General features: G+C 32.2%; 10 protein-coding genes across 15 annotated transcripts in view; 4 read left to right on the top strand and 6 right to left on the bottom strand.

The window, feature by feature from the left end:
* Positions 1-6,409, bottom strand: part of LOC134725693 (neuroligin 4-like) — a 14,377-nt gene extending 7,968 nt beyond the window's left edge. Inside the window, exon 1 of the mRNA XM_063589718.1 lies at positions 6,240-6,409. The gene's annotated coding sequence lies outside the window, so the exon portion shown is untranslated. The remainder of the gene's footprint in view (positions 1-6,239) is intronic.
* Positions 6,410-6,753: 344 nt separating this feature from the next.
* LOC134727233 (carboxylesterase 5A-like) lies at positions 6,754-10,565 on the bottom strand. The gene is made up of 3 exons (XM_063591611.1): positions 10,456-10,565; positions 8,131-9,618; positions 6,754-7,296 (listed from the first exon to the last, which is right to left on the bottom strand). Exons 1-3 carry the CDS (start codon positions 10,503-10,505, stop codon positions 7,059-7,061), a joined length of 1,776 nt encoding a protein of 591 aa, XP_063447681.1. The 5' UTR covers positions 10,506-10,565; the 3' UTR covers positions 6,754-7,058.
* Positions 10,566-17,543: 6,978 nt separating this feature from the next.
* LOC134727232 (uncharacterized) lies at positions 17,544-22,913 on the top strand. Of its 2 annotated transcripts, none has more exons than XM_063591609.1 (2): positions 17,544-17,660; positions 21,586-22,913. In XM_063591609.1, the coding sequence occupies exon 2, from the start codon at positions 21,586-21,588 to the stop codon at positions 22,894-22,896; it is 1,311 nt and encodes a 436-aa protein (XP_063447679.1). In that variant the 5' UTR covers positions 17,544-17,660; the 3' UTR covers positions 22,897-22,913. The 2 variants fall into 2 exon arrangements, with proteins under 2 accessions (XP_063447679.1, XP_063447680.1); XM_063591610.1 differs by lacking the exon at positions 17,544-17,660 and adding an exon at positions 21,497-21,541.
* A 1,474-nt stretch (positions 22,914-24,387) lies between these two features.
* On the bottom strand, positions 24,388-30,792 carry LOC134725692 (fatty acyl-CoA hydrolase precursor, medium chain-like). Its single transcript, XM_063589716.1, has 3 exons — positions 30,629-30,792; positions 27,538-29,038; positions 24,388-24,770 (listed from the first exon to the last, which is right to left on the bottom strand). The coding sequence occupies exons 2-3, from the start codon at positions 29,028-29,030 to the stop codon at positions 24,485-24,487; spliced, it is 1,779 nt and encodes a 592-aa protein (XP_063445786.1). The 5' UTR covers positions 29,031-29,038; positions 30,629-30,792; the 3' UTR covers positions 24,388-24,484.
* A 16,992-nt stretch (positions 30,793-47,784) lies between these two features.
* LOC134725689 (acetylcholinesterase-like) lies at positions 47,785-54,971 on the bottom strand. Of its 3 annotated transcripts, none has more exons than XM_063589711.1 (3): positions 54,877-54,971; positions 50,360-51,857; positions 47,785-49,037 (listed from the first exon to the last, which is right to left on the bottom strand). In XM_063589711.1, the coding sequence occupies exons 2-3, from the start codon at positions 51,844-51,846 to the stop codon at positions 48,743-48,745; spliced, it is 1,782 nt and encodes a 593-aa protein (XP_063445781.1). In that variant the 5' UTR covers positions 51,847-51,857; positions 54,877-54,971; the 3' UTR covers positions 47,785-48,742. The 3 variants fall into 3 exon arrangements, with proteins under 3 accessions (XP_063445781.1, XP_063445780.1, XP_063445782.1); XM_063589710.1 differs by lacking the exon at positions 54,877-54,971 and adding an exon at positions 53,093-53,182; XM_063589712.1 differs by lacking the exon at positions 54,877-54,971 and adding an exon at positions 53,007-53,106.
* Positions 54,972-61,751: 6,780 nt separating this feature from the next.
* On the bottom strand, positions 61,752-73,823 carry LOC134725690 (acetylcholinesterase-like). Of its 2 annotated transcripts, none has more exons than XM_063589715.1 (3): positions 73,728-73,823; positions 65,628-67,113; positions 61,752-64,727 (listed from the first exon to the last, which is right to left on the bottom strand). In XM_063589715.1, exons 2-3 carry the CDS (start codon positions 67,103-67,105, stop codon positions 64,442-64,444), a joined length of 1,764 nt encoding a protein of 587 aa, XP_063445785.1. In that variant the 5' UTR covers positions 67,106-67,113; positions 73,728-73,823; the 3' UTR covers positions 61,752-64,441. The 2 variants fall into 2 exon arrangements, with proteins under 2 accessions (XP_063445785.1, XP_063445784.1); XM_063589714.1 differs by lacking the exon at positions 73,728-73,823 and adding an exon at positions 68,654-68,707.
* A 1,305-nt stretch (positions 73,824-75,128) lies between these two features.
* Positions 75,129-76,280, bottom strand: LOC134726626 (neuroligin-4, X-linked-like). The gene has a single exon (XM_063591038.1). The coding sequence runs from the start codon at positions 76,278-76,280 to the stop codon at positions 75,129-75,131; it is 1,152 nt and encodes a 383-aa protein (XP_063447108.1).
* A 6,277-nt stretch (positions 76,281-82,557) lies between these two features.
* LOC134725688 (uncharacterized) lies at positions 82,558-86,793 on the top strand. The gene is made up of 3 exons (XM_063589709.1): positions 82,558-82,887; positions 84,289-84,409; positions 84,931-86,793. The coding sequence occupies exons 1-3, from the start codon at positions 82,831-82,833 to the stop codon at positions 86,619-86,621; spliced, it is 1,869 nt and encodes a 622-aa protein (XP_063445779.1). The 5' UTR covers positions 82,558-82,830; the 3' UTR covers positions 86,622-86,793.
* A 5,592-nt stretch (positions 86,794-92,385) lies between these two features.
* LOC134726625 (advillin-like) lies at positions 92,386-116,984 on the top strand. The gene is made up of 27 exons (XM_063591037.1): positions 92,386-92,454; positions 93,623-93,697; positions 94,320-94,391; positions 95,181-95,258; positions 95,885-95,937; positions 97,049-97,154; positions 97,385-97,495; positions 99,173-99,239; positions 99,873-100,002; positions 100,401-100,479; positions 100,829-100,927; positions 102,456-102,612; positions 103,375-103,469; positions 104,374-104,511; positions 105,076-105,165; positions 106,927-106,998; positions 107,392-107,469; positions 108,173-108,256; positions 109,145-109,206; positions 109,999-110,092; positions 110,610-110,708; positions 111,928-111,972; positions 112,700-112,765; positions 113,142-113,267; positions 114,986-115,054; positions 115,495-115,581; positions 116,749-116,984. Exons 1-27 carry the CDS (start codon positions 92,386-92,388, stop codon positions 116,860-116,862), a joined length of 2,415 nt encoding a protein of 804 aa, XP_063447107.1. The 3' UTR covers positions 116,863-116,984.
* A 14,436-nt stretch (positions 116,985-131,420) lies between these two features.
* Positions 131,421-144,179, top strand: part of LOC134725687 (tolloid-like protein 2) — a 58,363-nt gene continuing 45,604 nt past the window's right edge. For both annotated transcript variants that reach the window (XM_063589708.1, XM_063589707.1), the window contains exon 1: positions 131,421-131,774. In XM_063589708.1, coding sequence (XP_063445778.1) covers positions 131,642-131,774 — 133 coding nt within the window. In that variant the 5' untranslated portion in view covers positions 131,421-131,641. The remainder of the gene's footprint in view (positions 131,775-144,179) is intronic.

The raw sequence follows: 144,179 nt of genomic DNA, 5'->3' as shown, positions 1-144,179 counted from the left end.
AAATAAATATAACTTCGTAAATGCATCTCATTCTGATTTCAGTTGTTTGTGGCGAACACAGTAAAGTCTGGCACTACCTCCGAAAATCAAAAAAGTAAAAAACAGATAGTATGAAAGGACAAGTAAAAATCGCTGGTAAAAGAAGAACTTTTCATTTGAAAAATATATTGGTCAGGTGAGCAATTGTGATCTGTCTCGTCTCACTTTGCGTCCGTCTGTCCGCCCGTCTATCTGTAGATTGTTGTCAGGTGTGGATTAAGGCGGTTTCAGCTTGAAACTTTAATTCCTCGCTAATTTTAACACACCGTAATTCGAGATATCTACATTTCACCCCTTTAGAAGAATATTTCAATAATTTTACCTAAAAAAAAACTCAAAAAAATTTTCGTCTCGCTCCGCTCGGCGAAAATAAAATTTGCGCCCCCCCCTAACTACAAATCCTGGATCCGCCCCTGGAAAGGGGTAGTGATAATGTCCGAACACTGTGTTGTTGGTCTTAAGATGCCTAATATGTATTATTTTTACTACAGTGTAAAAATGTCTTGGCTGTATAAATTATTAGATCCCCAAAATTACTCTCCTCGGAAAGTCTTTCTACTTAGTTATATACAAAAAGTTAAAAAAAAAACCAGCTTAAAGCTGAAAACAATACTGAAATTCTGACCCAGTCCATATGGCTGAATCCGAACATCAAAATAGATGGCAAGATGATTTCGAGGTTGAAATATATTGAAAATAGTAATATTCTTCATTAATGATCTGATGTCAGATAATAATACATTATTGTCATATGATGATTGAAAAAAAGTATGATATCAATGCTAATTTTGTAGAATTTTATGGTATTTTATAAGTGCGATTCCAAAGAGATGGAAAAGTATAATAGAAGGTAGTTAAAAACTGGAAATTATTGAAAATAAATTATTAGATAAAGTTAAAAAGTAACCCAAATCTTGTTAATTTTTCTATACATTATTTTTAGAGGATAATAAAGTGGTATCTTATCTTGCCGTGAAAATGGGAAAGAGACTTAAATATGCAGATTGAGGATTGAAATGCTATTTATTCCATGCCCTTCAATATAACCAGAAACTCTTTTTTGCAAAACTTTCAATTCAAGGTTGTTCATAGGATTTTACCATGTAATTCATTTTTACTAAAATGTAAATTAAAAGAAACTGAACTTTGTACTTTTTGTTCAGATATTAAAGGAGCTATTTTTCACTTTTTTTGGAAGTGTAATGTATCACAAAACTCGTGGCTATTCGTTATAGATTGAATTAAAAATTATGGCATTCTCCTGCCTTTTTTAGTGCAAAAGAATTCATAAGGTGTGTCTGTGGATTTTGTTAACAATAAAACAGTTAATAATATGTTGTTGTTACTTAAATATTATGTATATACATGTAGATGTAAGAACGGTGAAAAAGGTGTCTTCTCATTTATCCAACTTTTTATTTTTGTTAATTATTGTGTTGTTTGTTTAGTAATAATGAGGTGTCTTTCTAAAGTTTGACAGTAAATTTGTTCCTGTATGTTATTATATTATCTAAAAGATATTATATAAAAATAGCGATAGTAAACTTGTTACATTTTATTTTTAAATAAAATTTAGTATATATTAAACATTCAATAAATGTTTCATCAATTATACAGAAGAAACCTACAAACCAGTAATATTTTTATATTAACATTTTAAAAAATGAATCTACTGAATATTCATTTAGAAAAGGTATCAAAAGTTATAGGTACTTTGGGACAGGACCATTGTTTTTCTAGCCCAACTCCTACCTTTTCCCCAAAAAAATCTAATTTTTTTTTCTATCAATTTCAATAATGTAAGCATGTATCTGTATATTATGAACATTCATTACTAGAAATAAACTTATAATATAGAGAGTATTATAACAACAACACTTTAGGTACTGCTGCAGAAATGTTATTGACATCTGGCCAAGAGAGGCGAACGAAATAGTACAGAACTGTTTGTAATTTATTGATAAACTTGTAATTTAAATCCGGACGCCTTTATTTTCGATTTCCCCCCAAAATAACACAAACGGAATAATCATAAGCGAGGATGTTAATGCGACTATACGTGGTACCTATAGAACGTTTAAGGGCATACGATACAGTTACAGGGAAGGTAATGGCGTTGCCAACGTAATTTGTTATTTTCGCGACGTCAAACTGTGAGATGTCGAGAAAAGATGCATTTTTCGAATGATTTTTACCATTCAAACTGATTTAATTTGAAAACGAGTTCATGGACCCCTATTTTTCAAAACGGTATTTTGTTTCATTTTGCAGGGAGATTATGTGACCCAAATTTTATAAAACTGTAAATAGAGGACTTTTTTTAATTTTGATAAACATGCAGTAAAAAATGATACTTATATTTTGTCCCATTTGGTCAGAAGAACAGAAAAAAAACGAATGAAGAGGATCTATTACACAAAAAAAAACTCCGTCTCATTGACAAATCTCTTCATGAATAAAAGTGCAACTGATATTTTTGCTATCCATTTCACATTTTAATTAAGGTTAAAAACTTAAAATTACTTTTAAATGAATAAAATTACATTAACCTAATGTCAGTTGCACATTTTAACATGCTATGCTAAACAATACTACAGAAAATTTAAACCGGTATAATTTTCAGTCTTATTTTTCACCTGTCATTCAACCCAAACTCTAATTGAAAACCCCTTTGTTCTTGATTACCTTTGATCTCATCTATCCAACTTTTTTTTTACCTTTACAACCTAAAATTTTAAAAAGTAGGATAAATGAGAATGAACCGTAAGAACATATCTCCCACAAAATATGGTGGGGTAGAATATTTAAAATATTGGATTAATATAGAAAAATACTCTGCATGTTTCTTAACCCCTGTACAAAAAGTAAAAATGGATCAGAAATGGCATTTGTTAGAAGCAGCTTTTATTTAATCTATTTGATTAATTTACAAAATCTTTGTAATATTTATATCTTATTATTTCCTTATGACTTATTGATCTATCAAGTATTACTTTATTTCTTATAATGTGCATCGAATACTTACAAAAGTATGTAATTTCACATGTTTCATCATCAAAAATCAAATAATTACAAAAAAAACAACATTTAAGACTAAATTGAAGGCATCTTAGTTTTAAAAAATAAGGCTTAATTTAAAAATTTTAGTTTTAACAAAAAAAGTAAAGCTTAATAAAAGGCATTATAGTTTTTCAATATTAGTTAGCACTACAAATCTTCTTAAAGTCTAGATAAAGGGTTTGAGGACTATAAAAAAGAAATAAAATTAAAAGATTTTGTCGGGTTGCATTTTGAGTAAAAAATATATCATAATATTAAAACAAAACATCATGTCTTAGATATATTGAGGATATGATATGAGTGCCAATGAACAAACAACTCTCCATCTAAGTCACAATTTATAAAAGTAAACCATTATAGGTCAAAGTACCGTCTTCGACATGGAGCCTAGGCTTACACCTAACAGCAAGATATAAAGGGCTCCAAAAATTACTAGTGCAAAACCATTCAAACGGGAAAATCAACGGTCTAATCTATATAAAAAACGAGAAACGACATTAACAAACGACAACCATTGAGCATCAGACTCCTGACTTAGAACATGTGCAAACAATTGCAGCGGGTTTAAACGTTTTAATGATACAAAAACCTTCCCCCTTTTCTGAACAGCAGTATAACATCACAACATAGAAAGGCACACTATAAAATAAATATATTGGAATGACTTAACTCAATCAAAAAATAGTTTTAACAAACATGCACAATGCCGTTACTGATCATGTGATTGACAAGAATCTCCTTACAATTCATGTGTAAAACAATATATAAAATTAGTGAGTTCTAATAGTCTTAGAGAATTATGTAATTATGGTAAATTTATATTTCGTGCAGAAAATTAAGATCTAACATGCTGTAATATGTCTCACACATTACCTTCTGCTATCTATGTATATTGTGTGCAGTTTATATGTTGTATGCCTATAGTTGATATGACTTTGGTAATGATAAAGATACAGTCAAAAAACAAAACCAAATATTCATGATTTGAAACAAAGGCAAAATTTGCATAGAAACTGATATGCAAATAACGTTAACGATGTCATGTGTGTAGACATATACAATTTATCTCTTTCAAATTACACATCATTTTTTTTTTAAATCTTCCTGCCTATATACAAACAGTCATCGAAAGAATACTTGCAAACTTATCTGAGATTTAGGGAATTAAATACATGCATTTCATTTTTGGAAAAATGGGTCGGGTGTCATTCTCAAATAATATAATATACCACGGTCGTGACTGGCATTATCAAGAAATAAAAAGGATAATTCTCGAATGTGTATTAAGCGCAAAGCTAGTAGTCTAGTCAATCTAGTATAAATTTGACCCTACCCCGAAATTAATTGCAACAGAAGATTTGTTAAGTATTAATCTTTAAGTTAGCATTTTACCCCAAATATGCACAGCAAAAAGTCCCATAAAATCTAATTTGAGGAAGACTAAAAACTCACCATTAGAAATTCATATGGAGATTTGCATTGAAAAGGGAGATAACTCTTACAAAAAAGGCAGAAATATCAATAAAAATTGATACAAAATTATAACTTTGACGCTTCTGTTCATCAGAATGTATTGATTTTTTTGATTTTTTAGTGGTCTTTAGAGTATAACAAACAACTTTAAAGGTGTTTTTATATCTTTTATCAAGCTATAATCCAGATTTCGTAATTCATTAGTTGATCATTTATTGAATTTTTCAACATGTCAAGGTAAAGAATCTCAAATTTAATCAAAATAATTAAGCAACTGTTCGTCTTTTTGTGGTTTAAAGTTTCTTAAGATAAGTAAATGGCTGAAAAAATACAATATACAGATATAAACAATACCAAAATGGTCACAAAGCTTCAAATTTGCAATTTCTTTATTAATGAAAAATGAAAAAAAAATTAAAAAACTCAACACTTCGGTTTTGTTCATTTCATGATCAGAATATTATAATTTAGTCAATTACAAACTTATAACCCATCAAAGTATCATAGTCTACATGGATTTCAAGAAAAACAACCAAAAAAATACTATTTTATTTCAAGAGTTATCTCCCCTTCCAATGTAAAATGCTGATTTTGAGTTTTCCTCAAGTTAGATATTATAGGACTTTTTTCTGTGTATAAGTGCAATAATCTATAGATAAGCACTAAAAAAATCTGTTGCAATTAGTTTGAGGTTAAATCTTTAGTTAGTTTGACTGGACTATAGGTAATAATTTCGAAACAGAACTGAACAGAGCTTTATAGAACAGTATACCTTTTTTTCAATAACAAAATAGCTAGAGTATTTTAAACACATAGTTGTTAACTTAATAGTGTACGATGGTGACATTTATTATTTTATCAAATCAACAGTTCTCTAAAAAAAATTTTACTTACAAAATTACATTTGAATATCCTATATTATTTTACCATAATGCTTTCTTGATCTCTTATATGTAAAATTTATAAAACACGATCAACATTGCCTAGCCAACCATTTCAAATTGTTAGCTTCTAGGAAGTATCAACTAGACATGCCCATTCAATATTGTTTAATTCTTGCAAAAATATACATGTAGAATGGTCAAAGTTTTCTGCAATCTGGCAATTATTATGTATTATCTTAGCGGTCTTCCAATTTTAATGAAAAAAAACACTGATGTTTCTGCAAAATTGCCACACGCTTGCAGCAAAAAATAATTCAATTTTTGCGGGATGTTTGCAGCTAGCGAAATACACCTGCAAACTCTATTTTCTGTTTTGCTGCAAATTTGCTGCAAACATTTAATATCTATAAAATTGGTATCGTGTGACCTTAATGGAATGTGTTATAATACACGGTAGAATAATACAAAAAGGACAAATGAAATAAAAAAAAATGAAAAACAAACGACACCGTAGTAAAAATAAATGTTTCAACTTTATAAATCGAGGATACCCCAAACTATGGTGGCCGGATGCTGCCATTTCGCCTTTTCGCGTTTTCTCCTTTCACTTTCACGCGAAATCGAGAAATCGAGAAAACGGGAAATCGAGAAATCGAGAAAGCGAAAACGCGAAAAGGCGAAATGGCCGCATCCGGCCACAATGCCAAACAGTTTTTTTATTAAAACAAACGACACCGTAGTAAAAATAAATGTTTCAACTTTATAAATCGAGGATACACTTACCTGGTATATCTTTCAAACATCAACATTCATAGCATGTATGTAAGTGCTGTTCTTTCTTTGTTTTCCAGCCAGCGTCTCTCAGTAGTTGCTGATGAATGCATAGATTGGTTACATAATGAATAGAACTTGATGTTTAAAAATAGAATCACCTCTTACTTAAAGTGTTGATGCAGCTAACATCAGCAATAAATAATTTAAAAATACTCACAATATTTATTTATAGCATTTATATCTTTGGGAAAAGGTTAGATGACTGGATAACAAAGTAGGTCCGAGTACACAGTTATCTACCCTCAATTTTCGTTGTCCACAAATATAGTTCCCTTTAATTTCAGTATATTTTTTCTTAATTTTTTTTTTTGCCTTTCCTTTCAATTTTTTCCCCTTTTTTTGCTTTTATGTGAGTGTTAAGTCATCTAAGATAATTTCTGTAAAATTTCTCTTTGATATTTTTAGCAGAAATGAGTGATTTGGTTAGGTAAACATAGGTGCAATTTCCTCTTTTCGGAAGGTCTCTGGCTTAACCCTTACTGGTGTCCTTGTGTTTTGTGTTGTCAAGAGAAAATGAGCTGATGAAGTTTTCTAATTTTTTGATATGTTTTGTGGTTAATGTCAAACTTTATGTACACCAAATCTTGTTGGAAAAGCGCAGGTGGGATTTTTTTTATTTATCATTAAGTTATAATAGACAGATAGGGGAAAATAACTGTGTACTCGGACCAGTAAAGCAACCGATTCAAATAAAAAAAAATGACAAGATATTACGAAAAAGATGTAATAATAAGAAAAAAAAGTTGTATAAAAGCCTTCTCTCTCTAATCACCCAATGAATGTGAACATGACATAGATCAGGTTAATGCATACTGAATATTTATAGTTAATATTTAATGCTGCAGACGTTCCGTCTTGGAGCAGGTTGGGAATGTCCTCTAGCCAGAAGGTCATCCTGTTGCCATGGAGATGTTGACCTGATGTAATGTTCGTGTCTAAATTGATAAAATGTCCATTTTCTTTGTCAAATTCCTTCCATTGTGGTAAATCTGGACCATTTACATTTCTGTGAGAAATAAAACATGAGGCGAATCTTAATGTTTTGTTGTTTATATTCGTGCGATACATACATGTACACTTTAATCTTTGACCATTTCAAGATTTAAAGAGCGCCTTATAGAATTTTAGATATCTCTGTATGATTTCTTATGTACATTTTTTCTGCCGATCCAGTTTGTTTATTTATATTTTGGACGCGATTTATTAAAACGGTTTATATATGATGAGATTTTTCATGTATGCAGTCTATTCGACTCATAATGTCCAATTCATATTTGATTTCTTGCTTTGTAGTTTTATAAATACCATGTCATATTATGTTGCAATTAATTGTTTGCACTATTTCCATATTATCAATGATAATGTCCATATAATTATAACATAATTTGCTTCTTGCCCAATTTAGTCTGACAGTTTGTGGACTTTGTAAAGTGTAATTGAAGCACCATTTCAATAAGTACTGTTACATAATATAGACCAATTGGTTGAGTTTAGTAGACATGCATACTCGGGTAGAGTGTGACACATCTTGCTAAAGACTTTGACTGTGGTACGCAATAGTCTAAATTATCCAGCAGTTGGGCCTTATCTAAAACAGTTGAGATCATTTTGCTCTGTAACTTGCATATAGACAAATTAATGTCTGACCGGATTCGGAAATTCATTTGAGGTGAGTGCTTACTTTCTGAACGTTTTAAATCATGCAAACATTATTTAGGGAGAGTAAAACTTAATGCTCTCTATTCGTTTTAGATAATGGTAACATTTTCTAGAGAAGATTGGCACGCTCTATGTAGACTAAAATCCTTAAGTAAGGTGTGTTCTGCTTTTTAAAACTCACCCAGATTTTGCAAAATTAGTCCAGTACTTCATTATTTTCTCTGACAAAGGTTTGTTTTCCTCTGTTATGTTGGTAAATTCATTAGCAAACATAAATATAACTTCAGCTCCATGCTCTGACCTATTAAACCATGCTGGCAATTCTCCAAATAACGGATAGGGTGATTCTCTTGAAAAAACATAATGAAACTGACTACCATGGTGATGTCCCTCTGGTGAGTGTAACTGTAGCGACTGTAGAGATGGTACATCAAAATTAAAATCGGAGTATGAATTCAGAATTTCATAAGTCTGCTCCATGTAGTCAAGTGACTGACCGTATCTTTTACTTATGGCCGCGGAAACATGTAAACTATTGTTGAAGCAAATTTTAGAAATTTCAGGCGCGATATTATTTGTCAAAATCTGTTTTGGAATTCCATCATTGAGATTAAATCCAAATCTTCTTTCCAAACGTTTTAGTATTAAAATCAACAAAGATGACTCACCAGACACAGTTCCTATCATAACATCTAAAGACCGGTAAAACATCGACGCGCCTGAACTATAATTGTTCATCAGATTGAGTGGTTCATCTAACAGCAGCTCACCATCAACAACAGGAGCAAAAGCAATCTGTAAATATGTTCTACGTTGACGGAGACGGAAAGCAGTGTACAGAGCATGCGCGGGTACTTCTTTCAAACATTGCGCTATAGCATAGTCGTCATTGTCAGTACAGTTAACATATGACGCTGCTTCGAATGAAGCTAATTTTGTAAACTTGCCTACTGAATACGTAGAGAGGGCGGTGCCACTCTGTATTATTGCTCTCTGAAACAAGCCTTTATTTATAGGAGCAATGGACAGCAAACCGACACTAAAACCTCCAGACGATTCACCGGAAATAGTTATAGATTTACTGTTACCTCCGAATGATGGTATATTGTCCTTGACCCATTGAATAGCCATAATCTGATCCCATAAACCATAATTTCCCGGTAAGTCATCCAAGCTCAGAAATCCAAATATATTAAGTCTATAATTTATAGTAACGATAATCACATCTCCTGTTACTGCCAACCTGGATCCATCATAATACGATCCTTTGCCTGAGGCGTAACTTCCTCCGTGGATCCATACTATAACAGATTTGTTGTTATCAGTGGACACACTGGAAGGAACGTAAATGTTTAGAGTTAAACAGTCTTCAGATATGTTTTTATTCATTAGACTTTTTCTAAAATAATCTTTATTTTGGAAACAAGAGGGACCGAACATTCTAGCGTCTAAAATACTTCCCCATGGCCCGTATGGTTGAGGCTTCTCAAAGCGTAGATTTCCCACGGGAGGTCTTGCATATGGAATTTTTCTAAATTCATAAAGATCTTTTCCAAGAACCGCTCTTCGTAGACCTAGCACTTCGCCTAGATTTGTTCTAACTGTGACTGTATCATAAGCACTGGTAAAAACTGCCATCAATGAGATTGAAAGCCAAAACAGAATCATACTGAAAAATAACGTAGATAAAAATAATTTATTATATATATTACGCATTATAGTTACTGTCTTTCGTCGACTTATTTACCTTTTTATTTTGATACCTGATTTTTAATTATTTATTAGTGGATTTGAACTAGCTGCCCGTAACAGCGAGTACTGTCAAAAATGTACCTAGTGCCTTTGTGTTGTTTAGGAATGCAGGATTTATAAATAACCTGCTATGTCCGGCGTGTGTTTTGTTTAATGTTTTTCTTTCCTGTTTAGTAACGGTCTGATGAGATTCGTTATTTTCTCAACCGATGTTGTTTATACATGTTGTTTACCATCGAACAAGAAACCTTTGTATTGATTAGTAGTCCGATACCCTAACCTCTATACCACGGCACTCTGTAACAATAATCCCCCGCCCCTTTTCAAAATAGCTGGATCAGCTCCTGTAGGTGTAGATTTATTACAGCATTAGATGCAACTTTGTTAAAAGTCTTTCATTTCAATCTTTAGCCATTATATAATAACATGAAACAAACAATGCGACTCTTCCCTATTAAACACACACACTACATGAAAAAGTTAATTTTAACAAATTTTAATATGATGGATCACTCCTTCCATAACATTCGTTTTCATCAAAACTATTATGTTTCTCGAATATTTGTAACATTACAGTACGTATAAAACATGGGTTTAATTCCGCTTACTAAATTCATATATACAGTTACTATTTAATTGATGTTTCATAATCATTTAGATGTTAAACAAAACATATTTCATAAAAATCTGTCAAACGGAAGATGTATTATAATTCTATAAAAACTAACCACACATGCACATATATAAAACTAACCTGTTGTGTACTGGTATCTTTTTGCTACAATATGTATATATCGTGGTCATTGATAAAGCATGTCTGTATTCATAAGCAGATTTATATCATCTTTATACCTATCTGATGGACGGAGTACAGCTGAAGATGATATTTGTCGATAAGTGCCTTAGAATACAAACAATCGCAGCAGTTATCATATATACAGACTCACTCAATGCAAGAAAGTTTGTGCATTTGACTAAATTATTTTTAAGACAGACAGCTAGATACCATAAACATACTACGTATACTCAGGCCAGAGTCTGGGCTTGATTTGCTATATGATATAAAAACTAAACTGACGAAAAAAGGTCATTTATTCAAAATCATAAAATGCAAAAAATACATTTTGCAAATAAAACATTTGACATAAAAATTCATATTTAATATGAAATAATAATACATAATTACTACGAAATTACATCAACTAATATCATGTCAATTGAATAAATGACAAAGAATAGCAAAGGTGGGGAGAAAAACCTGCCCCATAAATAAACATATATACATATCTACTTCAAAAGATAAAATAAAGGGCGGTATGTGGGTGGGAATTTTGAACAAATTGTTTGATAAGAATCACAAGTTAACACATCAAATACTGATGATAAAAGGAAGTGACCACAATGCACTTACACGTGAACTCGTGCTGACCCGCAATGCCATTGACCAATAAGAAAGATGATATCCGGTCATGCATTGGACATAAAAGAAATTTCTCTGCACGTGAAAACAAGTTATCTAATTTCAACAATTTATCGTTTAATTAAGTAGGACACCTTGACCCTTTGACCAGACTAGAGACATTATACATTTACAGTAATAATAGCTCACTCTTTTATTTAAGTCGGTTGGTAATAAACAATTAAACAGAATTATCTTCTCTGCTGTCTTAAATTATTTTATTCCGCTTAATTTTCAATTAGCAAATAAAACTGGTTTTAAGACAGACAGCTAGATACCATAAACATACTACGTATACTCAGGCCAGAGTCTGGGCTTGATTTGCTATATGATATAAAAACTAAACTGACGAAAAAAGGTCATTTATTCAAAATCATAAAATGCAAAAAATACATTTTGCAAATAAAACATTTGACATAAAAATTCATATTTAATATGAAATAATAATACATAATTACTACGAAATTACATCAACTAATATCATGTCAATTGAATAAATGACAAAGAATAGCAAAGGTGGGGAGAAAAACCTGCCACAAATCCACTCTTTGGCTGAAAGAGTGGATGTGAAATCCACTCTAAGGCTTAAAGAGTGGATCCCCCACCCGAGGACTCTGGCGACGTGAATACAATTATATTATGTAAAACGTTTCCACATTCAGCAAAAAAAATAAAAGTTCCTATTTTCATATACCAAGATATTACTCTAAAAATATCTTTTACTGGTGAAAATGATTAAAGGTGTAAATCTTATTCCGACCAGTATCACAGCAATTAAATTACAATAGAATCGCAGTTACAATGTAAGTATGATTCAGAATTCATATTTCTTCTTACATCCAGACATTTAAATATAGAATCCTTTATATATTTTAGTACAGACAATTAGTACTTTGATTAACCGAAACTATATTTTTAATTTTAAAAATTCAAACAAAACTAAAGTATATTTTTACAAAGCCCTGGATCCTTCCTAAATACGAAGTTTTATATCTGACTATTTCTGTAAGGGATCATGAGCAAAGGATTCCCAAACTACACTTGACATTTTTCAATCGAAAATGTATAAATATAAAAAAAAAAAGAAGATGTGGTATGATGCCAATGAGACAGTTCACCACAAGAGACCAAACTGACACGGAAATTAACGACTATAGGTCATCGCACGGCCTTTAACAATGAGCAAAGCTTATATTGCATAGTCAGCTTTTAAAGACCCCAAAATTACCATGTAAAACAATTCAAACAAGAAAACTAACGGCCGTATTTACATAAAAAAAAAATCAAAAAAAAATCAAAAAATAAATGAACAAAAAACTTATATGTAACACATAAGCAAACGACAACCACTGCACTACAGGCTCCTAACTTGGGAAAGGCACATACATACATAATATGACGGGGTGAATTCCATGGGGTAAACATTTTCAAATTAAAATTAGTAAATAAGTATTTACTGTAAACCTTTTTAAACTCTCAGTTATTTTTGTTGTGATTCGAATTGATATGAGACTATAGAAATAATTTTCGTAACTCATGATACGGTAAAAAGAAAAGTATTAATATACAGCTTTTTAGAAATTTAGTGACTGGTGAACATCACCATTCAATATTAATAGTAATAATTTATATCAATAACACCACTATAAAAAAGGAGGAATACACCAAAATTACTTCAACCTAACATAAAATAAATTCATCCCTTCATGGCATGCGACAGAACTTATTTTAACAAACTGTCATTCCAATGCAATACATAAAAAAGGTTTATATTGTATAGTAGTAAATAAAGTTGTAAAATGAATAATAAAAAAATCCAGCTTTAAGTGATGTTTTATATAATTTTTTGTACCTTAATTGCGATAAAAGTTAAAAAGATGTAAGTTTTAACCGAGTAAATATTTATAGCTTTTGACACATACTATAAACATTTAACCAAAAGAAAAAAAAATTAGTTAATAAACAGTTTAATTAAATATAAAAACTTTGGTTTGTGATGGATTTATCTCTAAAGACCATAGCATTTAGGCAACATTGGAATGAACCATTAAGTCGTTTTATATATATAATTCGAATAATTAGTATGAATAAGCACGGCAATATTTACATGAATTACGATTTATTCATGTATACATACAGGAAGTTAAACCGAGCCTACCGAATGATCACATTGACATTCGAACAAGGTGTAAAGAAAGCATGAGGAGGGCGGCAATAAAGACATATATTGTATGAAATAAAGATCACAAACGTTTTAGCAGGCTATACTGACCCAAAACAAGATACATTGAAATTATGTGAAATAAAGATAAAAACCGTTTTGGCAGGCAATGCTGACCCAAAACAAGACAGTTGTAATTATATGAAATAAAAATCATAAAACGTTTTGGCAGGCAATTCTGGCCCAAAACAAGACAGATGTAATTATAAGAAATAAAGATCATAAAACGTTTTGGCAGGCAATGCTGGCCCAAAACAAGACAGTTGTAATTATAAGGGAAAAAAATCATAAAATGTTTTGGCAAGCAATGCTGACCCAAAACAAGACTGTTGTAATTATATGAAATAAAAATAATAAACGTTTTGGCAAGCAATGCTGACCCAAAACAAGACTGTTGTAATTATATGAAATAAAAATAATAAACGTTTTGGCAGGCAATGTTGGCCCAAAATAAGGCAGATGTAATTATAAGAAATAAAGATCATAAAACGTTTTGGCAGGCAATGCTGGCCCAAAACAAGACAGTTGTAATTATAAGAAATAAATATCATAAAATGTTTTGGCAAGCAATGCTGACCCAAAACAAGTCAGTTGTAATTACATGAAATAAAGATAATAAACGTTTTTGCAGGCAATGCTGACCCAAAACAAGACAGTTGTGATGGTTTGAAATACAGATCATAATGTTTTGTCAGGTAATACTGACCCGCAATAGCTGAAGTAAGTTCTGATATTAAATTTATTCTTTTTAGCTGTAAAATTCTATAAGCGTATTTGACTTCAATCCTTGAATCACGGACACTATTAGGACCATTTCATCCATGAACTGCGGCAGAAGTCTTTGTTTGTTTTATTTTCCTTCCTCCAAAACTAAGTGCTGTATTTAAGTAACGAGAGTCCTGGACAATTAACGACATAGTCAACTTTAAAGAGATGATGGAATAACATTAGGTGCTTTGAGCTTTCATCGTAACTAGGGTCCAGTTGTGTATCAAAATGCTGATTGAAGTCGTATTTTGTAAATTTGTATTTATAATACAGTCAACTAGGCTTTGGTTAGTCAATGTTGATACGACTCGCACTTCTGGATCAAAATTCTAATCACGAAATTAGGTATGTGTCCTTAATGTCAGTGAAACAGCAACCCATCAATATTCGTATGTTCGTATTATCGGACTTATGGCATACCGCTGGCAAAAGAAAGTATATGGAAGTTGTTGATATCACGCTTTATTGCACACGTCCTTAAATGGAGAAAGGTCTTTCGTAGATGAATGCCATTCTTATCGCTCTTCGTCCATAGTGAAGGCATGAAATAAACAAACAAAAAAAGAATATAAAATAATGGATAAAAATTAAATTCTCATTAAAAATAAACTTGGTCTTACTCAAGGACCACAAACATAACGCATGTTAAGGAATAATATGCGATAATTAAATTATCAAAGTTTCTCTTCTTTAATAATCAACCATTAAACAGAAAAGATGTTTTTATCATGTATTAAATGAAGAGTATGAACTTTAAAATATCATCAGTTTCTATCTATATATGTCTTGTCCAATGTTTTTTTTATTAACAAATCTAGAATAAAGAAAAAAGCAAACGACCTTACAGTGCATAAGTATCGGCATAAAAATTATCAATTACGTTCATCGCAACCCAAACTATATCATTTATATGAATTATACTAGTAAAGATAATTAAAATAATACAATAAAAACATGTATTACAAACTGAATTGATTACAAAATTAATTTATTCCAAACCAATCACCATGACGAAAAAATAATTAAATGTAGTTTAGCATGAGTTTCATGGAGAAGCATAAAACAATACAGAGATCATAGACCAAGCTACAACGACCTCTACAAAAATATAACATGCGTTTCATGACGAAGCATAAAACAAAACCCACTACAAATTAACTTTAAAAAAGCAAATACACAGAGGTCAAAGACCAAGCTACTACGACCTCTGAAAAAGTAGCATGAGTTTCATGACGAAGCATAAAACAATACAGAGATCATAGACCAAGCTACTACGACCTCTGTAAAACAGAAGCAGCATGAGTTTCATGACGAAGCATAAACAATACCCACTACATACTACAAAATTTGCAAAAGTAAATACACAGAGGTTATAGACCAAGCTACCACAACCTCTGAGAAAAATAATACACAGAGGACATAAGTACAAGCAACCACGCCCTCTGCGAAAATTTAAATATCGTCCACATTACCCAAAACAGGCAAAGACAGGTAAATTGGTTCGTAATAAATAAGCATTGGGTTGCGATAAACATATAGGTAAGAGACATATCCTTTTTATACCGATCACATAAAGCAAACAAGGTACACTTGCATAAATTAAAATACTAACAATTATAGCAATTAGGCTAACTTGCAAAATTATGATAAGCTCAAACCAAACTGCCGTGACGAGATTTACGAAAGTAGCATGAGTTTCGTGACATAGCATAAAACAATGAACTCTGCATAAAACGTAAACATAATTGAATTAATGAAGTGATGAATACGTTGTATGCAAAATTTCGATGGAACCAATGTGTAACGACACTTTGCGAGGTTTTATTTCTTTCATCTACTCAATATACCCTAATTCATTTTGGCTACCAAAACTTCTCGCCCTTCATTACGTTCATTCTACCTAATGTAATAGTTTCTCGTCCTGGATAAGAATGAAGTATTTGCCCTAGGTCGATAAGCAAGCTTCAATCAATCAATCAATTAATCAATCTATAGGCGTAAAACTAAATGTTTTGTTAACTTAGTTAGTACAATATTTCAAGTATGATACATATCACGTATTATTTTTAAGGGGAACATATGCACAAAATGTTCCGGGATCATGAGCAAACAGTTGTATTTTTTTTTTTTTGTCATAAAAAAAACTATCTTCCTTGACAAAAACTTATAATGTACAGTTATTGAAGTATGACTTGGATATATAAGCTAAAAGAATGCGTACTTAGTACACGGATGCCCCATCCGCAGGATCATTTTCTATGTTCAGTGGACCGTGAAAATGGATGACCATCTCTAATTTGGCATTCAAATTAGAAAGATTATATCATAATCATGATAAGGAAGTGTACTAAGTTTCAAGTTGATTGGACTTCAACTTCATCAAAAACTACCTCGACAAAAAACTTAAACTTGAAGCTGGACAGACGGACGGACGGATGAACGGACGACCGGACAAACAGACGGACACAGACCATGAAACATGATGGACCTTAATGGGGCATACAAAATAAAAGAATAAAGTTGATTAAAAAGCACACACCAAAAAACAAATCTGTTCTTTGAGTCTTCTTTTGTTGTGAGGGACGTATAAAAGTACCCAGCGATATAAAAAAGAAGATGTGGTATGATTGCCAATGAGACAACTATCCACAAAAGACCAAAATGACACAAACATTAACAACTATAGGTTACCGTACGGCCTTCAACTGTGAGCAAAGCCAATGTCAGGTTTGTTTCTGCTTTATATCGATCTGATCAGTTCAGCCATTTTCAATTGTTTCTCATAGTTTGTTCTTAACATGCTTTGCTTTAATTAACACCATTGTTCCAGGTTAAGGGCCGCCACATTCTATTTGTGCCTGTCATAAGTCAGGAGCCTGTCGTTCAAAGGATGTCGTTGGTTCATGTCTGTCATATTTGTTTTTCGTAAATTGTTATGTTAATATAGATTAAACCGTTAATTATTCTAATTGAATTTCATATTCTTTATCTATGTTTGTTTTTCTTTCAATGCTACATGTTTGTAGTGTAACTGTTTATTGACTATCGTTTTGTAATTTTAATATGCCTGTTTGTTTGTTTTTTTGTTGTGTATTTTAGTAACAATCCTATTGTTTGGATTTCAAACTAATAAAATTCTTATTCTTATTCTTATTCTTATTCTTATTCTTATTATGTCGTGGTCTTTTATAGAAGACTATACAATAAAGATTTTCTCATTGATGAAGGCAGCTAGTACATGTATGAGTGCCTCAAGTTACTTATATCCACTTCATTTGAACTTTGGTGGATATGTGTCTTATTAGAAATTAGACCACATTATTGTTAAATAGTATATATTACGGCCTACACAAAGTAAGTTGTGACCTTGACAGACATATTTTGAACCTTTGAACGATATTCTACATTGATTATAGTAGCAAACAGATGCTGATTTCACATGATAAGAACTAATATAAAGCAAATATGTTCAAAACTTTCTAGAAGCTAGTTTACCACACAACATCCAAAGGTTAGTTCAAAAAAGTTTTTTGAGCGACTGTTTTTTTTTTTTATTTTTCAGGTGTAATCCTATGATGAGAATTTATTAATTTGAAAGTTGGGATAGATTTAATGGATTTTAAATTTAGAAGGTTTAACAATACAAATAAGATCTGAATCGGAAGGACAAAAAAAATGAATTCGCCCAAAATTTTAAATTATTCAAATTCATGAATTATAATATCAAAGAAAATGACTTACTACATGTAATAATGAAAACGACAAAACATGGAAATTGATCAGGCTCAATTCTTATTTCATAGATTTTTAAACTTTATTTGAACGATTCCCTGGGGATCAAATTTGGCATTTTTGTAAGTATTGCTTGCTAGGAAATACAATAAGACCAATTTAAAGTAAGCCTACACTTTTAATCATTTATGTGGTGCGTTATATACGATTACATTCAGAATATATTGAATATAACCAGTTCGGATATTTTTGCGCATTGATAGGACATTTTAGCGAAAACAAATCGGACGTTTAACCGCCAAAATAAACACCATTTTAGCGCAAGATTTTTTACCCATTTTAGCGAAAAGTAGAATCACCAATGCCCATCTTAGCGCAATTTTTTTTAACCCACTTTATAATAAATATTTTTTAATAGAAACAAGACAGCACAACATATAGAATATCAATTTCATTTAAATACAGCAGTAAAAATCAATGTTAAAAATCCGTTCTAGCCTGGAATTTATGTTCTAGAGAACGTACGTAGTGGGTTCTGGATATACTTCCCGTACAATTCTATTCATAAAATTGCAGTAGGAACTGCTCATTCTCTTCATCTTGTCTAGATTGTGGTGCACATTCGTCTTCACTTCGTTTTTTTAATATATAGGTTTGTGTTTGCAATTTGATGATAGTATCAAGAAAAACGTAAGTTGTAGATGGGTGACAACTACAAAATTCTCAAATGTCTTTGTTCGGATATTCATTTTTGACAGTGCTTCGTGTGTTTCTTGTCTAAATTTCGTAAGAGGAATGTGTGAATTGCTTTTGTAAAACATTTTAGATCCTTTGGTTGCAAATTTTTCTCATCCATACTCTTCAACTCTGTGTGTGTTATCTTCGAATGCCTTTCGTTTCAACAACATTTATTTAAATGATGAACCAAAGTGAACATTAAGCCAGCATGTTCATTGTTTTAGCAATGAAAGTATTATTCAACCTGGTAAATTTTCGTTAAAATGGGCATCGAAAATGAAGGTGAACGCATTAATCCTGTGCCAAAATGGGCTCTAATGCCTGCGGCAAATGTCCCCTAGTAGCTTAACCTTTTTTTTCTAAAATGTCCTGCGCCCGACCAGTTTTAGGGCTCCGTTAAAAAACGACAGAAACACTAATAGGCACATATTTTTATGTGTTTTTGTACATGCTCGCATTAGGAAGGCCAATGACTGTTAGAATGCGTAATAGAAACATACAGTATCTGAATAAATCTGAACTAGCACGGTAATATTTGTAAACGGTTTAAAATTATGGATAAGGCAAAACCTTCTTGCCACTTCAGATAACACATTATTTAATCGTTTAAACTTTGCCAGAAAATAATGTCGTTTAATTCCTACAAAATTACTAAATCAATTGTTGCAACAAGTCTTAAAAAATTACAAAATATCCAACTTGACCGAAAATTTCAAAACGCTAGGGAATTATGCGTTGTCTTATTTTTCTTGTAATATTAAAATTCAAGTGAATTAAAAAAAGACAGACAAAAAACATGTACATGTAGAATACAAGTAATATACATGTATGTCTAAACTTGTTGCTCTGTAGAAGAATCACTTTTACTCGAAAGTTTATCAGCGTTACAAAGACACTTATAAACGTTTAGAAGGGATCTCATTTTGTGGTTCAATCATAAATACTAGCAGGTGTAATTTGAAATTTTTGCATCATGTAAAAACTGATTACATATGGCTGCAATTGTGCGGAAACTTTATTAGTTAAAAAAAAAATGAAAGATGGTATATTTGTTACATCCATAATCCTCTAGAAGATATGTTTTACCATATAAAGAGAAAATTCTTCAGTTACAAAATCCCTACAAGAAGATATGTTTTACCATATAGAGATTCCGCAAAAACTATTAGCAGAGAACTAAATGCTAGAACTGGTTCCCAGAAATTAGATTTTAAAAATAATGATGATACCAGGTTTTATTCACACACCGTAAAAATTAAAATGAGATTTGTATTCAATCGGGAATGAGAAAATTAAACAGTCGTATCCAAGACGACTTCACTGGTATAGTAACTACACAACAAATGGTAGCAATGATGTTGACTATTTCATATCTTCTGAGAATTTAATGCAAACTATCTTATTTTTTTTATAGTTCATACATTTTTGGTGTGCTATCAGATCACTGCCAAAATTTCAGTAATGTAAAAGATAGATAGGAACATTAGGATTCTAGTGGATGATAAGACACAAATTCCCCTATCAACTTATATACATGTAGGATGAAACCTAACAGATAGGAATTTCAGACTGCCTTATCATCAATTAAGATACAAAACAAAATAAAAGTACTTTGTGATAATATTCATGATAATATTGATATTTTGGTTTTTAATTATATTCTGTTATAATAGTTGCAGCTGACATCTCCCTTAAACTAAGCTGTTCCCCCCCAAAAAAAACAACAACATTCAAATGTTATGAGACAACCTATATGGTTTGACATATTACTTACACACTTTTAAGACGACAAGGAGAAAGTAAGGAAATGCTCCAATTGTTCGTACATTTTATTAATTACTATATTCAAATTATGCAGAAAACAATTAGAGCACAGAATTGTTCGATTATTGAAAAGAGTTAACGCCCTTTTCAAAATCTATGAAATATTAAATTGTCGTGTAATCCAAGTTAATTTGCATATATTTGACCACAGAGTGACACCAAGTGAAAATTATGGAAGTGAAATTTTGGGCGCTTTATATTCAATAATTTAACTGACAAGGGGAGATTGTTTATTTGAAAAATTATGCAAAGAACGGAAAAATTCAGTTGAATCAGATTATTCCAAAATTTGGTATTTGCACCGGGACTGGGAGTAGTAAAAGGAAGCACACATTATTATAGCAGTGATAGGTGTAGACCCCAATAACAATTCCCCGTAGATCTTCCTGAACCATGCTCACAGCCAAATATAATGCTTGTTCACTGTTTCAATTTCAGCTAGGTTAAAACACACAAATGACTTTCAAAACATTTGTAAGAGTTGATAAACAACTTTATTATTTATTTTGATGATATGCTTTCGATTTTTTAATAGTGACATGGTATATGTATATACTTTTTTCGTAATTTACTAAAACTAGGATCATTACATTCAAATAAAAAGCGATATTCGTTTTCAAAAATATTTTAAAGCAAATGCCTAAAATATGAATTTGCTTTTGGTTTTTAAATCTAGTAAATAAAGTATCTTCCGTTCTTACTTTGCAATACATGAAACTCGATCAATTAAGGTTTAATATCTCGCTGCTCTTCGGTGGTCACATTAATGCGAGCGGGCGAGTCGATCACTGGTAATCACTGAATTATTCGGGTTGCAAGATCTATAAAATACAAAAATATTCTAATCCCCAATTTGATGGAAAAATAATAATAAGCAGATGACAAAAAATAATATTCTGAATCAAGATTTTTCCCATACCATAAAATGTTAAGTTTTGCGCGAAAACATTCTGACTCAGACTAAAACCATACCCTCCTTGAAGTTAAATGGTTGCTCACAAAATAAAGAGTACACTTTATCATGTGATGTATTAACTTTACGTCTTTTCTTTCAAGGAGAAAAAAATCAAACATGTTCTTGAGTGGACGAAGTAGAAGGTCATTGTCATATTGTATATAATAAAACTGACTTTCTTTTGTAGATGAAACTTTTGTTGTTGGTTCTCTTGTGTGCAACGGGTTTAAAAAGTGAAGATGTCAAGCATAAAAGGACTACAACTGGTGATCATATTACAAATGGTATCAACGTAGGAAAAGCACTAGCCTCCGCCATTGCTGATGATAATTTGGACATGCCAAAAAAACTAGCTGACATGGCCAAACAAATTGCACCTCTTCTAGGAGTATTAGGTCCTTTTGTTTCTTTTGTTGTTGGTTTTATTCCAAAGGGACCAACTAAGGAATATTTGGCTATTCAGCAACTTCATAAAGATATGGATACTCGGTTTGATCAAATCAATGGAAAGTTTCATGATGTATCTAAACTTATACAGTGGAATACAGTCAGGCTGCAGTTTTCAAGTGTTGAACAAACTATAAATAATGCTTATAACAGGTATACAAATATGTATAAAGCAACAACCAGTAGAACTATCGCAAGTGAAATGCATAATTTTAAAAATTATAGGTCTACGTTCGGTGATAGTGCACTGACACTTTATAATGGGATTATGGGTACCAATACTGTGTTTGGGGATGAACTTTTACCGGCATCAATGAAATTTACAGATTACAATAGAAAGCAGTGTGCACGATTCATGGAAGGTCTACTTAGACTGCTGTTACGGGCAGTGGAAATGGATTTGGCTTACTTACAGTTAGATTCAAAAACTGCAGCAAGCGTTCCCTCACACACAACGGAATGGAAAAGAAGATTAGATTCAGTTCGAGGTAAAATGTTACACGCGGACGCCACTATAGTTTCTAAATATCATGAACAGTCAGGTAAAGATATTGACAGATATTCAACGGACCATCCAGCATCTCATATGAGCGATCACGATTTTGCCAATAATATGTACCAATCACTTGCGACAAAATATCATTGGCGCGACTGGATGGTCATTGCGTATGATGATGTTTCAGGAGATGACAAGCACTATCAAAGAGAGTGTGGTGGATACCTTAAGTTTAGAAGCAATGGTAGAAACATTGTCGTTGCAAGCATTGAGAAGACACACTCGCATGCCAGTTCGACTGAAGCCAAGTCCATTATAAACAGCGTCCATGATAATGATTCTGTCCATTTACATAGACCACACGATCACGTTGTACATCGTTTTGTAGATGCTCGTCATGCATTCGACACATTTAATAGTAAAGCTAAAAGTGGGTGTTCCACGTATGCAGCTGCAGGTGTGGTCGACAATAAAGCCAACCCCTCATACAAGGCAGCAGCTAACCGATTATACCTGAAACACGCCTATTATCACTATATTCATGTGTTTGGTTAAAGTTGTGATTCCAATAAAACGGCATTATTATAGAACTCATGTTATGCATTTAAGGATATATAATCTGGTATAACGACATTTCATTCACTTATCACTCCGAAAATCGATATAACAGGATTTTTATTTCTAATATTGAATAAATGAATATAGTTTAAATTCATTCCTTCTAAACCTCTTGAACTCGGAACTCGGATCCTTCATTTAAATTATAGTTATAAAACATCATTCCGAATATTTTACCACACTTAGCTTAACTATTTAACTTACTTACAAAGTAAAATAACCCGAGCTACGTCAAGGAAAATTCAAAATGGAATGTCTCTAACCAAATGACAAAATGGAATGTCCCTAACCAAATGACAAAATGGAATGTCCCTAACCAAATGACAAAATAGAATGTCCCTAACCAAATGACAAAATGGAATGTCCCTAACCAAATGACAAAATAGAATGTCCCTAACCAAATGACAAAATGGAATGTCCCTAACCAAACGACAAAATCAAAGACTCAAACACGTCAAACAAATGGACTATCTACAAGAGACCAAATGACACAAAAAAATAACAACTGTACAAGGGGCCTTCAACAATGAGCAAAGTCCATACCGCATATTTAGCTATAAAAGGGCCCGAAATGACAATGTAAAACAATTCAAATGAGAAAACTAACGGCCTAATTAACAAATTCCAAAAATAAATGAATTGCAAATTTGTAAGACATACACTAACGACAACCACTGAATGACAGGCTCTTGACTCGGGACAGGCACATACATACAGAATGGGCGGTATTAAATATGTTAGCGGGATCCCAACACGCCCCCTAACCTGGGACAGTGGTGTAACTGTACAACATAAGAACAAACTATACAAATCAGCTGAAAAAGGATTAATTTATCAAATGGGTACAAATATACAACTGTAAGTACAAAGTAAGTACAAACTTCAAAACCAAATCTTTATATTTATGGAAGAATTTAGTAGAGGTTTTAAGTAATTTATGGTAACGAAATCTCTGGTTTAATAATTTACCAGTAGTACATAGATTTCGTTCGTTAAAATAAAAAAACGTCACAACAGACACGAGTATAGCGAACGACTTGTGAAATACAAAAAACGTTAGATGGTGCCAAAGGAACACCACCATCCAAAAAGGTAAATTTACAATAGGAAACGAAAAACGGAGAACGAAAATTCCTTTTAAAAATATATTTTGGTTAACGCTATTAACCACCATTATTTTTTTTGTATAGGTTTATTTCTTAGCGATAAATACTGCACTACATCCCTATTCTTAAATAACATATACATTGAGCTAAAAGGGGCTTTTGACACCCTTAAATCATTGTCAACTATCTAGTGCTAAGTTGATTTGTCTGTTTATTTCCATGGCTTTGTCAGATTTTCCTTTTCTACTCTGAGTTTTTATTGACACCACGGGATCTCCCCCCCCCCCCTCTTTTTAACTTTGCTTTAAAGATTTTGCTGACATTTTCATTTTTGATATCTTTTATTGATTTATCTATGTTCAGTTGTATATTTCAAGATGAGTATTATAAATAAGATAATAAGTCTTAAGATCCTAAAATTACATTGATTTGTAGAAACACCACACAACAAACAATATAAGGCTATCTACCAACAGTACTTGTTGGTAGTATACCCTGTGACTGCCATTGGTAGGGGATGTTTGTATCGATGGCCTGCGTGTTGATGAGGGTGGATTTAGAATGCTGGGGATGTCATTCAACCAGAAGTCCACACGGTCCTTTAACATTTGTTGACCAGTTGTAATGTTGATATCGAAATTAATGTAATGTTCAGTTGTTGTGTCATATTCTTCCCATTTTGGTAGGTTTACACCATTGACATCTCTGAAAAGAATAATTATATGATTAGAGTTAGTTGATATATATATGTATCACCATCATTGATGGCGATCCGATGGATACATCTGTTGTAGGGTTGTCACTGACTCAGATGTACTTATGAATATAATTATTTTCTGTGACTGTATCTTACATTAATTTTGTAGGATCCTTTACTATAGATAACTCCTAAAGGGGTCAACTGACCATTTCGGTCATGTTGACTTATTTGTAAATCTAACTTTGCTGAACATTATTACTGTTTACAGTTTATCTCTATCTATAATAATATTCAAGATAATAACCAAAAACAGCAAAATTTCCTCAAAATTACCAATTCAGGGGCAGCAACCCAACAACAGGTTAACCGATTCATCTGAAAATTTCAGGGCAGATAGATCTTGACCTGATAAACATTTTTACCCCATGTCAGATTTCCTCTAAATGCTTTGGTTTTTGAGTTATAAGCCAAAAACTGCATTTTACCCCTATGTTCTATTTTTAGCCGTGGCGGCCATCTTGGTTGGATGACCGGGTCACGCCAAACATTTTTTAAACTAGATACCCCAATGATGATTGTGGCCAAGTTTGGTTTGATTTGGCCCAGTAGTTTCAGAGGAGAAGATTTTTGTAAAAGCTAACGCCGGACGACGGACGACGGACGCCGGACGCCAAGTGATGAGAAAAGCTCACTTGGCCCTTTGGGCCAGGTGAGCTAAAAATCTGGACTAAAAAATAAGGCGTATAGGTACAGTTTTCAATTTGTTAGCGGGCATGACGTAAAACAGCGAATCACAGAATTCAACTTATTTATAACTTATATAGGACAATGCTGTTGATTAAAAAATACTCCATTCCAGGATCTTTTGTTTTTCAAATAATTAATATTACCAATAATTGATAAGTTCCAGTTCGACGGGTTCAAACAAAAAGATTTGAAAGCAGAGAAAACTGTGTATCTTATTAATCGGCATGACTTTATCAGATGACAATACTAATACTAAAATAAGGCTTGCGCATAGTTATATACTTTAATTCAGTCACGGACCCGCGATATCACGGGTGTGTTCTAGTATATATAATCTGTAATGCATTTTGTGTCTTTTATTATTTTTTTTAGTTTGATAAAACATACGGCTTAATATATAGTAAGTCAGAAGCGAAATTTTTCTATGTAAGACTTATCTGTGGCACTCGAATAAAGGGATCAATGTCATCATATTGAAACATAAAAAAACACATATTATTGTGTGCATAGCGGTGCACGAAGGCAAAACAGAAGATGCCAAACAGAAGACGCAATACAATCTCAATAAGCAATACCTATACGTAATAAGTTAACAGTAGTAAGCCGCCAAATTAAAGTGATAAATCGAATAAAGAGAATACAAATTCGAGTTACCAACTGAATCCGAGGGAAACCCATCAACTATAAGAGGAAAACAACAGAACAACAGAAACACTAAACTGCAACAACAATAAACGCCAAGATACATAAAAACAGACTTTTTGACGTCAATTTTAATTCCTGTCTTAGTACAGGACATTTTAAGGAAAAAGTAGTGGGTTGAACCTGGTTTTAAAATTCAAATTCACCACACACAAAATGGATGCCCAATTAACAACAACAACAACAATGTAATCTATTGAAAATAAACTGTTTTAAATTATCGGATGTATTTTGTATAACTCTAATTAAAAGATAACTGTCTCCATCATTCCTCTCACTGAAAATATTATAGAAATATATCTGATATCAAATTCCAATAGTAAAGATTGGTGATGAACGAATTCAGTCTCACTAAATTACTATTTGAAATCATACATCGCAGAACTTTGACTAAAATAGAGTTGGTTCGTTTAATTTTCATAAAGTTTTGACAAAAGATTTACTTTGACCTGTTACAAAAATAAAAAAAATTCTAGAAATTTGAACCGCTTAATTTACAGGAATAATTTATTTTGGTTGGCTATATAGCATTTTGACTAACACTTATTTTAATAGTTGAAAGCTTGAATTCTCCTAATAAACTGTTTGTGATTAAAACATTCAGCTGATTTTTGAGAGTGAACTCCCTTAGGTGTTCTGTACCCTCTTTAGTAAAACGAAAAATGTCCCAGAGAAACAAGATTTGATAATGGTTGTATCATATCATGATGAAATAAATTAAAAATGTTCTTAACAGATGTTTTTTAAACTTTCATATTTGGTAAAAATTTGTCTTACTTGTACAATGTAGATATGTAAATATTGTTAATAAAATCTTTTAAGTAAACGTTTAAAATTACGTTCGTTTCATTCAACCAGAAGTCTACACGGTCCTTGAACAAACTTTGACCAGTTGCAATGTTGATAGTTTAAAATTCAATGTATGTACTCCATTGGTGTGTTAATATCACTCTGACGGTTATATAAACATATTATTTGTTTTCACTTTAAAGTTCTGAAATTCCATTTTTAAGATCTAAAGAAATAAAAGGAGAAATGCACAAGAACCAAATATCTCCCTTTTGACGATAAACGACTCATCAGTGACGCTTTTAAAAATGTTTATCATTTTAATTATCTAAGTTATAATCGATAAACATTAATTGTGAAATTTCACACAAAAAGCTGACGAACAAAAATTATGATAAACTAAAAATAGCTATATTAATTATGTGTTCGAAATTATACACAGAATAGTGTGGCAATCGCACTACATCTTAATTTTATAATATATTTTAATTAAAAACAATCAAATACAACCAACCTTTACAGTGTAATACTCACCCTGTTTTGGCAAAATTGGTCCAGTATTTCATTAAATTTGAAGACAGCTCTCTATCTTGTTCTGTGGGGAGGGATTCAATGAAAAAGAAATAGAATAGTTCGGTGGCATGCGCTGAACCATTAAACCACTCCGGACGACGAGGTATAACAGGAAGAAGATATGTTGGTTTAGAGAAAAGATACTGAAATTGTCTGCCACTATCAATACCTGTGTGAAGGCGCAGGGATTCAACTCCGGAGATTAAAAATATAGGGTCTGAATATGCATTTAAAACATTTTTACTAAGCTGATCACGTGTTAATGTTGCACCATATTTATCACATATAAGGGAGGCTATATCGGTGTTACTATTGTATATAACATTTACAATATCCTGAGCAATAGTATTACAAAGTATGCGTTTTGGTATATAATCTGTTGCGTTAAAGTTATAAAAATTTTGAACACCAGCTAGAAATATATCTAACAAAAGTGAACCCTCTCCTGTTGTAACACCAATGATGATATCCAGCGACTTATAAAATCTAGAAGCTTGTGATTGTGAATCCCGTAACAATTCTTTCGGTTGAGTAGGCAACAATTCGCCATCAATTACTGGGGCAAATGATCCTCCTTGAAAAAAACCTAATGAAATTAGCTTCCCTAGTTCCGCTAATAAAACGTTTGCGTCTACATATTTCATGCATTGCGTTAATTCCCCTGCATCTGATTGAGAACATCCCACATTTGTTGCTACCTGTGATGAAAAGCGGTGTGTAGTTGTTCCCAAACCGTTTTCTGCGAGGGCGAGTCCACTTTGCAGTATAATCCTTTGATATAGTCCTTCATTTTGCGGCATCATAGATAATAAACCTAAATCAAATGCACCAGCTGACTCTCCAAATATTGTGGTAGATTGACTGTTTCCACCGTACGAGGCTATATTATCTTTTACCCACTGTATCGCCAAAATCTGGTCCCATAACGCATAATTTCCTTTACTATTGCCGGTTGCAAAGAAACCAAAAATATTTAAACGGTATTGAATAGTAACAACTATAACATCTCCTGCCAAGGCTAAATATGCTGCGTCGTAAAGTTGTGTTTGTCCGACGAAATTACCCCCGCCATGGATCCATACCATCACAGATTTTGTATTAACGGTTGAAATGTGATGAGGAATATATATATTTAGAAAAAGACAATCTTCGGAGATATTTTTATTTTTCAAATTGGATCTGGACATGTCTTGAAAACATGACGGACCAAAGTATCTAGCATCTAATGTATTATCCCATGATCCATACGGCTGTGGTTTCTCGAAACGTAAATTATCGACAGGTGCTTTAGCAAACGGTATGTTCTTGAATTCATAAACATCGTCACTCGATAACCTCCGACGTAAACCGAGAAGTCCACCAAGTGGAGTACTAATTGTTACTTCTTGTAAATCTTGAGAGAAAACTGGTAATAATACATGTAGTAGAACTGTTAACTTTACTGAATTCATCATGGTCTCTTCTGTAAGATAATATTAAATGACGATTTACTCAAATTGTTCAAAAACCTTTATATCTATTTTCCTAAATTTATAATTTTTCTACTTATCGATTACATGTAGCTCATGATTAGTTAGGAATTGATAGATGAAAATTAAGTTTTGACAAGGTCTTGCCGTATCATGAGTTATATACTGTTGTTAATCAAACTTTTGAATTTTTGAAATATTAAGGCTTTTTCTACCTTAGGAATAGATTACCTTAGCTGTATTTGGCAAAACTTTAAGGAACTTTTGTCAGCAATGCTCTTCAACTTCGTACTTTGTCTGGCCTTTTAACCTTTTTTTTATTTGACCGTCACTAATGAGTCATTTGTACTTGAAACGCGCGTCTGACGTAAATACAGAATTTAATCCTGGTACCTTTGATGATTTTATTTGTCTTTTGATTCTTTTCTCTTTTGGCCATGGCGTTGTCAGTTTATAATCGACTAATAAGTTAGAATATCCATTTTTTGTATTTTTCACAATTGTCAATGTGACATCTCTTCACAAGAGATCTAGAACAAATGACATAGACGTTACCTGCTACAGGTCCTCGTACGGTAGTAAATGTAGCTCTTATTGTGACTGGGGTTTAAGGTTCTTCCACTGTCATGTGTTGTATTGTACGTACTGATATAAGAATCGCACGTTTACAGTTATACAATTAGATTATTGTTTTACTGGCTCCACATTGTATGCATTTTTTATCAATCATACATAAAAAAAAAAAAAGGAAATGGGGAATGTGTCAAAGCGACAACAACCCGACAGTACAGCAGACAATAGCCGAAGGCCACCAATGGGTCTTCAATGTAACGAGAAACTCCCGCACCAGGAGGCGTCCTTAAAATAGGTATACTAGTTCATTGATAATGGACGTCATACTACTAAACTCCGAATTATACACAAGAAACTAAAATTAAAAATGTATATATATATTGTAAAATATTCTTTACTTAGATTTAGTAAGATGTTCCTCAAGTAGATCTTTTAAGATAGTATCTATAAAGATAATATATGATAGGTCTTGATATGTGACTGTTCTGGGTTTTTCTCGGCTTACATACATCCACACGGCGCATAGGAACGGAACTGTACGGTTTTCTTACAATTTGGTCATTCGGAACACTGTCAAGCACGACTCCGACTTTTGCAAAATAACAAGTTGCTTGATGGAGACTTTGATGAACTCTTATGTTACTATATAAGGTTTCTCCTTCCAGTTTTGGTAGCTAAAACATTCTTTATGAAAATATGAACCAATAAAATAATTTAAAGAAACTTGTTATTTTGCAAATGTCGGAGCCCCGCTTGATAGTCTCCCGAATGACCAAATTATTAGAAAACCATACAGTTCCGTTCCAAGAATGTGACATCATGGAAGTAAAACACACTTACATAGAACATGATAACTTTGTTCTAAACATTTCCTTAAACGCATATTATACTATTCTCCGCCGATGATACTAACTGTTTGTAATTATTTAATGATAATATTATATTTGTATATATGTAAACCCTATAAGCTGTATTACTTTTGAATTAGAAGAAATAATGCAAGTACTTACCAAATGGTTATGTCTACGGGTCGTGATTCAAAATAAGCAATAAATTTACTTTAGGATTTTTATTTATTTTATTGTCAAAATTGTACAGGTAATTCAATGGATACGGATGAACAACAACACTAATGGCACAGTAAAAGAAAGTCCGAACTCTATAGCACAGTACATTTAAATGGGAAAGGTCAACAATGTTTACACAGGTAGTCCTCAATTATATAAAAGGTCAAAAAACAGAACATTAACTATGTAACATATTTATGTTAGATTTTGCAAAGAACTTGGATACGCTGGCGTACGATAAGCACGTGTCAGTAAATTTAATGACAATGTTAAGTTAACCTCCAATGGGATAACTAGGCCATTTGTTCCAACTACGGTAGAATCCATCGAGAGGCTTTAAGTTCGCAAAGCTAACGCTGGACAAAAGACCGCCGTGTAGGGGGCGAAACCACCCGAAGTTCATGGGCTTTTTAAGGAAAAATAACCGATACAAATGTATTTGTCATTTAAAAACTCATCAATTGAAACATACTTGGTCGGCTAAGAAAACAAAATTACGATAAAAAAAAAAACATACCAGAGCTTGCATTTTCTATCATAATTTCTGCGAAAGATGGTTGCTGCCTACAAGAAAGCTTCTGAACCAATATGTCCAAGTGGTACCGTAAAGTTGAATTCATCCATATGACAATTTTCCGGTCACAATGAGGTCGAACGTTATGGAATATCTATTTCACAAATGCTAATGACTACAGATATGCTCCAATTGTTGATATAACCCACTCCCGTCTTCTTTTTTCGAATGTGTAATATCTTATAAGGCTTACCACTTGATTAACGTTTGTACTTGCATCAGCAATACACAGCGGGTTCCATAGGTCCAACAGAATGTGTTTACCCTTCCGGAGCACCTGCTTTCACACCATGGTGGGGTCTATGTTGCTCAGTCTTATTTTTCTATGTTGTGTTTTATATACTGTTGTTTTCAACAGACGAGTTTGGATATCTATTTAGTATCTTTTGCCTCTCTTTTAGAGTCAAAATTGTTTATTTATGTTGAATAAGATAACTAATTGTAATATAATGGTCATTTATCTGGTCCGAGACCACCATTGTCGTCCCTTGATTTTCGTTTTTCCGAGACCACCATGTTGACAGTGGGTTACTTGCCATTAATTTTTATACCCCTTCCAAATTTATTTCTCCATGTTTAATGCCTCAAATTGCAAAAAGGGAAGAAATTACACTGTAGAAAAATTTGGGTCCATAATTTTAAAGGAAAGTAGTGATTTGGTCCAGCTGAAAAGGGTTTGAAATTAGCACTTCGGAAGCTGTCAAAAGATTTCTAGACGCCCTGAACATAAAATTGTTCATATTTTGAGTAAGAGGCGATGAAGTTTTCTGTCCAAAAAGTAGCACAACGCAGTGTAAAAGTTTCTTTGAGAAAGCTCATGTGGGATTTTTTTGTTCCAAAAGAAATACACTACGAAATAATTGTGGTCTCGGACTATCTAAGAGAAAAACGTTCAAACCATTTGCTCAACAATATGTTTAAAAGAAGATGCGGTGTCGTCAGTTAATCGAATTAAAAAATCAAAGCTTTTAAAAGATAGTCAAAAAGCAAGTGTCTATTTCAATGTTGTCGTTTTTATCTATCATACATAAAAAAAAGAACGGAAATGGGGAATGTGTCAAAGCGACAACAACCCGACAGTACAGCAGACAATAGCCGAAGGCCACCAATGGGTCTTCAATGTAGCGAGAAACTCCCGCACCAGGAGGCGTCCTTAAAATAGGTATACTAGTTCATTGATAATGGACGTCAAACTACTAAACTCCGAATTATACACAAGAAACTAAAATTAAAAATGTATATATTGTAAAATATTCTTTACTTAGATTTAGTAAGATGTTCTTCAAGTAGATCTTTTAAGATATTATCTATAAAGATAATATATGATAGGTCTTGATATGTGACTGTTCTGGGTTTTTCTCGGCTTACATACATCCACACAGCGCGTGGGAACGGAACTGTATGGTTTTCTTACAATTTGGTCATTCGGAACACTGTCAAGCGGGACTCCGATATTTGCAAAATAACAAGTTGCTTGATGGAAACTTTGATGAACTCTTATGTTACTATATAAGGTTTCTCTGTCCAGTTTTGGTAGCTAAAACATTCTTTATGAAAATAGGAACCAATAAAATAATTTAAAGAAACATGTTATTTTGCAAATGTCGGAGCCCCGCTTGACAGTCTACGGAATGACCAAATTATTAGAAAACCATACAGTTCCGTTCCCAGAATGTGACATCATGGAAGTAAAACACACTTACATAGAACATGATAACTTTCTTCTAAACATTTCCTTAAGCGCATATTATACTATTCTCCGCCGATGATACTAACTGTTTTTAATTATTTAATGATGATATTATATTTGTATATATGTAAATCCTATAAACCTTTTACGTAAACCTTTGTTGCGTTATAACGCAAACCTTTGCGATATAAGGCAAACCTTTGAGTTATAACGCAAATATCTTGATTTCAATTATTCATTAAGTTTTGTATATATGTCCGTCTGTCATTTATTTCGGATGTGATTTACTAGTAGGTAAAAAAAGAAACATACATGCAAGGCCAAATCATTATAATAAATATGCATAGGAATAATGGAATAATTGAAGTGCAATTATACATAAATTCAGACTGATTTGTGCATCAGAAAAGTATATATTTTTTTTTGTTTTACAAGAAAATTGATATAGTTTAGTATATAGTCATATTTAAATTGAAAGATAAAAAATAATGTCATACAATTGTGAAACCTCCAAGTCAAGTAGACAAAATGATCTTTCTACTTTTTTTTTAAATCTCGGAATATGAATAAGATTCTTTGATAGAAAGTCATTGAATTTTCATTTCAATATAATGAAGTTTTTTAAGATGCTTGGGAAGCAATTTGAATAGAGAGAACATAATTTTATAAATAAAACATCTTCATTCTATACATGTATTGCCAAAGGGTAGCTTGTTTGAATCCACCCTACTTTACACAGTTCTCAAATAAGAGCTTACTTTGAAGTATATTTATATTCGGTTATAGCTATATTAGCAGGGTTGATTTTTTTCTTAATTATATCCTCAATTTACTCAATTTTCTTTGTAAAATATATACTAGTAGTAACATGGATATCGTTTGTGGGGACCTTTATAGTTTGTTGTTCAGTGTGAGCCAATGCTCCGTGTTGAAGACCGTAATTCGGCCTATGATGGTTTACTTTTACGAATAGTGACTTAGATGGAGAGTTTTCTTATTGGCACTCATACCACATCTTCTTATAACATTCTGCTCATTATAAGTCATTGATATGATCTAATTATTCAAGCATTTTACTTGGCAATGACTAACTTATTATAACGCAAAAGGTTTATATTAATATATTAAAAAAGTAGCGTTTTTTTTATCCCTTGTTATCCCGTCTCGTTTCGTTTTTGAGCCATATATAGATGTCGTATGTGACAATGAGACAACTCTCCATCCGAGTCACAATTTATAAAAGTAGACCATTATACGTCAAAATACGGTCTTCAACATGGAGTCTTGGCTCACACCGAACAGCAAGTTATAAAGGGCTCCAGTGTAAAACCTTTTAAACGGGAAAACAAAGGTGCAATCTATATCAAGATGTACGTAATTCGTGGTGAAGTGTCATGGAAATGGATAAAAAAAAATAAGGATAAAGATCCCTATACGCTTTATAAGAAACTAAATGGACTACATTTGAAATAAATGTTATTTCTATTGAATTTATTAGAGTGTTTTAAAACCAAACTTGCCTCCGTAAATTAAATTTTATCAAATCTTTCTCTTACTTTATCTATTGTTTGAGCAAGTCGGCTAAATTAAGGCTTTACAGCTAATTTCCCAATGCATGTAAAGCAAAACTTTGGTTGGCTTGCTTGCTTTGTTTGTATAATTGTTTAGATAAATAAGATTGACATTTTTAAACAATATGAATAGGCATAGTTTAACCTGTATTTTTAATATTTGAATTAAATTGGGTGTTATCATAATGATTATCCAATAAAAAAAAGCAACCAAATCAACTAAAGTCTTGCTCTACATGCTTAAAGAAATGAGCTGTAATAGATAAAAAAAAAAAAAATAATTATACAGTGAAAATGCACCGCATATACAATACTAATGATTCGCTCCACAGTGAAAATGAAAGAATAGTATCATTATTCGACGGTAAACATGACTAGCATTACGAAATCATCATAGTGGAATTTAGTTAAATATGAAGAAACTGAATGACAACTTTAATAATTGTATTAAAATGAATATTTTTTACTGCAACAACATCTAACCTGTTAATTATAAAGCACCTGCACGATCTGTTCGTGAAATGTCTTAAATATTCACCTATTTTGGTATATATTTCACAGCTGGATGGCTTTAGGCGCGATAAAACACCGCTCGCATCTCTTACTTTGTTTTATTAGTATTATGTATTTCTGAACATATACATTTAACTCATTTTCTTCATTTTCTTCAAAAATTAGAAAAAGTTCGTCTGTTTATTTATCATTCTACATTAGACATTTATGGCATATACAGTAAAAATTATATTTTAGGATCCGCACTTTACATACACTGACTATTGTCTTTATTTATTTATATAAAGCTAATAAGATAACAACATACGGTATTCTAATTATAATAAAGATATCAAATACTATATAGCAAGTTAGGACTAGATACATCCATTCTAAAAGAGAGGAAAATCATTTTAGTTAAAAGCTTAAATTTAAGTTCAGCTTTAAAAAGCGAAAACAATAAAGTAAGTTAAATCAAGGATGTAAACTTGATGTACGAGTTATTGCTGCCTTCTAAAGTGCAGCGGAATATCAATATTATATCTAAAATATATATAAAACACTCTAGTTAATTAGATCTATAGAAACACAACACAACGTACATCAAAAGAAAGTAACTTATTAACAGTTCATTTCTGTGTACTCTTTGACTACCACTAGTTGGGGATGTTTGTATAATTGGCCTGCGTGTTGATGGTGATGATGATGATGATGGGTTTAATATTCTAGGGATGTCATTCAACCAGAAGTCTACACGGTCCTTAAACATGTGTTGGCCAGTTGTAATGTTGACATCTAAATTGATATAACGTTCATTTGTTGTGTCATATTCTTCCCATTTTGGCAGGTCTTCTCCATTGACATCTCTGACAAAATAAGAATTGTTTTATGATAAATACAAGAACACATCCGCGGAACCGTGACTTGAATAAAGTACCGACGCTTTATGCTTATCCAGGATTTTAGTATTCGTATTTTCATCTGGTAAAAGCATGCTGATTATAAGGTGTACAGTTTTCTCTGCTTTCTAAATCTTTCTGCGTGAACCCTTGGAAGCAAAACTTATTAACGTCATAGACAATATTTTGAGCGGAAAAAAATATCGTCGGTTGTTTTATTTTAAAATTCATGAGATGAAATCCTTTAACGAATGTGACAGAAACAAAAAAGCAATGAACAGCACTGTAATTACTGTTATTGAAATTTCTAAATTACAGGAAATACCAGTTTAATATAATTTTCCTCATTCAAGTCACATTGAGGATTGTTTAGTTGTAGATACAAGTCATTTGGCCATATCTAACGAAAATTAGGTATTTTTTAAAAAACCGCGACAGTTAAGTACCTTCTCCATAAATACAATTTGAAAAAGTGTGCACTTTCTCACTTTATGTACATTGTCTAATTTAACTTTTTTATTTGATAGAGAGAGAAATGGAACTATTTCACCGAGGGATAATACCACATAAGCTTACACAGAATACAAATTATACATAAAACAACTAGACATGAATGTCCAAGGAAACAGGAATCATACGTAAGGGATAAAACAAAGCTGTATAGAGGCTGCTAAATACATTGTGTATAAATCTACCGTGTATTTGAACAACCGCATGTAGATTTATTTTCGATTCTTATAATATGAAATCCTAAAGAAAACTGGCGACACAGAATTTACGAGGAATTGTCAGATGACGACGACATAAACTATAAATATTTCAACATATAGATCTTGTTTATGAACTTGTAGTTAAAATGCGTCCTTCGTTATAATAAAATGAAATAATACACTTAAGCTACCTTTTAACATTGAAACTCTTCAATGATATTTAACTAAATTAAAAAGAAATACGAACATAGACTTTTAAATTTCGTTCAGTTCAATTTTTGTACTCTACTGTCATCATTATAATAATTTTACCAAATATTTGATTTTTTTACCAAACATTAGATTTTTTTAACCAAATATTAGATTTTTTAAAGTTCTATTATGTCATGTTCTTAATTTTAGGTTTTAAAGTGGGTGATAGCCTTCAACAACGAGAAAAAATCAAACCGTATAGTGGAATATAAAAGGACCCGTAATTATATTTATTATGAATCCTGAATAGATCGAAAGATTTAAATACATGTATTTGACTGAGAAAAACGAATATCACCACCCTGTTCCTCATAGCAATACTCACCCTGTTTTGGCGAAATTAGTCCAGTACTTTAACAAATTCATAGATAGCTCTCCATCTTGGTCCGTAGAAAGTGTTCCCGGGGAAAATAAATAAATTAGATCTGTGGCGTGAGCTGAACCATCAAACCAATCTGGATAAGGTGTTGCGGTAAAAAAGGAATTCTGTTTAGAGAAAATATACTGAAATTGTTTTCCGTTACCATTTCCTGTGTGAAGGCGCAGGGATTCCACTGCTGGGACCGTAAATCCTAGGTCTGTATAAACATTTAGAATATCTTGACTAAGTTGGTCACGTGATGATGCTGAACCGTATTTATCACATATAGAAACGGCAATGTCTGTGTTATTATTAAACAGTACATTCGCAATATCAGGAACAAGAACGTCACAAAGGATCCGTTTTGGTATGTGATCTGATGCGTTAAGGTAACACGATACCGAATGACGTTACGCCACGAGTTATCGTTCCTGACGTTATCGAATAACGTTCGGCCTTTCACAGATGATGTATGTATACAAGCCAATGTAGCAGGTTCTGCAATCACAAGTTGATTTTTATTAAAAAAAATGTGGTAACTATGTGACATTTTTAATAGAAACTTTTTCTAGATGCACAGTGCCGAGAGTTTTGATGCAATACGTAACGGTTAACTTATTTGACATACATTGCTTAATCGTTTTCCGGCAATTCTTCTGCTCATTGTTAACCTTTAAAAATGTATTACTTTACTTTTAAATATTCTGTTTCTTGACTATTTAAGTATCTGCACGATTTATCTATATATGTTCTTATGCATAAAAGATTGAGTTTTGTCAATTTATTTTATTCTTGGTTTATATTTGCAATAAATATTTCTTCATGATGCACGCCGTATCCCCATGAAATTTTCTTAGAAATCTAATCTATAGAAACTTAGGATGATGCGTTATAAAACAGGAATTGTACAACTATTAATTCGTGTTAAAATGATCGCCAAAAACACCGCTCGGGAAAAATGGAAAAAGGTTATCATCTGGATGAGAATTCGAATAGAATTAGGCGACAGACAGCAAATTCGGAAGGAGGTCAAAGAAAGTTAACGTAGTCTTGGAAATACATGAGAATAAACATAAAATTAAAAACAATTCAGGTCCAGTTAAAGTCTGATTAAAAACAGCCCCATGTATCCACTTGCGTCTATTAACGCAAGTTGATAGTCAGCACTGGCTCTTGTCAAATTGGTTCCGTTACAATTGTTTTCTCTCGAAATTTACAAGCAAACAACTGGCTTACTTTTTATTCAAACGACAGAAAGAGACTTGTTTCGTAGCGAGAACAAATACATTTAATTTTTCTGACAATAACATATTTTTTATATATTTTTTTTATTCTACGAATTACATCACAAGGGTAACTAGGGAATATAAATTATCACTTGGTTTTCGTCCGACCGCAAGTAAAATGCCTCGAAAGTGAGACGTCTATTTGACTTTGCGGGATGTATCAAGTTTGCAGTCACATCCGGTCAGAATGGGGACATTAAATCCGATGCCTCGATTAAAGAGAGTGCTATGCTCTTTGAAAAGCAAAATTTTGCAACAACTCTTTGAGGGGTCCGTAGGTGGCCTGTTGCAAGATAAAATTTCTGTTCCTATCCAATATACCCTCATTTTCCAGTGTCTTTCCAAATTTACTCGATCATACATGTAATCCCGGGATAGCCTCTATTATATCAACCTACCTATTGTATTTATTGTTAACTTGTTCTCGCCCTTAACATGCATGATCAATTTGTCACTGGACGTAAAGCAAACAGCAATCAATCCGACAATTTACAACCGTCACTTAAAAATTTAGTTGTTAAAATTCAAATCGACAAAGTTTACGAACATTTACGCAAAAAGAAATATCTACGTTATCGCTTGCTCATTATGGAAGAGGGTAACATGAGACTAGTAAAAGTACAAGTATAAATAAAGTAAACAATTATATGGAACATTTTATTTGTACAACAGTTGGCTGCTATAATTATAAATGGAGATATGGGATATGCAATGTATAAGAAAGCAACATCTGGAGTCAAGGCTCCGTGTTGAAGGCCGCGTACATTGACCTATAATTGTTTACTTTTTTTTAATTGTTATTTGGATGGAGAGTTGTTTCATTGGCACTCACGCCACATCTTCCTATATCTACCTTACAACATCAAAACTTAAGAAATCAAGCAAATTGTGACTGAAGCTTATTGGACGAGTATCTTTTCGTTTGTAGTTTTTGTAAACGTTGGTCCCCTAGATTAGAAAGTTTTGATAAGTATAACTATCCCAGTAACATTTCAGTCCCTTAGTACATGTTTGTTGAAGTCTTCAAACTTTCATTCTTCGGTAGAAAATTCAAACAAATAATGAAATAAGGTGGTGCGGTAAAATTGCCAATTAATCTACTTTCCACCAAAGACAAAATGACGGACATGTAAATTTGCTTACATTGCTACTTCATTTTAGATCTCCAAATAACTATTCCATTATATGAACTGGATATTCATAAATATGTTTTGTCACCAAAATCCTAATAGGCACGTATCATCATATTGTGTCACTTGTGTCCGTTCAGCCGTCAATCCCGCAGTTGGTATATAGGGTGTTAACGGCTAAGTATTTAGCACGACAGTCTTTTTGCCTCAAGTTAAGATTATGTACATGGTGTTAAAACTTATATTAAAGCTGCGCATATCGTCTGGATTTTCTTTATTTTTTGTTTATGACAGGTCGCTAGATTAGGCATTTTGATAAAAAAATATATATAGAGAGAGAGAGCTCAGGTGGTCGTGTGGTCTAGCGGGACGGCTGCAGTGCAGGCGATTTGGTGTCACGATATCACAGAAGCATGGGTTCGAATCCCGGCGAGGGAAGAACCAAAAATTTGCGAAAGCAAATTTACAGATCTAACATTGTTGGGTTGATGTTTAGACGAGTTGTATATACATTATGTACACAGCCATGTATCACCATCATTGATGGCGATCCGATGGATACATCTGTTGTAGGGTTGTCACTGACTCAGACGTACTTATGAATATAATTATTTTCTGTGACTGTATCTTACATTAATTTGTAGGATCCTTTACTATAGATAATTTAGCTGATCTGTAACAATAACATCTTCATGCCTTATATATCATGTACTGTAGTACGCCGCTAGATTAAAACTGACGTGGAAAGGTAACATATGGCCACCGAAAGCTCTTTTTTTGAGAGCTCAGGTGGTCGTGTGGTCTAGCGGGACGGCTGCAGTGCAGGCGATTTGGTGTCACGATATCACAGAAGCATGGGATCGAATCCCGGCGAAGGAAGAACCAAAAATTTGCGAAAGCAAATTTACAGATCTAACATTGTTGGGTTGATGTTTAGCAATGTGTATATATATAAGGCATGCAGAGTACAAACTCCGGCTTACATTGTCTACAAGTGCAATTTCAAGCTGGATCCTTGTTTACTTATAAAGAACGCATACCTGATCTAAAGATTTGTTTTATAAATAATTTTCCACAAATAAGGGACTGTTGAATTTTGTGAAAGCTTGCGTACAATTCGCAATGTTTGTCCGACTTGCTTAGCAACCAACTGACACATTTACACTACGCAGAGTACGCTATACTTATGTATGTACATTGTAGCAAATCAAGAATGTGAGTTCTGAAATTTCCTTTGAGTTTTTGTTTTTTTATTTTTTAGAATGTGTATTTTATCAGGATAATTACTTTCACTCATAATTTTCACAACTAACAGAATGTTCAACCTTTTTTAACTGGTGCATTAAATGTGTCTTTTATAAACAACTGTTTTCAATATTGTATTGTATCATCCCGAATATGCATGAACTATTTGCCACTGAACGTTAAACAACCACCAAAAAACGTGGCCGAGCAATGGCCATAAAACTGTGTAACTGGATCAAATTTTTAAAGTACTCTATTTCTGCATGGATGAAGCGATGATACCATCTATGTCTTAAAGGATGGAGATAAAAACTCAGTTATTCAAATCACACGTGAAATTTTTCATGTTATTTCCACGTGAACTTTATTAAAATCTGAAGTTATTTTTCATGATTTTAATTATATTTTAGAATTAAGATCTTGTTTCTTTCCGGTAATTTATTCATGAACTATTATCATAAGATTCACGTTGAACCAACCAGTTCAAGCAAATTTCAAGTATATATAAAAAGAAGATGTGGTATGATTGCCAATGAGACAACACTCCACAAGAGACCTTAATGACCGCATGTAACCGTAGCCTCACTAATTATTGTTACATTCGTAATTAATCGGTTCCTTACCCAACAATGCATTCCGGCATTTAGTCTCCAATGTAACAATAATATTTTGATTATTGTTACATTTCCATGTAAACGTAGCCAGTGCCTATTTTGTTTCCTATTTCTCTGAGTAGGAATAACGTTACATTCTGTATTCAATAACGTCACACGTTTTCGGACAAATTCTAAGGGTATCAACAACTTTGAAGCCATTTATCTCAAAAACAAGGATGGTGACACATAAGTTTCTATACGTGTATAGATTCAGAATGCAATCCTGGATAATATGTTAGTTTTTTGTTTTTCTCCGTATATGCGAACATAGACATTCATAGGAAAATCTAAAAAAGCAAGCCGAAAAATAAGCATTTCGCCTATATACGTAAGTAAATCTGTCGCCAAAATTGACGTTTTCTTCTGAAAATACCAAGAAAACAAAAATGGTGACCCCCTTTTTTTATTACATATTCCGATGTAACTTGGTTCAAAGAACACGTGTGCCAAAAAGTTTGGAAATCGGGAGATATGCCATTCGGTATCGTGTTACCTTAAATTGAAAGAAATCTTGACCTCCGTATAGAAAAAAGTCTAACATAAGCGAACCCTCTCCTGAGTTTATTCCAATGATGACATCCAGTGACTTGAAAAATCCAGAAGTTGATGAATCAAGTAGCAATTGTTTTGGTTGAACTGGCAGCAATTCGCCATCAATTATTGGTGCAAATGGAATTTGGATAAAACTAGATGAACATTCTTTTCCTGCCTCTTCTAATAAAACGTTTGCATCTACGTATTTCATGCACTGTATGGCCTTCAACAATGAGAAAAATCCATGCATGGTTTGGATAGAGAATACAAACAGGGAATGTGTCGAAGAGACACTGGGCAACCCGACAAAAGAGCAGTAAAAATCCAAATGCCACCAATGGGTTGGGTCGTCAATGCAGCGAGATAATCTTGCATCCTGAAGCCGGTCGGATTCAGCTTGCCCAAGGACAATATTGTATACAATATAATTTTTTGATGTTTGATGTTTTAAAACAATTTGATTTTCATATACATGCTATGCTGGTGACTAAAAATTGATATGATTTTAATATTAACTTTCTTTTGTAGACAAACCAATGATGATTTATGGACACAGATTTTATGTGTGAAATGTGAAGAATTATAAATAAAAATTTATATATATAATACTCAGGATTTTCATTATATCATAAGCATAAACAAGATTTAAACTGAAAGCTTTTTTTAATTACTGAAGCTTCAATCAGTATAAATAGATCACAGAACCAAAAATGCTGGGTATACATTATTTTGACAGCCGCCACAAAGCGAATAAAATACACAGACGTATATTGATTAAATGAAACAAATATCGAGAATCACATTGTTGTCAGAAATGTTAGGGAAATTAGATATGTATTAACAAATTAAAAATCATATGAACAATTAAAAAGTTAGTTTTTACGGTTGAATTATATCTCATTTTCATGTCGGGCCCTCTTATAGTTGACTATATGGTATGGAGTTTTCTTAATATTGAAGGCCATGCAGTGTTCACATTTGCGTATATCTATGTCATTTGAACTCTGCTGGGTTGTTGCCTCGTTAGCAATCATACCAATTTCCTTATTGTTATATAAAAGGTTTACAGCATGCAGAATATATAGTTCATGTGAAGCTGTCCTTTTTTGCATGCTTATACATGATGGAAATTCCAACAGTTAGAGAAGTAAAATACACTTTTGAGTTGTTATCTTTTTTCACAAGTTACTATGCAGTGTGGGGTAAATCCCATTCCATCTTTTACATGTGCATGATTCAAACATGCATTCAAAGAGTATTGGGTTTCATGACTGACTGGTTAAGTTCTGTATTTCTCCATGGACACGGGCTACACTGGCACAGTCATGACAGTGGTTTTGTGTGAAGGTTTCTTCCTAAATATTTTCTTCCCAAAAGGATTATGCAATTATTGGTGTAATAGTTGAACAACATTTAGACTATTCTGTCGTTTGCAGTTTTAAGATCAGTTAATTTTGTAAATGGAAATTGAGTTGGCTCATTGTGTGACCAGTGATCTCGCTGATCTGCCAGTTATACCTGTTAAGGAAGTTTTTCTACATATGCAATATTAGTATTTGTATGATATGTTTTTCTTTACATATACGTAATTTGATGTGTGCTTTTTTGTAAGGTAAGTGCATCAAATAAATATTTAAAGGAAGGAACTGAGAATATTGAGACAAAACAAGGAAAAATGGTTAAAAAAATAACGAATAGAGACTTACGGTGACACAATATACTGATTGTCGGTTGCTTAACGTCCAGTGACAAATATTCCATGCATGTTTAGGACGATGTGATAAAATACCAAGAATGGAGAATAGTGGTATTTTATAGTATGAAGGACAGAAAAAGTGAACAGGTGTGCAATAATATAAGAACAGTTTGATCTTGGGTTGCTTTTTTATCGTCTTGTGGTAAATATTGATAATGTTCAGGACGAAAAGAAGTTAACCAAAGGAGTAGGTCCGATAAGACCCCTTTTTGGCCCCAAAATATGGCAGTTTTACAAAATTGTTAAAATGTAAACTGTTAGTTATTTATTGGACAGTTGAATGCTTCTGCTACATAAGCATGGCCTGTTTTTGACCATACAATGCACATATATCGGGTTGTAGCGCCATTAAATCATGCTAAATTACTGAAATCTGCAAAATTCTATCATTTTAGTTAAATTTTAGACGGTTTCCGTGTAAAACGAAAGTGGCCGCATTCGTGTTCATCCAAAATATTGAAATGTAAGTTGTATTTTATAATAATACATAACATATATAAAGGTTGTGGATGAACACGGATGCGGCCACTTTCATTTTTGACAAAAACCATCTGAAAAGTGACGTTTTTTGGCTTATTTGAGAGATATTTCATATTTGAGCTTGAATCGGATCGTTTTTAATGACTAAATTAGTTAAAATCTTTCACAAAAATTAATTGAATCAAGTGAAATAGACACTTAAGTGTTTAAAAAGTGGTAAAAATCTTTCGTCAGATGAAACTGAAATTTGAGGCCAAAATGAGTCCTTACCGGTCCTAATTTATAGTCTGTTCGGGATACAGGTTTGAGAAGTTACGACTCACTAAAAAATAAGGGTATATTGTATCGAAGCAGACATATCAAAGTATAACGGTCCACCTAGGGACTCCTTTTTAAGCGTGCAGAGAGCTTGGTATCCTCTATACACGAACAGTGGCGGATTCATAACTTGTTATTAGGGAGGGGAACTACACTCACTCATGCTACAGTGTTTCCCTATATAATCAACCACATTTTGTCTACGAAAAAAATGGGCCTATGACGAGTGCTTTAATATTTACACAGGGTCGTAACTAGGCCTCATAATAAAACGAAACAGGCGTTTGTGTGCCGCCGTCTGCGGTGCCCAGGTAATCGAGAAACCAGGGGTGACACAACCAGTCGAAAAGTAAAAAGTAGTTTTAAATGATCAATTAAGACTTAGTTAGATAGAAACCATGACAAAAAAAAAAGAGTAAAACTTTTAATCAACGAAAAAAATATCCGAAATCTGAATATAAAGTACGGCCAATTTAAAGCTTAATTTTGACTATAGTATAGATCTTTTAGTTTATTACATGTTTATAAATCATTCAGTTGCAGACAAGAGTTTGTATTAAAACTTCCCCATCAGCAAGTTGACCAACATAGAGTGAGCTACAAGAATGTCATATATACATGTACATTAACTGTTTACTGTTGTTTAAAAAAAAAAAATTGGGGATAACGGAATTGCTATTTATAGATATGTTCTATATTTAATTATTTGTTACGCCCCCTATAAATATTTGACAAGTCCGGTTAATCACCCCAGACGCTATATTCACGATATGCGTCTGGGTAATCGAGACTAATTGTGAAAATGAACTGGCGTTATGGGGAGATAATTTTGACGAAGTAGGATCCTGACTGAGTATAAACTATGATACCATTCGATTAAAAAATAAATTTCATCACTGACTTTTATCGGCAATTTATAAAAGTCACTAGAGAAAGAATTACAAGCTAGTCTCGTCTGCTTTTAATCAATTATTTTGATTTATTAGGGTAACACCATTTTTTTTATCGATATGAATGTGCACGTCTGGTTGTTTTGTTTTGACGTAAAAGTAGCCACTCGATTATCCTTTTCAAATTCGTACGTTTCATTTGCTGAAGTATTTGTCCTTCAGGATTCTACGTCGTCGATACTATTTTTCCAATACGCCATTTAAATTTTCGATCGTAAAAATAAAAGCCATTGTAAGGATGACGCGCTGTAAATTTAGCTTTTGAAAACCAATTTTACCCTCTTAGCATCATTACGATACTTATACATCAGATATATCTTGAAAGAAAGATGTATCTACTAGCTAATAATCACCGTTTAATGTACTTTTTTGCTTTAAGTCAACTAAAAAAAATTGCTTACATGTTTAACCTAGTCACATCCTGTAAGATATGCCTGTCCCAGGTCAGGAGCCTGTAATTCAGTAGTTGCCGTTCGTTGATGTGTTAAATATTGTTTTTGTTATTTCTTTGTACACACAATACAATAACAGTCAAAAACAAGGAGTAAACAAAGACTCACAAAACCAAAAAACATTTACATCAACAGTTATAAATAATAATTAAGAAACAACACGAACTCCACTAAAAACCGGGAGTGAAATCAGGTTCTCCGGAAGGGTAAGCATTTCCTGCACCGTATACGGCACCCGTCGTGTTATTTCTTTGTTCTGTTTGGTAATGATGAAAGGTTATTATGACTGAAGATAATATCACATATGATTGACAAGTGATGACCTTAAATTGATTGATTCATAGCCCTGTCTTAGCAACTTTTGAGAAAGCAGTATTACTCGTTCAACAAAATCAACGTACTTTGAGCTAGCTCTAGGGTAACGTATCAATTGAGACACATTTACTCCTTATGCTGGTGCCAATGTGATGTTGCTACATAGAAATTAAAAGTTGACTATAGGAAAATTAAAATCATCGCGTTTCTCATAAATTTTGATATTCAACATACCATCAGTAGTCATTTCGAGGAAAAGGTTTAATTTTGAAGCAGATTTATCTGTGTCGGAAGTATCTTTAATTTTAAGTTCACTTGAATATATTAAATGTAAGTGATCACTGAAGCTATCCTAATTAAGAGACAGTACATCCTCAATATACCGAAAGGTGAAATTAAAAGATTGGGCTTAATTCTTTTCTCCTTTCTGTACAAGCCCTCGGAAAAAATTGCTTCATATGAATATAAAAACAAATCTGCAAGTCGAGGAGCGCAATTGGTACCCATTGGGATTCCAATAGTCTAATTAGGCCGTTAGTTTTCTAGTTTGAATTGTTTTACATTTGTCATTTCGGGGTCTTTAATAGATGTTTACGTTGTATGGGCTTTGTTCATTGTTGAAGGCCGTACAGTGACATATATGGAGAATTGTCTTATTGGCAATCATACCTCATCTTCTTTTTATATAAACACTAATGTTTGATCGATTGTCAGGGAAAATTTTCGAAAATTGTAAAACATTAAAACAAATCTGATTAGATATTTGAATTTTGATATTCTGGCTATTCCAAGTAAATGTTATGATAGCAAACTATGGTGTTTAATCATTCGCTTCTAGTATATAAAAAAACACGTAAAAAGAGCATACACACAAAACAACAAAATCCATCTACTTGTTCTGCTGGTCTTCCAATTCTGCCAACCATCACAGTTGAAGGTGTTTGGTTTTTTGAAAACATTGATAGTGCAGTTACTAACATACCAACTTTTGCGTCTACTGATTTAATAACTAATAACTGGTTTGAAGGCAACTAAAGCCTACTGAAACAATACGCAGCAGGGGGGGTTTCTTATACACCAAATCATCTGGAAATCACTCGGCGGCATAGCAAATTGAAGAATTTGGTCAAAGCACACACCCAGCTTCAGCATGATAACGCTTTTATAAAACCAAGAACCCATATATGCATGTACCTTTTCCAATAAATAGCGGAGAAAAATTGAAACCTGTTCCCAAGAAAAAATATCCTGATTTCGAAAACCGACTTGACATTGCCAATTGACTAACATTTGGGAATTATCTATATGCTGAACAGTAAATACTCTTGGAATGGGTTACAATGGTAATGTGTTGGTACTAAGTATTCATGATAGAGGTTATGCTGAAACTATATCATATTTCAATGAACAGATTTATAACGAATACTCGCCCAATGAGAACTTTTTATTCAGATATAAGTATATTGATTTAGTTGTATAAACCTAATGAGTTAGTTGTATAAACCTAATGAGTGAGTTGTATTAACTTAATGAGTTAGTTGTATTAACTTAATGAGTTATTTGTACAAACTTAATGAGTGATTTGTATAAACTTAATGAGTTATTTGTATTAACTTAATGAGTTATCTGTATAAACTTAATGAGTTATTTGTATAAACTTAATGAGTTATTTGTATAAACCTAATGAGTTATTTGCATAAACTTAATGTGTTAGTTGTATTAACCTAATAAATTATTTGTATAAACTTAATGAGTTATTTGTATTAACCTAATAAATTATTTGTATAAACTTAATGAGTTATTTGTATAAACCTAATGAGTTAGTCTTATTAAGTTAATGGGTTAGTTGTATTAAACTAATGAGTTAGTTGTATATGTTTCTGTTAATCCGTTGTTGATTTGTTCCCTCGGTTAAAGTTTGTAACCCGGATTTGTTTCCTCTCAATCGATTTATTTCTTTTGAACAGCGGTTTACTACTATTGTCTTTATTTATTTATATAAAGCTAATAAGATAACAACATACTGTATTCTTATTATAATAAAGATATCAAATATTATATAGCAAGTTCTATGTTGTGTCATGTGTACTATTGTTTTCTGTTTGTCTTTTTTATTTTTAGCCATGGCGTTGTCAGTTTGTTTTAGATTTACGAGTTTGACTGTCCCTTTGGTATCTTTCGTCCCTCTTTTAGGACTAGATACATCCATTCTAAAAGAGATGAAAATCATTTTAGTTAAAAGCTTAAATTTAAGTTCAGCTTTAAAAAACGAAAACAATAAAGTAAGTTAAATCAAGGATGTAAACTTGATGCACAAATTATTGCTGCCTTCTAAAGTGCAGCGGAATATCAATATTATATCTAAAATATATATAAAACACTCTAGTTAATTAGATCTATAATAACACAACACAACGTACATCAAAAGAAAGTAACTTATTAACAGTTCATTTCTGTATACTCTTTGACTACCACTAGTTGGCGATGTTTGTATAATTGGCCTGCGTGTTGATGATGATGATGATGATGGGTTTAATATTCTAGGGATGTCATTCAACCAGAAGTCTACACGGTCCTTAAACATGTGTTGGCCAGTTGTAATGTTGATATCTAAATTGATATAACGTTCATTTGTTGTGTCATATTCTTCCCATTTTGGCAGGTCTTCTCCATTGACATCTCTGAAAAAATAAGAATTTGTTTTATGATAAATACAAGAACACATCCGCGGAACCGTGACTTGAATAAAGTACCGACGCTTTATGCTTATCCAGGATTTTAGTATTCGTATTTTCATCTGGTAAAAGCATGCTGATTATAAGGTGTACAGTTTTCTCTGCTTTCTAAATCTTTCTGTGTGAACCCTTGGAAGCAAAACTTATTAACGTCATAGACAATATTTCGAGCGGAAAAAAATATCGTCGGTTGTTTTATTTTAAAATTCATGAGATAAAATCCTTTTAAGAATGTGACAGAAACAAAAAGCAATGAACAGCACTGTAATTACTACTGTTATTGAAATTTCTAAATTACAGGAAATACCAGTTTAATATAATTTTCCTCATTCAAGTCACATTGAGGATTGTTTAGTTGTAGATACAAGTCATTTTGCCATATCTAACGAAAATTAGGTGTTTTGTAAAAACCGCGACAATTTAGTACTTTCTTCATAAATACAATTTGAAAAAAATGTGCCCTTTCTCACTTTATGTGCATTGTCTAATTTAACTTTTTTTAATTGATAGAGAGAGAAATGGAACTATTTCACTGAGGGATAATACCACATAAGCTTACACAGAATACAAATTATACATAAAACAACTAGACATGAATGTCCAAGGAAACAGGAATCATACGTAAGGGATAAAACAAAGCTGTATAGAGGCACCTACATACATTGTGTATAAATCTACCGTGTATTTGTACAACCATGTAGATTTATTTTCGATTCTTATAATATGAAATCCTAAAGAAAACTGGCGACACAGAATTTACGAGGAATTGTCAAATGACGACGACATAAACTATAAATATTTCAACATATAGATCTTGTTTATGAACTTGTAGTTAAAATGCGTCCTTCGTTATAATAAAATGAAATAATACACTTAAGCTACCTTTTAACATTGAAACTCTTCAATGATATTTAACTAAATTAAAAAGAAATACGAACATAGACTTTTAAATTTCGTACAGTTCAATTTTTGTACTCTACTGTCATTATTATAATAATTTTACCAAATATTTGATTTTTTTACCAAACATTAGATTTTTTTAACCAAATATTAGATTTTTTAAAGTTCTATTATGTCATGTTCTTAATTTTAGGTTTTAAAGTGGGTGATAGCCTTCAACAACGAGAAAAAATCAAACCGTATAGTTGAATATAAAAGGATTCGTAATGATATTTATTATGAATCCTGAATAGATCGAAAGATTTAAATACATGTATTTGACTGAGAAAAACGAATATCACCACCCTGTTCCTCAGTGCAATACTCACCCTGTTTTGGCGAAATTAGTCCAGTACTTAAACAAATTCATAGATAGCTCTCCATCTTGGTCCGTAGAAAGTGTTCCCGGGAAAAATAAATAAACTAGATCTGCGGCGTGAGCTGAACCATCAAACCAATCTGGATAAGGTGTGGCGGTAAAAAAGGAATTCTGTTTAGAGAAAATATACTGAAATTGTTTTCCGTTACCATTTCCTGTGTGAAGGCGCAGGGATTCCACTGCTGGGACCATAAATCCCAGGTCTGTATAAACATTTAGAATATCTTGACTAAGTTGGTCACGTGATGATGCTGAACCGTATTTATCACATATAGAAACGGCAATGTCTGTGTTATTATTAAACACTACATTCGCAATATCAGGAACAAGAACGTCACAAAGCATCCGTTTTGGTATGTGATCTGATGCGTTAAATTGAAACAAATCTTGACCTCCGTATAGAAAAAAGTCTAACATAAGCGAACCCTCTCCTGAGTTTATTCCAATGATGACATCCAGTGACTTGAAAAATCCAGAAGTTGATGAATCAAGTAGCAATTGTTTTGGTTGAACTGGCAGCAATTCGCCATCAATTATTGGTGCAAATGGAATTTGGATAAAACTAGATGAAAATTCTTTTCCTGCCTCTTCTAATAAAACGTTTGCATCAACGTATTTCATGCACTGAGATAATTCCCCAGGATCTAATTGAGAACATCCCACATTGTTTGCTACCTGTGATGAGGCATAGCGTGTAATTAATCCCATGCTGATTTCTGAGATAGCGGTTCCACTCTGCATTATAGCTCTCTGGAATAGTCCTTGATTTTGTGGCATTACAGATAATAAACCCACACTAAATGCACCAGCTGATTCTCCGAATATTGTGATCGATTGGCTGTTACCCCCGTACGAGGCTATATTATCTTTTACCCACTGTATCGCCAAAATCTGGTCCCATAATCCATGATTACCTTTACTATTGCCGGTTGCAAAGAAACCAAAAATATTCAAACGGTATTGAACAGTAACAACTATAACATCTCCTGCAACAGCTAGATATGCTGCGTCATATAACGCGGTTTGTCCTGAGGAATAACCCCCGCCATGGATCCAGACCATAACAGCTTTACTACTTTCGGTCGAAACATGATGTGGAATATATATATTGAGATAAAGACAATCTTCAGAGATATTTGTATTTTTGAGAAAGGATTCCATTCCGGTCATATCTTGAATACATGACGGACCAAAGTGTCTAGCATCTAAAGTATTGTCCCATGATCCATACGGCTGTGGTTTCTCGAACCGTAAATTATCGACAGGTGCTTTAGCAAACGGTATATTCTTGAATTCATAAACATCATCACCCGATAACCTCCGACGTAAACCAAGAAGTCCACCAAGTGGTGTACTAATTGTTACTTCTTGTAAATCTTGAGAGAAAACTGGTAATAACACATAGAGCAGAACTGTTAACTTTACCGAAATCGTCATGGCGTCTTCTTCTGTAAGATAATATATAATAAAATTATTTTTTTAATTAAAAAAAACACATATACTAATATTTCGCAATGTGATATGTATACGTTCTACTTATTGGTATTTCCTCCTATCATTGATAGATCAAAAGTCACATACCGGTTTCAAATCGTTCAACTATCATTTTGTGTTCTATTTATATTAGTTTATTGAACAGCATTATTTTAATTCACTTGGATTGTCGCTCGGTCCGGAATGTATGTTGAAAAACAATACACTGTTTCATAAAATCGACTTTTGACTCGGGATTTTATAATTTATCGACTGGTTACCTTGAACATCACGGTACTCGGTCAAGTAAGAATAAAGAAGAATCAAAATAAGTAAAATCAAACATATAATTAGTGGGTTTTTTAACCAAAATTATACCGATTGAAAGCTTGTTTTACTTCTTTAGCTTGCTCTTACCTAACTTGGTATCAGGATGTCCAACGTAACAAGTCGACAAATTATATACTTCGGAGTCAATAGTCGATAAGCTTTCATTTTTGCTGGTGTGCTTTTTACGTGTGTCTTTTTTTGTGTTTCTTTGATACATATGAAGTGGCTTCTTTTAAAGACGCCATTATTGTTATTGTATAATTTTTTAAAATACATTGAACGACAAAATTATTTCTCTACCTGTGTGACGTCTACATTCTGACGTCAACACACGATTCTACACCAGAGTTGACGTTATTATAGCTATTCAGTCACAGGACTTAATATATTTCAAAACTTTATGAGTTGATTTACATATGATGGAATTTGATGCGACTGTCTTTCAATTGAGAGGTTAAGCGCTATAAAATCAGGTTCCATCCACCATGTTCAACATACTATAATGTCTGTAACAAATTATACAGGCATTTATCAATTTTCTTGACGTATCGGTAAGGTCATTTGCAATATTAGGGCGCACGTAACGGAAGTTACGAACAGCCGCTTTTCCCCGATGAGAGCAGACCTTTAGAGATTTTTGACATTTTATGATGATTAAAAGATAACATACAGTTAAAAAAAAGTTGACAATTAGTGGGATTTGTTTGATTAAATGATATTTAAACAATAGGATGGAATAAATTCTTACTAGTCAAGAACTCCTATCAATCAACTGCAAGAATACTTTTACTTACAATCAGAATTGATATCCATAAAAAAAAATGAAAAAAAATGTTATGTAAGCATTTTGCAATGAAGTGATAATATCAGAACAGCTTACCTGCTGGGTATATTTATGGGTTGTAATACTGAATTTTAAATCTATCTACATTTTAATCAATGAACTAAAGCGAAAGGAACTTGTACAATGTTTACACACAGTTTTACACATATTGTTGTGACCACATTGCGTTTACATAGTAATTTAATGTTTAAATTGTAGTCAAACAAATTTTAAATGATCAAGAACATGAAGAGTTATTAATAGTTAAAATCTTTTGAAGTGCGATCTTTTATATAAAAATTGAATATACTTCATATATTATGAAGTCCTATCGTATTTAGTATAGACAAATATTTATTGGTTAAAAATGTGTTAAACGTATCGTCTTTTTGTGGAAGATACCTAAACCTTTTTGATAAATATTACGTATCAATTTTACAAATAATACATGATGATCTTGAGGTAAAGATTGCAGGTGCTGCCATCTACATTACGTATTTACGATCTTTTTCTTGGTCTTTGTGTATTTCTTACCTTTACTGTTTAGTGCACTATTTGCAAAATACTTTTGACGTGGCTTGGTATTTAAAAATCCTGTGATTGTGTTGTTGTGCTATGATCTTACTTTATATTCTTGTCCTACTTTTTGGCTTATGTAATTTGTATATATGTACCATTTTGTCTTGTTTTGTTGAAATAGTTATTTGTGTTTATAGTGATTCAGATAATAGCACAATGATGACTGCTGTATCCCATTTTTGACAATTGTATCTATGATGTCACCAACTTAGAGGCCAAAATGGGCCCTTCCCGGACCGAATCCTTTGATAAAAACATTTATAAACCCCTCTGAAAATTTCGGTTGTTAATAATTTTCTTCATTGAGAGCTGTAACAATTTCTGCTTTTTACACGTCAATTGAAAATAAAATCTTTTTAATTTCGGAAATAATGGTAATTGATTTTTTGTTTCATCAAAATATGTGAATATATACATTTATTACATTGGTTGCAATGAATTACATTGATTTCCCAGTTAGATAAAAACCGACAATTTCACATGTGAAATAAACGTGGTTATTTCACTCTCTGACGTCATACAACAATAGGCGTTGTCAAGACGTCGATAACGTCGGATCAAAACAAATTGTCAATGCGTAGGAAAAAAAATTAGTTCCTTACATTTTCTACATTAATTTCATAAAAAAAAAAAAGCCATTTGCCAATGTAATAAAAAGAATAACTAACTGCCGTATTTGAATATCAAAAATAAGACAACTTGTGACCAAACGCCGCTATGGATTAAACTCGTGCTGCGGACTCGTTTAATCTATGCGTCGTTCGGTCACGCGTTGTCTTATTTTTGATATTCAAATACGGCGATTAGTTATACTATAAATCTGTAAAGAATACACATAAAAGAGGGGCGTGAGATACAAGACGGACAATGATAGTCATAGATTGAAAATAAACTAACAACACTCTGGCAAAAAAAAAAGACAAACCGACAAAAAATATTAGAGAATACACAACATACGAAACTAAAGACTAAGAAACACGAACCCAACCAAAAACTGAGAGAACTCGCAGTTACTAACATCTAGTTAAAAGCCAAATTAAATAATTCAAACAACTGAAACAACTAAATCTCATCACAAAAATTTTGTATTTTACTGCCATGGGCAGTAATAGAAGTAAGGACTTGTGTAATGCAAAACGTAAATGTTTCCAAAAGGCAGAAGGTTAGTTAGGAGTTATCTTTTTTATACAAAAAAAAATGAACGTGAAAAAAAAATGCTATGTTAGCATTTTGCACTGAAGTGATAAAACAGAACAACTTACCTGCTGGGTATATTTACAGGTTGTGTTACAGAATTTTAAATCTATTTACATTCTAATCAATGGACTAAAACGAAAGGACACTGTCCACACTCAAAAGCACCGTAATTTATTAAAAGGGAACTTTTACAATGTTTACATAGAGTTTTACAAACATTGTTGTGAATTAAATTAAATTGTAGTCAAACAAATTTTAAATGATCGAGAACATGAAGAAATATTCAGTTATTAATAGTTAAAATCTTTGAAGTGCGATCTTTTATATAAAATTGAATATACTTCATATGTTATGAAGTCCTATCGTATTTAGTATAGACAAATATTTATTGGTTAAAAATGTGTTAAAAGAGGGACGAAAGTTACCAAAGAGACAGTCAAACTCATAAATCTAAAACAAACTGACAACACCATGGCTAAAAATGAAAAAGACAAACAGAAAAGCAATAGTACACATGACACAACATAGAAAACTAAAGAATAAACAACACGAACCCCACCAAAAGCTAGGGGTGATCTCAGGTACTGCGGAAGGGTAAGCAGATCCTGCTTCACATGTGGCACCCGTCGTGTTGGTTATGTGATTACAAATCCGGTAAATAGTCTAATTCGGTAGGTCAAATTCATAAAAGGGAAGGGGATCGTATCGTATCGTTTTTTTCTAAAACGATTGTCGGAAGATACATAACCTTTATGATAAATATTACGTATCAATTTTACAAATAATACATGATGATCTTGAGGTATAGATTCCAGGTGCTGCCATCTACATTACGTATTTACGATCTTTTTCTTTGTCTTTGAGTATTTCTTACCTTTACTGTTAAGTCCACCTTTTCCAATTACTTTTGACGCGTGGCTTGGTATTAAACATCTTATCATTGTGTTGTTGTGCTATGATCTTACTTTATATTCTTGTCCTACTTTTTGGCTTATGTCATTTGTATATATGTACCATTTTGTCTTGTTTTGTTGAAATAGTTATTTGTGTTTATAGTGATTCAGATAATAACACAATGATGACTACTGTACCCCATTCGTGACAATTTTATTTATGATGTCTGTTTGCTTTGCTTACACAGGCGTCTATCGAGTGAATATTACTCCCGCGCTAACTTAACAAGTCATGTTCGATATCATACTACGCAGGCTGATGCAAGAAAACCTAATCCATACTGTATGAAACGTTTTGCTTATATTATCATAGAAATACTTGTTGATAATTATACATCAATAAGACGTAACAGTATTTTATAAAATACTATCACATAATGGTTGGTCTAAAACAGATATAAATCATATTTTTTTCTTTGCTATCGTACTGAGCTAAGAGACAGTGACACGGTCTATTTAATAATGACAAGAATTATCGCAAAGAAGATTGTTCAGTAAGACCCCTTTTTGGCCCCAAAATATATCAGTTATACAAAATTGTTATAATTTTAACTTTTAGCCATTTATTGGAAAGTAGAATACTTCTGCTATATAAATATGGGCTGTTTATGACAATATAATGTTCATTTATCGGGAACTATCATCATTAAGTCATGCTAAATTACTTAAATCTTCACAATTGTAGCATTAGAGTTAAATTTTAGACGGTTCTCGTCTTAAATAGAAATGGACGCATTCGTGTTCATTCTTAATATTTAAATATAAGCTGTATTTGATGATTATGCATACCATGTATAAAGATTGAGGGTGAACACGGATGCGGCCACTTTCATTTTTAACAAAACCTATCTGAAAAGTGACAAATTATGACATAATTGATACACAAACTAATTGAATTGACTGAAGTAGACACTTAAGTGTTTAAAAAGTATACAAAATCTTTATTCAGAAGAACCTAAAAATTGAGGCCAAAAATGGGCCCTTCCCGAATCTAATCCTTTGATAAAACATTGATAAACCCCTCTGAAAAGTCCGGTTGATAATATTTTTTTTCATTGAGAGCTGAATCAATTTCGGCTTATTACATGTCAACTGAAAAAAAATCTTTTTAATTTCGGAAATAATGGTTATTGATTTTTGTTTCTTCATAATATGTGAAAATATACATATTTGTAAAGAATACACATAAAAGAGGGGCGTGAGATACAAGACGGACAATCATATTCATAGATTGAAAATAAACTAACAACACTCTGGCAAAAAAAAAAGACATACCGACAAAAAAATAGTAGTGAAAACCTTACATAGGCAACTAAAGACTAAGCAACACAAACCCAACCAAAAACTGAAGGAACTCGCAGAAGCTGGCATCTAGTTAAAGGACAAATCAATTCATTAATCAGAGACTGAAATCAACTAAATCTCATCACAAAGATTTAGTTTTTTACCGCCATGGACAGTCATAGAAGTAAGGACTTGAGGAATGCAAAAAATAAATGTTTCGACAGGCAGAAGGTTTCTAAATTATTAACATCTATTTTATCAGCAATCAAAGACGGGCTTCAAAGTTATTGTGAAACTGCCTATTCTAGAGGTGGTGTGAATCAGATGTGGATACTTAAAATTAAAAATTCCAAGGATCTTTTAGAGTACATACAATCTAACTCTCTTTCATCTTGTAACAGTATTAAAACATTTGACCTTTCTACTCTTTACACAAGTATTCCACATTCCAAACTAAAAGACAAATTAAAAGAGTTAGTATTACTTTGCTTTATAAAAAAGAATGGCCAACGTAAATACAAGTATCTTGCATTAGGGAGGGATAAATCCTACTTTGTAAAGAATCACTCTGATTCAAACAAAAAATTCTCTGAAACTGATATTATCAAGATGCTTGATTTCTTGATTGACAACATATTTGTTACGTTCGGAGGACGTGTTTTTCAACAGACTGTCGGCATCCCAAAGGGAACAAACTGTGCCTCTCTACTTGCTGACTTGTTTCTTTATTATTATAAGGCTGAATTCATGCAGGAACTTCTTAGGAAGAAAGATAAGAAGTTAGCAATATCCTTTAACTTTACTTTCCGCTATAAAGATGACGTTCTTTCACTAAACAATTCAAAATTTGGTGACTACTGTGGATTCATTTTTATTCGTGGTATACCAATTTTCGTGGGATTCGGGGTTCAGAGCGAACCACTAATTTAAGAATTCAACGAAGAATAATCCCGATACATGTGTATGGAGTCGGATGTTTATTTCCGGTTATGTTATGCAGTTCTAGTATAGTGTTGACTAGCAATAAACATTGTAACATATCACGTGTTTTTTATTGAAAGAAGATACAAGTATTTTAATTAAATCAATAATAAATATATCGAATATCAGTGGTAATTTACTTTTTAAAATTGATTAAAACTTTAAAACTGTTCATGGAAAATAACTGCAAGTTGTTAATTACCGTGTCATAGTTTGGTTTACTAATGATTAAAAATCAATAGGATTAAGTACGTGGATATTGCCCGTAGGTTATATTGTTTATGACAGGAACATTTATTTTCACACCTTTTACTTATACATTGTATGTCTGTTTATTATATCGTGATTAGGGAAATGAGTTTTCAATCATAAAACTTTGACTGCCTTATAGAATCCCGACAAGCACATATAAATTGTAAAACAAACAAATAATTAGTTGTCTTTGTCCATTATTGTAATAGAAGTTTTTAAAGAACACTTTAACCTAAAATGACTAAGCGAGGATTTTGACAATTCAAAACTTTTTCAATGAACTCCTTCTTTTTTGTTTGTTTTATCATTGATCAAACCAAGGAGATTATATGATCTCCTAAATCAAAATTAAATCCACGAATTACGTATCAGATTTTTTTTTGGTTTTGTAATCAGCGATCCACGAATTTACGTATACCACGAAACGTCTTTTTTTCTCTATCCACGAAAATTGATACCCACGATAATAAATGAATCAACAGTATGTGGAACGCATCTATCCCATCGTATTGGAGATAAAGGATACTACAGATACAGTTAAGTCGGCTTCATATCTTGACTTACATCTAGAAATTGACAATGAGGGTCGTTTGAAGACAAAACTTTACGGCAAAAGAGATGATTTCAGCTTTAAAATTGTGAACTTTCCATTTCTAAGTAGCAACATTCCAGCAGCACCTGCATACGGGGTATATATCTCCCAATTGATACGATATTCCCGTGCTTGCATTTCCTATCATGATTTTCTTGATAGAGGGTTACTACTCACAAGGAAGCTATTAAACCAAGAGTTCGAAATGGTGAAGTTGAAATCAACCCTTCGTAAAATTTACGGACGCCATCACGAGTTGGTTGACCGTTATGGAATAACCGTTTCACAAATGATATCGGATATGTTCCTTACGTCGTAACTACAATCCCCTTCCCTTTCATGAATTTGACTTACCGAATTAGACTATTTACCGGATTTGTAATCACATAAGCAACACGACGGGTGCCGCATGTGGAGCAGTATCTGCTTACCCTTCCGGAGCACCTGAGATCACCCATATTTTTTGGTGGGGTTCGTGTTGTTTATTCTTTAGTTTTCTATGTTGTGTCATGTGTACTATTGTTTTTCTGTTTGTCTTTTTCATTTTTAGCCATGGCGTTGTCAGTTTGTTTTAGATTTATGAGTTTGACTGTCTCTTTGGTATCTTTCGTCCCTCTTTTAGTTAGGAGTTATCTTCTGTATAAAAAGAAAAGAACGTGGATGTGTCTCTATACATCCCTTTTGAAAAGAAAAAAGAAAATTCAACAAAAGGGAATGAAAAATCGTCTCTTTTATCGTACATTTTTTTTAAAGGAAATTTTATATTTAAAGATCGTTAACAATTATATACATTAAAAAAACATAAGTACTATAACTTTGAGCAGTGTAGTAATTGTTTATAAGCCAAGTAAAGTTCAGCGTTGATATGAGGATCGCAAACAAATGTTAATTACAAACAGCCTACACAAAAATCGACATCATCCATATACCCATTCGGAGAGCTGCTGTTCTTCCACCTCTGCTAACCAACACAGTTGAAAAGTTGAAACACGTTTATTAATGTTATGTGTCCGAGGCGCTTTTTTCTGGATTTACATTCATCAAGGACACTCAAACCTGAATATTGGAAGCCGAGGATATATAAGTACCAAAACAGTTGAGCTATATGACAAAAAATACCTACAAAAGGACAAAATCCTTCTGGTATCTTTCGTCCCTCTTTCAAAGAAGTTTTTTAAAGACATAAATGGTGCAGTTATTAATATACCAACATTGGCTATTACTTATTATATCACTGATTACTGGATGGAAGTCACCTAAACCCTATGGAAAAATTACGCAGCAGGAGGTCATCATACACCAAATCATCTGAAAATTACGAATACGTGGCTGCACAGCAAATTTGATAATACGGTCAAGGCATACACCCAAAAAGATTTAGTATGATAAAGTTTTTAAAAATGAGGTGCAGTCCAATCAATTACTTTCTAGAATAAAAAGCTAACAAAAATCTAGACCAGTCCCTAAATATCTTAGTATCTAAAACGGACTTGAAACAATGAAAAAACGACTACCGAACTAAGCATTCACACCGATTCTATATGCTGTTACTGCTTCTTATCTCTTTCCTATTGACTAAAACTTAGTGAATTCTTTGTATGCTGAACAATAAAGGGCTATTGGCATGTGACATAAAGATAATTTTGTGCTATAAAGAAGTATTTAATTTGATATATAAAATTGACAATGGAAATGAGGAATGTGTCAACGAGACTACAGTTCGACCATAGAGCAGACCGCAGCCGAACCACCAATAGGTCTTCAATTTAGAGAGACTCACGCTCCGGGACGGATGCGTCTTTCAGCTGGCCCTTAAACACATATCAGTGATAAAGGACGTCAAACTTAACTCCGAATCATACACAAGAATCTAATGTTAAAAATTATGAAAGACTTTCAGAGGCCAGAATTCCATGACTTGGGACATGCGCAAAAATGCGACAGGTTTATCGTGTTTTTTTTAAATCTCAACCCTCCTCCAATACCTCGAACCAATGTAGAATAAACAAACGAGACTATATGATAAGTGAATGAACAGATTTAGAACGTGTAACCCCGTAATGAAATTTTTTATTCAGATCAGGGATGGGGTAATCGTAATCGATTGTAATTGATAACATTTTTTCAAGTAATCGACAGTAATCTGTAATCGACCATATTTTCGATTACATGTAATCGTAATTTAATCGATTACAGCAAAAATTATGATGTAATAATCGATTACTTTTGATTACATTTCGATTACTCAAGTAAATTAGTTTGATAAAATAAAACCTATAATTGAAATGAAAAAAGACAACTGCATGTATTCATCAGTTTATAGTGCTGATAAAATAGAGTGTATTAATATTACTTGAGAGTTTATAAGATTAACCAGATCTTCTTACAAAATTTACTATATTTCCTTCATTTGAAATAAAAGACTTTTAATGTTTGTCAATACTTCTAGACCTTCTATATAATGAACAAAAAATTAAAAATAAGAAAAATGAATTCAATATAGGAAAATACATGTAGTCTTAAGTTTAGTCATATTAGTTATGTACTTCATTGAAGTAGTAAGTGTAATTGTTATAAAATTCCTTAAAGATTAATTTTCAATTAGAATTACAATTTATCTTATTGCCACGATATAGCCTAGAATTTTTGTGCTAATGCGGCGAAAAGCAACCAACAATTAATCAATCAATAAATGTTAGAATAGATAACCATTGACTCGTCATAATGGTATGACATCAAATAAAGTTATATATTAGTGTTTATACTTGAATTCGTATGAAGCTTCGAGATATTTGCCAACTTTTAAAGTAAAGACAAATTTTCATAAACCGTCGATTGTTGTACAAATCAGTGTAGATCTTAAAGAAAGAATACAAAATCATTTTGATAATCAACCAACGCATTGAAATTTTTATTCAGTAATAGATACATGTTTTCAAATTTTGCCACTAAAATCATATTCCTCTTGTACACCTATGTGTCTGAGGTTTATTAATAAAGTATTAGTATAAGTTTATGATTTTGAAATCTCAACAATATTCTTGTTTTTACTAATCAGAGGATCAAAGACTTCTAATCAAGGAGACACAGACATTGTTTTGATATCAATTAAGTCTAATTAATTATAAATGAGAGATTTATTCACTATACATGCCCCTAGGTTATAAATTATTCTCCATTGACAGTTTTATAAGGTGTAATTAGGGGTTAACCAAACAAAGGGATGAATTCATTCATGTTAAAATAAATAAATGATCTTTTAACATGTTTAGCACATACTTACAACTTTTCGTCCAATCAAATTGCTTGAATTTGTCTTCTAACTTTCATAGTACATACTTTTTCGTGTACTAAGTAACTACGCATGAATGATCACATGGGTAAGATTTCATTGTATCGTAATCAAGATATTGAAATACAAATTGCTACTGGCTATTTTGAAAAAAAAATTGTGTTCCAAATTATACTAAATAGTTTGTTCTTAGTTTTCAAATTAATTTTTAAACATCCCACTATTTAATCTTTGGATAAAAAAATGTTTTTGACAATTAAAAGTTTCTTTCAATTAAATAAAGAGTAACAAATATGTACATTGTAGTTCATTATAACTTGATTAGAGTACAATGCCATCTAAATTGTTAATCATGTATAGTATCTTGCATGTAATTACTTTGTACACAAAAATAGAGTGAACCATGAAACCTTGTAAAGGGAAATAAAAGCAATTTGATATATTTCGTCATGAATGGATTGATTATTGGTTGCTTAATGTCCAGTGACCGATATTTCACGCATGTAAACATTCACTAGAAAACCTATGGGTACATACCAGGGGAAGATCCATTCATTTTTAAAGGGGTTCTAATCAAAAATAAAGGGGGAGGGGTTCAACTTTATGTTCTTATTCTAAGCATTGATCATCCCCCAACTAAGCCTTTTCCACCACCCTCTTTTTGGATCTGCCACTGCAAACTATCTATATGTTTTGAAATTTATCATGTATAGTAAAACACAGCTTTATACAAATATACCAATAAACATACTAACACCAGCAACTACAATCTTTCATTCTGAAGTCAATAACTTACAATGATGATAGTGAGTAGATTTACAAAACTATGTAAATGAGCTACAGCTAGTCAGCCAAAACATACCAATAGACTAATTACAGGATTACTCAAGTTGTAAATATGTGCTAAATTGGATATTGTATAGAAAGGTATATACTATAAAAATAAGAGCTTGGGGCAAAGCCCCGCGCTCTTATTTTCATAGTATATACCTTTCTATACAATAACCGAGACTTAATTTTTCTAAATTTTTTTTTGTATATATTTCTTTTCAGAGAGAGGAAACCTCTCTCATTGCCAAGATTGAACTTTATTCAAATATATCTGATAGCAATAAGTTATTAAATCAAACTGAAGTCAGTATAACAGAAAAACTTTGCAAATCATTGAAAAATTAACTGCAATATTAAGAAGCAATTGATGCAGGGGTTGCCTATGCATGTTCTCATGTTGATCATCACTCACTTAATATTTTAAATAGTTTAAACCCTCTGAAAGAGCTTCCATCTAGAAACAACGGTCAAAATAACATTTTATAAACCAATGCTTTTAAAACTGTTTTTGTAATGTTCTAAATTTCCACTCTAAATAAGTTGAGCAACATAGTTGTGTTTAAACTTTTTTCATTATTTTAAAGCGTGTAATCGACAGTAATCGAAAAGTAATGTAATTACTTTTGATAAAGTAATTGATTGTAATCGATTACATACAAAAATAAGTGTAATCGATTAATAATCGATTGCACAAAAAGCCTTTATGTAATCGATTACATTTGTCAGTAATCGTGCCCATCCCTGATTCAGATGCAAGAATATCAATATATAAACTTAATATGGGTTATTTGTATACGTTTCTGTAAATCCGTTTTTCCTCTTATTGTTGATGTGTGTCACTTAGTTTTAGTTTGAAACCTAGATTTGTTTCCTCTCAGACGATTTATGACATTTGAACAGCAGTTTAATACTTATTGCCCTTATTTACATATATATATATAACTTTACCATTCTAATGTTTTAGATAAGAAAATCCCACTTCATTAAGAGCAGCGTTCGATTATATTGTAAAGCAAACATTCTCCAAACATGACAAATGAATTATAAGTGTAATGAAGACGTCGATTACTACAATGCAACTAAGGGGTCAATGAAATACATCCACAAAATAGCACTAAAATTAACATCATTTTTAGCTGAAATAGTTATCAAAAGTACCAGGATTCTAATTTTATACGCCAGACGCGCGTTTCGTTCAAATAAGACTCATCAGTGACGCTCAGATCAAAATAGTTAAAAAGCCAAATAAATACAAAGTTGAAGAGCATTGAGGATCCAAAATTCCAAAAAATTGTGACAAATAAAGCTTAAATCTAAGTTCAGTTTCAAAAAACGGAAAACAGTTAAAATAAGTTTAAATTGGGATGTAGACTTCTTAACAGATTAATGCCTCTTAAGGTGCAGTGGAGTATTAAAATTGTTTTAATATATGTAAAACACTCTAGTTAATTTGATCTATAGAACCACAACACAACAAACAAAAAAGGAAAGTAACTTATTAACAGTTTATGTCTGTACACTTTATCACTGCCATTGGTCGGGGATGTTTGTACTATTGGCCTGCGTGTTGATGATGATGGGTTTAATATTCTAGGGATGTCATTCAGCCAGAAATCTACACGGTCCTTAAAAATGTGTTGGCCAGTCGTTATGTTGATATCTAAATTGATGTAATGTTCAGTTGTTGTGTCATATTGTTCCCACTTTGGGAGGTTTACTCCATTGACATCTCTGAAAAAATAAGAATTTGTATTAACATAAATTACAAGAACTATTCGCAGGTCTGTAACTGAATTAAAGTCCGGACGCCTTACTCTTATCCAGGAGTTAACGTATCCGTATTGTCATCTGATAAAGTCCTTAGATTTCAATATTTTCTAACTGACCATAAAACTACAAATTGGACATAGGCATAATTATGCTATCATAATTAAAACAAAATAACTTAATTTTTGGCACATGGTGTTAAAAATGACGAATCTTTTTAAAAGTATGAATTATTTGCTTTGATGAAATTTTCAATGATTCAAAATAGTTTTTCACATAATTTACTTTGGCCGCCACACCAAGATCTAGAAAGTATTTGTTTCTAGGGATCCAATATCATCAATAGAGCTCTTGGTAACGGAAAATGGTTTCTTAAAGGTTCGGAACAATAACGGTTATTCAACGTGTTTCCATCATCAACGTATAAAGGTGTAGTATATTAACACTCATACCTCATCATTTGTATGTAAAGTCAAATATTTTGTATCTTAAAACATAAAAAAAAGAAATCCGGTCAATTTGATAAAAACACTGGTTTATTGTGACATATGAGACATAAGGAAATCAATAGATAATACTGTTCTAATACAAAAAAAACCACCTTTAAATGTCTAGTACTGTTTTTGGTTGACCATACTGAAAATACGTGATCTTGATATCGCCAGTTTGATAACCTACAGATCTCTAACTATTGTATTCCAATATAATTTACTTCTAGTGAAAACACATTCCTTGGTATAAAGGCAATAAACCAACCCCAAGCAATTATATTTATTATGAATCATGAATAAATTTGAGAAAATAAACAATTTTACTGAGAGAAAAAACAAATATCATCACCCTGTTCTTCAGTGCAATACTCACCCTGTCTTGGCAAAATTAGTCCAGTACTTTAACAGTTTCATAGAGAGCTCTCCATCTTGGTCTGTAGGAAGTGTTCCCGGGAAAAAGAAATAATATAGGTCAGTTGCATGCGCTGAACCATCAAACCACTCTGGATAAGGTATTGTAGACTGTGGTAAGAAGATATACTGAAATTGTTTTCCGTTGCTGTTACCTGTGTGAAGGCGCAGTGATTCCACTGTTGGGACCATAAACAATAGGTCTGAATATGCATTTAGAATATCTCTACTTAGGTCATCACGTGTTAATGCTGCGCCGTATTTATCACATATGGAAATGGCTATGTCCGTGTTATTATTGTACACTGCATTTGCAATATCAGGAACAAGAACTTCACAAAGAATCCGTTTTGGTATATGATCTGATACGTTAAATTGAAACAGATATTGACCCCCTTCGTATAGAAAAAAGTCCAACAAGAGCGAACCCTCTCCAGAATTTGTTCCAATGATGACATCCAGTGACTTAAAAAATGTAGAAGCTGATGAATTAAGTAACAATTGTTTTGGTTGAATTGGCAATAATTCGCCATCAATTATTGGGGCAAATTGACTTTGGATAAGACTAGAAGAAAATCGTTTTCCTTGCTGTGCTAAAATATCGTTTGCATTTACGTATTTCATGCATTGCGTTAATTCCTCTGGATCTGATTTAGAACAATTCACATTGTTTGCTACCTGTGACGAAGCATATCGTGTTACTGATCCCATGCTGAGTTCTGAGATAGCGGTTCCACTCTGCATTATGGCTCTCTGGAATAGTCCTTGATTTTGTGGCATTACAGATAATAAACCCACACTAAATGCACCAGCTGATTCTCCGAATATTGTGATAGATTGACTGTTTCCTCCGTACGAGGCTATATTATCTTTTACCCACTGTATCGCCAAAATCTGGTCCCATAATCCATAATTTCCTTTACTATTGCCGGTTGCAAAGAAACCAAAAATATGTAAACGGTATTGAATAGTAACAACTATAACATCGCCAGCAACAGCTAGATATGCTGCGTCATATAACTGGGCTTGCCCAGAATAATAACCACCGCCGTGAATCCAAACCATAACAGATTTGTTACTTTCGGTCGAAACGTGATGTGGAATATATATATTTAGAAAAAGACAATCTTCGGAGATATTTGTATTTTGCAGAATGGATTCCATTCCGGTCAAGTCTTGATAACATGACGGACCAAAGTGTCTAGCATCTAAGGTTTTATCCCATGATCCATACGGCTGTGGTTTCTCGAAACGTAAATTATCGACAGGTGCTTTAGCAAACGGTATGTTCTTGAATTCATAAACATCCTCACTCGATAACTTCCGACGTAAACCGAGAAGTCCACCAAGTGGTGTACTAATTGTTACTTCTTGTAAATCTTGAGAGAAAACTGGCAATAATACACATAGTAGAACTGTTAACTTTACTGAAATCATCATGGTCTCTTCTGTAAGATAATATTTAATACAGATTTTTTTAATTTAGCAAAACATGTATACTTATATTTCTCAATGTGATATGTATACTTTCTCAGTATTGGTATTTCGTCCTATCATTGATAGACCGAAAGTCATATACCGGTTACTATTTTAAATCGTTCAAGTATTTGATCCGTTTGTTGTTGAACCCAAATTTTCCAGTGGCAGACCAAAAGTTGCCGACCTTCATCCCCGGACGGACCTTTATTACAAGACCAACAGATTTATGATATTGATAATTTGTTCTCGTCCTGAATGCAAATAAAGGTTTTACCATTGAAAGTAAAGCAAGCATTAATAACTCATCATATTATTTTCAAACCACTAAGTTAAATGTTAGAGTAAAAAATACTACAAATAGACTAAAGTTGATGGAAATTTGTGTGTTTTTCAAAAATTCAACAATAGACAGATCTTTTTGAGATTTGGTTTGCAAGAAAAATAAATATGATCTTCACGTATTTTTCATTACTGGTTTCATCCTTAATAAGCATGAATTAATAGTTACTGGACGTTAAGCAAGCAACAATCTATTACTCATTGTTTAATTTTTATTATTTTGTTTTATTTTTAAGATATTGTATTAATATTCTATGCTAATCTTTTTTAAGTTCGTAAAATATTCTTTATCTATTTAACCAACAATAGGTCATGATAAATACATGTTTAGTCAAGCATACTTTTTTGTAATTAATAAGTATGTACAACAATAACAATGCACGCTATTTACTTCTAACACAGATTTGTAATGTTTAATTCCTTCTTTACACTTTGCTAAGGAGAGTAGTAGAGCTTAAAACATTTTTTACATTAAATTATTAACGTATTTTAAATACTTAACGGTAAACAAAAACAAGCATTGTCGAAACATCACACACATGTGATTATAAGATCATATACAGGTTACAAAAACGAAACAAAAAGTGGGATAACAATTAAAATTGAGAATGGAAATGGGGAATGTATTAAAGAATGAATTCTTATCTGATAGGAACTTCTTACAATCAAATGTGGTATAAGTGTGACAACTACACACCTCTCCGTCCCAGTCACAATTTATAAAAGTAAACAGATATCGGTCAGAGTATGGTCTTCATCTCGGAGTAAGGGCTCACACCAAATAGCAAACTATTAAGGGCCTCAAAAATGACTTTTCTAAAAATAATCAAACGGGAAAAAACAGCCGGTATAATCTAAATAAAAAAACGAGAGACACTTATGAACCACATCTTCAAGCGACAACTGTTGAATTTCAGATACCAGACTTCGGATAAAAGCAAACAAATGCATCTGGTTTAAACATTTAAAAGAGGTGCGATTAGATAACGACAAAAGTAGTATACAGCTGTGATGAATGACTGAGTATTATTGCGGCAGTAGGACAGCTTCACTTTGTAAATCAAGAATATTTTTACTTTAAGTAAGAATTAATAAAATTCATGGAAAAATAGAAAAAAAACCTCTGATTTAAGTATTTTGCAATGAAGAGATAATATCATACCAACTTACCTGCTGGGTATTTATACGGGTTGTGTTACTAAATTTAAAATATGTTTACATTTAAATCAATCAGCTAAAACGAAAAGGACACCGTCCAGACTCAAACGCACAGTAATTTTCTATAAAAAATTTAAGAATGTTTACACACCTTTTGGCAAACATAATTTAGATCACCGCGTTTACATAGTCAATTTAGCTCTTAAATCATAATTGTACTACTTGTATCTATACATTTGAAAATAGACATTAAATTAATTGAGGCTATAAAGAAAAACTCAGTTAGTTATGGCTAAAACATTTGAAGTGGGATCTTCACAGAAAATAGGACATACTTTTATATCTTTATATTATGAAGTATCATCGTAACCCATATATAAAATAGTGTTTCTTGTGTAGAATCTGTTTTGTTTTATTAAGTTTTGAAATAAAATTTCGGCTACTTATGTTTAAAACCTATTTCGATCTCTAGAGCCGATTAACTATGTTACCTTATGTTTACATGATGTTTTAACTACAAGAAGACTATATATCTCTCTGTGTGTACGAGGTGGTGTATTTATCCAATTATTTATTACATTAGTCATTCCTTTTTTAGTCAACTATGTAGTTCAGGAACAAATTAAAAAAACTAAAACCTGAAACCAAGTATGCCTCATGTTTAAAACAAATTTACAAAAATATATAAAAACAACAAATACTAGAAGTTCTTAAATATTTTATTTTAAAGGTAAGCTTTGAAGAACCAATGACAGTGGATCTAATGTTTCTGTAACACATTTACCTTATTGTCATTACAAGTGAAATAAATAACAATGTGTAATTATTGTTCCAAAACAACTTTGAAAATAGTTTGAAAACTTTATCACTGAAAGAGTTATTTCTCTTTTGTACTTGTTTCACCATTGACGAGATTCTAGATATTTTTTCGTAAGCTTCTTTTACAATCCTGGAATCTTTGATAACTATTTTTAGCAGTTCAATTTATTCCAATTAATTGCAATTTAACACACTCATATTAATTTAAGTTTTCTATTTATCATGTTTATGGTTGATATTTTATTAAGCACTGGTAATATCCACATTTACTTTCAGATATACACTCTTTTAATTTGTAGACACAGAAATAATATGAAACTATTTATAAAGCAATTTCAAGGGATTTCAGTGGAAGCTTCATCAATGTTGAATAAATGATTATACGTTTAACACATAATTTTTTGTTCAACAGGGAATATTCATTTTAGAAAATTCAAAAGACAAAGATATGTGTTTTTGTAAACAATAGCTTACATCAACATCATTTCAACTCTGAAGGATAAATGCCTCAATAGAAAGAATGCAACACCTCCTTATTCTTAAAGAGATGGGATTCTCTGACTGTAAAATATATTGTAAATAGCGGAGTATTCATGCAATCAGTCGTCTAAGTCTGAATGTATTCCTCTGCGATTGGGCTACTACATCATGTAGACAGTGGTATTGCTAATTGACTTAATTTAATAATTGTGCTTCAGATTATGCATCATTCAATATTTGAAAATTAACTATCATTTTTAGTTTTGTAAGCGATTTAGGGCATGACATATCGTGTAGAAATAGGAAACGAGAAACACCTTTGATCCACACCAACAAAAAAAACTGAACATCAGGCTCGTGATTAAGGACAGGTACATACAAATGTAGCTGTTTTAAACGTTATGAGAGGTACCAACCTTTATTCTTTCCTGAAACAATAGTGTAACATCACAACATGGAAAGACACATTCTAAAATTTCTTAACTCAATCAACAAACATGTTAAAAAAAAACAAGTGAACATACACTGAATGCATTTAATCTATGGCACATTGTAATTACACAATTAATGGAATAAGGAGTAGGATGTTAAACCATATCAGAGAGACAACCATATCCTTGGACAAAATGCCGCCAAATAACATAACGTAAACAGGTAAATACAAAAATTTGAAGTAAGATATAGGTTGCATTTCTTTCTAACCAAAATTTTGTAAACTTTGTGTGGTGTTTGTTGTTGTTCTCTAAACGCTACGATAAAAGAAACAAATACAACGTTTTTATAAGTCTTTACTGGCCTGTTTTAACTTTCAATCATGCATGCCATGTTGTCCAAACAGGTTTTTTACAAACGTAGAAAAAAAATATATCGTTTAATCAAGTTCAATTTGGAGACGAATGTAGCGTTTGCACTAAACAACGACGAACGACTAACTGTAAACGCACCTTTAGCGAATGCATAGTTTGTCAAAGTTTGTATAAACTTTGCAAACATCTGTTACAAAAAAAAGATCAAAACATTTGCGTGCATAGTTGTTTGCATCGTTTGTGTTAGAAAGAAATGCACTCAAAGTCATGGAGTACGAAACTAGTTTTTGGTTGGGATAGTAAGAGATCAGAAATGGAATTTCGCATCAATAGATATCAGACGATGTGGTATTTAAATATAAATTCTTAACATTGGTAGACCTATAAACGATGTAAATAACACATAATTTTAAATACTGGTTTTCAAAAACACCAGTGTCACCTGTATATACAGTTTTTAAACTTTTGCACTTCACCGCACTATGTAAATATCTTTCTACATATTTCTTTTAAAGCGTTAAACCTTATTATCCCAAGTTGGGAGTGTTCTTATGTATAACGGAGGAAAATACCTGTACAAAACAGAAAAGTGAATATTTATAGTTGTTCCAGTAAATAAACTCATCATAGAAGCCAGAATTAATTTGAGTATATACGTTAGACGCGCGTTTCGTCTACAAAAGACTCATCAGTGACGCTCAAATCCAAAAAATTAAAAAGGCCAAATAAAGTACGAAGTTGAAGAGCATTGAGGACCAAAATTTCTGAAGGTTTTGCCAAATACAGCTAAGGTAATCTATGCCTGAGGAAGAAAAGCCTTAGTATTTAAAAAAATTCAGACCATATGAGTATTTGGACCGTACTCATACGGTCCAGACCGTTAATGTATTCTCGTACGGTCCGACCACACACGTACGGTCGGACCGTATGAGTATACGCGTATGGCCCAGTACGAGCTGACTATACATGTTATTGGATCATATGGGTTAAATTAAATTAAACATTTATCATCATCTTTATTTTTAATTTTACAAATTATTACTATTACAATAACTAGTACTAAGATGGGTAAAAATGAACAAACGAACAATTGAAATTTAATATTTGTTTAATTGTTTATCTGAATCCTATTTTGGTACTCTCGCCCAAGGTGACACTTGCTTCCACAAGTAACGTTATTTTTTTTACGTTTACATTTTTGTTGTTTATGCATGTTCCTTTGCGTTTGCATTTTTTGTAAAGTTACTAAATTTTCTAAAACAATTGTCCTTCCACATTATGTTTACTTATGATGTTTTCGATTTCAGTTATCATAATTCAATTAATGTATTACTGATCGACATGCTGAATACAAGAGATTTAATTAGCGAGAATTTTTGAAATATTTAAAATATAAATTTTTAATTCAATTACCATTGAACATTTTTATATCAATTTGAGAGTTAAGTTAAGTTGATCTGTTATATGCATTTGTATCTAATAAACTTGACCGACTTCCTAATTTCAGACAGACCGTACGCGTCCGGTTCGAGCGTATGAGTATTTTGAAAAAGTACGCATACAATCTAGACCTTTCGCGTAAGGTACAAATACTCAACTCATACTCATACGGTCTAGAACAAAGACATACCAAACACTAAGTTAAAAAAAACAGAGACGCCTACAAATAATACATGATAGTCTTGAAGTATAGATTCTGGGTGCCGTTGTTATTTGTCATCTTAATCACGTGTTATAACGTTCATTTTATTTATTTTTTACCTTCACTATTTAATCTATGTATTATATATATAGCTATAAAAATATGTGGTATGAGTGCAAATGATACAATTCTCCACCCAAGTCAAAACTTATCAAAGTAAACCATTATAGGTCAATGTACGGTCTGCAACACGGAGCATTTGCTCACACCGAACGGCAAGCTATAAAGTGTCCCAATTACTAGTCTATATAAAAAAAAAGAGAAACGAGAAACACGTATCAACAAACGACCACTACTGAACATCAGTTTCCTGACTCAGGACAGGTGTAAACAATTGCAGCGGAATCATACGTTTTAATAGTATCAAACCTTTTCCTTACCTTTATCCTTGTCCGTTTTCGAGTATATACTTGCACAAGGGATGCATTGCGTATTTGGATAAGTCATTGTACAGCTTTAAAGCTATGATGTTTCCACTGTACTGACTCTTTGTACAAATATTGAAGGTGTGCACATGGTCAGGGTTTTTGATTTATATCAATGTTTGAACATATTTTATATATAGTTGCATACCAGGTGAGTAGAGTTTCCTGATACCTCATCCTACAGTGAATCAAAGACGTATGCGTATTGATGCTCAACGTAATGTATATCAAAATACCATTTCGCTTCTGCGTGGGCATCATGTGTGTCCGCAGACACAATTATATCTCAAAAAAGTGCTTCAATGACTTTGTCATTATGCAGCTACTTCCAAGTAAAGTGCGGGGAATTACATTGTCGTTATATAGGGTTATTAGTTTTCAACCTCTGACAATATTGAGTCTGTCCTTTCAAGGAATATTTAATTATATTTTTCTAATTTTTCTTTTTTTGAAATTCCACATAAAAACTGATTAGATCATAGTTTTGAATAGTTTTAAAGTGACTTTATGCAGGAAAATACATAAAATAATGCTTAGTAGCTAGTTGATACATTTGTCTTTTTAAAAAAAATATATAAGTGGCATATAAGGATCGTAGTGAATAAATTTATTGGTTTTCAAAAGCTTTTAATCCTTGGTTTTGGTTGTAATGGTCATTTAAATTTGCAGCGCGTCATCCCTATAATTATTTTGAATTTCACTATTGTAAAATTAAGCTATCGTAAATTGGAAGATAATTTTGACGAAGTGAAATCATGACCATTGATGAGGCTCACTGGACAGTTCAAGAAAACGAGTAAACAAGTGATGTATCAGAATTAAACCTTAGTTTAGTATCATTAAAAACAACTTACAAACTGGTGGTGTCCTCGGGTTGTGGTTCAAACTAAATAAAATTTAACCTAGATTTGATTTTATTTTATGGTACGAATTGAATAGGTTATTTAATAGATATATGTATTTAAAACACTTACGACACAGTAAACGAACTTACGCAGACAATAGTACAGTACATTTAAATTGAAAAATCAATAATATCCACACAGGTAGTTCTCAATTGTATATAAGGTCAAATAACAGACCATGACTTGTGTAACATATTTCTGTTAGATTTTGTTTAGAGCTTGAAGATGTTGACGTCTAGAAGAGCTCTTTTCACATTCGATCTTTCTTTCAAATTAACGAAAGGTATGAACAAACTTTAAGGGAACATGTTTTTTATTCCCACCGAGAGATTTTTTTTCTCAATCGGTATTTTTTAAGCTACGCATTTAACATCTTTTAAAAAATAAAAGAAAATACTTCAAGATACACCTATGTTAATCACGAATTTACACATTTGCAATATAATTTATTCAATTATGCATTTTCAAAATGTTTATATCATTTATATTTAAATGGAATTCTTGCAATTTGATACTCTTAATCCGAAACAAAATTCCCCGTTATTTTTTAATTTATCGATTGTATGATATGACATTGACAAATTGTCATGGTGCATCATCGATATTTTAGGTTCAAAAACTACAATAAACGGAAAAAATATCCGGCAAAATAGAGGCACAAATATCAGCCCATTATAAAAGCCAAAATAAATCTTGGGTATTCAGGTACACAATCAACACACACACAGGTATGTCTAAGTGCATTCAATTATTTTAAATTTTAAGTGCCAGTCTATGTAAGAATCAGGCAATTTAGGTAAAAATCAAAACATGATCAGAAAAAAAACCACCGAGCTAATCATGCTATTTAATGCTAACCATCATCCTGAGTTAAACATAATTGGTCTTTCGTTTGTGTTTGTCTGGTAATATCAAATAACTTAGTTAGAAAATTGGTTAGAATGACAGCAAATTACAGAGTTATCTCCTCTTATTGGTTAATTTCTAGTGCATTTCAACCAAATTGTATCTTCTATTACCAGAATAGAAAACGGAAATGAATGATATTTTTGTGCATAACTACATTTTATGAACTGAAATCAATGTCAAATTGGGTGGGGGTTTTGGTCATGTTTTCACCACTGCCTGATTCTTAGGCAGACTGGCACTTAAAAATCGCACCAACTTTTTATTTTTTTTTTTTTTTTTTTACAATGTAGTGCACTACTTGTGAGACAAATTACATCAAAATTCGAATTCATCCTTCGAAATGTAACCAAGCGCAAGTCTTGACGTGCCTCTAACATGACAGAATGTGTAACAAATTCTTCTGAAGTATCTTAATTATACACATAGATCACATATACACACTTACCAAGTTTTAGCAAAATTTGTCCAATATTTCATCAATCTTGTTTTTAAGTCTTCGTCCTGACAAGTTAAAGGAATTTCTACATTAGGAAATAGATACACTAGTACTATTTCCGCAGAATGTATAGCGCCATCGAACCATGACGGAAAATGGAATAATAGCTTGAAATACGGATGTAGTGGGCACAATAAATACTGATAATGGCGGTCTTTGCCACTGCTGATCTCTGAATGCAGACGTAAAGATCTTGCAGTCGGAACGTTAAAAATAAAGTCAGAAAATGCAAAGAGAATGGATTTAATTAGTTCGATCTCGTTGGACGATTTACCGTATTCTTCACAGACAGCTTTTGTAACTTTTGAATTGTTTCCATACGTCAAAGCTGACATCGCAGGAGCCAACTCATTACAAATGAAATGTCGAGGTAAATGGTCATTAACATCAAAATGGAAGATATCTTGAAGACCAGATTGAAAAGCCTTTAACAGTATGGATTCTTCCCCAGATACAGTACCTATTACAACATCTAGTGAACGGTAGAATATGGACGCTTCTGATTCTGTGTTTTCAAGAAGTTCAATCGGATCATTTGTCAGTAATTCACCGTCGATGACTGGGGTTAACGGAATTATAAAAGGTAGTGCACCATCTTGTGCTGTTTTTTCGGCGCTGTATGCTTCTATCAAAATCTCAGCAGGTAATTTTCTCAAACAGTCAATTGACATGTTTGTTTCTGTCGTAGGGTATCTTAAATATTCTAGGATATTCACTGATGCAGCTTCTGTATATGGTCCCTGTAGAGAAAATGACATCGATGTACCACTTTTCATTATTGCTTTCTGAAATAGTCCTGTATTCGACGGGATGAGCGTCAAAAGACCTACACTGAAACTACCTGCATCTTCTCCAAAAATTGTGACTGATTGCTTGTCTCCTCCAAATGAATCAATATTTTCGTTGACCCATCGAATAGCCAATATTTGATCCCATAGTCTGTAATTATCTTTTATATCCCCAGTTGATAAGAAACCAAAAACATTCAATCTGTATTGAATAGTCACAATAATGACATTTCCAGTAATAGCCAGTTGTGATCCATTAAAAGTTGACATCTGACCACTTTGATAAGCTCCAAAATGGATCCAGATCATAACAGATTTCGTATGATTTGTCGAAACATCAAAAGGAACATAAATATCAAGAAATAGGCAGTCTTCTGAAAACTGGTAGACATCTTCCAACAAAGGATCTAATATTTGAAAAAAAAATGGGGCACTTGCTCTGCCATCTAATGTATTGTCCCAAGGTCCATAAGGCTCTGGTTTCTCGAACCTCAAATTGCCATTAGGAGCTTTAGCATACGGGATTTTTCGGAATATGAATACATAATTATTGAGTGCTAGTGTTTTTAATCCAATAATACTACCAAGTTTGGTGTTGATTGTTACATTTTGACCATAGACAACCACTGTTTTTTATCGCGAGAAGTGTCAATATGCTTAGGTGAAATGGAAAGCCTATAAACAAATTTTATTAAACAAATTTTGTGAAATCATCAGACTCGTTTGATAATGAAATGGATTGGGGACCAGATTGGTGTCATTAATTCTTTTAAGAAAAACAAGACCCCACAGATAATTTAAGGTCTGTATTACATGGAAGTCTGCTAATGCCATATTGGATAAAATAACGTGAGCATAGTCTGACGGACTGACAGATAGGCAGATTCCATTACACACCCGCACTATCAAATAAACGATATTGTCTATCATACTATAAATACAATTATGCAAAGAGAAAACAAATTCCACATAAATTGTTGGCAGACGATGTGTGGCCACATAAGCTAAAATAATTCAGATAGAAACAACTTATTTAATTAAGTCCTGATACAAAAAAGTCATGTGGATAATTCAAAGTCCTATTTTGTCATGTTTCTAACAAAATTAACGTTTATTCGGTTTGTTCTAATTGTCAAATGTGGATTACTTTATGATTGGAGGGCTGAATATTCCCGCTGTATTGAATACCATTTTGTAGTCTTATGCTGTTTTTAGCTCTTTGGTTGGGTTGTCGTCTCAGTTCCTAGTTTATTTAACACAAGATTGTTATTTGCAAAAGACAAAAAAAATACTAGGCGCTTTCATAATAAATACACATTTGAAAGCAAAGAGAACAGTGGAAGCCATCTTAAAGTCATCCTGGTCCATCACTTTCTTCATAAAAAGTTTGCACTAAAACAGGAATGTGGCCGTTGTTTTCCCTTCGTTTCGTTGGCGTTCATTTGATGTTGTCAGTTTCTATGAACTATTTCCTTTTTGAGTTTGAGTTTTTGTTACTACGCTTTGACCCATTGACTTTGACGCTTTGACCGAGATCAACCTTTAAAAAAATTATTCACAAACTGTACGGACAAATGAGAAGCTTGGCGTAGTATAGGTTAAAGTTTAATTAGAATTATCTTGAGTATCTGAGCAGAAAGATGATGAACCAGGGTATGTCAAAGAACGTCTTTTAATTATGAAGTGAAAGGACATCATTCTTGTGGAAGTATATTCTGGTTTTCGAATTATATTTTAAACGCATAACTCATTTATTTTGCAGTAAAATGAAATGTGACTATCAAAATAATACGATATTGTTAAGGACTTTGTCAGCAGGGACACCAACATTGTAAATATGTGTTATTTGTCAGTAAAAGTAACTAGACTGTATATGCTAATTTATGTGTAATATTTTCAAATCACTGACTTTTAACTTGATGGTTTAAACATATTTATTTATAGTGGATTGGGAAACAAGTTTTACAACTTATATTAATCCCTGTCCACTTTGCGGGTGCGAGTGCTGCCTTATAGCGGCATTAGCCTACTCTTTTTCGAAATCTACAAGGGTGTCTTTAACGTGCAAGAGATATGGCTCTCTCTTAACACGAGTCAGCCATTTATCGTCCCCGTCCGACGGACTATCATCGTTTCCTCAAGACCATACTCGCAAATGGTGTCAAGGGAGAGCCGAAAATTGAGTTCCTGAAATTTTCATCCCAAACGGGAATCGAACCAGGAACCTTTGTGTTAGTAGTCCGATGCGCTAACCACTACACCACGGCTCTCTAACTTGATGCCGACTGATTTCCATATGTAAATCTGACTAAGTTCTGAAGTATTGAAAAAGATAGTTTTTTATTGCAGTTTAAACAAATGAAAACTTAGCCTCACTATATGTATAATAGACTACAACTTTATAACATTATTATGACGTTAAATATAGACGATTGATGAATTATTTGTGAAAATGCCTGTTCTTCAATTATTTTTTTCAATTTATTATTGATACCTGAAAGTCGTTAACAGGGTTGCTGTTCATTATTGATTGTCTCTTATGTATCGTTTCTTTTTATGCAAAGGCAACAATAAAAACATCAGAGACGGTTAGTCAACCAAACACCACAGTTAAAACGGGTGAACTCATGAGTCCATAAACACTTGTCAGTTTCTACTGAACTAGTGAGATCCCCAATAAAACATGTGCATGAATCGAATCGTAAATGATGTAATCGCTATTTCATAATTGTTTTAAATGATATAGATCATTTTTTTTTTATTTTATTTGTATTTTATTTCATGCTAGACCTATATAAAAGTTGGTTTTACTATCTCGAGTACCCCTAACAACGATATTATGATATATTTTTTGTTCATAAAGCCAATTTTGAAATTATATTTATATCAAACTAAAATGTTTGCAAAAAGATGCACTATTGCTTATTGCCAAATCATTATACCATCGCAAAAAGAACCATTTGACTCGAAACTCTTCATACATTTGGCGCATCTAAAGTGGTATTAAATGTCTCCATTACTCATTTATAATGCAGAGACAGTACAGGAAAGTATTTTTATTTGTGTTTGAAATTAGAAGGCAACAGTATTACAATGATGTTCAAATTTCATTAAAATCGATACATGTAACGGAGACAAAAAAAAATATTTGGTTTAATTTGGTTTAGCGATTATAATTCAACTATGCATTTGATTTCAAGTTCACATACTGTTATCTGTAATTCCATATTAGGGATTTTTTTTCAATATGTTAACCCTCTCTAATATATACAGTCCATCAAGCCAAAAAAAAAATTATTGTCACATTTAATTATTATCTGTTCGGAATACTCACCCACTATGTGTCAATACTAATATAACGGAACTTTGAATGACTCTAATACAAGTAGGAGGTTTGGCTAGTTTTAAAACCAGGTTAAACCTATCATTTCTGTTTGGCTAATGACAGTAACTCAGGGGAGACAAAACCTTCCAAAGAGACATTACTTCTAAGTCGGAAATAAACTGAAAACGTCGTGGCTAAAAACCAAAGATAAACAGAAAAACAATACACAAAAGACAACATGCAAAATTAAAATCTGTGTTACACAAATCCAACAAAACATGTAAGGTAATATGATCTCAGGTGTTGTTAACAAAGTTGTTTAATAAGGAGTAGTATACCGATGTTCAAATGTACCTATTGTTGTTAATTTCTAAGTTATTTTGGTTTGTTATGGAGAGTTGTCTCATTGGCAATTATACCACATCTGGGTTTTTTTATTATTTAAGAATATGACAGTCGTTTTAACTTTATCGGTTGGTAAATAATTTTGATTGTGTCAACCTTACGGACTCTCCCTTTTTTTATTTTACCTTTGAGATCGTTTTTTTTTTTTTTGTTATTTTGTATTATAAAAAGTAAAATTACAAAAAAAAACTAATCCCTAAGAAAAATTCAAAACGGAAAGTCCCTTATCAAATGGTAAAATCAAAAGCTGAAATACATTAAAAAAAAATGGATAGCAACTGTCATGTGACCTTCTAGTTATTAATGTCTGTGTCATTTTTGGTCTCTTGTGGACAGTTGTCTCCGGCAATCATACCACATCTGATTTGTTTAAATTGATAAAGGCATTTTCGTTTTGAAGAAAATGATAGACTAAAGCTGGTTTTATATCTAGCTAAACCTCTCACTTGTATGACAGTCGCATCAAACTCTCTAGTTAGTATCTTGTATATCTGATAATGAATATTTAGAATCTGATTAATTTGAATATTTTGTATCTGTGTTTTTGCTACCTAATAATTGCCGCCAGGAAGTAAAAATATCTAGCTATTATATGAAGAGTGTATGAGGGTTTTTTTCACGAAATACTGAAAAATAGGGAAATATATCAATAACTTACCTTCCCTTCATATAGTTTCAAACCATGTATAACAAAGGATATGAACAATATTTGCATATCTTAATTTTGTGAAAACATTGTTTCTGCATTCTAAACCATTAAAAATGTTATGTTCAAGTTATTCTATTTTTGCATGTAATGCATATCCATAGTAATGCATCTCAAGCATATTACTACTTCCAGTAATAGGAGAGCGATATTGTTCGAACTCGTGTATTATTCAGAGAAATAAGAAAGGAAGTATCTTTTTTATATGTTTTGTTACTTAGCTGTTGTATGATAATTCAAAATTATTTTTCTATGTTTAAAACCAATTATAAAACATTATATAAAACTGATAGACAAGTGGATGCATTGATTTTTATAAATGTACGTAATACATATTAAGACAATACCATATTAATTTGATATTTTCTTTGCACAAGAACGATACGTTACGTAGCTTGTTTTACCATTTTTGGTGTATAATATGAAAGTTCAAAGGAACAAACTTCTCTCTCATCGAAATAATATTCTGAGTACTAGATGACTAATATTTGATCTGAACACTTTATTTCCTGTCGTACACGAGGAAATATTTCAAGTCTTTGGTGTTGTCCAGCCTGAAATTGGACTTCACACATTCTTCTATTACACGTTATCAATGGGCACCGAGTTGGTTATTTAATAGATAATTATGTAGAACATTAAAAGCTCGAAATTGTCTGGACAAAAAATGAATGTTAACAAGCAGCTAAGGTATATTCAAATCGGGGAATATTCTAATAATTTCCAAAAATGTATATAAATATCATGACTTTTTTATTAAATATTATGAAAATATGGTTCCCATATTTCTTTTAAGTAGATATAGGAAGATTTTGTATGAGTGCCAATAAGACATCCCTCAATCCAAGTAACTATTTATAAAAAGTAAACCATTATAGGTCAAGCTACGACCTTCAACGTGGAGCATTGGGTAACACCAAACATCAAACTATAAAGGCCCCCAAAAGTTACTAGTGTAAATAATTCAAATGAGGGAACCAACGATCTAATCTGGGTAAAACATCTTTTTTTTTCTTTTTTTACAAACCGAGATATGCGAAGACACCCGATCTACCTAACAGTTAAACTTCTTTTACGGTATCAAACTCATATATCGAAATTTAACTGATAACGCCATGGCTGAAATAGAAAAAAACGTCAAAAAATAGTGCACAACACAAAACATTGCTTAACTAAAGACCCCACAACACGATCCCCACCAAAAACTAGGCGTGCTATCAGGTGCTCCGGAAGGTTAAGGGTTAAACTTCAATATTAATCCATTTATTTTTTATCATCGACAAGTTTGGTATGAGGGTATGACATGCCAAAAACGAATCGGCATTATAAATTTGGAAACAACACTGTTTGTCGAATGTTTTGTACGAGCTATAGTTCGTAAATAGCTTTTAAAAAAAAGAACAGGCGAGAACCTGGCATTGGATTTAAACTTCTTGTTCCATTTAATGGATGTTGTATTTTCACTAAATTATATATTTTGTTTACTTTGATGACTTCATCTGTTCTAATAAACTTCAAATAAAGGGTATCGTAGAAACAATTTAAGTCTTCATATTTTGACTCCCTTCTAGTAAATGAGGGTAGATAAAAACTACTAGTAGCTTGTTGTCAATATATTGAAATCATTTACGACGGTGAGAGGTAGCTACAAAAGCCGGTTAAATTTTTCTTTTTTTCTACATACAGAAATATTTGTCCCAAAGTATGACAGTAGTTGATTGCTCTCGTCGATTTTCTTTCTGGTCATGTCATTTGCCGTTCTTTTATACTATTTGAATGCCCCCGAATTTGTACCTTCTTTCCTTTTTTGTACATTTTTCATCTACTTTCCATGTAAATTTTTGGAGAGAAAAAAAGATCATGCATAATAAAATATATATTGAAATCGAAATACTTATCATTATCATGAATTATAGCATGGTATTTTAATTTGAATAACAAACAAATAATTTGCTCGCTTAAGGAAACGTGACTATATGAGATGGAAAATTAAAAGTCTTAAAAAGCGAAACATTAGGTAAAAAAAAATGCATGCTTAAACATAAATTAGTCAACCTTATTTTCGATATTGTCTAAAAATAGAGATATTAACTGAAATTAATGTCAAACAGGAAAAACCCATATTTGCTTCCTGGTACGAAATTCGGAATACTAACCTCTCCTTTTGAGTGGTAATGCAAATAAGTGATGAAAATAAAGTCTGGATTAGTAATATTCTGATAAAGCTATTGTTAAAGAATAACAAACAAATGAAACATACGACATATTCAAATTTATGTTCCAATCACATGTAAATAAATAAGTGTAAAAATGCATAAAGTTTCTGGAGCGTAAAATTATTGAAAAATCAATGTGTTTATGTTATCTATTAGTTGGGAAAACTTGGGGAATCCCAATACCTATTTTTAGAAGACACGTAAAATATGGACGGTACGCCATCAACAAATGATGCGGATTCACCAATTGCTACAATTTTACAGGTACATTTACCATGTTTACAATATTTTATCTGTGATAAACTCATGTTAATATGAAAATGATTCTTATAAACAAGTTTAAAGATGACATTCATATATCTTGTGAAGATAACATATTGCTATTATAGTTGCCAATTATATTATGATCAGTCATTGCCAACTGTTATAATTGATATTATAGTAACCAAGCATATATCACATGTATAATTTTCTTAATATTGAGTCTTTGTAGCCACATGTCACTGTATACTCCTAAATAAAACATAACATGCAAACAAATAGACAATGGTCTATACTTTGTTTATAAATAATTGGTTAAACTTTTTTAGTATATGTACAGAAATACCAAACGTGTATCATGTGTATGATTATTTAATTAGGTCATCCGACCAGAATGAACTTACTACATTCGTTCCCCAGGTTTAATAAAGTCTTTTTTATGGACTTCACCTTTTGAATTTACCTTGGAGTTTGTGATATTTATAACCATCAATTACGATAAGCTATGATTCCAACATAGTCCGCGATCGTCATGTACGCCCCGTTACGTTAACATGGTTAATTAATGTCAACAAGTAAATAAATCTTTATAGCATAGATATGCTCGAAAAAGCCTATCTGTAATTAAAAGTCTGATTCGACAATTTTATCTATAATATTATCTATAATAAAACTTGTTGTAATTTTCCCTTCTATCAGACGAAAGCAAGTCTTGTCCAAACTTGTCCAAACTCTGTTACCAACATACTATTTCCTATTCATTTTAGATCTCTATATAAAGGTCATCACTATTATACGATTCTTATAAGGTATTTTTTCTCAGGTACTGAGGACGACATTTTTTACAGTTTGTCGGTATTTTTATACATTAAATGTAATTTGTATTGACCAACTCTAAAGACATGCTTAAACATATAAACAGGGACTAGATACTAGTAGTTGTACGGGAATAGTATATCATAACCATACAGGGGATAACTACCTATTTATAAATTCCCCAAAAATACAATTCCTCTTGGTAAGGGTAGATATTTGGAAACATCTTAATCATACTGGATGTTATTTATTTCTTCATTCACTACAATGTTCAAGCAACGTGTTGTAAGAGTAGCTGCATCATAAACCTACCAGATATAATCTGGATCATGGATGTCGATAAACATTTTAACAATCAATACAGATGAACTTTAAATTCAATTATCTATATATCAAGCTTAACAGAAAGCAGACCTAATTGGATCGGCATGCCAACTGTTAGTGAATTCTGAAAGATAGCTGAAAATTCTCTCTCTTGAATGTTTTTGTTTCTACTTTTAAATACGGGTTGTCATGACTTTGTTTTGTTATTATCTTGCTGACTTCTTTTATTTATTTAATCCTCTATTATTGTATTATTTTTTTTAGAAAATAGGAAAACTGCAAACTGAAAATGAAGATCAATTTTTGCATTTAAAATATAGCATTGACGTTTTACATCAACAAATAGCAAGAATGAAAACAGCTTCATCAATGGAGCGGAGACAACGTAAGTAATTCAAAACACTAAGATACCAAGATAGGGACCTTATAGTTAACAATGTTATCAATTAAAAAATATTGATTTTTAATAGTCTGTGTTACTACTATTGCTGTCGAATACCAAAGCAACCATCCTTGTTGTCAATATTAGGAACTGGCATGATGTACATTGGTTCTCGATGGTCTTACTTTATTTTTACATTTTTTTATTCGATTGTCACTGATGAGTCTTTTGTGGACGAAAAACGCGGGTCTGGTGCAAATACAAAATTTAATCCTGGTATCTATGATATGTTCATTTACACATGTTTCTGTATATCCAATCATTGTTCAACACTCCTGAAGTTGACCATAGGTATTTACCTTGTTTTCATATGTATTTCCAATATTTAATGAGTAATGCTATTTTGTCACTTGCGTTATTCATGTTTGGGGAAAAACATAAATGTTTCCATTGTTGTTCTACAATGATTAAAGCTCGTTCGTTTTGGTCTTTAACAATTATCATACTGTGTGTTCATATTTTAGATTTTCAAGAAACAAACACAGGCAATCGTCATTTCAGCCATGATAGTTTTGGAATGCACAAAGAAGTTCTGCAAGAATGCCTAGAACAAATGGTTAAAGATATTGACCTTGAGAATACGGATCTATTAGATGATCTTCAAACTGCTGAATGTTTAACGAGTGACGAAGCTGTCGAAATTATACGTAAACCATCTAGACGAGATCAAGTCCGCAAACTTGTATTACATTTAGGAAGGAAAAGTAGTGAACGATTTTCCGTATTTTTAGAAAATATTCAGAAGACATCGAATTATCCACATCTAGCTGAAAATTTGATGCAGTCATACAACCGAAGGAAGAATCGGGTTACTAATTTATCTTCTGTTCCAAAATGTCTTGTCTGCGTTTTGAAGCAAGACGTGTTTGTAAAAGATGTTATAGACAAACTATACAGTAATGGTTTAGTATCTTTGGAAACATTTGAACTTGTTATAGATCAAGTTGAGAATGATAATAAGATGAATTGGGAAATAATATTAACACAGCTAAAACGGTCACGTGATCCTCGAAAGGCTAGACAGGTTTTGCAAGAAGCTTTATCAAAGAAATATGAACATATATCAGCACGAATAAATAAAACCCACTTTCCTGAAATTATGTGTCAATGCAGAAATATTAACAGGAAATTATTATTTATTCCAGCAAGTCTAAATTCTGACACCACTGGAAGTCTTGGTGACGTAAGCACAACATCCGACCGTAAACTTTTTACTAGTAGTACTCACCAGAACCAAACACGAGAGTCACTTAGTTCTGCAAAAAGTGACAATTCTACACAGATCGACTATAGAAATATTCCAAGCACTGTAGCATGGGTTGAATCAATCCCAAATGATCAATTCATTGAGTTCAACAATGACATTTCAGATGTTGTGGATGAACTTGTAAATGAAAACCGGTCAATTTTATCTATTGACATGGATTCAGTTAGCAAAACGGGAAATTTAGATATTGAAGAAGACTTAGAAAGTAAAAGTACATCTGCTTTTAAAATTCTTGAAAGGGTAGGTGAATGTACATCCCAAGGAAAAGAAGACATATATTCAACTGTTACACCCTCATCGTATGCAAGTGTGGTGTCTAGAAAGTCGTGTACACCAGAACTTGCATTTACGAAAAAGTCTTCTGGTGGTGTGTCCGATACTGGAAAGAAAAAGGGTCAATCAAAACCTCATGTATCGTCGAGTATAAACAAAAACACATCAATAGGCAGAGCAGCAGAAAGTTTGAGTGAGATAGGTACAATTTATTTGTCAAAGACCGACAAACCAAAGTCTACAATTTTATCAACCAATCATCGTTCACAAAAACCTATGTTCAGGAACAAAGATCTAGTCAAAGACCACGATTCTAATAAAATAATAAAAAGCACCATCATGCCAAGTTCGAATCAGTCAGATCATTGTTCAATTCTACAAAACGTGTTTTTCGAAGAACAGAGAAAAATACATGGGGAGAGTTTAGTTGGAAATACTGGAAACATTTCAGATAACCGTTCCTCTACAGGTACAGTCAAACAAAGCGGAAATCAAATGACGACTAAATCCGAAGATACATCAAAGGAAAATGGTCTTCGGCAGACTACAGTGTGTTCTTCGGGGGACAGTAAAAAGAGTCATGGAAATAGAAAAAGAAGAAAAAAACGAAAATGATACTCCAACTGATCAACTAGTTACATATGAAAGAAGGCTCTTTACCTCCCACAGAATAATAGTACATTATAAGTGTTTAAGAATATTACCAACTACAACATTTACCTCTTTTTAGAAAAATCTTATTGATACGTATATTGGTTTTTAATTGATTAAATGATAATTTATTTAACATCGGTGGCAGCTTTTTTATCTCTTCGCAATGTAAATAAACAACATAAGATTTACGAAATTGGTCAACTCAACTTAACAATGCAATTAAACAAAAGGAAGTAGTCGACCAGTAACCACTAATTCGGTACTGGCATGATATATGAAATACATATTCTGAAACCATAAAGAACTGTCATTATGTATATTTGAAAAAAACATGCCAAAAAACTAACATACAGGGGGTTTTTTTTTAATGATTTTATTCACAAATATTTTGTATAGTTTTATAAAGATATTACTCCTAATAATGTACAACCTTTCTGCAACCGGTTTTAACATATCAAACAGATAGTTTTCGGTTGTTGAAGATTTAATTTAATTTGATCTCTAAATATTTTTCGACTTCTCATTGGCGTTTACACCACGCATCGTCAATTACCGTCCTCATAAACGAATGTCGAGTTATTGTCATTGTTTATTAGGATAGTCATTTCAACATAATCAACATCATCCTTCTTGCAATAAAAAAAAAAGAACTTAAATGGCAAATAGAAAAAAACTCAGGTGAATTGTATAAATTGTATGAAATGTATCAATTTAATATATATTTTTATGCATATAAAAATTACATATCCTTTTTAAAAAACCGGTTTACAATTAATCTTTAAGCTGGCGATTATTCGCATTCTTACTGAGTCTCCAACAACCCTTATCGTAACATGCGTTCGAAATCATTGAAATATATACTGCCTTCTAAACACTAGTAAAATGATTCTATGATGGACATTTTAAAAGTGTTCTTGTAGAATTACTGAATTATCCAGGTCATTACACAACTGTAATAGTTGTTTTACTTCTTTTAATGTCGTGAGTGTTCTGTGAAGTAAATAAAGGCAACAGTAGTATACCGCTGTTCAAAACTCATAAATTCATGGTCAAAAACCACAAGGACATAACACTAACATGTAACACACACAGAAACGGACCGAGCATCAGACAAAATCAGGTAAATGATACATGAAATATTGACCTTTACTTTCTTTTAAATTCCGGTACCTTTGATAACTTTTATATGTTACATTTAGTTTCAAGGTGTGTAAAATGTAAGACAGAATTAAGATCTTTGCCTCTTGAGCGGTACCCTACGAATTTAAAAAAAATACAACATGAAAGAAATACGAAGGATACCAAAGGGACATTCAAACTCATAAATCTAAAACAAACTGACAATGTAATGGCTAAATATCAAAAAGACAAAAAGACAAACAAATTACACATGACACAACATAGAAAACTAAAGAATAAACAACACGAATCCCACCAAAAACTAGAATTAGACTATTAAAAAAACAAATGTCATTACAAGTTGGAGATTTAGCAAGTCAGATATATGGTAGTTGTTTTAAATTAGTTTCGTTGATTGATAGTGTTTGATTTTGTCAGTTTTTATTGATTTTCCTTTTTTGAAATTGCATTAGAGTCCATATGTGTGTTACTTTTCATATGGATGTTGGATACAAATACAATATACGTTTTGTGCGGTTTTTTATATGTATTTTATAGTTTCAACGAAAATTGCAGATATTCATTCCTTTATACAGTACAATATGTTCGAATTCATCGAATATTCAAAGATAAATTGCCTCGGGTCTCTTAAATCTTTGTCACATTAAATTTTGGGATAAACCATTCGCTATGATTTTTTTCTTATACAAATCAGAGCGTTGCTCTGTGACATATTTTGACTCATTCTCATGTTCTGCAAACCAGGATGAACACTATAATAGAAAGAAAGAAAAATATATAAATCGACTTGTAAATTACTAATCGTATATTGGTCGTGTAAATTACTGATTGGAAGTATAGTGACCGAGATAACCTTTCACATATTTCTTTACTACATATTTGATTGTTTTTATAGTGATTAAGACAATGTTGATTGCCGTACCTCTACTTGTGAAATTTTTACCTATTATTTCTGTTTCTTTTGTTCACACATTTTTGTCAATGTAATGGATTTTGATGCAACTGTCACACAAGTGAGAGGTTTAACTAGCTTCAAAACCAAGTTTAATCCACCATTTTTTACATTAGAAAATTTCTGTACCAAGTCATGAATATGACTGCTGTTATCCATTAGTTTGATGTGTTAGCTTTTGATTTTGTCATTTGATAAGGGACTTTCCGTTTTCTGAATTTTCATCGGAAGTCAGTATTTTTGTGATTTTAAATGTTCTAAACAAAATTGAGGTTCTGTTCGGTTCGGTTATAAATCTCGCAACATCTGTCTGTGACCTTTGTTTGATCAAATTCAAATTCATGGTCAGGTAAGGAAGTAACTTTCAAAGGAAGTTTGAATAGCAACGGTAGTATCTGTACATTTACAGATATTGACCAATGACAATAACTTCTCAGAAAATTCGGGAAGAATACGTACTTACATATATTAAACCGGCACTAGAAAAATTATTTTCAAAAATATATAACCAACAATGATTTTGTTTTGTTTCCTTGTGTTGCAAATATACACGAAATTTGAAATATCAAGGATTTAAACAAAATAAAACTGTCATCGCAAATTAAGCTTTTCTATAATTTGATCGTTAAAAAAATAACGCAAAACACATATATATTCAATTTTAACCGTCAATCTGTGGACCACACTGAATCATAACCTCTATTTTTAACTAACCGGTTAGAATTAATTGTTAAGTTATCATTTATTTGTACAATGGCAATCCTTATCGGTATTTGCATTCGACTGAAGCATCGAAAAGATACTGCCTTACTAACACTAGTGAAATGACTTGCACTAGGTCATTAATTAAAAGTAAAAATTGTTTTGCATCTTTAAATGTCGTCAATATTCTGTGAAGTAAATGATACACCAATATTGACCTTTTATTTTTTACCACCGAGGCATAATGTCAGACATATTGTTATACTCCCGTCCGTCCCAAATTAAAACAAAGATTGCCAGCTTTTCTTGATACGGTTTCAAGCTGAAACTTGAACATTTTGTAAAGTGACAGTATATACACCAATGCCTTGTGCAAAATGCGAAGCTTTAAATTGTTTTTTTATGCCGCACCTACGATAGTAGAGGGGCTTTATGTTTTCTAGTCTTTGTTTCCGTTCGTTCGTTCGTCCGCAGGTTAAAGTTTTTGGTCAAGGTAGTTTTTGATGAAAATGAAGTCTAATCAACTTGAAACTCAGTACACTTGTTGCGTATGATATGATCTTTCTAATTTTAAAGCCAAATTATACTTTTGACTCCTATTTCACGGTCAACTCAACATATAAAATGAAAGTGGGATTTTCAGGTTAAAATTTTTGGTCAATGTAGTTTTTGATGAAGATGAAGTCCAATCAACTTGAAACTTCGTACACTGGATGCTTATGATATGATATTACTAATTTTAAAGTCAAATTAGACTTTTGACCCCAATGTCACGGTCCATGGAACATGGAAAATGATAGTGCCAGTGGGGCATCCGTGTACTTTGAACACATTCTTATTAGCTGACTATTTATGGCAGGATCAGGTACTTTTTTGTCATTATTCGATGGGGAACTACATGTACCATGGCAACCCTGCAGATTTTCTCAATAGTTCATATAGTCATAATTTTTATTTTATTTTATTTTAATGGTCTATACATGACAACTTATCAAATGTTATCCTTTTGTGGTAAAATTATGCATACTTGTTAGATGGATTGTCCGGCAAACTCCTCATATAGTAAACAAACTCAGCCAATCAATTATACCATGCAGGTTTTTAGGACAAATACTAAGGCTGTTTATAGTGTCGGGATTGTGATTTTCATTAAATCTTCCACAAATGAAAGGTGGATAAACTTAGTCATTTGTATGCTTCTCTTTCACTTTGAAAAACTTACATACACAGTTGTGAACGTGGAAATGTACAATAAACATACTTACGTCTATTGTGGAATATCATGGCGCTGTTTGCTTAAGGTGGCAACCAACACTTTAGTTTAAATCAATTTGGCTCTTTTAATTTTCATACAATTTAACAAATATATAAAAAAAATTCAAAATCTTTGAACCAACTGTTTTGTCAGAAAAAATACACTGGTCATATTGCACTTTGACAAACACCAATTTTGATCATTGAGAAGCTTTACATTCTTTTTACAACACAACGTAATTAATACGTTTATCTGACTTTACAGAGTTATCTCCCTGTAGTGTTAGGTACCACCTTAAACTAATGCCTGCTGAGTTGTCTTCTTTCGTTTAGCGGGTATCATCTTATCTCGGTTTCTATAATACGTTACATTTAGTTTCAAGAGTTGTAAAATGTAAGAAAATAAATGTTAGAAAACATCTTTGCCTCTTGAACAGAACCCTACGATCATAACCAATACACCACGAATCAGACTTTTAAAAAACAATTGTCATACAAGTGAAAGATTTAGCAGCTATAAAATCAGGTTTAATCACAATTTTCTGCGGGACAAGCCTGTACTAAGCCAGGATGGTAGTTGTTTCACACTTATTTCTTTGATTGATAACGTTTAATTTTGTCAGTTTTACGTGGAATTTTCCATGTTTTGAATTTGCTTTTAATATAGATTCAGGAATAAAAATAAAATATCTTATAAAATATACGTTTTGAACGTATTTTTATGTCTTTTATAGTTTCAAGAAAGATTGCACTTGTTCATTCCTTTCAGAACAGTACCTTCAAATTCCCGAAATATTCAAAGATAAATTGCCTCGAATGTTTTAAAACTTATCTTGTCAAATTAAATTTGGGGATAAAACATTCGCTAGATTATGTTTTTCTGATATTATTTAGGGCGTTGCTATGTGAAATTTATTGTATCATATTAAAGTTCTACAAACCAGGATAAAAACTTTAAAAAAGACAGAAGAGAATACAAATGGTCGGGTAAATAACTGATCGTAAAGTGGTCAAAATAACCTACCGGTACGATTATAAATTTTGTAATTATAAATCTAGCAATAACAAATCTCGCAACATTTCGTTTGAACAAATTCAAATTCACTTCAAATTCAAATTCACTTGAAATAAGTAACGGTAGAGAATTTTCAGAAATACGTCTACAGATATATCTGACTATTGACCATAACGACACAAAAATGCGTGAAAGGAAACCTACTAACATTATATTAAACATTTATTGTATTCCTTTATCTTGCAATGATAAATAATAATCATAGTAAAGGTTGAAATATCCCAAATTTTAAATTTAAAAAAACATCATCGCAATTTCAGCCATTATATACTTCGATTGTTGGAAAAAAAATTAAGACACACAAATATGTTCAATTGTAAACTTCAATCTGTGGACCACACTGACATATAACCTGTTTTGTTTATGGACCAACACAATTAATACATACTTAAAACGGCCTTTCTTTGATTTTTGCGTGTATTACTCACAATTAATAAAACCAGCATGAAATTAATATTACCATACATGTCAAATCCGATAAATAAAATGAATGTCAATAAATACATTTGTATATATTTATCTGTAACATGTGTTGTACGATATTGATTGCCATCAGTACTAGATCACATTTACTGCAGATCTATAGCAATGAAAAACTTAGCATGGGGACTGTAGACAAAGCTTTTCGAAAGGCAGGTCAAGGTCCAGGCCTAGAAATATGGAGAATAGAAGTAAGACATTTATTTATATTTTATCGGTATTATAAAAAGTGTTCAAGATTTTTTTTAAAGATCTTTGTTAATACCTTCATAAAGTGTCAAATATTTACTGTTATCTTTGTATGTTTCATTCTGGATGTTAAATTGCATTATGATTATGTTGATAAAAAAAACTTTTTCAAAGAAGGAAACTTGTTCAGAAAATATCTTGAATATATGTTTCTTCTTGAATATGAAAGTAATGTTATATCGCTTGATGTAAGACGCCCAAATGTTACTTGTTATCTGTACGTGTATGAACATGAGTTATGAGTGATTCAACATGAAGACATTCATTATTACAGAAATACTATTAAATTCAAGTTTAATAGGTCCTTTTTCGTTCATGGAACCATCTCGACAAATTATAAATGTTAACGAGAAGCTGCTATAAAAAAAAGATAGAAAAATGGAACATATAAGCCAATTACTTTAAGATTATCTTTATTTCATAACACCTGCGACCAATAATGGTTATGTAACTCACCTTAATCATTTGCTTAAGGTGGTACCTAACACTACAGGGAGATAACTCTGTAATATTAGCTAAACGTTTTAATTACGTTGCATTGTGAAGGGAATGTAAAGCTTCTCAATGATCAAAATTAGTGTTTGTCAAACTGCTATATAACCAGTGTAATTTTTCTGATAAAACTCTTGGTTCAATTTTTTTGAATTTTTTATATTTTTGTAAAAGGGTCAAAGTAAATACTTTGTCAAGATTTTAGGAAAATTAAACGAGCCAAATTAATTTAAGGGAAAGTGTTGGGTACCACCTTAAAATGGAGGTTCAATCATGCAAAAGGCAACTACACGTGTAGACAGAAATCTAAATCAGTGATCATTAATGCTTTTTGATTGATTTAAAACTTTGATTCAAAACATGAGTAATTCAATGTAAAATAATGTTACCAATGTGCTAAACATTATAATCAAACCGATTAACCAAATGAAAAGTACAAAATATTTTGAAGATACTACAGAAAATCAGAATCACGTGGCCAATATTTCAATTCACCCATGCACAACTCTCAAATTGTTTAAAATTTGCATATAAATCAATTAAACCTTTCCTAAAAGTATGGAAAAGGGTTAAACTCCTGTCGTTTAAATATTGGGATATAACTCTTTTGTATTCTAGAAAATGAAAGTAATTCTACAAGAACCAAAGACGTATGGAGAATTCTACACCGGCGATTCATACATCCTTTTACATGTAGGTTTTATCGTTATTATTGTTACATTTTTATTATCATTATTACTACGGGGGCGTTTTACAATCTAGAATAACCATAATGGTATCGCATGGTCGGTTACTAGTTCAAATTCACAGACAAGGGTTTTTTTCATTTTCATTACATCACCAGTCTGTATCTCATTTTCTTATCCCTATTTAAAAGTTTACTTCTTGTTTGCTATACTAAATACTGTTGATTTGTCTCTTTCGCATTAAGGGGAATAATAGATATACAACCAAAAAGGACACCTGTTGATCGTTATTAGTCATAATAATGATCGTTTTATTGCAAATCCATTTGGTGTTCTTAAACGATAAAAAAAACATTTCAATATATGTAATGTGATATTCAACAAAACATAACAAATATCGACAATTTATTATCAGTTGTGTTTTAACAACAATTTTGTGAAATATATTCCTAAACTAAAAAATAAATATCATTAGATATCTAATATCTGGTTTGTTATAATTTCCTGCATTAAAATATATTGGTGTACATAAAATAAACTGTAATTTTCTTAATGATCTAATACAACCTTTTTAAATATAAAATGTTCATTACATATTCTCTATTATATTATTTCTAATTTTATTTTAGACAAAGAAAAATATAAAGAGTGAAAAGTTGGAATGGAATATTCATTTTTGGTTAGGGAATGATACATCTCAGGTGAATTGATGTAGAACACTAACTGACTTAGTTTAATCTCTGGATTTGATATGTTAAATTTAATGTTTATGTTAATTGAACATCTATTGATTATACTTGGTTATTTTATGAAAATAGCAATGTCAGCTTTTCCGCAGTGCATATAATTATGAAATGAAAACAAGTCAAAGACTCTATCTTTCTACTATCGTATGCATTAGTCGGGTTCTCCTGAATTTATGTCACACTATGGCCATTTGCAAGTCTTTCACTCTAAATTTTAAATATTATCAGAGCCAAAATAAATAAGGGCAACAGTAGTATACCGCTGTTCAAAACTCTTAAATCGTTTGAGAGAAAAAAAAACAAATCCGTGTTACAAACTAAATCTGAGAGAAACGCATCAAATATAGGAGGAGACCAACGACACAACAGAAACACAATATCAAGATATAAAGTACTTTTAGAATATGCCAATAGAATAGCTTATTTCTCTACATATCACTAAATCTTAGCGATGCCTAAACCGTGATTTGAAATATTTTGACAATATTGAGAATTTATCCAAACAATTGTATAGGAACATCTCTTTCTTACACCAAAATCAATTGTAGTCAAGCTTTCTTTTATTGTCTTAACGATACCTTTAAATCCATTTTAATTAGACAGGTTCTTTGCTGCAACAATTGACCAAAACAAGTAAAAATGGACCCTACTGTAAATGTCCTTAATGAACTATGCCTATGATTAAAGCCAGATTATCGGGTTTTTTTTTCGTGTTGTCTTTTAATTAATCGTGATATTTTTTAGGATGAGATGGGTGTATCAGCATATAAAACAGTTGAACTGGATGATTACCTTGGTGGGGCACCAGTCCAGCATAGAGAAGTAATCACTTGGTTTTTTCTTCTTTCTTTTAAATACACTATTGTGTAGCTGCCATCAGAAAAAACAAACTTACATTGTTTTAATATTTTACATCATACTATGGACCTTTCCCTTAATTGCTATTATTCGCTGGTCTTTTACATTAACTGGTTTATATATTTTACATTTTTTATTTTACGTGCTTAGATTTCGTGAAATTTTTTAACCGTGTTGAAGTATGTTCGTTATTCAATTATTGAAATTTGAATAATGACGTACTTCAGCGCGGTATTCATTTACATTTCTACATTTACATTTCTACATTTCTACATTTCTACATTTCTACTTTTGAAATTGCCTTCACCAAGTCAGGAATATGACAGTTCTTGTCCATTCGTTTTTGATGTGTTTTGTTATTATATTTTTCCATGTGATTATGGACTTTCCGAATTGATTTTCCTCGAAGTTCAGTATTGTTGTGATTTTACTTTTTAGTAACAAAATTAAATGTTGAATGCTTCCATGCATAATAAAATATCAATCCTTGTTCACCAATAATCATTATACATTTGTATTGCATGTTTTAACAATAGAATAAGAGTTATATAAATTGGGTATTACAGACAGATGTTGTCTAATACTTTCAGGTTCAGGACCACGAATCAAAACTATTTCTCTCCTACTTTGCAAAAGGAATTCGGTAAGATATCTTGCATGCACAACTAATAGAAAAATTACTCCACATTATTGATTAGCCGGTCTCAAGTAGTGCTTTTGTGTATTATTCAGTTTTGTTTGAATGATTTTGGCTTCACCGTTCAGGGTTTTTGTTTTTGTTTTTTTTTTAGATATTTAACATGTTGTTTCTTGGTGCCTTTTACGAATTACTATAAGACATGGGTTTTGACCAAGAGTCATATTTTACTGATCCTATTATTTTATTTCACCATGAAGAGCCAGTTAAATATAAAACCATGCTTGCCGTTTATTAAGTCTGTAATTATTATATTTGTTTAGGCCATGGGTTCCCTCCTTTGAGCTGTTCCATATTGTTGTCACCCCACAGCCTTGTATTACTAGTGGCGCAGTTTTGTTTGTGTTGATAGTCGAAGGTCGTACGGTGACTAGTAGGACTTTACAAATTTGACCGTTTATCTTAATGAAGAAAAATTGTCAGTGTATAATACCAGTTGTGCATTATATTTTATTTTTAAAAATCTTTCTTCATGTGTTTATTTTTTACAGTGGTGACGAAATAAAAAAGTTATTATATATTACTAAATAATTTTGAGTTACTTGTTTTAAATGGTATTTTTTAAATTATCTGTGGTCTCTTTCGACTAAACCATATTCGTCTCCTTTTTCAAATAGTACTGATTCTATTCCCCATTATAGTATTGACATTAATTAAATAGTATATAGTTAAATAAAGGCAACAGTAATATATCGCTGTTCAAAACTCATAAATCCATGGACAAAAAAACAAAATCGGGGTAACAAACTAAAACTGAGGAAAACGCTTAAAATATAAAAGGAGAACAACGACACAGCATAAAAATGTAACGAACAAAGAAACAGATCTAGACTAAGCATTAGACAAAATCCGATGAGAATAACAAATATAACATCAAAATCAAATATATTTATTTGGGATAGAAACGTACCTTGACACGTCTTATATACTCAAACACAAGAGAAAACAAACGACATAACGGAAACACAACCCATTATATTATTGACATTACATAAATAGTATATAGATAAAAAGAAATTAACCATCTCTTTTTCTATCATGATTTATAAATTTACAGATATCTCACAGGAGGCGTTGACTCAGGATTTAGACAAGTGCAAAGAGGAAAATATGAAAAACGTTTGTTTCAAATAAAAGGAAAGAAAAATGTGCGCGTAAAACAGGTAAGAAAACTATCAATGTTGAACAGACCATAAGAATGAAACAGAAGTGTGCCAACATATTTGGTAAAAATTAACTAATTTCGAAATGACTGGATCCTAATAGGAAACTTTCATGTTCCATATCATCATTTTTAAGTATCCTACTAGTTTATGAAAACTTAAGGTATTTTCACCTTTCGAATCGATATACAGTTAATATATAGTTCCATATTCGATTTTGTTAAAATCAGGTTGAATGTTCCTGTATGTCACTGAATCAAGGCGATGTGTTCTTGCTAGACTGTGGACTAACCCTGCATCTCTGGAACGGACCACAAAGCAGTACATTTGAACGTATGAAGGTGAGCAATATTTAAACTGATACAAGTGCACTTTTTTCATCAGGTACACTTCGGCAGAGACTTCGGCAAACACAATTTGTCGACAAGTGAATTTTTTCATCATACTTCATCGGAAGGTACCAAGACCTTGTTCGTAATTATTCTGTATCAACTTCACAACAAATACAATGGTCTCGGTGTATAGATTCTGCGTACTGATATTAAAAACGTGTTTTATTGTTCTTTCAATTGTCTTTGTTCTATTATTAATATTACTTTTACTGTTGGATTGTTTTATGTGATATCAATTTGGCGTGGCTCGGTACTTATACATCCCGGCAATGTGTTTGTATTGTCTTTCATTTTTTGCTGGTGTGTTTTTTATAAACGACTTTTTGTATTTCTTTGGATCTTATAACGTGACTCTGTACTTCAAAAGATGATCCCGTCAGTATGATATTGTTCTATGTTATGTCATTATGATATATTTCTATTATGAATTACAAAATGTGTTGAACCACAATCGTCAAAAACATTCAATCGCGTAGTGGAAGTAACTATTTGTGGATTCTTATAAATTCTACATAACGTTTGGACTATTTTAAATCTCAGTCTATTTCTGAAATTTATTCTTACATACTTTTGATTTTTTAACCCTGTATGCTAACATTGCACATGTGAAATTTAAAAATTGTTTGTATGTACATTGAACGAGAAATATATGTGACGTATTAAAATTTCTGACGACATACAAGGTTTGTAGATGGTTTTGTGTTCTGTTTCTTTTAAAATTGTTACACGATGATGACAGCTGTACCTATATTTTGACATTTGTATTTAGTTTGTACATTTAGTTAACGCATCATTGTAACGGAATTTGATGAGACTGCCAAAGTGAGAGGGTTAGCGCTATACAACCAGGTTTAATCCACCATTTTCTACATTTGAAAATGCCTGTACCAAGTCTGGAATGTGACAGTTCTTGTCAATTTGTTTTTTATGTGTTTTGTTATTTGATTTTGCCATGTGATTATGGACTTCCCGAATTCATTTTCCTCTGAGTTCAGTATTTTTGTGATTTTACTTTCTACATTCTAAATACGATGAATCAATTGTTTTTATGAGTTGAAATACCCATATATTTTTTTAGTGTATTATAACAATTCGTTATGCGAAGTTAGAATCATGTCAATTATGGCCATTATCGTTACCATTAAAACGTTTAATCCCGCTGCAAATGTTTGCACCTGTCCTAAGTCAGAAATCTGATGTACAGTAGTTGTCGTTTGTTTATGTAATATATACGTGTTTCTCGTTTCTCGTTTTGTTTATATAGATTAGACCGTTGGTTTTCCCGTTTTAATGGTTTTACACTAGTAATTTTGGGGCCCTTTATAGCTTGTTGTTCGGTGTGAGCCAAGGCTCCGTGTTGAAGGCCGTACTTTAACCTATAATGGTTTACTTTTTAAATTGTTACTTGGATGGAGAGTTGCCTCATTGGCACTCACACCACATCTTCCTATATCTATTATCAAATTATTGTGTCTGTGAAAACTTAAGTTAAAACATGAGAAATAATTATAGACGCATTTATTAAATAGATTTTAAAACACAAAAAGTACGAAAGCTGAAATAATTTAGATTATAATAATAACTATCACTTATCTAAAGTAGTAAAAATATGTTTTAATCATGTAGGGCCATCAAGTCGCCAAAAATATTCGTGATGAGGAACGAGGCGGTAAAGCAGAAATAAGAATTATAGGTAAGTGGAAATAACATCGTGTATCTGAGGTATTTCCTGTTTACAACATTCAGATTTCAAAAAGAAACTTAGGAGTGCACCAATGAACATAAATCACTTGGAACAAGCAATGCCCAGCATCCTGATTTACAAACAAGACCTTACTAAGCCTGTATTGTCCTTATTATTTTTCGTGTTAGTTCTATAAAATAAATAATCAACTACATTTTGTTTATGCCCCTTTATGGGCATTATGATTTCTGATCTGTGCGACCGTTCGTTCGTCCGTCCGTTCGTCCGTCTTTTCTGGTTAAAGTTTTTGATCGAGGTACTTTTTCATGAAGTTGAAGTCCGATCAACTTGTAACTTAGTAAACATGTTCCGTATGATATGAACTTTCCAATTTTAATGCCAAATTAGAGATTTAATTCCATTTTTCACGGTCTACTGAACATTGAAAATGATAGGGCATCCCTGTATATGGGACACATTCTTGTTTTAATCTGATCGAAAAATTATCATCAAATTGTATGACAAAGCTCATTTTAACAGTGGTATAAGTATTTTGTTCTCCACTCTATAAACTGAACCTTTGAAAACATATAATTGTTCATTCATCTGAAAGTTTTGCTCAAATAACATCATTTGTTACAGATATTAGATGGAACTCCGATATTAAATTCTTTGCCGACTTGGGATCAAAAACTGTCATTGCCGAATCGTCGACAGCTGGTGATGATCATGAATTCGAAAAGAAACTTATCTCTGAAATTAAATTGTACAGGTAAATTGATGTTTATTTTCGTCAGACCATATTTTATACTTAACGATACGTGCTATCATATATGCATTCTGATATGTATACAATGTACTACTTTAAGGTCACCATTGTGTTAGATGATGTCAACAAATAAGTGTGTTAAACACCACCATATGTTTCGGCATTCCACAGTCCTCCTGCATGATTTGGGAGAAAAATAACAATATTCTGTGGAAATCAAACTATGCCAATACATTTGATCTGAATGAGTTGTGCTTTCAAGATCAAGTCTTAATTGTATTGCACGTAAACATGAAGCGTTATAGACATTTTCTTTATACGGTTTATTAATATTTTTTTCTTCTTTCTTGTGTATACGTACAGAATACAGTTACTAATTATAAGGATGTTTTTGCTTTCAGTGTTTCAGACGCTTCTGGCAAAATGGAAATAACTGAAAAATCGAGAAAACCATTTGGACAGACCGACCTTGATTCAAATGTAGGATATTTCATTATAGTACTATAGGCCATTGTGTGAATTAACCAAATCAAACCCTACAATATCAAAACACATTCGCGGAAATTCACTTTGATTTGGCTTATGTTTCAGTGTGACAGTAACCCAACTAGACAAAAAAACAGGCACGTCTGCATGACATGCCGTCGCAAGTGTTTAAACTATTTTCACTGCAATTATAGTCTGTATTCGTTCTTATTCCAGCAAAGAAAACTAAAAAAAATGAATTTTCAATTTTATTGAATTAAATCAAATAAGATAAATATAAATCATATAATCATTAGAAATACTAGTAGAAAGGAAACAGTTGTAACAAGTCTTTTTTTTTCAGGACTGCTTTATTCTTGATGCTGGTCCTAGCGGTATATTTGTATGGGTTGGAAGAAAATGTACAAACGAAGAAAAGAAGTCGGCTTGGAAATATGCTACAGTATTTAGTTTGTTATGATAATTATATTGAATATTGTTTTCTCTTTCATTAAACTTTATAATTAAGACCAAATAAACGAGAGGGAAAGTACAAAACCGGTGCGAAATTCACTTAAGGTCAAGGAACAGTAAATGGGCTCGATGAACTTCAACTGAAAATCGAAAAAATAATGCATTTATCTCAATTATCATTTGAAATATTACTGATTGAATTCTTACAAAATGGGTGAACATTTGTATAGAAAGCACATAAAATCGGCGAAAAACCTTCTAAAATTTGTCTTTAAATCGCCAAATCTCGAATTCTACTCCATAGATTTTTCTCTAAAAACTATGTATTGTTGACACATAAATTTCTGTTTTAATGATATAAAATAATCATAGGGTCACCGACTTTGTTTTTTGTCTAATACTCAATTTGTAACCTTGTTTGTAGTAAAAAACGTCAAAAATCCGGCCTGCACCGCGATAACGTTACGATTATTTCGACGTTTTGTTGTATTTTTCCACATAGAACGCAACTTTGAATGATGTATACTGAAAAAACGAAGTCGGTGACCCTATCTTTATTTTGCATCATTATAACGGAAATTTATGTATCAACAACATATAGTTTTTTAAGAAAAATCTATGGAGTAAAATTACAGATTTGGCGATTTTAAGACAAATTTAAGAAGGGTTTTCACCGATTTTATGTGCTTTCTATACAAATGTTCACCCATTTTGTAAGAATTCAATCAGTAATATTTCAAATGATAATTGAGATAAATGCATTATTTTTTCGATTTTCAGTTGAAGTTCATCGAGCCAGAGTTGTATGCCAAATTTTACTGAAATCTGTGACATAGCCCATTTACTGTTCCTTGACCTTAAACAATATTTTATTATACGAAAAAAAAATAAAGTCATATGCTCTTGTACAACATGATATCTATTCATTGAATAGATATCTTTTATGTTAATGTCAAACGAAAGTAAGTAAGAAATAAGAGGTTAACGTAAACAATAATTTGACAACAAAAAAATTGCAAAGGCATCTAGAGGGCTTCATACAGACAGGGAAAAAATATCTGAATTGTCTTGAACAAAATTGAAGTAAAATTAATTAGATTTTTTAATAAAGAATTATAAAAATGTTTAGATATGATAAAAGACAACTATGAAGATGTCCCTAATTTTGACTGACACTAAACAGATGAATCTGTTTGTTCATCACTTAGAAAGTTGGTCATGATTTCTACCTAATGATTTGAAATTCTCGTAGTCCTATAGAATCATTTTTACCAAATGTAAATACAAACTCGTAAATAGTCTAATAGCAAAGTTAAAGTGATAAAAAGGAGGAAAATGGTATTTATCAGAGGTATAGACATAATTGTCAGTTGTATGCTTATTCCACACCGTCTCGACGAGCCTCGCTTTTATTTTTGTTTATTGAGCTCTTTAGGGTAAATATTGCATTTTTCATCAAATTATTTATAAGGTTTACTGATAAATATTCACTTTTTCGATTTTCATCGATATTTCAGGATTTTTTAGAAATGAAGGGATACCCAAATTGGACAGCTATAACCCGTATCGTAGAAAGAGGCGAGACACCAGTGTTTAAACAATATTTTACCTCATGGATAGATTACAATGATCAAAAGGGACTTGGAAATGTTTATAATGTTGGCAATATAGCAGGTGAGAGTAGAATTTCCAGTTATATGAAAATACGGGGATATGGCATGAGTACAACGGAACAACTAGTTAAAACAAAAATTACAACTATCTCGACTAATGTTGACATTACACGGTTTTGGGTCTACTCTGTCTGTTTCTCATATATGCAATTGACTTGAAAGGATAGCGTTAAACATACAATAATTGCTGCTGCATTTGAACGATTTCCCTGATGATATGATGGACAACTGCAAATTACGATCTGCGACAAACTACATAATGTTAGTGTTTCGTTTACACTTTCACATTCTTATGTGACACATAGTAAGCATGTTGTCTGCCGGAGCTAATGTTGTTAATATTTTAAGTTGATACATACGAAAACACCACAAAGAATTATGGACAGAACTCATTTTTGCTTCTTCTATATTGTGAAAATCCAATATAATTGTCATTGCATTGTCTATAACTGAACTATAGTTTTGATCTCTATGGGTCGTGTATCACTCCTGGTATCTTTAATTGTTGAATATATCAAATCTGATCAGATCACATACACTTAATCATAAAAATTCCATATTGGCATGTGTTCTTTCGAGTGTACCATAGGTTTTATACCCTAAGTTCAGGCCTGCGTTCTCATTTATTAATTTGTTTAGATAAGTTAGAACTACAACTGTTCAGATATCACCCCCCCCCCCCCCCTATCTATATCTAAATATGAATGGTATCCATTCGTTTTATTCCACTTAAACAATTCCATCTTTTTATTTTTATCTGTAGAAATCAAAGAACAAGAAGCAATAGACTACTGTAAGCTGCACGTACGAAAACAGTCGATAGAAGAAAATGATTCAATAGACAATGTACAGAATAAGGTACTTGTATTTGTGTTTATCTTGTTTGCCTTCTGTTCATTTGCATATTCAGACACACCTACAGAAATTATTGAGTATAAAAAAATACCTTTGTTTCAACTTCGTGTATCCACCAGTAAAACCCATACTGAGCCTAGACGTCGGCATTGCAGTAATTAATGTAGCATCCGCGTTTGACCAGAATGGGAAAAAGTAAAATCACAAAAATACTGAACTCCGGGGAATATTCAAAACGGAAAGTCCCTAATCAAATAGCAAAATCAAATGATAAAAAATATCAAACGAAAGGACAACTGTCATATTCATGACTTGGTAAAAGTAGAATGCTTCTTGGACATACATATGATTTGTTTTACAAAACAATGCACTAGCATATTATAAAGTCATGCTAAATTACTGAAATCTTCACAATTTTAGTATTTTAGTTAAATTTTAGACGGTTTCCGTCTGAAATGAAAGTGGTCGCATTTGCGTTCCTTCTTAATATTGAAAAATGTAAGTTGTATTTGATGATAAGACATAACAAATATAAAGGTTGAGAATGAACACGGGTGCGGCCACTTTCATTTTTGACAAAAAACACTTGAAAAGTGACATGTTTGGCATATTTGATAGATTTTTTATCTCTAAGCTTAAATCGGAACATTTTTAATGAGTAAATCAGTGAAAATACGTCACTTAAACTAATTCAACCAACCGAAATAGACACTAAAGTGTTTAAAAAGTGTTCAAAACGTTTCGTCAGATGGACCTGAAATTTGAGGCCAAACTAGGCCCTAACCGGACCTACTCCTTTGTTGTCATATTAGCTTTAAACGTGCTGGGTAATCATATAAGACTAACAGAAGTAACTTATTTAATATATATATATCATCCTTCTTAAACATAGTCATACTATTTTCAGATATGGAAAATAGAGAATGGAGGAGTGCGATTATTACAGAATTGTCCCTTCACAGTTTTATCGTCTAATTCCTGCTACATAATTATTTCAACATTCAGCATCAATCTGAAAAAGCATACTCATGCATATTTTTGGCAGGTATGTTAACAAAGCAGGAAAACAAAAATGCAATTGACAGGTACAGTGTATATAGGCAAATCTAGAAAACAAGAATACAACTGGCAGTTATAGAAACCAAAACACGAAAACCGGTGAACATAAGATAAACTTTATTGTACAGAAACCCCCTACCACTCCAAAAGACGAAATTTTTAACAAACCAACGTAAATTTTCAACACCAAGATGACGATTCCTATATCAAAATAAAGTTAAACATTACGTTTTAGATTCAGAATCTTCTATGCTTTAACAATTTGTTGAAAATTTAGAAAAAAAACCTGCTATCTTGTTAAACTAAACATTTTACCAAGTATTTTTGAAAAACAGTTTACAGGACTTTATTTTCCTTATACAAGTCTACAAAAAAAGGAATCAACTCAAAATTATTCGAGTAATATAGTTAAGTATGAAAGAAATTCTTTTGTTTATTTACTTTTTACTTTTTTCACGGGCATCCTCAGCTCTACAGACGACAAAACCACTTCTGTTATATTTATATACTTTTGTGTATTTGTTAGCTTAAGTAATTTCATTTTTTCAAGGGCACACGAAGTTCTACAGACGACAAAACTGCATCTGCTATTTATACCAAAAGACTTTGTGAAGAGACGGAAAATGGAACGATAGAGCAGGTAAAATAAAACTGAAAAAAAATATTTTATAAATAATTAACAGCCTGCAATATAACAGTGCAGTATAAATTTATTCATACCTATTCTACCATCGGACTTGGACTCCTTTTGAACTGGGTTTTACTGATTGTATTGCTGTGAGTTTGTTTATTCTACATTGGGTAGAGAAACGGGGAGGGTTGAGATCTCATAAAACATGTTTATCATCCACCGCTTGTTTACGCTTCTCCCAAGTCTAGATCCTCTATCCTTTGTTATTCTTGTATGTTGCGTTTTTTTTTATTTATAATAGATTATTTATCATTGAATGGTCAAAATGATAAAAACAGTCTATGAAATTTTACATTTTTGAAAACTAAGGCTTTGCTTCCTCAGAAACAGATAACCTAAGCTGAATTTATGGTCCTCAATGGTCCTCTACTTCGTACCTTTTATTGGCAATTTAAATTTGTTTTCGCAACTGATGCGTGAAAACATTCTAGGTGTCATACCACCAATTAAAAGTCCCTATCTGTTCAACCAAATTTTACAATTTTCACAGCTTTCTAAATATGTTACCTTAAGTTTAACTTCATAGAAACCAGGTATATCCTGAATCCTACATGTATCAGCTTTCTACATACCAATTTTCAACAGGTGTTTAAAATCATATAAAAAAGAAAAGGTGTTCCGAATAGAGGTACCACTAAAAATAACCCCTGGTTATCTGGAAATCTTAAATTAGTATACTATGGAGTGCATTAATCCTCAATTTTGAATGCAAACTCATAAACAAGTAAATTTTAGCTCAAAATGGTCTTAATATATTTCTCTTTCATCAAAAGTTTCATTTCTGCCAATGTCGGTTAGTTTAAGTAAAAACTGACATCAAATGCACTATTTTTTGTCCGAGTAGGCCTACTTTCACATACGTTCTAAATTTGAGGGAGTAATTGGTGGTATGACACCCTAGCAGCACCTGCACTCCGTGTATATATCTACCAATTGATACGATATTTCCGTGCGTGCTTTTCCTATCATGATTTTCTTGATAAAGGATTGCTGCTTACAAGGAAGCTTTTAAATCAAGAGTTCCAAATGGTGAAGTTGAAATCATCACTTCGTAAATTTTATGGACTCCGTTACGAGTTGGTTGACCGTTATTCACAAATTATATCGGATCTGTTCCTTACGTCGTAACTTCAATCCCCTTTCCCTTCATGAATGTGACCTACCGAATTAGACTATTTACCGGATTTGTTGTCTCATAAGTAACATGACGGGTGCAACATGTGGAGCAAGATCTACTTGCCCTTCCGGAGCTCATGAGATCACTCCTAGTTTTTGGTAGGGTTCAGGATGTTTGTTCTTTAGTTTTTTATGTTGTTTCATGTGTACTATTGTTTGTCTGTTTGTCCTTTTCATTTTTAGTTTGATTGTCCCTCTGGTATCTTTCTTCCCTCTTTAATGAGTATGTTGTAGACGAAACGCGCAAATACAAAATTGTACTCTTGGTATCTATAATGAGTTTGTTTATATGTTTCAGAGTAAGGTTTGACGTAGGTTTTCACTAAACTAGTGACGTTTCTGTTAAGTGCTTCGCTGAAGTCAGTTTCCGGGTAAGCGATTTTCCTTGTGTGTTTAAGGATCATTGGTTGCCCATTTCTTTATTCCGGTTTTTTCTTTGACACATTCCCCATTTCAATTCTGAATCTTATTTTTGTTTATGTATGTGTTATGGTATGTTACTTAAACATATATGAAACTTTCAATCTTTTGTAGATACGAATAGAACAAGGAAAAGAAACCGACACTTTCATGAAAATTCTTGATGGAAAACTTATCATCACAATGGTAATTTAAGTAACACTGTTTAACTTGTCATTCATCCTCGAAATCGTACTCAAAGATCAAAGTTTGATATTTTGTCCGCAATGACAATTATAAATGATATTTTATTTTGATGGAATTCAACTTTGAAATTTCATTTATTATCATATGCTGTGTATGCCTTATCTGAAAAATTCACAGATGCATTTTTACATACCAATATACAAACAAATACATTTGAAAATGACGGGACTATGATCGAAGTGGTCACTGTTTGAGCTTTTGATTTTGCTATTTGATTACCGACTTTCTGTTTTAAATTTTTCACGGAGTTCAGTATTTTGGTGATTTTACTTTTTTCGTTTATATTTGCCACCCACTAAGCAGTACGGTCATACAGCAATTTTTAATTAACAGAATGAAGATTCAACAGATAAAGACCAACAAATGTATCATATTAGAGGAACAAATACTCATAACACGAAGGCCATAGAGGTAAATACTTATTTTTTCAATTATACAAAGTGAATTAGAATTAGTGTATTGAATGTAAGGACATGCACATATATCGACGCATCTTGTCTCAATCTGCACATTATTTATGTATAACTCCCCTTAGTTTGCCAATTAATCATCTGGTATTATGTAAATTGTCTTAAAAAAATCGAATTTTCTTCTTGTTCTCTTTTTCTCTCGGAAATGTAACTCGGTTACTTCGTTCTTTCTTACAAATCACGTTTTTCTGTATTTACCATCATCAGGAATGCTCAAATTGAAAACCTATGAAATACCGGGATGTATAAAACAAAGAAACGTAACAAGCTTTTTGACTTAAAGGTGCATAAAAAGCCAAATTCATCAACTTTGACCTTGGGAATTGAAACATTAGTTTTGTAAATAATTTTTAATTATCAATTTAAAGTTATAAGGTTTTTTTTTAATGTTTAAGAAGATTAAATCCTCGATATTTAAAATTTGTTTTCTAATGTTTGAAATTGGTGTTGCTTTTACATAAACGTGAATGCAGTTATCTTACTTTAACCACTCCAGATGTAAAAGTGACTTAATAATTTACAGAAAAATGTAAAAATGATTTATATATATTGAAATGATACTTGTCATGATTGTTTCATAGAAGCACATTTAATCGAGAAGAAAAAAAACAAAACCATATCTAAAGAATGTGTTTGATATTTAGGTGGAGTTCGGATCCAAATCGCTGAACTCGTACGATGTGTTTCTTGTACTTTCAAAATCCGTTTTATATATTTGGATTGGAGAGGTAAGATCAAAACATATTTTGTGTAATAGATCTTTTGTTGCTTGTGTATTCATGTCTATATGTTTACTGTTACAGTCAATTGTTATAGACGGAAAAAATCATTTGAATAGAAGTCAAGGAGTTGGTACAATAACTCATAATTTAGGCTGTAAAATCTGATTTTTTATGCTGTGAAAATGTTGGTAGAATTTGATGTAAACATATAACAAAATGTATTATTGTTTAAGTTTAGAAATATAAATTGCAGGGTACTATTTACAAATTAAACAGATAAATAGAATTTCATTGAAAACCACTAATATTAGTAGGGGTTTTCCATTTGGACCGATCGTTTGGGTGTGTTTGATTATTCGAAATAAGAAAGTTTGATCTCAATTAAGCCGTTTCTATTATTTTCTTGTGTATAAATATTATAATAACAATAGTTGTTATTTATTTAATTATTTTTCATGGCTTTATGCTTATTCGAAAATTACAAATTTATTATGTAAAGTGCTATATAGATATTATGTATATTCATGTATATTATGGAGAATACGGTAATAAATTGAAAAACTTGTGGCTTATTCGTTTGTTTTAAACAATAAAATATGTTTAAACTAAGTTTAGAAATATTTCCTCCAATTGCGTCATGACATAACTGTTATGACATTTCCTTCTTTCCCTCAGCTTACACAATAAAACACCCATTATAACTTGATCAATCAAATATATATGTGAACGACAAATAATACACTATCAATCTCACGACCCTAACAATACAGTAGTTTATTTTCAGATGTCTGTTGGTATTTTTTGTTATTCATTTGATCTCTTGTTGATATATCTTCACCAATTGTTTTATCGAAAATAGATTTGATTTTACTTATTTTTTTACTGTTTTCTAAGATTTCGATTGGAACGGAGATTCACGCAGCTATGACACTAGCAACATACTTATCTCCAGAAAGGTACGATTAGATTCAGTATATCATAACATTCACAGCATACTTACATGTATCTCCTGAAAGGAACAATAAAACTTAATATGTCATCTGCGAAACCATAACACCAGTAGCATACTGATTTTCAGAAGAAAAAAACATACCACTTGATATGTCTTCTGAAAAATGTCTATCTCAAAAAATGTACGAATGCACTTAATATGTCATCTGGAACCAAAACACTTGTATCATACCTATCTCATAAAGGTACGATTACCCATAATATGTTGCCTAAGAAACCATAACACAAGAAGCATACTGATCTCCAGAAAGGTACAAAAACACTTAATATGTCACCTGTAAAAACCATAAACTTGTACCAAAGTGACCTCCACGAAGGAACGATTACACCTATGATGTCATCTGAAATACTAAAATATTATCAATTTCAAGGACAGGAAGCAGTAAATATAGCTTACAATTGGATTATGTGACTTTTATCGATATATACTACAATTTATAAATAAGACGTTTAATTCTTTTAAATTGTTTACCAACTTACTGTAATTTATATATTTGGTTTTATGATTACACCATGTAAAGAAACTATGTTTATTGTATGCATTGAGATACATGTATTTCTTTATTACTGTATACGGCAATGGATTCTTGACACATCAAAACAACTAGAAACCTAAAAAATGCAATAACAAAAAACACTGAAATCCAAACTTAACAAAAGTTCAAAAAGGGGGAGTGTATAAAAACTGACGAAACCAAGACATATACTATATGAGCTTTATGATAACTTTTTAACAGTTGTATTAATAACATACACGAGGGTGAAGAAACCGATTCGTTTTGGGATGTACTTGGTGGAAAAGATCTTTATGCTCAGAGTACCAGAAATAAGGTACTTTTATTTCAATAACAACCCTTGATAAATCGCATAGACGTTTTCTGTGGTTCAGTAACTAATATATATCAGAAGATTTGTTTTTCTCTAGCGTCTTTTAGGATTGAGAAGTTGTGAAATTGCAGATAAATTTATATGTTTATCATAGTTACGATGTTATCGTAGACTTGGAATTTGTAATGATAACCTATGGAGGTTATATGCAATCATATACGGTGTGATGAATGTACTCTTACAGATAAATGTACTTTAACTGACAAGTTCTGATGTTGTTCTCTATTTATTTATCTTCAATTGAGTCAAAGGCAGTTAAAAATACAAGAAATATTTCATTGATGATCAGGTATTTAATAAAGTTTTTCAACCCTTAAACTTTGTTTGAAAACAAGACCGACTGCTAATGAGACAACTGTTTGTTTTCGAAGTTTGAGTTTTTCTTCTTTTTTTTCAAACGTTTCAGTTCATGAATGTCAAATATGTAGCATGTTGAATATAAATTTTGTTTGTGTTTTAGATAAAAGAGTTGAACAACCAAAATCTTGTCAGACTATTTTCATGTTCAAATACCACCGGGATGTTCAAAGTTACAGAAATTGTTAACTTCACGCAACAGGTAAGCTACTGTTGCCATACATTTACAAAGAGATATTGCTTCTTGAAATCTTATATATTTCTTTCATCCGATTCTACATATTTTTCAAATACTATTTCCGTTTCAACAATTTATACCAAATGGCATTCGCCTAAATGGAAAAGGATTGGATATGAAATACAAACCTTACACCACAATGTACCTTAATGAAGCAAGATTTGAACCAAAACCAACCTCAGAGTTATAAAATTTGTCGAAAACCAATCAAATTATTTCCGATTGCCGATTGCATTGAGTGTGCATGCAAAGGAAGCATCGTAGGTTAACATGCTTGCTAGCTGAACCGTGATGTCCCTCTTGAGTTAGGTAACAAGTGTATCAAGGTAACCAAAGATACAACCTTTCCCAATACACTCAATGCAACCGGCTGTAACGAAAAAAGTTTACTTCTTTAATTAAAGTAAAAGCTACATATATTTTTATCAGTTGATACTGCAAATTGCTTGAGGAACCATGAAAATCCAAGTAAAATGTGTGTGATTTTGATGTTGTCTTCAAGATTCATCTATTATCATATATTGATTTACATGCTAAACAGGATAATTTGTTTTACTTAATATAGTTTGTAATAACTGAGTCGAAATCTAATTGCTTAGTGTTTTTGCGTTTCAATTTGAGAGTGCATCGGAAGCCTATCTTTCTGGCTGTAATGGAATGTAATATGAATGTATTGCATATACACAGGTTGCGCTTTTATAAACCATTTAGGTTCCATTCTTGTAAATATAAACAATGCAATTTCCCATAGGAACTCCCTTTGCAGCTAAACCTGTTACACTTTTACTATGAAGTTTCGTGAAAAATCATATCCTAGAATGGAAATTTGATATGCACTCCTCTTTTATTCAAAGGACAAAACACAGGGATGTGAGGCATATGTTCAATATTTTTAATCCCCAAATTTGTTGGAGTTTAAACTTATACTAAGATTCTGCTATACCCCTAATGTTACTTTTTGATTACTTCAGAATTCTTTTTAACCGAAAAAGTATGTTTTAAACTGATAACAACAATCCCAAGTTATGTCTCTATGAGATGAAGCATATAGATCATATTTGGGAACCAGTATGTCAACAAATCAAATTATCTATGAATATCATACATCGCCCCAAAAGAGACATGGTTTGAGAAATAGCTGTATTTCCAGAGTGCAACCTATAATTATTCTTCATTCCTTCAGGACCTGTTAGAAGATGATGTGATGCTGTTAGATGCTTTTGACAAGGTATTTCTTTTAATCTAAATTTTATTTTATAATTTGCAAATATCCTACATTAAAAACTATTCATTTTAATTCAGAAAAATAGCCTGTGAGATATCAAAAAATATCATAGAGATGTAAAAAAGACGCTTTCCTTGAACCTGTACGACATTCAGTCGTATATGTCAAAATCCCCTGTTTTGTTGAATTAGTTTTACAATCCCTGATCCATAACCGACTTGCTAAATCTTCTCAAAGTCTAAAGAGACGACATAAAAGCGAAAAAACAAACGAAGTCAGTGGTTCACAAATAAACTCATCATAGATACCAGGACTAAATTTAGTATATACGTCAGACGCGCGTTTCGTCGTTAAAAGACTCATCAGTGACGCTCGAATCCAAAAAAGTTAAAAAAGCCAAATAAAGTACGAAGTTGAAGAGCATTGAGGACCAAAATTCCTAAAGGTTTTGCCAAATACAGCTAAGGTATTCTATGCCTGAGATATATAAAAAAAAAAAAAAAAAAAAAAGCCTAAGTATTTAAAAAAATTCAAAAATTTGTAAACAGTTAGTTTATAAATATAACCATATCAATGACAATTCATGTCAGCACAAAACCTACTGGGCTTGTGATACCCTTGCAAAGTGCAGCTTTCATAAGAACGGATATGAGTAAAGAAAAGCAATACAGCAATAAGACAACTCATTTTATTCTTTTAAGGATGTTTTGTTTAATTTTTTGTTGTTCAGATATTTGTTTGGGTTGGAAGAGGAGCCAATCGGCTGGAACGCCAGAAATCTCTCGAGACTGCACTTGTAAGTTAACTTGATAGCACAACAACGTCGATACACACTATGTGGCTTTGTCATGCATCATCAACTTTCAAAAACTGAATTTTATTGGTTGAATTGACATGGTATATGAGCCCATACGCTCTGAGATCAAATCTGAAAATATCCTGATGGCTGCATTACCAATATCAAGGGTTCAAATTGCTGTTTTGTGTTTCGGTGAAATAATTGATGCTTTTTTTGTCTCGATTCTATTTTGCCATAACCAATTGGTGATGCATAGATATTGACAATTAATTGAAATATGAAATATTATTTCTTAGTAAGAAATGTGAACTCTTTTTCATTCATTTGTCTACATACTTTGTTTTAATTGAATAAATTACTGAATATTTACCAGAATTACTTAACATCGGACCCATTTGGAAGAACAGAAGACAACACTAGATTATTTCAGATAAAACAAGGATACGAACCGTCTACATTCACTTCACATTTTCACGGATGGGATCACAACTGCTGGCGGGTATATATAGTATTTGTATTGGATTTATTCACAACTATTATCATCTGTTTCATATTAAATGAAAACTGTTTATCTGTTAATGGTCTTCTAAATTTTATGCGACTGGCATACAAGTTAGGGGTTAAGCTTGCTATAAAAACCAGATTTAATCCACCATTTTTTACACAAGAAAATAAGTGTACAAAGTTCCTCAGAGTTCGATGTTACCGTGTAGCGGGTTATTTTCGCGGGGTGTAAATTTTCGCTTATTTTCGCGGATTGAACAAAATCGCCAAAATAAATTCCGCCAATTTAAAAGTGTACATGCAAAGGTAATGTTAGAAATGTTGAATCCGCCAAAATAATAACCGTCAAAATTTTTCGTATACCTTATTCAATGAAAATCGCGAAATTTTACACCCGCGAAAATAACCCGCTATACGGTATTGTTATTTTACTTGTTTCTTAAAACTTCAATGAATCGTTTTGTACTCTACATCGTTTTATCTACAATCCATTTCCACCAGAAATTATATCATATTAGTAGTATGCTGATGCTTCGTTACAAGTCCTTTAGATATATATAATCGTAATTTGTTGAAATTCCGAAGTTCAAGTAATGTTAGTTACCTCTGCAAGTAAGGTCATGTATGCATGTCAATTACAAACATAGCAAACCTCTTATCCTCAGTTTTTTCTTTTATTTGTTTTGATAGCTCATTTTTGTTATTCATCAATGATTCTCCAAGTGGATGCCTTTATCGATAAAAGTTAATCTAGAGAAAGAAAAAAAAATTGTGATATTGGTGGACCCTTTTAGAGAATGGCTATCATATTTTTGTTTTGCTCACACATTGATTTCAATATATTTGAATTTTAAGCGGCTGTCAAGTGAGAGGTTTAGATAACTATAAAACCAGGTCTAACTCACCACTTACTAAATAAGAAAATGCCTCTACCAAGTAAGGAATATGATGGTAGTTTCCATTCGTTTATCTATTTGAGATTTTGATTTTGAAATTTGATGAGGGACTTTCCGTTTTGAATTTCCTTCGAATTTCGGTATTTTGGTTTTTGAACTTCTTACTAAAAACTTCAATAGATCGTTGCGTACACTGCATCGTTTTATCTAAAATACATTAAAGAAATAAAATCAAATTAATTGTGTGTTGATGCCTTTCTACACGCCTAGACATTTACAATATTAATTCGTTGAAAGTCCGAAATTAAATGAATGATAATTACCTCTACAAGTAAAGTCGTGTCTACTTGTCAACTAAAAACATAGCAAAACTCGTATCCTCAGTGGGTTTTTTTTCGTTGTTTGTTTTGATATCTCATTTTTGTTATTCAAAAATGGCTCTCTGAATGGCTGGCTAGATAAAATACGCTATCACTTGATTGTTGGCGGACCCTATTAGAGAATGGCTAGTATTCTTTGTTTTGTTCACACATTGTTAACAGTATATTTGAATTTAATGTGGCTGTCATTTAAGGGAAAGTTTTGGCTTACCATAAAACTAGGTTCTACATAAGACAATATCTATACCAAGTCAGGAATATGATAGTTGTATTCAATTCGTTGATTCGTTTGAGCTTTTGATTTTGCCATTTGATTGATGACTCTCCGTTTGGAATTTTTCTTGGAGTTTGTTATTTTTGCTTCTTTGGCTAGGAAGTTAGAAGAAAATGCCTTTATTAATAGTACTGGTCAAATAATTCGTATAATTTTATTTTAGTCGGGAATCTACAAGAAGGAAAATATAAATTTAGACACCAAGACTGAAGAAATAACAACTGTTCAAGAGGTAATCATAAACTATTATTTCATTCAGACTCTTAAAAAAAACATGTAACAACTGTTCAATATGTTATCTCAAACTGTTTATTCCAAAATAATTAAAAACATAACAACTATTTATCAAAGAAGGGATCTTAAACCATTAATTCCACCAAATTAATATTTTTCCGAGAGGTAATGTAAAACCGCCAATTTCGTTATAAAACATTTTGTATATTTTTTTATAGTGTCCAGTGTTACATTGTTTCGTCAGTAACGCCGAACTACAACATAACAGCTCAATAAATATTTAGAACATGATGGACGTTCATCAAAGACAGCACACATAAAAATAATATAAAATAAAAACGCATTAAGATATGTTTATCGCAGATATTAAGAAGTTTTATTCTACACGCATTAAGATGTGTTTATTGCAGATATTAAGAAGTTTTATTCTACTAACAGGAACTGGAGAAACTAGATCAAAATTATTCACACGAACAGCTTCTCCAGAAACGATTACCTGAAGGTGTGGACTCTACTTGCAAGGAAGTATGTATTTTAATATTATAAGATATAAGTTTAGTACTCTATCATCTCATAAAACAAATGAGAATCATTGATGAAAATTCCTTTTTGGTCATTAGTTATATATTGTAAAGAACCACACTGGTCACAACAATGCATACACCAAAAAGGCTATCATCAAAATCATTCTTTATGATCGACAATATCTTGTTTATTTTTGTGATGTTGGTGGATTGCTACACGAGTGAGACAGTCGTTTTTCCAATGGGTTAGAATTATTCAGCACTACGCCTTTGTGCTTATATTTAGCAGAACATAAAACATCTCCAATTAAATTTCACATTCAGATGTTCTGTCACTCAATAACTTCTGTTTTGTTCTGACATATCCGAGTGATCTGAGAAGATAGAAATTTCAATGACACTAAAGATAAGAATTTGACGGTTTCATATACAGCTAGTAATATCGACAAAGATCAGAAGCAAGTCAGAAGTATTAACTAGACGTTTCAATATCCAATTTAGATAAAGGCAACAGTAGTATACTGGTGTTGAAAAGTCATAAATCGATTGAAAGAAATCAAATCCTTGTTACAAACCACATATCAACTATAAGAGGAAAACAAAGGAACCACAGGAACACCGAAGTGCAACAAAAACAAACGTCAACACACATAAACACGCTTACGTAGCTAACATGTAATCTCGAACTTTATACAATTGTATTCACAAAACTCGTCAAGGCAATTTTCATGACAATGCATTTTAAGAATCATTTGGTCGTCAATCAATACGACAAAACACTATATTCAACCGAAATCATAACAAAAAAGTCAACAATAAATAAATAAATATCGGATGTACAAAATACCGAAACACAGCAAATTCATACTTGCAGCCATTAATTGTCGTCTTAGAGGAAAGGATATTGGTTGATTGTTCGTATGTTCTAACCTGTCTAAAACTGATAGTCGAATGTCAATTTGTATTGACATATATTTATGTTGATGTTAATTATCATTTTGTACAGGTTAACTCTTACATATTTGGGTCATTGCAATTAATAATTCAAATAAATAGTTTAAAAATAGGACTGACCTAGTTATTTCATGTTGCTATGAATTATTCATCTGTACTATTACTAAAATCCCATAACAAATTGTATTGTTAATTCTATTGCTTCAACTTCCAGAAGTATTTAAAAGACGATGAATTTCTCAGAATATTTGGAATGTCAAAAGTAATGTATGCATCTAAGCCGAAATGGAAACAACTAGAACTAAAGAAAAGAGTTGGTCTATTTTGAAAATTTTACGACTATGGTAAACTTGTTTTATATGTGTTTTGAATCTAACATTTGCATATTTTTAATTTTGTAAATTTATTACATGTCCTTACAATGATTAAAGACAATACTAGTATATACGATTATCCGTTTTGTCATAGTATTATTCAAAAAGAAGGACGAAAGATATCAGAGGGTCATTCAAACTCAAAGATCGAAAAAAAACTGACAACGCCATGGCTAAAAAAGAAAAAGAAAAACAGACAAATAATAAAACACAAGCCACAACAAAGAAATCTTAAGACTGAGCAACAAAAACCCACCAAAAATCGGGGTGATCTCAGGTTTTCTGGAAAGGTAAAAAGTAATATCACAAAAAATACTGAACTTAGAGGAAAATCATTTCGGAAAGTTCATAATCACATGGCAAATTCAAATACGAATGGACAAGAACTGTCATATTCCTGACTTGGTACAGGCATTTTCAAATGTAGAAAATGGTGGATTAAACCTGGTTCTTTAGTGCTAACTCTCTCACTTTAATCACAGTCTCATCAAATTCCGTTATATTTCCATTGATGCAATAAATAAACAGACACAATAAATGAAAGTCAAAATATGGGTACATCAGTCATCATCGTATAACAATTTTAAAAGGAACAATTTAAAAGAACACAAAAACATCTACTATCTACGAACACATTGATTGATTTGAGTGTCTGACGTCAGAATTTTTTTTATACGTCACATTTTAAAATTTACATAGGCAATGTTAGCATACAGGGTTAAAAAATCAAAAGTATGTAAGAAAAAATTCAGAAATAGACCGAGATTTAAACTAGTCCAAAAGTGTTATATAGAATTTATAACAATCCAAAAATAGTTAATTCCACTACGCGATTGAATGATTATGGAAGTGCATAAAGTACACCCCTTGTAAAGTTATTTTGTTGCAAATAAGTCGGGATTATTAGTTATCTTGTGTGTAACAAGATGGAATAAACATGCTTTTTTGACGATGAGGTAAAACCACGCGACTATTTGGAAAAACATAGGTCTATTTTTAAATCGATTTCCATATTATTATGTTTAATGTTCTTCGGATGTTTGAGCTATCCATTTAGTTCAAGTTCAAAATAATCAAAGGTCGAGTTGTTGTTCACAGTTATTTAGTATGAAGAAGGGCAGGTAAACGGCAAACAAAATCAGGAAAAAATACTAAAAAAATAAAAGCATTTGACTTATATATAGGAGGGATATCCCCACACCACTTGGTAATTTTCCTGAGTTCTCCAATTGAATCAAAATTAAAATAAATTCGTGAAGGATTTCACGGTACGCTCTGTCAAGCCTGAAATTGTTGCTGTCAGTGTAAAAGTGTAAGGCTGACTATAAAAATAACATTGTTTTCTGTAACATACAAAATTTAAAAGATAGTTTTTCTGTAAATGCTTTATCTTGATCTAGAAGATTAACTAATGTAGAAGTTCTATAACAATTCATGGAAGTTTGCAATTTTATCAGGACAAAACAGTTTAATACGGTTATATTTACTGCCAAAAAAAAATCAAAAACAAATAAAAATAAGAAGATGTGGTATGATTGCCAATAAGACAACTCTCCATAAAATCAAGTAGAAGTTAACAACTATATGTCACTGTTTGGTCTTAAACAATGAGCAAAACCCTTACCGCATAATAAGCTACGAAAGGTCCCGAAATGACAAATGCAAAAAAATCAAACGAGAAACCTAACGATCTAAATGACGAAGTCTCCGACGCCACTATTAAATAAAGTTAGGAGAATTGGTGTTATAGCCAATTAGACAACTATCCACCAGAGTTTAAATGCAGTGGATGTAAGCATTTATAATTGGCAGCCGTCCGGCCTTCAACAAATCGTAAAGGATGCTAGAAAATGCCACCATATGGAAATTTGAAACAATTCAAACAAGAAATGAAATGGCTTATTCATAACAAAACAATTTACGAAAACATAAATATAAAAAACACATGAACCAGCGACAATTATCGAACACGTTTGTGTGCGCTCAACTCTAACCTGGGACAGCTATGTAACAGCACTACAAAAACTATAAAAATCAGTTGAAGTTGTCTTCACTCAATAGACCGGTATTACTAGGCAATGTAAATTCATCAAAACCGGTGAGTAATGTCGGGTGCTCACGAAGAGTGAACAGATCCAGCTCAATGTGAGTCACCAGTCGTGTTATTCGTGAAAGAACAACTTGAAAAAAAGTTAAATCACAAAAATCCGAAGAAAATTCAACACGGAAAGCCCCTAATCAAATGGCAAAATCAAAAGCTCAAACGCATCACACGAATGGACAACGACTGTCATATTCTCAACTTGATACAGGCATTTTCTTATGTAGAAAATGGTGGATTAAACCTTATTGTATAGCTGATCTCACTTGTATGACAGTCGCATACAATTCCACAACGATGTGTGAACAAAACAAACAGACATTATAGATATTGTGTTAATATCTTAATAACTTTAAAAACAAACAAAATGTAAACAAACATTTACCATGACACAATAACACAATGGCAGGATGTATAAGTACAGATCCACGTCATATGTAACAAAGAAACACAAAAAGAAATATAGACAAAGCATATTAGCAAAAATGAAAGATAACAATACGATATTATACTAGAATAATAACACAGTAACGGGATGTACGTTTACAGAGGCACGTCATATGTTACAAAGAAACACAAAAGTGTATATAGACAAAGCGTACAAGCAAATATTTAAGACAAGAATACAAAAAGTATTATAGAACAATGAGACAATGATGGGATGTATAAGTACAGAGGCAAGTCAAACGGATATCACTAAAACAGACTAAACAGTGAAAGTAATATTCATAAAGACAAAAAACACTTACTAAAACACTTTATTAAGATGATAAAAAAACGTTAGCACCAGAATCTATACTGCAAGACCTTCGTTTATTATTTGTGAAGTTGATACGGAATATTTATCATCAAGGTCTTGGAACCTTCCGATGAACTTTTTTTTAGAAAACGGACGAGACGTTCTTTTACGTACCCCTGGCTCATCAACTTTCTGTCCTGATACTGGTGATTTGGTTTAAAATCACCAGACCCAGTGATTTGGTCTAATGCGGTAGCTCACCTTCGATGAAAAAATGAGGGGGTTGTGATTACGATCATTGGAAGATGTCTTGTCCATCGTTTCCCCTTATCTTTAGTGTCAGATGTTTAAAAGTGTCTCGTTTGTTGACAATACAGAACTAGTCATTTGAATTGTGTCGAGCCTGTGACATTAATGTCTCGGAAATTAGACACAGGAAACATATATTATGTCGTTGATTGTTGCTGCAGCGTCTTCTTCGTTTAGATCGTTAGGCTGTCGTTTTTGTTTTTGTTTTTATTACATTTGTCATTTCGGATCTTCCATGGCTAACTATACGATAAAGGCTTTTTTTCTCATTGAGGAAGATCATAAAGCGATATATAGTTGTCAACTTTCACGTGACTTGTTACGGAATTAAACTGTTTTGACCTTATAGATGTGTTAACCTCCATGAATTGTTATTAAAACTTGTACAGGAATTAATCTTCTAGATCAAGATAAATCATCTACAAGAACTTCAGAAAAAACAGAAACATGAACTTTTATAGTCAACATTTCACTTTAACACGGACAGCAACAATTTCAGGCGTGACAGAGGGTTCCGTTGAATCACTCACGAATTTATTATACTATTGCTTTCATTTGAAAACCAAGGAAAATAAACGGCCCGACCAAGTGATGTTTGGATGTACGTCCCCCTTATGTCCGAAATGTTATTATTACTTTTTACTTTTTCCTGATTTTTGTCTGCCGTTCCCCTTTTTCATACTAAATAACTCTGACCAACAACTCGAACTTATTATAATTATTTTGAACTTTAACTTTAAGGATAGCGACAGTTATCCGAATCACGTTAAACACACGACATATAGAATCGGTTTAAGAATAGAACTATGATTTCTCAAAATGACCACGTAGCTTTACCTCATCATCAAATAAACAAGTTGTCGAATGAACTAATTATCATGTTGAATTCAACATGTCAACTTCTCATTACTATGTCATTACAGTATTAATTATATCAACAAGTTAGCATCGTAATGCATTTTTTTTTCTACATCATTCCGACAAGTTGACTTCAACATGATTATTTAATCCCAGCTTATCTCACACAACGTAACTTATAATTCTAACTTAATTGCAACAAAATAAGTTTACTATTGATGTACCATGTGCGCTTGCATAGTGAGCAGATCCTGCTCCACATGTGGCACCTGTCGTGTTACTTATGTACTTACAAACCCGGTCTATTCGATAGGTCTTATTCGTAAAAAGGGAACGGTAACAATATAGTTACGACATAAGAAACAGTCATATTCTATATCATCTGTGAAACGGATATTCCATAAGGTCAACCAACTCTGATGGCGTCTAAATTTTATGAAGGGATGAATTCAACTTCACCATATGAAACTCTTGGTTTGATATCTTCTTTTCGAACAGCAACCTTCTATCTATCAAGTAAATCATGATAGGAAATACAAGCCCGGATTGTCTTATCAGTTGGTAGATATATTCTCCGTATGAAGACGCTGTTGGAATGTTGCTACATAGAAATGGAAAGTTTACAATTGGGAAGCTGAAATCATCTCTTCTGTCGTAAAGGTTTTTAATTTCTATATGTAGGTCAAGATATCAGGTAATCTTAACTTTGTCTGTTGTATCCTTTATCTTTAGTTCGATTGGAAAAATGCGTTCAACATAGTCACCAATGTTTTATGTTTTAAGTGAGAGAACTTCATCTTTATAGCGGAAAGTAAAGTTGAAGGATATTTCTTACTTCTTTTCCTTCTTCATAAGATGTTTCTGTATCAAGCCAGCCTCATTAGAATAGAGAAACAAGTCGACAGGAAGAATGCATTTGGTTCCCATGGGAATACCGATATTTAAAAAAAAAACACGTCCTCCTCACGTAGCAAATAACTCTATGGTCGGGTTGTTGTCGCCTTGACACATTCCCCATTTCCTTTATCAATTTTATGTCAATTAAAAAATCAAGCATCTTGATAATGTCAGTTTCTTGAATTGTTAGCTTATATCAGAGTGATCTTTACTTAGTATCGTTTATCCATTCTTCAAACAAGATACTTGTATCGATGTTGGCCGGTTTTTTTATGGACCAAAACAATACCAACTATTTCAATTTGGAAATGGGGAATACTTGTGTGAAGTGTAGAAATGTCAAATGTTTGAATAGTATTGCTAGATGAAAGAGTCTAAGATTGTATGTACTCTAAAAACTCTTTGAACGTTTTTAGTATACATGGCTGATTCACGCTACCTCTAGAATAGGCAGTTTCACAATAACTCTGAAGCCCGGCTTTGATTGCTGATAAAATTGATGTTTATAATTTAGAAAAGGGTTTCGAGAGCACTTGGAAACCCAGGAATATTTCGTTGTTTGTATGAACACTTATGTAATTTATGTATCCAATACAGTGATGGAAGATCCAGTCTCCATCTTTAGATGGAATTCTTAAGGATTTCATCTGTGGTAAGTGTCGTGAGGGTAAATTAATAACGATGTTTTTGAATACATACCTATGCAGTTTATTATCACGTGCTATAAAGTCTGTCCTAAACTAGTTGATTGATTGATCGATAAGTGTTAAACGCAACTTCGGCTACTATTGTGCTATATTGTGGCGGCCAGTTTTTTTATTGGCGGGTAGAACCACCAAACTTTGGGCAGTTAAAAAGACCATCATAATCACGTGCGGGATCCAATCTTAAAATATCGGTTTGAAATGCTAGTGAGACAGAATTTCCAACTACTTAAACCACTCGGCCACCGAAGTCTCGCGGTTTTCGTTGACCTTTTGACTGTGGTAATTGTGTTCCAAATTTTATTTGTAGCATATCTTGCCGTTAGTTTTCTCTTTTTCATATTTTGTAATATCCATCAGGTCTTTTATAGGTAACTATATGTTTGGATTTTGCTTATGTATAAAGACCATACGTTGACCTGTAAAGTGTTCAAACTATAAGTCATCAGTCTTTATTGGATAATTGTCTCATTAAACAATATTACAGATAATCTACACATCATCTTTCTAAAACCAGACAATATTCAACAGGACATCATCCTTTCAATAAACAAAAGATTGACTGGTAAAAATCTGACCACCGACAATGCAAAATCATTTAAGCATCCATTACGAAAAGATTATATTAGCTAGCTTCTTTAAAAGAGGGACGAAATATAATAGGGGGACAGTCAATTTCATAAATCGAAAATAAACTGACAACGCCATGACTAAAATTGAAAAAGACAAACAGTCAAACAATAGTAGACATGATACCATATAGAAAACTAAAGAATAAGCAACACGAAACCCACCAAAAACTGGGGGTGGTCTCAGGTGCTCCGAAAGGGTAAGCATCATGTTATTACAAATGCGGTACATAGTCTAATTCGGTAGGTCACATTCAGGAAAGGGAAGGGGATTGTAGTTACGAAGTAACACCCGGAAGGTGTTGGAAAGTTTGGACTGCCATAAGAGGGTGCGTTAGGTAGGGTCGTAAATTTACCTGGCTTGTGTAAATGTTAATTATTTACACCACTCGGTCGATGCCACTGCTGGTGGACATTTCGTTCCCGAGGGTATCACCAGCCCAGTAGTCAACACTTCGGTTTTGACATGAATATCAATAAGGTAGTCATTTTTATAAATTTCCTGTTTACCAAATTTTGAAATTTTCGAAAAACTAAGGATTTTTCTTATTCCAGGCATATATTATGGCTTTATAAATATTTTGATATGAGCGTCACTGATGAGTCTTATGTAGACGAAACGTGCGTCTGGCGTACTAAATTATAATCCTGGTACCTTTGATAACTATTTACACCACTGGGTCGATGCCACTGCTGGTGGACGTTTCGTCCCCGAGAGTATCACCAGCCCAGTAGTCAACACTTCGGTGTTGACATGTATATCAATAATGTGGTCATTTTTATAAATTTCCTGTTTACCAAACTTTAAAATTTTCGAAAAACTAAGGATTTTCTTATTCCACGCATAGATTACCTTAGCCGTATTTGACACAACTTTTTGGAATTTTGGATCCTCAATGTTCTTCAACTTTTTACTTGTTTGGCTTTATAAATATTTTGATATGATCGTCACTGATGAGTCTTATGTAGACGAAACGCGCGTCGTCTGGCGTACTAAATTATAATCCTGGTACCTTTGATAACTAATGATCCAACGGTTCTGTTTTATGCAGCGAGATTAATTCACCATGATGGTTTGATCAAAACACGCGTCTTTTTCAATCCACAACATACTTTTTGAGTTAAATGCTTAGGTATTCAGGCAGAATCCAGACCTTTTTCGTGAAATCAATGCTAACAAGGAAGTAGAATCCACGGCAATGGCGATGATTGCAGTTTTTCTACTGTTAGTTGTTTTCTGTTTATTTAGAACCCTTCTTAACGTTCTTTGATTACCTTTTTAACAAAATGAGCACAATGTGCAATGTAAAGAAGGACTGGATACATATATTTACGGGGCGCCGAATGGGACTCTTGTGGTTTTGTACTCAAAATTCAATTTTGTACGGACAAAAGTGACTTTTGTTCAACAAAAATGAGTTCAGTTTAACAAAATTTGTATCATACTACTAATTTAAAATTTTGTCATACAAAATTATCTATCAGCGGACAAAAGTCACTTTTGTCATGACAAAATTCATTTTTGTTACACAGAATTGAATTTTGTTACCTAATTTGAAAATTGGGCGACAAAAGTGAATTTTGTATTCAAATTAGTTAAGTTTGGTTTCTGTGAACTAATTTGCATACAAAATCGACTTTTGTTACACAAAATTGACTTTTGTTACACAAAATTGACTTTTGTTACACAAAATTGACTTTTGGTTACACAAAATTGACTTTTGTTACACAAAATTGACTTTTGTTACACAAAATTGACTTTTGTTACACAAAATTGACTTTTGTTACACAAAATTGACTTTTGTTACACAAAATTGACTTTTGTTACACAGAATTGACTTTTGTTACACAAAATTGACTTTTGTCTCAACAAAATTGACAAAATTGACTTTTGTCTCAACAAAATTGACAAAATTGACCAATGTGAGACAAAATTGACCAATGTGCGACAAAATTGACTTTTGTCTCAACAAAATTGAATTTTGTCTCAACAAAATTGACAAAATTGAATTTTGTCTCAACAAAATTGACAAAATTGAATTTTGTCTGAACAAAATTGATTTTTGTCTCACGAAAGTCAATTTTGTCTCACGAAAGTCAATTTTGTCTCATAAAAGTCAATTTTGCTGTTACAAAATTGAATTTTGTCGTCACAAAAATGAATTTTGTCCTCACAAAATTGACTTTTGTCTCAACAAAATTGACAAAATTGACTTTTGTCTCAACAAAATTAACAAAATTGACTTTTGTCTCAACAAAATTGACAAAATTGATTTTTGTCTCAACAAAATTGACAAAATTGACTTTTGTCTCAACAAAATTAACAAAATTGACTTTTGTCTCAACAAAATTGACAAAATTGATTTTGGCTGAACAAAATTGACAAAATTCACTTTTGTCTCAACAAAATTAAGAAAATTGACTTTTGTCTCAACAAAATTGACAAAATTGATTTTTGTCTCAACAAAATTGACAAAATTCACTTTTGTCTCATCAAAATTAACAAAATTTACTTTTGTCTCAACAAAATTGACAAAATTGAATTTTGTCTCACAAAAGTTAATTTTGTCTAACAAAATTGAATCTTACCTCACACAATTGACTTTTGTGATTTAATTTCCATATCAGGTAACAAAAGTCAATTTTGTATGCAAATATGTTTATATTTGCATACCTTTTAGACAAAATTGACTTTTGTCATGACAAATATGAATTTTGTCTACAAAAATGAATTTTGTAATGACAAAAATGAATTTTGTCTACACAAATGAATTTTGTCATCACAAAATTGAAGTTCTCACAAAACAAGTCTGTAGCACATAGTTTTGTAAGACAAAAATGATTTTGTTATGACAAAATTGAATTTTGTACAAAACCATAAGAGTCCCATTCGGCGCCCCGTAATATTACCCTGTAAGTGTTAAAGGCAAAATATTCAGCGTTACGTGTTTGTTGTTTTATATATACGTATATAAGGGTTCAATTGCACGCCTATATATATATAATAGCTTTTCTCGGTTTCCTTTGAAATCTTCTTTGTTTCTCGCTCGTCAACTTTAGAGAATATACTGAATGTGGAACATTGTCAGGAAGTCATTTTCTTATTTTAAAAAGAGTATTCAAATCTTATCTAGTTGTATGATAATTTTTGTGTATATTACTTTATAATGTACAGATTCCTTGTTAATAACGGAGAACTACTAATACAATCAAAACGTTAAATGGATAAAAGAGTCAAACATTTCCTATATCTATTGTCAATAGTGCAACTTTTGTTTGCACCTGTCCTATTTGATGAACCTGTTGTTCAGTGGTTGTCGTTTGTTTATGTGGTTCATAAGTGTTTCTTGTTTTTATTTAGATTAGAACGTTTGTTTTCTATTTTTAATAATTATATACTAGTCATTTTTGGGGGCCTTTGTATCTTGCTGTTCGGTGTGCGTTAAGGGTTTGTGTTGAAGGTCGTACTTTGGCTTGAAGCGGATTACTTTTACAAATTGTGACTTGGATGGAGAGTTGTATCATTGGCAATCATACCATATTTTTTCTTATATCTTTATACAAATTTGACCATAGAAAAAAAAGTCAATCCTTTTTCAAATGATATTCAACTGATCCCCATCCTGGTCAAAACATATATATAAAAATTGATTTGATTTTTTCTGTATGTGCCATTTAGGAGTGAGAACAAAGTCTGGTCAACTCAGCGTCAGAAAAGTATATTAGCATAGAGGGACATAATATTTCTGTACGTACTTGTACGGTATTCTATGCAACGTTTAAAATCCGGATGAATATTTCTGTCAAGAAAAAGTAGGATGCTTGTCCCTTTTCATGTCACATTATCATGTGTTGGTGTTATTCTTACCACTGGAAGTAAGACAAAAATGTAAACATTCCTCAATCAAAAGACATGCAAATAGTCAGCCGGTAACATAGTCTCGATTTGGCAATAGTAAGCCGGCATCGTAGACTCGGTTTGATAATAGTCAGCCAGCAACGTGGTCTTGTTTTGACAATAGTCAGCCAACAACGTAGTCTAGGTTTGACGATAGTATGCCGATAGAGTAGCCTCGGTTTGACAATAGTCATTCTGTTATGTAGTCTCCTTTTCACAATAGTCAATTGGCAACTAGTCTCTGTTTGACAATAGTCAGCCGCCAACGTAGTCTCGGTTTGACAATAGTCAGCTGGCAACGTAGCCTCGGTTTGACAATAGTCAGCCGGCAACGTAGTCTCGGTTTGACAAAATGGGAGCACAATTAAATAAATCAGAGACCACCACAAAATGATAACTTTCAACAATGGTTGTGTCATTTCACTTGTTCGTTCTCAATAAGAGGTTATATTATCAAATTCATTTGTATAAGTGCTTGCAACTTATTTTCAATTGAAAACTATCAAGCTAACTTTACACAATGAATATATGTACTTAGATATAAGTTCGTGTTAGTACGCGTTCTGCTATATATTTAAAGATTACGGAGTGATTTGCCCCCGTAAGACTTTTGTAATCAGCTAATTAATATCAAAGCATTCCTCAGAGTATAATCAAATCCTGAATGTATTACTCAATACACTTATAAAACTTAGTTTGAAAGTTTGTTGAACTCAAAACTGTGAAGTCATTCTGACTTCGTCATAGCATGAAAGAAATGATATCGAACAAATTTTAATAATAGAGAGAAAAACTAATCGAAACCAAAAAGCCAAAACACAAAGGAAACACATGTTTTAAAGCAACGAGACAGATGCGATTACCAAAACTAAAATCTACAACAAACAAACTCTATTCAAAACAACGTATATCATACACCTCCAATAAAACAAACGTATATCATATAAACACTTATCAAAACGGACGTATATCATACAAACTCCAATTAAAACAGACGTGTATCATAAAAAAACTCCAATCAAAACAAACGTATATCATACCAAGTCTAATCAAAACAGACGTATATCATATAAACTCCAATCAAAACAAACGTATATCATACAAAGTCCTATATAAACAAACGTGTATCATAAAAAAAACTCCAATCAAAACAAACATATATCATACAAAGTCCAATATAAACAAACGTATGTCATACAACTCAATCAAAACAAACATATATCATACAAACTCCAATAAAAACAGACGTAAACCATACAAACTCCAATCAAAACGGACGTAAACCATACAAACTCCAATCAAAACAGACGTAAACCATACAAACTCCAATCAAAACGGACGTAAACCATACAAACTCCAATCAAAACGGACGTAAACCATACAAACTCCAATCAAAACGGACGTAAACCATACAAACTCCAATCAAAACGGACGTAAACCATACAAACTCCAATCAAAACGGACGTAAACCATACAAACTCCAATCAAAACAGACGTATATCATACACACACCGCTCAACCAGACATATGCCATACAAACTCACATCAAAACAGACGTATATCGTACCAAGTCCAATCAAAACAGACGTATATCATACAACTCCCATCCAAACATACCTATCTCATACAAACTCCGCTTAAAACAGACGAGTGACATACACACTCAGCTCAAAATAGACGTTTGACATACATACTCTACTTTAAACAGACGTATGACATACACATTCCCATCCTTACAGTGTGTCGTATATCTTACAAATTCGCATAAAAAATATACGTATGGAAGAAAAACCTCCATCATTACAAACCATAATCAAAATCAGACGTACAATAAAAAATAACCTTTTCAAAAGCACACTTTTTAGGGGGATGGGAAGGTAACCTCAATCAAAAACAGAGATATGACATTAAAACTCCAATAAAAACAGACGTGGGACATACAAACCCCCATGAAAACAGACTTGGGACAACACAAACCCCCATGAAAACAGACGTGGGACACACAAACTCTCATGAAAACAGACGTGGGACAAACAAACCCCCATGAAAACAGACGTAGGACATACAAAACCCCATGAAAACAGACGTGGGACACACAATTGCAAACTCTCATGAAAACAGACGTGGGACATACAAACCCCCATGAAAACAGACGAAGGACATACAAACTATCATGAAAACAGACGTAGGACATACAAACCCCCATGAAAACAGACATGAGACATACAAACTCGCATGAAAACAGACGTGGGACATACAAACTCGCATGAAAACAGACGTGGGACATACAAACTCGCATGAAAACAGACGTGAGACATACAAACTCGCATGAAAACAGACGTGGGACACACAAACTCTCATGAAAACAGACGTGGGACATACAAACCCCCATGAAAACAGACGTAGGACATACAAACCCCCATGAAAACAGACGTAGGACATACAAACCCCCATGAAAACAGACATGAGACATACAAACTCGCATGAAAACAGACGTGGGACATACAAACTCGCATGAAAACAGACGTGAGACATACAAACTCGCATGAAAACAGACGTGGGACACACAAACTCTCATGAAAACAGACGTGGGACAAACAAACCCCCATGAAAACAGACGTAGGACATACAAACCCCCATGAAAACAGACGTGGGACACACAATTGCAAACTCTCATGAAAACAGACGTGGGACATACAAACCCCCATGAAAACAGACGAAGGACATACAAACTATCATGAAAACAGACGTAGGACATACAAACCCCCATGAAAACAGACATGAGACATACAAACTCTCATGAAAACAGACGTAGGACATACAAACCCGCATGAAAACAGACGTGAGACATACAAACTCGCATGAAAACAGACGTGGGACATACAAACCCCCATGAAAACAGACGAAGGACATACAAACTATCATGAAAACAGACGTAGGACATACAAACCCCCATGAAAACAGACATGAGACATACAAACTCGCATGAAAACAGACGTGGGACATACAAACTATCATGAAAACAGACGTGGGATATACAAACTCGCATGAAAACAGACGTGAGACATACAAACTCGCATGAAAACAGACGTGGGACATACAAACTCGCATGAAAACAGACGTGGGACATACAAACTCGCATGAAAACAGACGTGGGACATACAAACTCGCATGAAAACAGACGTGAGACATACAAACTCGCATGAAAACAGACGTGGGACATACAAACTCGCATGAAAACAGACGTGGGACATACAAACTCGCATGAAAACAGACGTGGGACATACACACTCTCATGAAAACAGACATGAGACATACAAACCCCCATGAAAACAGACGTAGGACATACAAACCCCCATGAAAACAGACATGAGACATACAAACTCTCATGAAAACAGACGTAGGACATACAAACCCGCATGAAAACAGACGAAGGACATACAAACTATCATGAAAACAGACGTAGGACATACAAACCCCCATGAAAACAGACATGAGACATACAAACTCGCATGAAAACAGACGTGGGACATACAAACTATCATGAAAACAGACGTGGGACATACAAACTCGCATGAAAACAGACGTGGGACATACAAACTCGCATGAAAACAGACGTGAGACATACAAACTCGCATGAAAACAGACGTATGGATTAGAAAGACCTATTTAAATCAGATGATTAGAATGAAAACAAAACTCCATCCAAAACAAAAGTATGCCATTGAATCTTTTTAATGTCGATAATTGATTTCAAGGTGCCATAACAACATTCTTCTTTAAACTCCCATTTCTCCTTTATTAATGTGCATCTAAATGCCTATATTAATTGTATCCATTCATCCTTACATAGTAAAACTGTATAACGCCTAAATGACACCTTTATGTTTAATTTTACACGTAATGGTCTGTTTGTTGAATGGAAACTCTATAATGTATATTAATGTTTTAAAATTACATTGTCTAAAGATAACCATCTAAATCGATATGTAAATGTCTTTTATCATAGAAAAAAACTAACAATATTCAACTTCAAACATGTAGCCTTCCGATCATGTATTCAACATATAAGAAAGACGTCAGGGTGTCTTTAAGCACGAAGATATGCACTACGACGCATAACTCTTCGATTATATCATTAATCATTGCCAATTATTATCAAAGTTGGTTTAAGTTTGTGTAATTCAATTTTTTATTGATCGTAAATGATCCCTTAGTATATACCAAAAATCATATATAATTTCTACTCATACAATAATAATGTAAAAAATTAGTATAATTAACAATAATCATTGCAATCCATCACAAGTACCATAATTCCAATATTTCTGATATTCTGACGCATGTTGATTGGTTACTCAGTCTGGTATTGACACTTCGACACAGGTGAATGCGTTCACACTTGACAAAGAAGTTGAGAGCGGAATGAATGCACCCTTGCTGCGTGAAACTGATACAACATCTCTGAGATAAATAAGTCAGTCGCTCATCAGTTGTGGGAGTAGTAACATGACGAACAAAATCAAACGATCATAACACAATGGATATACATTTTGTTTAAAAGTTTGTGCGTTTAGTTTATTTTTTATTTATTTAAAATGAAGATTCCAAGGATTTCCATATTTTTGCATCAATTATTTATATTTACATTACTGCGGAAGCTGACGTCTGCTACCAGTACGATACCACATAAAACATCAGATGATATTTACTCTGACCCATGTAAAGCAGGTAAGTCAATCAATAATTGACCACCAATTGATTTATAACACCTGCCATTAATGATTGACCATTGATCTGACATAACAGTATCTTTAATGTCATTCATTTATCAAATTTTCATAACTTGTCACAAAAGTTTAATTTAAATAATCTCTTCACAGAAATATTATGTATTTCATTCTCTTTTTTTAATCAGGTTAAATATGTGTGATTTTGATCGATTTTTTAATTATACCATTTTTAAGATTGATGTCTCGTTTGTGAGATTTCATTGAACCTCCTTTGTCCTAAACAAAGACATCAATAAAGCTATATACCCCGTACTGAAGTTGTGTTGGAACGCCCCTTTAAAGCGGGCTACTTTGTTGCAGTGACTCTATTCAGTTTAGCATTGTATTCCTAAATTCAACGAAGATAAATCTCCTTCTTAATTTCAACAGTTTACCCGAAGGGTTTAAAATGTCACAATGTTAATGAAAATTTTAAGTTTTTTTTTCAGACGTAACACTCATTTAATTGCTATTTTTGAAAGGGTGGGATTATAGCTAGTTCTAACTATGAAATTGGAAAACGTAAAATGTAAACAATTTTAAAAGACTTTTTAGTCGGACATTGTTAGAAATTTGAATGTCCAAATTTTGTTAATCTTCTATTTATTAATCTTATCGACCATGAACTTGTAAAAATACCTCTGTGCAACTTTTTATTACAACACTTTTATTTCATGTATTTCAAATGAAAACTTACTAGCATTGACTTACATATTTAAAGCTATTTTTTCTTAATGTAGCACACAAAACTACATATGTATTTCGGTCTGATAAAACGTTTCCTTGTTTTTCAAAATCAGACCATTATGGTTGATTTTGACTTTCAACCCCCTTTCAACGCCTTTTAAAATTCATAACACAATTCAAAAGTTTCAAGCTGACTAGAAAACCTTTTGAATCCCTGATTTTAGATTATACTTTGAAATACTACTAAAGATGTGTCTCTCTAACAAGTTGTGAGACAAACTTTGAAATGATTCTTAATTAAAAATCCTCAAAATTATGACAGCAGGAACCTACATGGTAAACGATTAAAATTTCAGATAAAAAGTTACATTTTTCGTTTTATTTTCATCTTGACATACTTAGAAATGCCATTGTGCAGGTTCGTTACATATCAGTGGAGATCTAACACTCGGATATCATTCAATCTGACTATAAAACACAGGTCTGTAATTGGTTTATCACAATTAATCAGGAAAAAAAGTGTACCCTTTGACCTAAATGAAAGATTTTCGTAATTGATAAACCAAAATTAAACGTAGATTCGGTGGTTTTAAAAGTATCGAGACTCTAGTGAAACAATTCAATTATTGTCTCATATACATGTTATACATCCATCAGGGACAGTCTGTACTATAGAAAGTCCTTGCATGCACGTAGAATTAAATAGATATATTACAGTAATTAATATATTTTTTGCAAGGTTTCAGTATTTGCTTCTTTTATTTAGCTGATTCACACAGAATACTAGAGTGACATTGACAAATTGATTTTTGTTTGTTTGGCCAATTGTGATTTATGAAATTATCTATCTTGGTTGTCTGTGGTGTGATTTCGTATGAATGGAGTTATTTATGGGTATATTCGAGTTTACGTAAAACAAAGACTCTAAAAATGTCTTCGCGACACGCGACAGATTAGCGATGAAGATAACAAGCATATTGGTGATAACATTCCATTCCAAATCAGAGCACTAATTTAAAGTACAAAATTAGCATTTTCCATTAAGATATTTAATTTACACGCCATGATCACGTTCTACATGTTTATGAATAGGAAGCGTTATCAGGAAACTGACCTTTGCAATATTTAACCATTTTATGTATGGTTCTGTTGATAAAGAAAGTACCATGCTCGATCATAGTGATCATATAAAAGAAGATAACTCTTTTTGACCATCACTTCAATATACATGTATACATATTAATTTTTCTTGTCCAGAATTTGCATGAAATAATTGCCACTGGACGATATCAATCAATATATATATATATTAACTGCGTCCTTAGAATATGCTGGTGATATTATTTTATAAAGCCTTGATCCTCAATTGCATCAAATTGATGTAGGGCATACTCGTTCTGATTATCCATCTAATGTATCCCGCCATACGTTATAAAGCTTATGATCAAACAATTGTAACTTCGTCAAGGCACTAAGTGATCACACAGAATGGAAAACCAAAACATTTTTTTTTAAATCGTTTACCCTATTTTCTCCAGCTAGAGCCCTTTTATGTATTTAATACAAATGGATACACGTGCAATGTGAGAATTGCACGTAATAAGTGTAATACAAGATTGACTAATCACAAGCATCAACTGTAGCTAGGTTTCTTTGAGTACAACAAAATATAAACCAACTGTTTCGTACCTACAGATTGAAATAAACAATTAATTTCCCCATAGGCGACAATGGTAGCCTTTTTCGAGATACAGACTTTAGAAAGTTGATTTTCTTAACGAAACCTTGCTAGAATCAAAGAAAAAATATTAGGACAGTATTTTTTTGTCTAAAAAATATAGGGTCGCGTTGCTTTTCTTAGCGTATTTTGTACTTATCTCCCATGCCTATCAATTTTGCCCTTAAAAATACGGGTCTTGTCCTAGCGTTGAAAAGTCATCTCAGTGCCTTTAGAGCTACGGAATAATTTTTATTTTGCCTTTTGTATAAAGCAGAGTGCACGAAGTCTCTAAAAATAAAAAATAACGGGAGCACATATCGACCAATCAGGATTCGCCATACTCTTAATTCTGAATACCATGTTATGCTCATAAAATGGCTGCGCCCATAAAATCTAATGGTGTATTGTAACCTATACGGTATTTAATACTTTCTTGTATCGTGCAATTCATAGTGCGTTAGATGCACAAATATATATGCCACAAATAAATCATCTTCAAACCGTTCTGGCTTTACTCTCTGAATTTTCAGAATTTTTTATCGGAGGTGACCCCAGTCGAAAAATGTGAAGAAAAAAAATCAGTTTTTTTTAGTAAATGCGGTTCTGTTAAAAAGGGACTGAAGATTATGCCCACTTTCTCCAGTGATTCTTTATATATCATCAAGTACTGATTATATTGATAACAAAACCAATCCAATATATAACTACTACGGTGAATTTTGAACAACAGTTTTAAATGAAACCGTTTTCGTAAAAAAGTACATTTTTGAAACAGACTATAGCATTTCAAAATATGGAATATGTGTTAATATTTGTGTTTTGACATCGATAACTGTTTGTTAACTACAAAAATGGCATGCTTATTTTATTCTTTTAGTTTGATATTCGTGTGAACATTTCAATGTTCGAAGGAGATCATTTCCGTACATTTTCGCTGAATTTGGTAATTTTGATAACAGCACTTGGGTCGAGATTGTTATGTTTAAAAATCGATTTATATACACAAACTCTAGACGTGTACTTGCTCTATTCAAACAAATCAGCAGAACTTCAGAAAATGACATATTCGTTCCACAGTAAGTCAAAAGTCGAGCCCACCCTTGTTTCTAAGGTAAAATGCAATACCAATATGAAACAGACTATAGCTTAAAAACTAGATAATCAATAGTTCATTTGTCACCAAAAAATACGGTTTCACATTAAATGTCAAGTAAAATTACTGTTTTTGACACTTTTTGAGCACTATTATAAAGAAATGTCGATGCTGTATAGATTGAAATAAACAATTAATTTCCCCATAGGCGACAATGGTAGCCTTTTTCGAGATACAGACTTTAGAAAGTTGATTTTCTTAACGAAACCTTGCTAGAATCAAAGAAAAAATATTAGGACAGTATTTTTTTGTCTAAAAAATATAGGGTCGCGTTGCTTTTCTTAGCGTATTTTGTACTTATCTCCCATGCCTATCAATTTTGCCCTTAAAAATACGGGTCTTGTCCTAGCGTTGAAAAGTCATCTCAGTGCCTTTAGAGCTACGGAATAATTTTTATTTTGCCTTTTGTATAAAGCAGAGTGCACGAAGTCTCTAAAAATAAAAAATAACGGGAGCACATATCGACCAATCAGGATTCGCCATACTCTTAATTCTGAATACCATGTTATGCTCATAAAATGGCTGCGCCCATAAAATCTAATGGTGTATTGTAACCTATACGGTATTTAATACTTTCTTGTATCGTGCAATTCATAGTGCGTTAGATGCACAAATATATATGCCACAAATAAATCATCTTCAAACCGTTCTGGCTTTACTCTCTGAATTTTCAGAATTTTTTATCGGAGGTGACCCCAGTCGAAAAATGTGAAGAAAAAAAATCAGTTTTTTTTAGTAAATGCGGTTCTGTTAAAAAGGGACTGAAGATTATGCCCACTTTCTCCAGTGATTCTTTATATATCATCAAGTACTGATTATATTGATAACAAAACCAATCCAATATATAACTACTACGGTGAATTTTGAACAACAGTTTTAAATGAAACCGTTTTCGTAAAAAAGTACATTTTTGAAACAGACTATAGCATTTCAAAATATGGAATATGTGTTAATATTTGTGTTTTGACATCGATAACTGTTTGTTAACTACAAAAATGGCATGCTTATTTTATTCTTTTAGTTTGATATTCGTGTGAACATTTCAATGTTCGAAGGAGATCATTTCCGTACATTTTCGCTGAATTTGGTAATTTTGATAACAGCACTTGGGTCGAGATTGTTATGTTTAAAAATCGATTTATATACACAAACTCTAGACGTGTACTTGCTCTATTCAAACAAATCAGCAGAACTTCAGAAAATGACATATTCGTTCCACAGTAAGTCAAAAGTCGAGCCCACCCTTGTTTCTAAGGTAAAATGCAATACCAATATGAAACAGACTATAGCTTAAAAACTAGATAATCAATAGTTCATTTGTCACCAAAAAATACGGTTTCACATTAAATGTCAAGTAAAATTACTGTTTTTGACACTTTTTGAGCACTATTATAAAGAAATGTCGATGCTGTATAGATTGAAATAAACAATTAATTTCCCCATAGGCGACAATGGTAGCCTTTTTCGAGATACAGACTTTAGAAAGTTGATTTTCTTAACGAAACCTTGCTAGAATCAAAGAAAAAATATTAGGACAGTATTTTTTTGTCTAAAAAATATAGGGTCGCGTTGCTTTTCTTAGCGTATTTTGTACTTATCTCCCATGCCTATCAATTTTGCCCTTAAAAATACGGGTCTTGTCCTAGCGTTGAAAAGTCATCTCAGTGCCTTTAGAGCTACGGAATAATTTTTATTTTGCCTTTTGTATAAAGCAGAGTGCACGAAGTCTCTAAAAATAAAAAATAACGGGAGCACATATCGACCAATCAGGATTCGCCATACTCTTAATTCTGAATACCATGTTATGCTCATAAAATGGCTGCGCCCATAAAATTTAATGGTGTATTGTAACCTATACGGTATTTAATACTTTCTTGTATCGTGCAATTCATAGTGCGTTAGATGCACAAATATATATGCCACAAATAAATCATCTTCAAACCGTTCTGGCTTTACTCTCTGAATTTTCAGAATTTTTTATCGGAGGTGACCCCAGTCGAAAAATGTGAAGAAAAAAAATCAGTTTTTTTTAGTAAATGCGGTTCTGTTAAAAAGGGACTGAAGATTATGCCCACTTTCTCCAGTGATTCTTTATATATCATCAAGTACTGATTATATTGATAACAAAACCAATCCAATATATAACTACTACGGTGAATTTTGAACAACAGTTTTAAATGAAACCGTTTTCGTAAAAAAGTACATTTTTGAAACAGACTATAGCATTTCAAAATATGGAATATGTGTTAATATTTGTGTTTTGACATCGATAACTGTTTGTTAACTACAAAAATGGCATGCTTATTTTATTCTTTTAGTTTGATATTCGTGTGAACATTTCAATGTTCGAAGGAGATCATTTCCGTACATTTTCGCTGAATTTGGTAATTTTGATAACAGCACTTGGGTCGAGATTGTTATGTTTAAAAATCGATTTATATACACAAACTCTAGACGTGTACTTGCTCTATTCAAACAAATCAGCAGAACTTCAGAAAATGACATATTCGTTCCACAGTAAGTCAAAAGTCGAGCCCACCCTTGTTTCTAAGGTAAAATGCAATACCAATATGAAACAGACTATAGCTTAAAAACTAGATAATCAATAGTTCATTTGTCACCAAAAAATACGGTTTCACATTAAATGTCAAGTAAAATTACTGTTTTTGACACTTTTTGAGCACTATTATAAAGAAATGTCGATGCTGTATAGATTGAAATAAACAATTAATTTCCCCATAGGCGACAATGGTAGCCTTTTTCGAGATACAGACTTTAGAAAGTTGATTTTCTTAACGAAACCTTGCTAGAATCAAAGAAAAAATATTAGGACAGTATTTTTTTGTCTAAAAAATATAGGGTCGCGTTGCTTTTCTTAGCGTATTTTGTACTTATCTCCCATGCCTATCAATTTTGCCCTTAAAAATACGGGTCTTGTCCTAGCGTTGAAAAGTCATCTCAGTGCCTTTAGAGCTACGGAATAATTTTTATTTTGCCTTTTGTATAAAGCAGAGTGCACGAAGTCTCTAAAAATAAAAAATAACGGGAGCACATATCGACCAATCAGGATTCGCCATACTCTTAATTCTGAATACCATGTTATGCTCATAAAATGGCTGCGCCCATAAAATTTAATGGTGTATTGTAACCTATACGGTATTTAATACTTTCTTGTATCGTGCAATTCATAGTGCGTTAGATGCACAAATATATATGCCACAAATAAATCATCTTCAAACCGTTCTGGCTTTACTCTCTGAATTTTCAGAATTTTTTATCGGAGGTGACCCCAGTCGAAAAATGTGAAGAAAAAAAATCAGTTTTTTTTAGTAAATGCGGTTCTGTTAAAAAGGGACTGAAGATTATGCCCACTTTCTCCAGTGATTCTTTATATATCATCAAGTACTGATTATATTGATAACAAAACCAATCCAATATATAACTACTACGGTGAATTTTGAACAACAGTTTTAAATGAAACCGTTTTCGTAAAAAAGTACATTTTTGAAACAGACTATAGCATTTCAAAATATGGAATATGTGTTAATATTTGTGTTTTGACATCGATAACTGTTTGTTAACTACAAAAATGGCATGCTTATTTTATTCTTTTAGTTTGATATTCGTGTGAACATTTCAATGTTCGAAGGAGATCATTTCCGTACATTTTCGCTGAATTTGGTAATTTTGATAACAGCACTTGGGTCGAGATTGTTATGTTTAAAAATCGATTTATATACACAAACTCTAGACGTGTACTTGCTCTATTCAAACAAATCAGCAGAACTTCAGAAAATGACATATTCGTTCCACAGTAAGTCAAAAGTCGAGCCCACCCTTGTTTCTAAGGTAAAATGCAATACCAATATGAAACAGACTATAGCTTAAAAACTAGATAATCAATAGTTCATTTGTCACCAAAAAATACGGTTTCACATTAAATGTCAAGTAAAATTACTGTTTTTGACACTTTTTGAGCACTATTATAAAGAAATGTCGATGCTGTATAGATTGAAATAAACAATTAATTTCCCCATAGGCGACAATGGTAGCCTTTTTCGAGATACAGACTTTAGAAAGTTGATTTTCTTAACGAAACCTTGCTAGAATCAAAGAAAAAATATTAGGACAGTATTTTTTTGTCTAAAAAATATAGGGTCGCGTTGCTTTTCTTAGCGTATTTTGTACTTATCTCCCATGCCTATCAATTTTGCCCTTAAAAATACGGGTCTTGTCCTAGCGTTGAAAAGTCATCTCAGTGCCTTTAGAGCTACGGAATAATTTTTATTTTGCCTTTTGTATAAAGCAGAGTGCACGAAGTCTCTAAAAATAAAAAATAACGGGAGCACATATCGACCAATCAGGATTCGCCATACTCTTAATTCTGAATACCATGTTATGCTCATAAAATGGCTGCGCCCATAAAATTTAATGGTGTATTGTAACCTATACGGTATTTAATACTTTCTTGTATCGTGCAATTCATAGTGCGTTAGATGCACAAATATATATGCCACAAATAAATCATCTTCAAACCGTTCTGGCTTTACTCTCTGAATTTTCAGAATTTTTTATCGGAGGTGACCCCAGTCGAAAAATGTGAAGAAAAAAAATCAGTTTTTTTTAGTAAATGCGGTTCTGTTAAAAAGGGACTGAAGATTATGCCCACTTTCTCCAGTGATTCTTTATATATCATCAAGTACTGATTATATTGATAACAAAACCAATCCAATATATAACTACTACGGTGAATTTTGAACAACAGTTTTAAATGAAACCGTTTTCGTAAAAAAGTACATTTTTGAAACAGACTATAGCATTTCAAAATATGGAATATGTGTTAATATTTGTGTTTTGACATCGATAACTGTTTGTTAACTACAAAAATGGCATGCTTATTTTATTCTTTTAGTTTGATATTCGTGTGAACATTTCAATGTTCGAAGGAGATCATTTCCGTACATTTTCGCTGAATTTGGTAATTTTGATAACAGCACTTGGGTCGAGATTGTTATGTTTAAAAATCGATTTATATACACAAACTCTAGACGTGTACTTGCTCTATTCAAACAAATCAGCAGAACTTCAGAAAATGACATATTCGTTCCACAGTAAGTCAAAAGTCGAGCCCACCCTTGTTTCTAAGGTAAAATGCAATACCAATATGAAACAGACTATAGCTTAAAAACTAGATAATCAATAGTTCATTTGTCACCAAAAAATACGGTTTCACATTAAATGTCAAGTAAAATTACTGTTTTTGACACTTTTTGAGCACTATTATAAAGAAATGTCGATGCTGTATAGATTGAAATAAACAATTAATTTCCCCATAGGCGACAATGGTAGCCTTTTTCGAGATACAGACTTTAGAAAGTTGATTTTCTTAACGAAACCTTGCTAGAATCAAAGAAAAAATATTAGGACAGTATTTTTTTGTCTAAAAAATATAGGGTCGCGTTGCTTTTCTTAGCGTATTTTGTACTTATCTCCCATGCCTATCAATTTTGCCCTTAAAAATACGGGTCTTGTCCTAGCGTTGAAAAGTCATCTCAGTGCCTTTAGAGCTACGGAATAATTTTTATTTTGCCTTTTGTATAAAGCAGAGTGCACGAAGTCTCTAAAAATAAAAAATAACGGGAGCACATATCGACCAATCAGGATTCGCCATACTCTTAATTCTGAATACCATGTTATGCTCATAAAATGGCTGCGCCCATAAAATTTAATGGTGTATTGTAACCTATACGGTATTTAATACTTTCTTGTATCGTGCAATTCATAGTGCGTTAGATGCACAAATATATATGCCACAAATAAATCATCTTCAAACCGTTCTGGCTTTACTCTCTGAATTTTCAGAATTTTTTATCGGAGGTGACCCCAGTCGAAAAATGTGAAGAAAAAAAATCAGTTTTTTTTAGTAAATGCGGTTCTGTTAAAAAGGGACTGAAGATTATGCCCACTTTCTCCAGTGATTCTTTATATATCATCAAGTACTGATTATATTGATAACAAAACCAATCCAATATATAACTACTACGGTGAATTTTGAACAACAGTTTTAAATGAAACCGTTTTCGTAAAAAAGTACATTTTTGAAACAGACTATAGCATTTCAAAATATGGAATATGTGTTAATATTTGTGTTTTGACATCGATAACTGTTTGTTAACTACAAAAATGGCATGCTTATTTTATTCTTTTAGTTTGATATTCGTGTGAACATTTCAATGTTCGAAGGAGATCATTTCCGTACATTTTCGCTGAATTTGGTAATTTTGATAACAGCACTTGGGTCGAGATTGTTATGTTTAAAAATCGATTTATATACACAAACTCTAGACGTGTACTTGCTCTATTCAAACAAATCAGCAGAACTTCAGAAAATGACATATTCGTTCCACAGTAAGTCAAAAGTCGAGCCCACCCTTGTTTCTAAGGTAAAATGCAATACCAATATGAAACAGACTATAGCTTAAAAACTAGATAATCAATAGTTCATTTGTCACCAAAAAATACGGTTTCACATTAAATGTCAAGTAAAATTACTGTTTTTGACACTTTTTGAGCACTATTATAAAGAAATGTCGATGCTGTATAGATTGAAATAAACAATTAATTTCCCCATAGGCGACAATGGTAGCCTTTTTCGAGATACAGACTTTAGAAAGTTGATTTTCTTAACGAAACCTTGCTAGAATCAAAGAAAAAATATTAGGACAGTATTTTTTTGTCTAAAAAATATAGGGTCGCGTTGCTTTTCTTAGCGTATTTTGTACTTATCTCCCATGCCTATCAATTTTGCCCTTAAAAATACGGGTCTTGTCCTAGCGTTGAAAAGTCATCTCAGTGCCTTTAGAGCTACGGAATAATTTTTATTTTGCCTTTTGTATAAAGCAGAGTGCACGAAGTCTCTAAAAATAAAAAATAACGGGAGCACATATCGACCAATCAGGATTCGCCATACTCTTAATTCTGAATACCATGTTATGCTCATAAAATGGCTGCGCCCATAAAATTTAATGGTGTATTGTAACCTATACGGTATTTAATACTTTCTTGTATCGTGCAATTCATAGTGCGTTAGATGCACAAATATATATGCCACAAATAAATCATCTTCAAACCGTTCTGGCTTTACTCTCTGAATTTTCAGAATTTTTTATCGGAGGTGACCCCAGTCGAAAAATGTGAAGAAAAAAAATCAGTTTTTTTTAGTAAATGCGGTTCTGTTAAAAAGGGACTGAAGATTATGCCCACTTTCTCCAGTGATTCTTTATATATCATCAAGTACTGATTATATTGATAACAAAACCAATCCAATATATAACTACTACGGTGAATTTTGAACAACAGTTTTAAATGAAACCGTTTTCGTAAAAAAGTACATTTTTGAAACAGACTATAGCATTTCAAAATATGGAATATGTGTTAATATTTGTGTTTTGACATCGATAACTGTTTGTTAACTACAAAAATGGCATGCTTATTTTATTCTTTTAGTTTGATATTCGTGTGAACATTTCAATGTTCGAAGGAGATCATTTCCGTACATTTTCGCTGAATTTGGTAATTTTGATAACAGCACTTGGGTCGAGATTGTTATGTTTAAAAATCGATTTATATACACAAACTCTAGACGTGTACTTGCTCTATTCAAACAAATCAGCAGAACTTCAGAAAATGACATATTCGTTCCACAGTAAGTCAAAAGTCGAGCCCACCCTTGTTTCTAAGGTAAAATGCAATACCAATATGAAACAGACTATAGCTTAAAAACTAGATAATCAATAGTTCATTTGTCACCAAAAAATACGGTTTCACATTAAATGTCAAGTAAAATTACTGTTTTTGACACTTTTTGAGCACTATTATAAAGAAATGTCGATGCTGTATAGATTGAAATAAACAATTAATTTCCCCATAGGCGACAATGGTAGCCTTTTTCGAGATACAGACTTTAGAAAGTTGATTTTCTTAACGAAACCTTGCTAGAATCAAAGAAAAAATATTAGGACAGTATTTTTTTGTCTAAAAAATATAGGGTCGCGTTGCTTTTCTTAGCGTATTTTGTACTTATCTCCCATGCCTATCAATTTTGCCCTTAAAAATACGGGTCTTGTCCTAGCGTTGAAAAGTCATCTCAGTGCCTTTAGAGCTACGGAATAATTTTTATTTTGCCTTTTGTATAAAGCAGAGTGCACGAAGTCTCTAAAAATAAAAAATAACGGGAGCACATATCGACCAATCAGGATTCGCCATACTCTTAATTCTGAATACCATGTTATGCTCATAAAATGGCTGCGCCCATAAAATTTAATGGTGTATTGTAACCTATACGGTATTTAATACTTTCTTGTATCGTGCAATTCATAGTGCGTTAGATGCACAAATATATATGCCACAAATAAATCATCTTCAAACCGTTCTGGCTTTACTCTCTGAATTTTCAGAATTTTTTATCGGAGGTGACCCCAGTCGAAAAATGTGAAGAAAAAAAATCAGTTTTTTTTAGTAAATGCGGTTCTGTTAAAAAGGGACTGAAGATTATGCCCACTTTCTCCAGTGATTCTTTATATATCATCAAGTACTGATTATATTGATAACAAAACCAATCCAATATATAACTACTACGGTGAATTTTGAACAACAGTTTTAAATGAAACCGTTTTCGTAAAAAAGTACATTTTTGAAACAGACTATAGCATTTCAAAATATGGAATATGTGTTAATATTTGTGTTTTGACATCGATAACTGTTTGTTAACTACAAAAATGGCATGCTTATTTTATTCTTTTAGT

The sequence above is a fragment of the Mytilus trossulus genome, chromosome 7 (assembly GCF_036588685.1).
Source record: "Mytilus trossulus isolate FHL-02 chromosome 7, PNRI_Mtr1.1.1.hap1, whole genome shotgun sequence".
NCBI lineage: Eukaryota > Metazoa > Mollusca > Bivalvia > Mytilida > Mytilidae > Mytilus > Mytilus trossulus.
The sequence above is the reverse complement of the archived record's forward strand: the minus strand, read 5'-3'. Positions and strand labels throughout refer to the sequence as shown.

What these genes read in the sequence shown, in the direction of transcription:
- LOC134727233 (XM_063591611.1), bottom strand. Translation starts at nt 10,505, where the DNA reads ATGACCACGATATATACATATTGTAGCAAAAAGATACCAGTACACAAC. An exon ending in AAGATACCAGTACACAACAG is followed by an intron (nt 9,619 to 10,455) that starts GTTAGTTTTATA and finishes GTTATTTTTCAG; the next exon opens with TATGATTCTGTTTTGGCTTT. An exon ending in ACTAATTTTGCAAAATCTGG is followed by an intron (nt 7,297 to 8,130) that starts GTGAGTTTTAAA and finishes TATTTCTCACAG; the next exon opens with AAATGTAAATGGTCCAGATT.
- LOC134727232 (XM_063591609.1), top strand. Translation starts at nt 21,586, where the DNA reads ATGAAACTTTTGTTGTTGGTTCTCTTGTGTGCAACGGGTTTAAAAAGT.
- LOC134725692 (XM_063589716.1), bottom strand. Translation starts at nt 29,030, where the DNA reads ATGATGAATTCAGTAAAGTTAACAGTTCTACTACATGTATTATTACCA. An exon ending in ACCAATTTTGCCAAAACAGG is followed by an intron (nt 24,771 to 27,537) that starts GTGAGTATTACA and finishes TATTCTTTTCAG; the next exon opens with AGATGTCAATGGTGTAAACC.
- LOC134725689 (XM_063589711.1), bottom strand. Translation starts at nt 51,846, where the DNA reads ATGACGATTTCGGTAAAGTTAACAGTTCTGCTCTATGTGTTATTACCA. An exon ending in ACTAATTTCGCCAAAACAGG is followed by an intron (nt 49,038 to 50,359) that starts GTGAGTATTGCA and finishes TTATTTTTTCAG; the next exon opens with AGATGTCAATGGAGAAGACC.
- LOC134725690 (XM_063589715.1), bottom strand. Translation starts at nt 67,105, where the DNA reads ATGATGATTTCAGTAAAGTTAACAGTTCTACTATGTGTATTATTGCCA. An exon ending in ACTAATTTTGCCAAGACAGG is followed by an intron (nt 64,728 to 65,627) that starts GTGAGTATTGCA and finishes TTATTTTTTCAG; the next exon opens with AGATGTCAATGGAGTAAACC.
- LOC134726626 (XM_063591038.1), bottom strand. Translation starts at nt 76,280, where the DNA reads ATGATCTGGATCCATTTTGGAGCTTATCAAAGTGGTCAGATGTCAACT.
- LOC134725688 (XM_063589709.1), top strand. Translation starts at nt 82,831, where the DNA reads ATGGACGGTACGCCATCAACAAATGATGCGGATTCACCAATTGCTACA. An exon ending in CAATTGCTACAATTTTACAG is followed by an intron (nt 82,888 to 84,288) that starts GTACATTTACCA and finishes TATTTTTTTTAG; the next exon opens with AAAATAGGAAAACTGCAAAC. An exon ending in ATCAATGGAGCGGAGACAAC is followed by an intron (nt 84,410 to 84,930) that starts GTAAGTAATTCA and finishes TTCATATTTTAG; the next exon opens with ATTTTCAAGAAACAAACACA.
- LOC134726625 (XM_063591037.1), top strand. Translation starts at nt 92,386, where the DNA reads ATGGGGACTGTAGACAAAGCTTTTCGAAAGGCAGGTCAAGGTCCAGGC. An exon ending in GTACATTTGAACGTATGAAG is followed by an intron (nt 97,496 to 99,172) that starts GTGAGCAATATT and finishes TTAATCATGTAG; the next exon opens with GGCCATCAAGTCGCCAAAAA. An exon ending in CTCAGAGTACCAGAAATAAG is followed by an intron (nt 110,093 to 110,609) that starts GTACTTTTATTT and finishes TTTGTGTTTTAG; the next exon opens with ATAAAAGAGTTGAACAACCA.